The sequence below is a fragment of the Chelonia mydas genome, chromosome 14, assembly GCF_015237465.2.
Source record: "Chelonia mydas isolate rCheMyd1 chromosome 14, rCheMyd1.pri.v2, whole genome shotgun sequence".
In the NCBI taxonomy this organism is placed as follows: domain Eukaryota; kingdom Metazoa; phylum Chordata; order Testudines; family Cheloniidae; genus Chelonia; species Chelonia mydas.
In genome coordinates this window covers 41,497,039-41,618,934 of record NC_051254.2, presented here as the reverse complement: position 1 = coordinate 41,618,934, position 121,896 = coordinate 41,497,039, and the positions used below count along the sequence as shown (strand labels likewise).

General features: G+C 49.0%; 5 protein-coding genes and 1 long non-coding RNA gene across 8 annotated transcripts in view; 4 read left to right on the top strand and 2 right to left on the bottom strand.

Annotated features, from left to right (window-relative positions):
• Window positions 1-6,524: 6,524 nt before the first annotated feature.
• Window positions 6,525-14,732, bottom strand: LOC122463010 (killer cell lectin-like receptor subfamily B member 1B allele A). Its single transcript, XM_043529030.1, has 6 exons — window positions 13,143-14,732; window positions 11,210-11,296; window positions 10,346-10,513; window positions 9,122-9,276; window positions 7,827-7,939; window positions 6,525-6,694 (listed from the first exon to the last, which is right to left on the bottom strand). The coding sequence occupies exons 1-6, from the start codon at window positions 13,285-13,287 to the stop codon at window positions 6,571-6,573; spliced, it is 792 nt and encodes a 263-aa protein (XP_043384965.1). The 5' UTR covers window positions 13,288-14,732; the 3' UTR covers window positions 6,525-6,570.
• An 882-nt stretch (window positions 14,733-15,614) lies between these two features.
• On the bottom strand, window positions 15,615-28,044 carry LOC102937470 (killer cell lectin-like receptor subfamily B member 1B allele A). Its single transcript, XM_037913424.2, has 6 exons — window positions 27,637-28,044; window positions 20,273-20,359; window positions 19,348-19,515; window positions 18,110-18,264; window positions 16,784-16,896; window positions 15,615-15,994 (listed from the first exon to the last, which is right to left on the bottom strand). The coding sequence occupies exons 1-6, from the start codon at window positions 27,722-27,724 to the stop codon at window positions 15,871-15,873; spliced, it is 735 nt and encodes a 244-aa protein (XP_037769352.2). The 5' UTR covers window positions 27,725-28,044; the 3' UTR covers window positions 15,615-15,870.
• Window positions 26,031-51,491, top strand: LOC122463011. The gene is made up of 4 exons (XR_006285941.1): window positions 26,031-26,041; window positions 39,449-39,458; window positions 48,527-48,529; window positions 51,296-51,491. It is a non-coding gene; the product is annotated as an uncharacterized LOC122463011 (long non-coding RNA).
• An 8,519-nt stretch (window positions 51,492-60,010) lies between these two features.
• Window positions 60,011-70,645, top strand: LOC114020985. Of its 3 annotated transcripts, none has more exons than XM_037914600.2 (5): window positions 60,011-60,155; window positions 64,924-65,093; window positions 66,218-66,520; window positions 67,680-67,721; window positions 68,544-70,645. In XM_037914600.2, the coding sequence occupies exons 2-5, from the start codon at window positions 64,970-64,972 to the stop codon at window positions 68,603-68,605; spliced, it is 531 nt and encodes a 176-aa protein (XP_037770528.1). In that variant the 5' UTR covers window positions 60,011-60,155; window positions 64,924-64,969; the 3' UTR covers window positions 68,606-70,645. The 3 variants fall into 3 exon arrangements, with proteins under 3 accessions (XP_037770528.1, XP_043384931.1, XP_037770529.1); XM_043528996.1 differs by lacking the exon at window positions 60,011-60,155 and adding an exon at window positions 63,327-63,487 and having other exon boundaries at window positions 68,544-69,925; XM_037914601.2 differs by lacking the exon at window positions 60,011-60,155 and adding an exon at window positions 63,950-64,149.
• Window positions 70,646-85,107: 14,462 nt separating this feature from the next.
• Window positions 85,108-104,427, top strand: LOC102940862 (E3 ubiquitin-protein ligase TRIM7). The gene is made up of 8 exons (XM_037913455.2): window positions 85,108-85,355; window positions 85,466-85,891; window positions 87,527-87,622; window positions 89,383-89,613; window positions 91,253-91,275; window positions 94,966-95,081; window positions 96,539-96,571; window positions 99,152-104,427. Exons 2-8 carry the CDS (start codon window positions 85,712-85,714, stop codon window positions 99,745-99,747), a joined length of 1,275 nt encoding a protein of 424 aa, XP_037769383.1. The 5' UTR covers window positions 85,108-85,355; window positions 85,466-85,711; the 3' UTR covers window positions 99,748-104,427.
• Window positions 104,428-111,011: 6,584 nt separating this feature from the next.
• The window catches only part of LOC119567488 (zinc finger protein RFP-like), a 17,209-nt gene continuing 6,324 nt past the window's right edge, over window positions 111,012-121,896 (top strand). The window contains exons 1-5 of the mRNA XM_037913453.2: window positions 111,012-111,524; window positions 114,146-114,241; window positions 115,534-115,764; window positions 117,377-117,399; window positions 119,716-119,831. Coding sequence (XP_037769381.1) covers window positions 111,108-111,524; window positions 114,146-114,241; window positions 115,534-115,764; window positions 117,377-117,399; window positions 119,716-119,831 — 883 coding nt within the window. The 5' untranslated portion in view covers window positions 111,012-111,107. The remainder of the gene's footprint in view (window positions 111,525-114,145; window positions 114,242-115,533; window positions 115,765-117,376; window positions 117,400-119,715; window positions 119,832-121,896) is intronic.

Genomic DNA, 121,896 nt, shown 5'->3' with positions numbered 1-121,896 from the left:
CCTCCGATGCCGGTCATCGGAAAGCTTGATCCAGGCCGCCTCGCTCCATCTACACGCTGACTCTGCCAACCGGCGCGGCATTCTGCGTTCCTTTCCCAATCATCCAGCGAGATTCCAAAGGACACTAAGTCAGCTTTGCAAGCATCCCGGAATCTGCCTCTTTCTAAACCCTTTGCGAGCGTCAAAGTACTGCAAACTCTTCAGGATCCTGTAATCCGGCATTCGTGTGACACGACCAAGCTGCCTGAGTCCTTTCTTACTAATTAACGTTCCCATAAATGACATAAATGGCGTAGGGGACCCTGTCATTCTGCTTCTCTTCTCTAGATGACCCCTGGACTGTCCCATGATGGACGCGCAGTGTGATCCAGGGACCCCTTAGTGCCACCTGCCAAAAGGGCCAGAGAGGGAGCCGAGGGGTGTGCGCATTCGAGCTCACCAAAGAGCATCATGTGAGGTCTCACATTCAAGCGTGTGTCACACTGGTCACCAGCGTCATTGTGAAACACGTATGGCTGGTGTGCAAGGAGTTCTGTGTAAACACTGACCGTTATGGTCCCCATGTCTGTGTCTAGGTAGGTGGCCACTGGCAAAGGCGTGAACCAGGTTTTCTGTCAGACAAAGGCCGTTTCTCTCTCTCCCTGGCTGTTTGTAGGTAAATTAGGTGTTGGGTAGTTCACATTTGGGCTCCTCTTCCGGGTCTGAACCACATGCTAAGGAAGGATGGGGGAAACCACACAGAGAGAAAAGTAACAGGATGGAACAGGGCGAGTTCCTTTGTTTCTGCCTCTATTTATAACTGGAAATTAAACCCCGTTGCTCTGTCAGGAACATAAATGATCCTGCTACTGCAGTCGCTGAGTGCATAGAAACTGACCGCAGCTTCTGGGCGAATGCTCTGAGTTATGACATTTGGTCTGTAATAACATGTGTGTACCGTATCTGTCTCATGTGTGTCTGAATTCTGTTTATATTTATATGTAATATATTGACCGACTTGTGGTGGTGTTTTTTTTTTTCAGTAGCATGGGGGAAACTCTCTCTCTTGTGGGATATGCGGATCTAAGGTTTTCCTTCATCTTCCTCATCCTCACCCAATAAATGTGCTGTTTTGTCAAATGCTACTTGGTTGTTTGTGAATCCTCACCTGACTCCTAGAGATTTGCCTGTCCTGCAACAGTCCTTGCATTAAGAGGTGTGTGTTTATTTCCGCTGGGTGTCCGAGTGGAGGTGTGACAGCTGCTGTCTTGGTTGACACCCCAGGAGTTGAGCCTGTCAACCTCTGGAACTCCTTCCCAGAGGGTGTTGTGAAGGCCAAAACTATGACGGGGCTCAAAAGGGAGCTAGATAGATTCATGGAAGATTGGTCCATCGATGGCTATTAGCCAGGATGGGCAGAAATAGTGTCCCTAGCCTGTTTGCCAGAAGCTGGGATTGGGTGACAGGGTATGGATCACTTGATAATAACCTGTGTTCATTCCCTTTGAGGCACCTGGCATTGGCCACTGTCAGAGGACAGGATACTGGGCTTGAAGGACCTTTGTTCTGACCCAATATGGCCGTTCGTATGTTCTTACGAGCCAAGGAATGTCCAGAACAAGACGCATAAACGGCCATGGGCTTGAGCTGAAGAGCCAGGCTTTGTAGCGAAGGGTGTAACAGACGTAGATCCTCTGTGGAGCAGGCGCAGACAGCGACCTGTGACACGTACTGACCAGTGTGTTACAGAGTCACTAATTTCAGAGTAGCAGCCGTGTTAGTCTGTATTCGCAAAAAGAAAAGGAGGACTTGTGGCACCTTAGAGGCTAACCAATTTATTTGAGCATAAGCTTTCGTGAGCTACAGCTCGCTTCATCGGATGCATTCCACTAATGGATCCGAGCAGAAATTTTTCGACAGGCCGTTTTTCCTGGCGATTCATCAAAAATCAAGACATTCTGCAGGGCTGCGTCTATTTTGACAAAAGTTTGGACGGAAACTTACCTGGTCTCCTGCCCACTTGCCTGCCTTCCTGGCTCCTCAGCAGCCCCCGTGGTGACTTGCGCAGGAGCCTGAGTTGTTAGACTCCCAGGTCCTCAGCATTGTGTCAGGTGGGGAGCTGCGTCTCCCAGTGCTTCCCACCTGTTTGGACGCTTGCCCCCAGTGGGATGCCAGGGAGCTGGGGAGGTGGGACTGGATGGTTTTTTTTGCAAAATTCTTCCAAAATTGATTTTTTTTTAAAACAATCCCTCCCGTGGAAAGTATCACACAGCTGACCATTAATTCCTGTTTGGAACACACACACACACACACACCTTTTCTCTCTCTCTCTCAGAAATGTGGAATTTTCTATGGGAAGGAATTTCCAGTTTCCCTCCCAACTCCAGTCTCTTGGGACGACTTCTGATGGGATTTTGGCACCAAACTACCTTAAACTTCTTGGAAAATTCCAGCCTATTTAGTGAGATGTTCTGGGGGGGCAGCAGGGGGGATTTGAAGAGCTTTGTGGGCCCAGTTCCCACTGATGTTTCTCTCCCAATTTCCATAGAAAACCCCTCCTGAACATTGCTAGAAGAGGGGTGCCTGTTCCTAACACACCAGCCCCCCTGCAATAACTTGAAAATGCATCACAAATAATATGCCTTAAGTGCAGTGGTACAATTTAATATAGGCCCTGCCTGCAATAAATCAGGCAAATTACAAGTCCACACCCAAATCCAGACCTTCCTCCCCTTCCAGTAACACACACACACACACACACACTTAACTTACATATTTTGCAACATTTGTAAATTACATATTTTGCAGCATTCCTTGAAGCTCGTGTGACGCAGGCTGTATCAGACCAAAGACCCGTGATCCTGAGTTTGGTGCAGAGGTCTGCCTACTGTTTCAGGGTCTTAGATTTACTCCAGGGATCACTTACACCAAGGTTACATGACTCAAACCTACATTCCGCAGTGCCCGGAGCCTGATTCTCAGCTACACTCACCTTTATGCTACCATGGCCGGTGTGGAGCTGGCATAAGGGCCCTGCACGTACCCTGCTTCCAGCCCCTTGGTGTAGGGGCTGGACTGAGGATGTGGTCGGGGTGCACTGTGCTACGCCTATTCTGTGCTACCTAAGGCCAATAGAGAACAGACTGTAGATTAGAGCAGCCTTGAAGCTGCTCCGATTTACACCAGGGGGCAGGCAGAGCTCTGCACAGCCCCAGAATAGGGGAAGCAAAAAGGGGGGTTAAAACTACTTAAATCCCAGCCTGAGCTGAGGAACGTAGTCACTGGGGATCAGGCCCTGTATCTCCAAAGGGGAGGTGTCGACACATCCAAATCTGTTTACGTGCCATGGTACAATACTGACTACGTGCTGGGGTGCAGACAGCAGAGGGAGCCAGAGTTCACTCGCAGTTCCTCTTCGCGCTGGGCTTCTGTGATAAAAATACACTTCACGGTCACCAGCTCCCAGCTGCGGTAAATCGGCCATAGCTCGTTAAGAGTCCTTAGAGCCAAATCTCCAGCTGGTAGAAGTCAAAGGAGCTGGGCCAGTTAATGCTGGCTGGGGCTATGGCAGTGGTCCCCAAACGTTTTTGGTCGTGCCCCACCCGGCCCCCCCTCCTTACCTGGTTCCCTGCCACCGCCGGGATTGGGGCTGCAGCTGGGGCCATGGCCGGCGCCGGAGTTGCAGCTGGGACTGCAGCCAGGAGCGGAGCTGGGGCCGGGAGCCAGGGGCAAGGCTGGGGGTGGGGCAGAGCTGGGGGCAGAGTGGGGCTGGGTAGTGCTCACTCCCTGCCCCACGTGGAGGCTGGCCTGGGCCCCCCCGAAACGTTCCTCTGCGCCCCCCTTAGAGGGGCCCACCCCACAGTTTGGGAAGCACTGAGCTATGGTAATTGTAACTATATCTATAATGAGCATTTAAGAGGCGCCTTTCACACATGCAGGGGAATAGTGCTAAGTGTTTTTTGTCACCTGATGAAAGCGATATCTGCTCTTTTGTGGTCAGCTGCGCTCCGGAGGCATCGAAGATCAACTCACAACTTTGAATCACACTTTAAGATGAGCGAGGGTTTTTTTAACCCACTACCTCAGGTGGTCAGAGCTGTCTCTTTGCAAAGATGTTGAAAAACTGTAGCTGTTTCAGAGAACTACAAGAAGGATTTAAGCTCTGGCAACGTGCCGGGCAGTGGATGACATTAAAGAGGTCCGTCTACTTCACTTATCACACACAGCGTTCAGGGGAGACTTGTTCACAGCCTACACGGGAAGAGGATTGCTAATCGAGATCTCGAGTCGAACACACTGAGGCAGAAGAAGATCCCGTGGCTGGAAGCTGAAGCAAGAGAAATTCAGACGGCAAATAAGCCGCCCCTTTGTTAACCGTGAGCGGAACTAGCCATCGGAGCAACTTACCGAGGGACGTGGTGGATTCGCCATCGCGTGAGCTCTTTGACTCACGATCGGGTTGGTCTAAGAGCTGTCGCTCAGCCACAAGGATTGGGCTCCGTGCCGGAATCACCGGACGCGATTCTCCGGCCCGTGTTACGCCGGAGATCAGACGAAATCATCGGAATGGCCCTTTCTGGCCTTAAAAATCTACGGCTTTTTTTCCTTCCGTTTCTGGACTTTATATTTAGTTTGGTTACTTTCCCCATTTAACTGTACTTGGTATAACGGCCGAAATCTGCCCCATAGTCCAGTGCCCCTGTGTGTGCATCTGTTCCTGTTGCCGAGAAGAGGACAACCATTTTTTAAAAACCACAACAATTGGCGGGGGATTTAGGCCCAGGCACCGGCTTCCTCATTTCCCTGGGGGTGCTCGACCCCCGCTCCGCCCCAAGGCCCCGCCCCACCCTGTGTCTTCCCGCCCCCGCTCCGCCTCTTCCCGCACCGTTCCACCCCTCCCCCTCCCCGCCTCCTGCATGCCGCTGAGCAGCTGATCCGCGGCGGGCTGGAGTTGCTGGGGGGGAGGGGGGAGGAGCTGATCCGTGGGGCCACCAGTGGGTGCTGAGCACCCTCTGTTTTTTCCCCATGGGGATGCTCCAGCCCCGGAGCACCCCCGGAGTCGGCGCCTACGGACTGAGGCTACTTTCAACTCTCTGGGCCAAATCCTCAGATGGCGTAAGCTGTCATAGCTCCAGCAACATCAGTGGACCGATGACAGTTTACACAAGTTAAGAATCTGTCCCTGTTTTGTTTTTTTTTAAAAAGTAACTACATTTCAGTTTGAGGTGGTCTCTTTAAACAAAGCGGATTCTGGATCCAGAGAGCCGGCAATCCCTATTGTCCATTTTTCTGTATTTTTCTAAAACACGTTTTAAACAGAGGAGGAAATGCCATGCAAAAAGACTGGCATTGAGCTAACAGTGAGAGAACTCAACCAGCTAAAAGCCAGGCAGGTGACAAAGAAATACAGGCTTAAAGGACAGAGTGCTACCCCCTGGAGGCCCTGACGTGTCCCACACATGGGTCTGATCACACTCAGCGTATGCAGGGAGTAAGAGGAATGCCCTTGTGGATAAGACCTGGAACTGTAGCCCAAGCGTTCTCCCTCCAGTTCTTGGCTCTGGCCTGGTTTACACTTCCAATGTAAGTTGGCCTAGCGAGGCCTCTCAGAGGTGCGATAAAGCCAAACCCCTGAGCACGGGAGCAAAGGCAGCCTAACCCCCAGTGTAGACACAACTGGGTCAATGGAAGAGTGCGTCTGTCAACCTGCACAGGGAGGTGGAGTTCCTGCACCAAGGAAAAACCCCTCCCGTCGCTGTCGGCTGTGTCTACACTACAGGGTTACACCAGCACAGTTATGGCAATCTCACTATGTTACTATAGTCCCTGTAGTGTAGACACACCCTCTGTTTTACACTTCTGTTGTAACCCTGTAATCACTTAATCGCTGGGCCTCAATTCCCCCATTTATTAAATGTAGATAGTAATGTTTGCTCTGTCCAGTTAGGCTTTGATTTTCAGAGGAGCCTAAGAGTTGAATTTTATTGGGATTTGAGCACCTGACACCCTCAGGGGCCTTGGAATCTCAGAGTCTGATTGTAAATTCTCTGGGGCAGGGACTGTCTCACACTGTGTCTGTGCAGCGCCCGGCACAACGGGGCCCTGATCTCAGCTGGGGCAGGGACTGACTCTCGCTGGGTGTCTGGGCAGCGCCCGGCACAACGGGGCCCTGATCTCAGCTGGGGCAGGGACTGTCTCTCCCTGTGTGTCTGTGCAGCGTTACCGTAATGCACATAATGATGTCCCAGGAATCAATTAATTTTTATACACTGAAAACAATTTTAGAAGCTAAGTGATTTTATAATTTGTAAATCTAGAACCCTTCCAAAGGGCCAGATCCCCCGCTGGCATAAATCGGGGAGAGCTCCCTGGAGTCAATGTGGCCAGACCCCCAGCTGGTTGAAATCAGCCATAACTCCATGTGAATCAGTGGGCCCAGATCCCCGGCTGCTGTGAATCAGTCTTGCTCCACTGACTTCAATGGAGAGGCCCAGATTTCCCCTACCTGAGAATTTGTTCGTGGTAATAAAGACAAACACACTTGGTGTTTTGCATTCCGCCTATTCAAACAGAGGTCACCAATCCAGCCGGTTAAATTAGCACAGCTTCCTTTTGGCAAATCCATTTATAGTCAGTGGTGCAGATTTCAGACTGGATCCGATTCTTCTGTACTGCAGCGCAGCTGTTCTCTTCAGCAGGACCCGATACCGGGAACCTAAGGAGTGAAGGAGACAGTCACTATCGGTGTGTTTAGAGGTGGAGAAGAGCCGCTGTTCTCCTCCCTTCCAGGAGGCTGGCGTTCCAGCCATGATCTTTGGTCTTTCCGTAGATAGGCTAATACGTAAAGCAAGTTGGTACGTTCTGGAGAGCTGTACGTGGTACAGAAACTTGCAGCGAAGTGTTTAATGCGGGTGCTCCTTCCGAGAGGCCAACCTTTAGAACCCTGCAAATGTTCCCCTTTTGAAACTTACTTGAAAAGTTGAGTCCATTTCAAATTTCAATTAAAAATGGGGAAGGTTTTGATGAAATTTGTGAGATTTTTTTTCTAGAATTGGTTTTTTTCACCAATTATTTGAGGTAGTTGGAACTTTTTCAGTTTTGAACCTGATCAGCTTTGGACTTCTGAAATCTCAAATGTGATTAAAAACAAGAAAAGACTTATAAAAATGTTTCCCCTGTTGTGTAACCAGTTCCAAAGGTGCCGACTGCGTGGGTGCTCCTGGGCTGGGGCACCCAGAGGGCAAAAATAGTGGGTGCTTAGCACCCACCAGCTACCTGCCAATCAGCTGTTTAGTGGCAGGCGGGAGATGCTGAGGGGAGGGGGCGGAGCCAGGGCGGGAAGAGGCGGAGTGAGGGTGAGGCCATGGGGGAAGGGGCAGAGTGGAGGCAGGGCCTCGGGGTGGAGCAAGGGTGGAACACCCACCCAGAAAGAAAAAAAATCGGCACCTGTGACCAGTTATGCCAAGGATTGATGAGTCCAGGGTTGCCAACCCTCCAGGATTGCCTGGGAGTATCCAGGAATTAAAGATTAATCTTTAATTAAAGATTAATGATGATGTCATGTGATGAAACCTCCAGGAAATTCATCCAACCAAAGTTGGCGACCCTAGATGACCGCATGCAAACAGAGACCCTGATTCATTTATGTGTTTGCTTAGGTTTCCTCCCCTGGGTACTGCCATTCACTCCAAAGTGAAACCCATGTGTGTTTGCAAGATTGAGGCCTTTACACTGTAAAATTAATGGATGAAATCCTTCACCAGCAGATTTGCCATTGACTTTAATGGGGATTTCACCCTATATGCTTATTGCAGGCTGATGTCAAATACTAATCAGGAATCACTCACAGTGTTTGATTTAACGGGGAATCATCCACCCAGGTCCACTTCCTCCCTGGGGATGTGATGTTGAGTCCAATCCACACCGGATTTTGATTTCCTGGAATATTCTGTATGAACTCCTGTGAAATGGACAAGGTGTCAGAGGGAACAGAACAAGATAGAATTCCCTGGTTCCTTTGCTCACAATGCAAATGAGACCTGATCTCTTGTTGAGGTTTTGATCATCAATTTCGGTGACAAATCAGGACTAGCTGAAACTCCAATTGAAAGTACTGTAAACATAACAAATAATTTACACTACTAATTAATTACTGAGTCAGTCCTGTTCCCCTCCACCAAGATTTTGATGAATTTTGTTTAAATTTTTCAATGAACTTCAATAAACATTCTCAATGTTTTTGAATGAAATTTTTTTTACTATTTTTTTGTGCTGGCTTTTTTTAACACAGCTCTAATGAATAATTAGTAACATTTCAGCTCTGGGCAAACTCTTTGCTGTTATCCAGCTACTGCACCTCTTTCCATATAGAGCATGATTCTGTACTGAGCGAACAAACCCTGTGCAACATTGCTATACAGCTGTTACCCAGCTACCCCACCCCAGAAGTAGCCGCATCTCAGTGATAGCTGAACAATCCCTGTCTCCAGTTTGTACTTCATCATTTTAAGACCGTAAAATGCTTTGGGATCTACTATTCATGTATTGATTTCAGTATATTTAGGCTTGGAAAGATTAGATTTTTATTGGTAAATGTCGACTTCACTGTAGACACACAAACTGATGAAAAAATATTTTCCATTGATGATGATACAAATTTACAGAGAGGCAAAGTAAGAAAAATACTGCTCGAGAAGTTAGCATTTGATTTAAGGATTCTTACTTCGCATATTTTGATGGTTACAAAACTTTACCTTTTTGAATCTCAACGTCTACTGTCATTAAATAATTATGGCCGGACCTCCCAGCCCAGTGTCTGCCCCCGCCCCATGATTTCCCACAACCGTGGAAACGTAAAGCAATAAAAATGGATAAAAAATACTTATAACCCTTAAGTTTGCATAACTGAAAATTTAAATTGATAAAAAAAATTAAAAATGATTAAAAATAAATGGAGACTATCTGTCAACATTCTGAAAAAGATGAACATCTCGTTTCACTGTAAAATTTTCCAGTGAAAAATAGAAAAATTATGAATGAAAATGTTGCTTTCAAAAGTTTGTGGATAGAAAAATAAAAAGGGATTTTGACCTGCTCTCATTAACAAGGACACAAATACAGTGAAGTTTAGCACATTCTTTACCAGCTCCTCCCGGTCCTGGATCACTAGCAGGTGAGATCCCCTCCGTGAGCAGTCATCACGGCCCCTGCTCCAGTATTGATTCTCTTCAGACAGCCGGTAGCACTTGTCCCTGTGCGGCACCCAGTGCCTGGGGCAGAGTTTGCACCCGGAGCCCTCTGGACGGGGGAATGGAACAGTATCAATAACGGGTCTGATCATTCGAACAGCTCTGACCAGCTTCCCCCGCAGAGACGCACGGCGCCTTCCCACTCAGCATGTTAGTGAGACAACGTGCAGCGCATTGGCAGAGCTCTGGGGACACCATGGGGTGCTCTGGGGACACCATGGGGTGACCCCAATACCTCCGTGTGATGCAAGGGGGCGCTGTGCTGCAGGTTAGTGGAGCGGGGGGCTCAGGAGGGGGCAGTCTCCCTTCACAGCCATTCCTGGCTCCAATGCCCCAGTGCGGCACTGGGGGCACTGTGTTGGGCTATCAGAGGCTCAATAGGGGGCGCTCTCACCTTGCAGCCACGGCTGACCCTAATGCACCAGTGCAGGGCTAGGGGGCGCTGTGCTGCAGGGCTCAATAGGGAGTACGCTAATGTCAGTCAATGCTGGCCCTGATCTCAGCTGGGGCAGGGACCATCTCTCCCTGTGGGTCTGTGCAGCGCCCGGCACCACGGGGCCCTGATCTCAGCTGTGGCAGGGACCGTCTCTTGCTGTGGGTCTGTGCAGTGCCCGGCACCACGGGGCCCTGATCTCAGCTGGGGCAGGGACCGTCTCTCGCTGGGTGTCTGGGCAGCGCCCGGCACCACGGGGCCCTGATCTCAGCTGGGGCAGGGACCGTCTCTCGCTGTGGGTCTGGGCAGCACCCGGCACGATGGGGCCCTGATCTCAGCTGGGGCAGGGACCGTCTCTCGCTGGGTGTCTGGGCAGCGCCCGGCACCACGGGGCCCTGGTCTCAGTTAGTGCCTCTGGGTGCTACACGTGTAATACACGTATCAGCTAAAGAACTGTAAAATCTGATTACACTGTTATGGCTCCAGCTGCCAGGGCTCTGCCCACCCTGACTGGCCACGAGCTGTCGCAGCTGAGGCTGTAGGTCCCTGGCGATATTACAGAGGCTCCGGAAAGGAGGGATGGGACAGAGAGGGGGTGGGACCGAAGGTGTCTCGGCTCTGTGTAAACAGAGTGTGTAGCAGTGAGGGCGAGTGACGGGCTGGATGCAGGATGCGCGGGGGTTACCTGCTGAGCTGGTTTCCACCCCACACAACTTTCGCTTCAGGCAGGATTGGAAATCCTCCAATCTACGGTGGTACGGTGTTGTGTTTCGATTGATCTCACATGAATCACGCTTCTCCGAGGTCTGCGGCACGGCTGCCGTCTGGCGATTCTGGGATGGGCGCTGGGAAACTTCAAAATAAATAGAAGCCAAAAATTGGAGAAGACGAGGCCAGATTCCAGCTGGTGTCGATCAGCCGTAACTCCACCCACAGGCCCTGATTTTTGGATTTCCCACAGGGTGCTCCGCCCCGCTCTGTCCTGAGACCCCGCCCTCACTCCGCCTCTCCCCCCGAGGACACGCCCTCAATCCGCCTTGCCTCCAAAGGCCCCACCCTCACTACGCCTCTTCATGCCCCCACTCCACCCCCTTCCCCAAGATCCCCCTTCCCCATCCTCTCTCCCTTCCTCTACCCGCTGTCCCCTGCCCCATCCCCCTCTCCCTTCCCCTGCCCTCCGAACAGCTGATCGGCAGCCAGCCCTGGGGCCAGGCCGAACCACGGTGGCTGGTGGGTGCTGAGCCCCCCCATTTTTTTTTCTGTGGGTGCCTGAGGCCCAGAGCACCCCGGCGTCAGCGCCTATGGCTCCATCAGAGTCCATGGGCCAGATCCCCAGGTGGTGTCAATGACACTATGGCAATTTATAGCAACTGAGAATCTGGCACGGTTGTCCCAGAATCACAAATGTCAAGGCTAGAAGCGACCTCCTGTATCTCCCAGGCCAGAGGCCGCCGCTCAGCGATTCTCGCCTTGAGCCCCAACAACGTGTGCTGAGTTCCCGCTGCGTTGCTGGGCCGCAGCACAAAACCCACAGCCGGGGGCTACTCACCCAGGACAGCCAGGACTATCACAGCTCCCAGCAGGACGATGTTCCCGGCGCAGCTGACCCGATGCCAAAGCGGACACTGCGGACAAGCTGCAAGAAGCAAGGGGGGAAATGCAGAGCCGGTTTGCATGCACCAGGGGAGATAACTGTCTGTGGTGCACCCACACCCATTGACATCTGAAGGCGACGTCTCTGCCTTTTAACACCTGGCCTGGCCTGTTTGCAGTTCTCGCCTGTCAGTGGAAACAAGCCCCCTTGTTTGACTGGGGCTAGCTGAGCAAATTGCTTGCAAAAGTCTCTGAGACGGAGGTGGAGAAGACACTGCTCTTCTCAGCTCAGCAGATCAGGAAACCCACTGCTGGAAATGTGCGTGCGGGGAAGGTGAACGTGTTATAATGCATCTGATGAAGTGGGTTGTAGCCCACGAAAGTTTATACCAAAGGAATAATACTAGAAAGAACTGGAGTCGGTAACAGAATTCTGTCCTCCTAAGGAACTCACCCGGCTCCGTTTCTGTAGCAGCTGAGCGCCGCATTGTAACCCGGGAAATATTTACCCTCCCTGCCCTGCTCTGAGACAGGGCAGCACTATTATCCCCACCTTGCATAGATACCAAGGCCAGATGGGACCTTTGTGATCATCTAGTCTGACCTCTAGATAGCACAGGCCCGAGACCTGCCCCACAATAATGCCTTCAGCGGAGCTGTCAGAAAAACATCCCAGCTTGATTTAAAAACGGTCAATGATGGAGAATCCCCCCGTGACCCTTGGTAAATTGTTCCATGGGTTAATTACTCTCCCTGTTACAAATGCACACCTTATTTCCCACCCGAATTTGTCTAGCTTCAAGTTCCAGCCCTTGGGTTGTATTAGAGCTTTGCTAGACTGAAGAGCCGGTCATTAAATATTTGTACTGACAGCCTGGGATCAAGTCACCCTGTCACCTTCTCTTTGTTACGCTAACTAGATGGAGTTCCTGGAGTCTCTCACTGTAACACAGGTTTTCTAACCCTTTAATCGTTCTCGTGGCTCTTCCCTGACCCCTCTCTAGTCCATTAACCTCCTTCTTGAACGGCGCGCACCAGCCCTGGCCGCAGGAGCCCAGCAGCGCTTGTACCGGGGACAAATACAGAGGTAATAGAACGCTGCCCTGTCTCTCCACGCCTGCTTACAGGTGGGAAACAGAGGCACGGAGTGATGGAGGGCCAGCTTTCCTAAGGTATTTAGGTACCTAAAAAACCAGGCCGGGTGTAATTTTTTTAAAGCCTTTAAGTCCTGCTGAAGCCAGCTTGCTCAGGCACCTAATTACCTGTGGAAGTCTGTCCCTACGTGCCTAGCTCAAGACGACACAGGGAGTGTGCAAAAAAGGACTTAAACACAGGTCTTCCAAGTGTCCTTCCCCCCTGGGCCTCCCTGCTCCTTCCTCTTGGTCTCAGTACGTGTCGATCGCATTCCAGTCGGGCAATGTGATGGCACAGGAGGGCAGAGCTGTACCATATACTGTGACCAACTGTGTATTGCTCTCACTACGCCCAGATCTCAGTGACCCTGTTCCAAATCCGGAGTCACTCCACTGCGATGAATTGTGTCAGGGCTGCATTCAAATCTCAGTTACCTTCTTCCAAATCCAGAGTGACTCCACTGCAATGAATGGGGCCAGGGCTGGACTTTGACCTCAGTGACCAGAGGTAAATCCAGAGCAACCCCACTGAAGGCAGTGGAGTTAGGACCAAATTCTGATCTCCGTGACCCTGGTGTAAATCCGGACTTAATGTATTGAAGTCAGTGAAGCTATGCCCGCTTGCACCAGATGGGGATCTGACCCCTCGTGCATTGCTAGACCTGCTATTTATCAACATTACAGTTGCAAAAATGGAATCCCAGCCTCCCAAAATCCACACCCCTGAAAAAACGCCACAAAGTGAAAGGCACTCACTGTGATGCTGAGCCGGGGCCGACGTGTGGCTGGGCAGAGAGCCTGCCTTGAAGTTTACATTCTCATAGACTTCTCCATCAGCCATGGCCAGCAAAGGCAACAGCTGCATGGGAAGGCACCGTCCTAGCTGTGTGCGAGCTAACATGAACACGCCTCCACCAGGAAATATTGTGTCAGTTGAAACCTGCCACCTTCTGACCACTGCGTGAGCTTTGGCGAAGGGCGGAATAATTTGCACCTTCTGCCCCTGCTGCTCTTTTCAAAAGTGCCCGGAGAGTTCGCTGCTCCACCCGACTCCGATTCAGTGCAGATCCGAACTCAGTGAGGCAGCAAATGCCAATCCGGAGCCATACAGAGCCAGTGCAAGCGGGCTTGTGTCGAGATCCTGCCCCTCTGCTTTTGTCTGTGCTCGGAGAATCAATGGTCTTTGAGGGGGCTGCCCACAGCAGCCAGCTGTCAAAAGCCTGTGTAGCAATTTTAGATCAAGAGGCGGAAATGAGCTCGAAAAGAGGGTGGGTGGACAGGTTTCCATCACAATGTTTTCACTACCATGAATTTTTATTTTTGGGTAGAAAGTAGCCGCTTTCCTCGAAACGTCTGGAATGTTCGTCCCCCCAACGAAAAATCCCCCACCCGAAACGAAATGGTTGCAATTGGGGGCGGGGTGGGGGAAGATTTTGTGTGGGGAGGATGCACAAGAAGAGGAAAGTTTCCACTGCAAATGTTGATTAAAATGGTGAAAAAAAAATCACTTCCCATCAACTTTTTCTGTGTGTGTGGGGGGGGGGTGGGGGGAACAGCATTTCCCAGTGTTTGAAATCAAACTTCCCTGGCCTGGTTTACCTGCATGATCCAAGGGGCGGGAAGTTGGTGTTTTTATGATTTATGATTTGCCTTGGGGCAGTTGTTTCATTGTCTGTGCAGCTAGACAGACTCGCCCTCCCTTAGCACCCTAAAAATAGCAGCGTGGATGTTGTCTCAGGCTAGCAACTCACGTCCAAGCCGGCCGGCCTTCCCCCGGGTCTGAGCTCAGGGCACTAGCCCAAGTCACTAGCACCGTACCCGCCACCCTGCCAGTTTTTCAGTGCTAGGTCTGGCGAAGCTAGCATGAACCTTTTCACAAGTAGCCCTGGTACGTGGGAGCAGAGCGTGGCGATGACCTGCTCTGGCTGCATGTGCCCTCCAGCTGGCCTTTAAACCCTGCTCATTGACTGGCTAAAAAAGTCACCCACCTGTTACTGAAGTTTTTCTTTCTACTGCAGAAGACCTTTCCAGCCCACCCACTGCTCTGAGTGTGATGCTCCACCCCGGTGACCTACGGTGCGGTTTAGAACCGAGCATGAAAACAGCTGGAGAACGGGGCTGTGTAGAATGATTAATAATTTCACAGATTTGAAGCTCATTAGATCATCTTGTCTAACGTCCGTACCGCAGGCCAGAGAATATCCGTAGTGCTATGTCAAGTCCATAGCGGCTATTTGGGATGCCTTAATCTGATGATACTTGGCAATGCTTTCCTCCATAGTGAATAGATATAGTGCACAATGACAGGCCCCAACAGACCTGTTAAAAGTGAAAGTGTAAAACATTTTGGGGTTGAAAGCAAAAGCCTTTTCAAAACCAGACATTTCTACCCCAAAATGTACTTTGGATGGGTTTTAAAAAACCCCGTACTGGGTCAGACCAAAGGTCCATCTAGCCCAGTGTCCTGTCTTCCGACAGTGGCCAATGCCAGGTGCTTCAGAGGGAATGCACGGAACCAGCAATCATCCAGCGATCCATCCCCAGTCCTTGTGAGCATGCTCAGTACAAACCAAGCAGCAAATCTGGGGATGGGGGCAAGTGACCCCGCATGCTCCCCCTCTGCCCCCCCATGCATCACCTCTGGTCATATCTTTTATTCGATCTGCTGGAGAGAGAGACGAGCCTTTGAGGTCCACAGAGCTCTTCTGCAGGTCTGGGAAAGGTCCTCAGAGTGTCACAGCTCAAAACAAGGTGGAAGAGATGGGAGTAAGCATAAGGAATTAACAAGAAACCACTCCAAATAACACAGGCCAGGGAACCTCACTATGTTACTCCTGTATTGAGCACAGTGACTTGTGCTTGACTAAAGCCTTTTCCCAAAAGGCATCAAGACATCAAGAGATGGAGCATCCACCGCTCCCCTTGGGACTTCCTTCCAAGTTCAAATTTTGAAAACTGAAGAGAATCCATTTTTTTTTCTGAAAATGGAAAACATTTTTATGGAAAAAAATTCTGTTCCTGAGCAGGGACTGTCTCTGGCTGTGTGTCTGTGCAACGCCCGGCACAACGGGGCCCTGATCTCAGCTGGGGCAGGGACTGTCTCTCCCTGTGTGTCTTCAGTGCCCAGCACAACGGGGCCCTCATCTCAGCTGGGGACTCTAGGCGTTACCATAAAGTATACAATAATGTCCCAGGAATCTTTGAATACTCTGAAGACAATATTAGAAGCACTGTGAAAAAATTATAGATTTATTTTTTTAAAAAATAATCAAAGAGCCAGATTCCCAGCTGGTGTGAACTGGCCGCAAGTCCATTAGAGTTAATGGGCCCAGACCCCCTATGGGTGTAAATCAGCCTTGCGCCATTCACTTTCTTGGCATTACCCAGATTTACACTGCCTGAGGCTTTGGTAGCTGAAATAAAGATGAGAACGCAGGATGTTCTGCATTCCTTATATGCAAACAGAGGTTGCCAATCCACCCGTTTAAATGGGCACAGCTTCCTTTTGGCAAATCCATTTATAGGGGGTGTTGCAGTTTTCGGACTTGATCTGATTCTTCTTTACTGCAGCACAACTGTTGTCTTCAGCAGGACGTGATACCGTGAATCTGTGAAAGGAGTGAAGGAGACAGTCACAATCAGTGGGTTTAGAGGTGAGGAAGAGGGTCTATCGCAGCTATTCTCCTTCCGTGCAGGATGCCGGGGTTCCAGCCGTCATCTCTAGTCTTTCCCCAAATAGGCTACTACATGAAACGAGTTGATATGTTCAAATCCAGACCTGGTGGAGAGATGTACTTGGCACAGAAACTTGCAGGAAAGTGATGAATCAGAGCGCTAGCGCAGAGAGGCCAATCTTTAGAACAGATGCAAATGTTCAGCTTTGAAACTTACATGAAAAGTTGAGTCAATTTCAAATTTCAGTGAAAAAACAGGAAAGTTTTGATGAATTTTGAGTGGCTTTTTGACCTAGTTTTTTGACCAACTATGGAGGCAGTTGGCACTTTCTCAGTTTTGAAACTGATCAGCTTTTGAATTTTGAAATCTCAGATGTTGACAAAAAACAAGAAAAGATTGAAAAGATCGTGTTTCTCCCCATTTTGTAACCAGTTCTGCCCAGGAGCAATGGGGCCATGCAAACAGAGACCCTGATCCTGCAAACATGTATGCATTTGCTTAGCTTTCCTCCCATGCATACTGCCATTGACTTCAATGAGAGAGTTTAAGGTAAGCCCATGTGTGTTTGCAGGATCGAGGCCCTTACACTGTAAAATTTCTGGGTCTAATCCCTGCCCCATGGAGGCCAACAGCAGGTTTGCCCTTAACTTTAATGGGGCCCAGGGTCTCACCCTATGTATTTATTGCAGACTGATGTAAAAAACTTATCAGGAAACGCTCACCGTGTTTGATTGAACAGGGAACCATCCACCCAGGTCCAATTCCTCCCTGGGGATGTGATGCTGAGTCCAATCCACACATGATTTTGATCTCGTGTAATATTCTGGATGAACTCCTGTGAAATGGATGAGGTGTCAGAGAGAACAGAACATGGTAGAATTCTCTGACTCCTTTGCTCACGACGCAAATGAGACCTGATCCCTAGTTTGGGTTTTAATCATTAGTACTGGTGACAAGTCAGAACCATGAAATCCAAGTGAAAGTAAACACAACAAACAATTTATACCATTAATTAATAACTGAGTCAGTCCTGTTCCCCTCCACCAAGATGTTGATGAATTTTGTTCATCATTTTCAGTGAACATCAGGAAACATTCTCAATGTTTTTGAATGAAAATTTTGACAATTTTTTGTGCTGGCTTTTTTTTTTTAACACAGCTCTAATAAGTGATGAAAAGCATTTCAGCCCTGGGCAAACATGTCAGCTGTTATCCACCGACTGCCCCTCTTTCCATATCGGATTCTGTACCGAGTGAACAAACCCTGTGCAGCATTGCCATACAGCTGTTACCTAGCTGCCCCACCCCAGAATTAGCCGCATCCCAGCGATAGCTGAGTGATTCCTGTCTCCAGTTTGCACCTAATCCTTTTAACACTGTAAAATGTTTTGGGATCTACTATTAATGTATTTATTTATATAATTATTATTATTTATTTGTATATATATAATGTATTTATTTATATAAAAATTTAATCGCCCAAGCCTAAATATATAGGCTTGGGACAATTCGATTTTTATCAGCAAAAGTTGACTTCACCGTACACACACAAACTGATGACAAATATTTCCACTGACAATAATCAAAACTTACAGAGAGGCAAGGTAAGGAAAATGTTGCTTGAGAACTTAGCGTTTGATTTAAGGATTCTTACTTTGGCTATGTAGACGGTTACAAAGCTTAACCTCTTTGAATCTCAACAGCTACTCTCATTAACTAATTATGGTCCGACCTCCCTGCCCAGTGTCTGACCCCGCCCCATGATCTCCCACAACCGTGGAAATTTACAGCAATAAAAATGGATAAAAAATACTTCAAATCCATAATTCTGCACTACTGAAAATTTAAATTGTTAAAAAATGATTAAAAATAAATGGAGAATATCTGTTGAAATTCTGAAAAAAACGAACATTTCATTTCACTTTAAATTTTTCCTGTGAATGAAAATTTTACTTTCAAAAGTTTGTTGCTGGAAAAATAAAAGAGGGCTTCGTGCCCTGCTCTCATTCAGAAGGACACAAATACGGTGAAGTTTAGCACATTCTTTACCAGCTCCTCCCGGTCCTGGATCACTAGCAGGTGAGATTCCCTCCGTGAGCAGTCAGCATGGCCCCCGCTCCAGTATTGATTGTCTTTAGACACCCAGTAGCACTTGTCCCTGTGCGGCACCCAGTGCCTGGGGCAGAGTTTGCACCCGGAGCCGTCTGGAGGGCGAAATGGAACAGTTATTAAAATAATGGATCTGCTCGTCCACCGGCAGAGACACACGGAGCCTTCTCACGCCATGTTTTAGTGAGACAAAGCGCAGCGCATTGGCAGAGCTCTGGGGAGCGTGGCCAGACCATAACATCATGGGGTGCTCAGAGTAAGTGCTGGCTCCAATACCCCAGTGTGATGCAAGGGGGCGCTGTGTTACAGGTTAGCGGAGCAGGAGGATCAGCAGGGGGCGCTCTCCCCTCACAGTCAGTGCTGGCCCCAATGCCCCAGTGTGGCGCTGTGTGGGGGTGCGTGGGGGAGCTGCGTTCGGTTATCAGGGGCAGAGGCTCGATACAGGGTGCTCTCACCTTGCAGTAGGGTGACCAGATGTCCCGATTTGATAGGGACAGTCCCGATATATGGGGCTTTTTCTTATATAGATACCTATTACTCCCACCCCCGTCCTGATTTTTCACACTCGCTATCTGGTCAGCCTACCTTGCAGCCACGGCTGACCCCAATGCTCCAGTGCAGGGCTAGGGGGCGCTGTGCTGCAGGGCTCAATAGGGAGTACGCTAATGTCAGTCAATGCTGGCCCTGATCTCAGCTGGGGCAGGGACTGTCTCTCCATGTGGGTCTGTGCAGCGCCCTGCACCACGGGGCCCTGATCTCAGCTGGGACAGGGACTGTCTCTCCGTGTGGGTCTGGGCAGTGCCTGGCACCACGGGGCCCTGATCTCAGCTGGGGCAGGGACTGTCTCTCCCTGGGTGTCTGGGCAGCGCCCGGCACCACGGGGCCCTGATCTCAGTTAGTGCCTCTGGGTGCTACACGTGTAATACACGGATCAGCTAAAGAACTGTAAAATCTTATTACACTGTTATGGCTCCAGCTGCCAGGGCTCTGCCCACCCTGACTGGCCACGAGCTGTCGCAGCTGAGGGTGTAGGTCCCTGGCGATATTACAGAGGCTCCGGAAAGGAGGGATGGGACAGAGAGGGGGTGGGACCAAAGGTGTCTCGGCTCTGTGTAAACATCAGGGTGTGTAGCAGTGAGGGCGAGTGACGGGCTGGATGCAGGATGCGCGGGGGTTACCTGCTGAGCTGTTTTCCACCCCACACAGCTTTCGCTTCAGGCAAGATCGGAAATCCTCCAATGCACAGTTGCACACTGTTGCGTTTTGATTGATCTCACAGGAATCGCTCTTCTGAGCCGTCTGCGGGACGGCTGCCGTCTGGCGAGTCTGGGATGGGCGCTGGGAAACTTCAAGATAAAAAGAAGTGAAACATTGGAAAAGACAAGGCCAGATTCCAGCTGGTGTAGGTCAGCCGTAACTCCACCCACAGGCACTGATTTTGGTTTTCCCAGAGGGTGCTCCATTCCCGCTCCATCCTGAGGCCCCGCCCTTGCTCCGCCTCTCCCCCGAAGCCCCACCCTCGCTCCGCCTCTCCCCCCAAAACCCTGCCCTTGCTACGCCTCTTCATGCCCCCACTTCACCCCCTTCCTCGAGATCCCCCTTCCCCATCCCCTCTCCCCACTGTCTCCTGCCCCATCCCCTTCTCTTCCCCCTGTCTCCGCCCCCTCCCCCTGCCCTCCGAACAGCTGATCAGCAGCCAGCCCTGGGGCCAGGCCGAACCACGGTGGCTGGTGGGTGCTGAGCCCCCCCTATTTTTTTTCCATGGGTGCCTGAGGCCCGGAGCACCCCTGGCGTCAACGCCTATGGCTCCATCGGAGTCCATGGGCCAGATCCCAGCTGGTGTGAATCGGCCGCAGCCCCATTGGAGTCAATGGGACAGATCTCCAGGTGGTGTAAATCAATGACACTATGGCAATTTATAGCAACTGAGAATCTGGCACAGTTGTCCCAGAATCACAAATGTCAAGGCTAGAAGAGACCTCCTGTATCACCCAGGCCAGAGGCCGCCGCTCAGCGATTCTCGCCTTGAGCCCCACAACGTGTGCTGAGTTCCCGCTGCGTTACTGGGCCGCAGCACAAAACCCACAGCCGGGGGCTACTCACCCAGGACAGCCAGGATTATCACAGCTCCCAGCAGGACGATGTTCCCGGCGCAGCCGACCCGATGCCAAAGCGGACACTGCGGACAAGCTGCAAGAAGCAAGGGGGGAAATGCAGAGCCGGTTTGCATGCACCAGGGGAGATAACTGTCTGTGGTGCACCCACACCCATTGACATCTGAAGGCGTCGTCTCTGCCTTTTAACACGCTGGCCTGGCCTGTTTGGAGGTCTCGCCTGTCAGTGGAAACAAGCCCCCTTGTTTGACTGGGGCTAGCTGAGCAAATTGCTTGCAAAAGTCTCTGAGACGGAGGTGGAGAAGACATTGCTCTTCTCAGCTCAGCAGATCAGGAAACCCACTGCCGGAAATGTGTGTGTGAGGGGGGAGGTGAGCGTGTGTTAATGATCATACAGAGATACAATGAACTGGTGTAAACCATCAGCTCTGAGTAGATATCTAAACTGAGGTGGGACAGGATGATTCCGATCATCTCGTCTCATCTCCTGCAACACCCAGGGCTGGGAATTTCACCTGGGATTTCCTGCCTCGAGCCTGGCAATGCGTGGTCGGACGAAAGTGTGCCACAGAATACATCAATCAGTGACACACGTATGCAGGAGGCATCATCCTCTAAGGGATTCCTTTGTGCTGCCATCCTGGTTTAGAGAGAGGGAGGAGCTGTCGGACCCAGAGCAGAGAGACCAACGCTCTCCTTGGTTGTGAAGCCCACAAAAAAACTTGACAATGGCTAGGCTGAGGGTGCAGCCACCACAGCTCATTATGGGCTCGTTGTTCTCCCCTATCCGTCTGTCTGTCACCTTCTGTCGTCTCTTGTCTTAGGCCTAGATTGGAAATGCCATAGGGCAGGGCACTGCCTTTTTATCCCGGGTTTGTACAGCCCCGAGCACAACAGCGTCCTGGTAAACGACTGGGGCTTCTGGAGGCCACGCTAATACAAATAATAATTAAGTGACTTGACTGAGGTCACACACGGAGTCAGTGGCAGAGCCAAGAACCAAAACCAGGTTTCCCACGTGCTAGTCTGGTACCTTAGCAACAAGGACATCCAGCCAAAAGAGGCACTTGCACTGATACACTGGAGCGGGACTGCCTCTGGATGGTGACTCAGCGAAAGCTCTGCTCCCTCGGTGGTTCAGAGCCATAGCTGATCGGTTTAGGAACTAAAAATTCATTGCTGTTTTTTATCCCCTCCAGGAGTCAGCCCGACTCTAGAAGGAACTGGAGTCGGTAACAGAATTCTGTCCTCCTCAGGAACTCACCCGGCTCCGTTTCTGTAGCAGCTGAGCGCCGCATCGTAACCCGGGAAATATTTACCCTCCCTGCGCTGCTCTGAGAGAGGGCAGCACGATTATCCCCACCTTGCGTGGATACCAAGGCCAGAAGGGACCTTTGTGATCATCTAGTCTGACCTCTAGATAGCACAGGCCCGAGACCTGCCCAACAATAATGCCTTCAGCGGAGCTGTCAGAAAAACGTCCCAGCTTGATTTAAAAACGGTCAATGATGGAGAATCCCCCGTGACCCTCGGTAAATTGTTCCATGGGTTAATTACTCTCCCTGTTATAAATGCACGCCTTATTTCCCACCTGAATTTGTCTAGCTTCAAGTTCCAGCCCTTGGGTTGTATTAGAGCTTTGCGAGACTGAAGAGCCCGTCATTAAATATTTGTACTGACAGCCTGGGATCAAGTCACCCCGTCACCTTCTCTTTGTTACGCTAACTAGATGGAGTTCCTGGAGTCTCTCACTGTAACACGGGTTTTCTAACCCTTTAATCGTTCTCATGGCTCTTCCCTGACCCCTCTCTAGTTCATTAACCTCCTTCTTGAACGGCGCACACCAGCCCTGGCCGCAGGAGCCCAGCAGCGCTTGTACCGGGGACAAATACAGAGGTAATAGAACGCTGCCCTGTCTCTCCACGCCTGCTTACAGGTGGGAAACAGAGGCACGGAGTGATGGAGGGCCAGCTTTCCTAAGGTATTTAGGCACCTAAGAAACCAGGCCGGGTGTGATTTTTTTAAAGCCTTTAAGTCCTGCTGAAGCCAGCTTGCTCAGGCACCTAAGTACCTGTGGAAGTCGACCCTACGTGCCTAGCGCAAGACGACGCAGGGCGTGTGCAATAAAGGACTTAAACGCAGGTCTTCCAAGTGTCCTTCCCCCTGGGCCTCCCTGCTCCTTCCTCTTGGTCTCAGTACGTGTCGACCGCACTCCAGTCGGGCAATGTGACGGCAGAGGAGGGCAGAGCCGTACCATATACTGTGACCCACTGTGTATTGATCTCGCTTCGCCCACAGCCGGCATGAAATCGTTGTCTGTGCAAAGTAAAGCTGCAGTTACTCCGCACCGGTGTCAGAGGCGGATTTACAGTAAAACACAGGGTGCCCTGGCACGGGGCCCCTCCCAACGACAGAGGGCCCCAGGGCTGGGCAGCTGCGGGGGCAGAAGCTTGGTCCTGGCGGCTCCTTTTGCAGGATCCGCCCCCACCAGCAGCCAAGCTCCCCCCTCCCCTGCCTCTTCCCCATCTCCTCCCCCAAATGCGCTGTGGCCCCGCCCCTTCCCCTCCCTCCCAGCGCTTCCCCTGCCGCCAAACAGCTGTTTGCCAGTGCTCAGGTCACTCTGGGGGGAGGGGGAGGAGCGGGGCCGCAGTGCGCTTGGGGGTGGAGGGGGAGAAGAGACAGGGGTGGGGCCTTGGGGAAGGGGGTGGAATCGGGGCAGGGCGGAGCAAAGGCGGGGCCCCCGCGCTCCCCCTACACATATCCCCCCATCCCTGTGCCGTGAGCTGCTCAGGGCTGGGAGCTTGGGTGGGGCAGTGGGCGGGGAGCACCTCCCCAATCCCAGCCCACACCCCCAGCCCTGAATCCTGCATCCCCCTCAGCCCCTGCCCTCCCTGATGACTGCACCCTCCCACATCCCCCCCACCCCTCGCACCAAATGGGAGCTCCTGCACCCCGCCCCCACATTCCCACCTGCACCCCTCGCACCGAACAGGATCTGCCCCAGGTAAGCGCTCCACACCCCAACCCCCTGCCCCAGCCCTGAGCCCCCTCCTGCATCCTAACTACTGGCCAGACCCCGCACCCCAACCCCCAGCCCGCTCCTGTACCCTAACTCCCTCCCAGAGCCTGCACCCCCAGCCCTGAGCCCCCTCCCGCACCCTAACTCCTGGCCAGACTCTGCACCCCAACCCCCAGCCTGCTCCTGTACCCTAACTCCCTCCCAGAGCCTGCACCCCCAGCCCTGAGCCCCCTCCCGCATCCTAACTCCTGGCCAGACCCTGCACCCCAACCCCCAGCCTGCTTCTGTACCCTAACTCCCTCCCAGAGCCTGCACCCTCAGCCCTGAGCCCCCTCCCACACCCTAACTCCTGGCCAGACCCTGCACCCCAACCCCCAGCCTGCTTCTGTACCCTAACTCCCTCCCAGAGCCTGCACCCCCAGCCCTGAGCCCCCTCCCACACCCTAACTCCTGGCCAGACCCTGCACCCCAACCCCCAGCCTGTTCCTGTACCCTAACTCCCTCCCAGAGCCTGCACCCCCAGCCCTGAGCCCCCTCCTTCACCCTAACTCCTGGCCAGACTCTGCACCCCAACCCCCAGCCTGCTTCTGTACCCTAACTCCCTCCCAGACCCTGCACCCCCAGCCCTGAGCCCCCTCCCACACCCTAACTCCTGGCCAGACCCTGCACCCCAACCCCCAGCCTGCTCCTGTACCCTAACTCCCTCCCAGAGCCTGCACCCCCAGCCCTGAGCCCCCTCCCACACCCTAACTCCTGGCCAGACCCCGCACCCCAACCCCCAGCCCGCTCCTGTACCCTAACTCCCTCCCAGAGCCTGCACCCCCAGCCCTGAGCCCCCTCCCACACCCTAACTCCTGGCCAGACCCTGCACCCCAACCCCCAGCCCGCTCCTGTACCCTAACTTCCTCCCAGAGCCTGCACCCCCAGCCCTGAGCCCCCTCCCACACCCTAACTCCTGGCCAGACCCTGCACCCCAACCCCCAGCCTGCTTCTGTACCCTAACTCCCTCCCAGAGCCTGCACCCCCAGCCCTGAGCCCCCTCCCACACCCTAACTCCTGGCCAGACCCTGCACCCCAACCCCCAGCCTGCTTCTGTACCCTAACTCACTCCCAGAGCCTGCACCCCCAGCCCTGAGCCCCCTCCCACACCCTAACTCCTGGCCAGACCCCGCACCCCAACCCCCAGCCCGCTCCTGTACCCTAACTCCCTCCCAGAGCCTGCACCCCCAGCCCTGAGCCCCCTCCTTCACCCTAACTCCTGGTCAGACCCTGCACCCCAACCCCCAGCCTGCTTCTGTACCCTAACTCCCTCCCAGACCCTGCACCCCCAGCCCTGAGCCCCCTCCTTCACCCTAACTCCTGGCCAGACCCTGCACCCCAACCCCCAGCCTGTTCCTGTACCCTAACTCCCTCCCAGACCCTGCACCCCCAGCCCTGAGCCCCCTCCCACACCCTAACTCCTGGCCAGACCCCGCACCCCAACCCCCAGCCCGCTCCTGTACCCTAACTCCCTCCCAGACCCTGCACCCCCAGCCCTGAGCCCCCTCCTTCACCCTAACTCCTGGACAGACCCCGCACCCCAGTGGTTTTTTACATTTTTTTTTTATACAGTGCTCTTATCCAAAGCACTTTACACTAGTTGGCTAACGGTACAAACAGTATTTGGGAAGATCACTACGTGGGCCGTCGAGACCCTCGGCGATTTTCAAGTGGTCTGTGGAAAAATAAGTTAGGCTACAAGAACAATCAAAGTCCCTCACTTTATTCTCATTTACTTCCTATTACTTATAGGAGGAGGATGAAGAAGAAAAGAATGAAAAAGAGGGTCCGGGGGGTGGGGAGATCCGAGCGAATGTTCTTTTTCTTGGCTGCGTCCCAAGGAGGGGCCCCAAGAATGAAGCTGAGCACAGGGCCCCACTAACGCTAAATCCGCCACTGATTGGGGTCACATTTTCCTCAGCGCTCAGGGCCAGATTTGCAAGGCCTCAGGACCCACAATCAGGGCTCGGTGCCCAAGCGGACAGCTTTCCAGATGTCCCGAGTCCATCCGCAATGCCGGCTGTGACTGTCTATGGGCGGGTTTCCAGAGATTAGCACCCAATACGCTGGGCTCCCCTGAAACCTAGCCACTGAGCTGGGTGCCCACACGAAAGCTGAGATCCCCTGCAAATTTGGTCCCACGTGCGGTGCTGAGCATTGTGGGAAAATAAATAAATAAATCAAGGCATAAAGGCCAGATGCTCAGCTGCTATAAATCAGCAAAGCCCTGTAGACCCAGTGATGACAGGATTTACACCAGTGCCAATCTATCTCTTAGACTGTGACTGGTTTGCAAGAGTTCAGAGACACTGTCTCGTTTACCAGCCCAGAAACAAGTCAAAGCATTACGCTGACCTTCTCCTACCGGCTAGAGCAGTAGTTCCCAAACGTTAACAACCCGCAACCCCTTTTACTTAAATGTCCAGTCTCACGAACCCCCTCCTAAAAATGAAAATTTCCCGGGATTTTCTCCTTTACCTGAGTATAAATGATAAAAGCAGCGATGTTGGAAATATACAATTTGTTTTTATGACATGCTTACTACTTATTATAAATTCTTATTGATCATTACAGTATTTTTATTCCATTATGAAAATGGCAACACTCTTCCAAGATCGCACTTTCGTAGCTTGTATCACTTTGATTAAGCCTGTTAGAAGACAAGGCTCCTATGTTTCATCAAGGAGTATCAGACGTGTTGTGAGTTCAGTCCTTGAGGGGGCCACTTAGGGATCTGAGGTAAAAATTGGGGATTGGTCCTGCGTTGAGCAGGGGGTTGGACTAGATGACCTTCTGAGGTCCCTTCCAACCCTGATATTCGATGAGTCTATGTTAATGTGAAACAGCGTGAAGGGATTTAAGAAGCCAACTCAAAGAGTTCCTCCTATACAAGCATTCAGATCTTGAGCAGTCCAGGCAAACGACGCACGTTACAACAAAGCTTGCACTTGTTCTTCATCATAATTTTAAAAACAATATTAGCTGCCTATTTAATTTTAAAAACAGCAAAAAATATCCCCCTCCCTTTCCATTTCTTCTAAGGAGTCTTGAAGTTTAAATCACCTCAGTGTGATAGATATGCTTGCTTTCATCTGCTTAGCTCTTGGAAGTCCAGGGGCTCCGGGCTGCTGGCCCGGCGCTGCCCGGGGTTCCTAGGGACAGCTCTGTTTGCCATTAGGGAATCTTTTCCCGAGAGCCCCCTGTAACATTTCGCAAACCCCCAGGGATTCACGAACCCCAGTTTGGGAACCACTGGGCCAGAGGAACCTAAACCCAGACCCCCAGCTGGTGCAAATCAGCTGAAACACCACCGTAGTCTACAGAGCTGATTTGCACCTGTTGATTATCTGGCCCTGCATAGTGATGCTCAGACAAAAATCAATGTGAAGGTGGAGTGTATATTTTATCCTTAATTTAATGGTAAACGCATTGCAGGGGTGTTATAATCATCCTACCACCAAGCGCTGCCCCAAAATTGAGAGTTAAGGCTACCGTGAAAAGGAATCTTGGTCTGGAAATGCACAATTGAGGCAGCCACACAACTTACATCTGCCCTGTAGTGATACCATGAAATAAATATGCAATTAGGATGAACACACGTTAGCGTTTTGGATGCTGGGTTTGATGAAGCTGATTTGAAAAAGACATTAGATTGTCTTCAGGTTATTTTCTTTCATAGAGTCAGTGCTGGTTTCAGATCTCAGTGACCCTGTTCCAAATCCGGAGTGACTCCACTGCAATGAATTGTGTCAGGGCTGGATTCTGATCTCAGTGACCCTGTTCCAAATCTGGAGTGACTCCACTGCAATGAATTGAGTCAGGGCTGGATTCAGATCTCAGTGACCCTGTTCCAAATCCGGAGTGACTCCACTGCAATGAATTGAGTCAGGGCTGGATTCAGATCTCAGTGACCCTGTTCCAAATCTGGAGTGACTCCACTGCAATGAATTGAGTCAGGGCTGAATTCTACCCTCAGTTACCTTGTTCCAAATCCAGAGTGATTCCACTGCAATGAATCGGGTCAGGGCTAGATTTTGACCTCAGTGACCAGAGCTAAATCCAGAGCAACCCCTCTGAAGTCAGTGGAGTTAGGACTAAATTCTGATCTCCGTGACCCTGGTGTAAATCCGGACTTAATGCATTGAAGTCAGTGAAGCTATGCCCGCTTGCACCAGATGGGGATCTCACCCCTCGTGCATTGCTAATATTTATCAACATTACAGTCACAAAAATGGAATCCCAGCCTCCCAAAATCCACACCCCTGAAAAAACGCCACAAAGTAAAAGGCACTCACTGTGATGCTGAGCCGGGGCCGACGTGTGGCTGGGCAGAGAGCCTGCCGGGTGGTTTAGATAAGTGTAGATTATTCCCTCGTCAGCCATTGCCAGCAAAGGTCACAGGCAGGGAGCTGGGTGTGAAGGCACCGTCCTTGTGTCTGAGCTAAGATGACTGACACCTCTTCTATCAGGAAATATTGTCTCTGTTGAAATCTGCCCACTTCTGACCACTGCCTGGGCATTCGCCAATGGCTGAATAATTTGTACCTTCTGCCCCAGCTGCTCTTTGAGGGTTGGACGCTTGACTCTACTCAGATTCGATGGCGACTCTAACTCAGTGAGGCAGCAAATCCCAGCCTGGAGCACCAGGCAGAGCCAGTGCAGACAGTCGTGTGTCTAGCTCATGCCCCTCTGCTTTCCTCTGTGCTCGGAAAATCAATGGTCTTTGAGGGGGCTGTCCACAGCAGCCAGCTGTCAAAAGCCTGTGTTGCTTTCTTAGCTCAAGAGGCGGAAATGAGCTCGAAAAGAGGGTGGGTGGACAGTTTTCTACCAAAATGTTTTCTTGGGGGTTTCACTCAAATGACATTTTTTTTGCAGAAAGCAGCCACGTTCCTGGAAAAGTTTGGAATGTTTGTCCCCCAACTAAACCGCCCCCCCCCTCCGCCTCTGAAAAGGAAAGGCTTTGGTCAAAAGATTTTGTGGGGAGGTTGCACAAGAAGTGGAAAGTTTCCACTGAAAATGTGGATGAAACCGTAGGGGGGAAAATCATTTCCATCAAAATTTTCCAAGGAAAAACAAACAGCATTTCCCAGCCGTTGAAATCAAACTTTTCTGGCTCGGTTCAACTGCACGGTCAAAGAGGTTGGAAATTGGTGATTGTAATATTCATTATTTGCATAAGGACTTTGGGGCAGTTTTTTCATTATATGTGTGGCTAGGCTTGCGCTTCCTTCACTGCAGCAAGCACCTTAAAAATAGCAGCGTGGATGTTGTCTCAGGCTAGCCGTTCAAGTCCAGGCCTGTCGTCTGCCTTCCCCCCGGGTCTGAGCTGAGGGGACTAGCCCAAGTCCCAGCCACCCTGCCATATTTTGCATGCTAGCTCCCGTGAAACGAGCGTGAGTCTTTGCACAAGCGGCCCTAAGTGGGAGCAGAGACTGGCAATGACCTACTCTCCTGCACGTGCCCCCAGCTCTCCTTCAAATCTCCCGGCTCATTGACTAGAAGCTGGAGAAAAAGGTCACCCCTCCCTCCCCCATCAGTGAAGTTTTTCTTTCTACTGCAGAAGACCTTTCCAGCCCACCCACTGCTCTGAGTGTGATGCTCCACCCCGGTGACCTACAGTGAGGTTTAGAACCTAGCATGAAAACAGCTGGCGAATGTGGCTGTGAAAAGTGATTAATAGTTTCATGGATTTAAAGGTCATTAGAGCGTCTTGTCTAACATCTGTAACGCAGGCCAGAGAATCGCCATAGTGCAGATGTCGAGTCCACAGCCGCTATTTGAGTCAGAGCAGGGGTTCTCAAACTGGGGGTCGGGCCTCCTCAGGGGGGTCACGAGCTGTCAGCCTCCCCCCCAAACCCAGCATTTATAATAGTGTGAATTATAAAAAGAAGTGTTTTAATTTATAAAGCAGGTCGCACTCAGAGGCTTGCTGTGTGAAAGGGGTCCCCAGTATAAAACTTCGAGCACCAAGGTGCTAGAGTGTATCTTTTAAAACGTTTAATGATACTTGACAATAAAATATCAGAGTTGGAAGGGACCTCAGGAGGTCATCTAGTCCAACCCCCTGCTCAAAGCAGGGCCAATCCCCAAATTTTGCCCCAGATCCCTAAATGGCCCCCTCAAGGATTGAACTCACAACCCCCTGGGTTGAGGAGGCCAATGCTTTCAAACCACAGAGCTATCCTTACTTCGCACCGTGCTGAATAGATGTATCGCACAAGGACAGGACTTGTCAAAAGTGAAAGTGTTAAACATTTTGGGGTTGAAAAAAAAGGCCTTTTCGAAACCAGATCTTCTCACCCATACGTGTATTTTGAGGGTTTTTTTGGAAAAGAAAATATTTAGTTACTAATCATTTTTTCTTCCCCCCCTCGTTTTTCCCCCCTCCCCTTTTTTTCCAGTGGCAAAAGGAAAAAGATCAGGGGTGGGGGGTAGAAAGAAGAAAAAATCCACACAATCCCCCCCCCCCCCCCGAAAAATGAAAAAAAAATTGAAAATGAAAAAGTTCTAAAAAATTTCTGGTGAAAACTTCCACGCACACGAAAATTTGAATACATTGAAAAACCTTCCAAATGAAGAAGGGTCCATCGATTCGAAGGCCAAATGGCACCACTGTGATCCTCGAGTCCAGGGGCTGTCAATTATTTTAGGTCAACAACCCAATTTCTTGGTCAAGGTCTAGTCAAGGTCCAGACCCCAGAGAAAATAATTTAAAAACGCCCCAATAATGATAATAAATAAGTAAAAAAAAAAAAAAAAAGATTTCGGGGGTCCGTTCAAAAGCATCTGGCGGTCTGGATTTGGCCCGCGGTCCGCTTATTGACTACCCCTGACCTCCAACCTATGTAACACAAGCCATAGACCTCCCTGGAATTAATTCCTCTTTGAACTACAGCTGGGCTTTCAGAAAAAGGACCAGCCTTGATTCAAGAACTTGGAAGCTTTCGTCCATTTTTCACCTAGCTGTACGCCCTTAGCATGCAATCCGATCCTTGCCCCCACTGCATTGTGGGTCATTTTTGCTCAGGATTGTGGGAGAAATCCCTCCGACCTGGGGAATTGTGGGAAGAGGGAATAATCCCCACGGCTGCATGGAATTTATTCCAGGATTTATTATTATGTTACCGTAGCACCAACAGGGTCCCATTGCTGCTCTACATACAAATGCTAAGTGACCTGCTGTGAGTGGTTCTCAACCTGCGGCCCGGGGGCTGCTTATGGCCCAATCAGCGCCCAGCTGTGGCCCATGTGACATCCTCAGGGCCATACACGTAGTATATATAGTGTGTGGATGGGATTGCGGCCCACATAACACATAGAGAGCTGCATATGCAGCCCACAATGGTAAACAGGTTGAGAACCACTGCTTCTGTCCTGAAGAGCTTGCAACTAAATAGACAAGACAGCGGGTGGGAGAGGAAACAGAGGTGAACTGACTTGCCGTGGACTGGAGGTCTCGTCTGCACTGAAAACGTATGGCAGCATCGGTGTGTGTCTCAGGGGGGAAATCCATGCCCCTGAGAGATGCAGCTGTACAGACCGAACCCCTAGAGTAGACAGCACGAGGTTGACAGAAGAATTCTTCCACCGCCCTACGTACCACCTCCCGGGAGAACCCCTCCCATTGCCGTAGTGAGCGTCCACACTGCCAGGCTGCAGCGTTTTCCTGGGCAGTGGGCCTGTCCCATTGTTATGTGTGCGGACAAAACGGGGGCTGCTGGAACTCGCCTCAGGGGCATCAAGGTTTGCAAACTGAGCTGCAGCAGGTCACACGTCTGCTAGCAACCTCACGGTCACGCTGGCCCACAGGAAACCGTCTTCGGGCAAGGACGCCGCTGCTAGCTAGGCAGCTTGAGCAGCCCTTCGCACCCACAGGTTATCGCCTCCGGCTCGTCGGTCCAGCCCTGCACCGCCCCTGCTGCGTCCTACTTCTGCAGCTGCTGGGACTCATGAAGAGCTCCTGCTGCTGGTGGGCGGGGGCAGGGCTGCAGAGCGGTTTGCTGCAGACATGTCAGAGCGGGATGGGCCCCCGAGCCTGACGTCCTGTGTAAGGTGATCTCCCGAGACGACCCGTACCTGCCCACAGTGGGGGGAGCAGAGCGAGGGCGGCGGCTTCAGCAGATGCTCCTGAGCATGCTCCGCCCGCGGGAGCGTGCGCAGAGCTAGCCAAGCAGCAAATCTGGAGGGGGGGGAGGGCACGTGACCCCACGTGGCCCCATACACACACACATACCTCAGTTGCCAACTTTCCCGCCATAAATAAGCACCCCGACTTTCACAATCAGCCAAAAATCAAGCTAATCGCATCTCAAAACAAGGCCGAAACAAGCCAATCCCTAAGAACCCCAACACTCTGTGTGACTAGATTGCCCCCCGGCGTGCAGTCTGGGACTGTGGTGGGCCCGCTGTGCACCCCTGGCTCTCTCCCCCACTTGCCCCTGCTTTTCCCCCCTTGCCCCTGCTTGCCAGGAGCCAATCAAAAAAAAAGCAACGAGCTACGACAAGCAACAAGCTAAACAAGCAACAAGCTTCAAGTCAAAAACTAGTCAACAAGTGGATATAAAGCGGATATGTGCGGATTTGCAGGGCTCTAGTCAGAGGTCTGGGGACACTGAGAGCATGGAGTTGCATCCCTGACCATCTTGGCTAACAGCCATTGATGGACCTGTCGTCCGTGAACTTATCTAATTCTTTTATTCACACCCCTACCTGACGTAGCTACGTCGGCTCTGACTTTTAAGAGCTAGTCGACAGTTCTCAGAGCTAATCTACAGCTGGAGCCCGTCCGGGTAGAGCTTTACTACATTGATAGGACAGGTGCTTCCTCCTTTCTGAGCAGCAGGAGCTAGGGGTTGCTCAGGGGTGTGAGAAAACACACCCTATGGCACCACAACTATGCCAGCCAGACTCCCAGTGCAGACACAACCAGGTCGACAGAAGAATGCTTCCATCAACCTAGCGACTGTCATTCGGGAAGCAGGACGTTCCTACACCGAGCGGGAGAACCTCCTCCATTGGCATAGGCTCCGTCTACACTCTGGGGTTGTGCCAGCACAGCTATGCCAACTAGCTACACTGGTATAGTCCCTGGTATAGTGTACATACAGCTCAGTTTCCATATCTGTAAAATGGGTGCAACCCTTCCCTCCCTCACTGGAGTGCTGCGGTGATAAACTCCGTCAGCGGTTTTGAGGTGCTGACCTACCGCAGGGATGGGAGACCAGAAGCGGTTAGATTAGGCCTTGATTCACACAGTGACTCAGCCTGAGAAATGAGACTGGAATTGGTCCTGGCTCCTACCCCAAAGCCTAGCCCATGAAATCACATTACCTTGGCCTGGTCTACATGAAGAAGTTAGGTGGACATAGAAGTTCGTTAGGACATAGAAGTTAGTTGGGACATAGCTACGTAGCTATCAACATAGCCCTCGGTGTAAACACAGCTTGGTCGATGGAAGAAGTCTTCCGACCCCTTCCATTGGTGCGTCTACACTACAGTGTTATGCCAGCCCAGCTACGCTGATGTAGCTATGCCAGTATAGTCTCCGTAGTGTAGCTATATCCTTAGCAGCTGCTCTCTGATGCTATCCACCCTTCTGTGCTTTTCGGGGGGATAACAAACTGGAGGAGGAGAACTCCTTTGCAAACTCTAAGGCAGCTCTTCAGCGTCTACTGCCCTATTGGAACAACAAGGAGCGCAAGTGATAAGGGACATGGAAAGACTTCAACATCAAAAGTATTTGAGGGGAGATGGAGGGGACACAATAAATGTACACAGGATTGATGGAATAGATTGGGCACTGCTATTCTACCTGTCTCATGACACAAGAACAAAGCCATATTCTGTGAAAACTGAAAAGGGGCCACATTCAAAATCAATTCAAGGAAATACGTCCACACACAGTTAGACTGCGGAACTCATTGCCACCAGATATAACAAGCCCCAACAGGATTTAGGGACAGGGAATCATGATGCCAGCTCTGGAAAAAGAGAGTGCTATGTAATAGATAGAGCAGGAGTGGCTGGAATCTCAACCTCTGGGCTCTGTCCCCAACTCTGGGAATTCAGTGGGATCTAGTGTGTGGTGTTATTCTTAAATCTGTTAAATGGCTCTCTCCGTGAACAAAAGAGGCGTCGAACTGGGAATAGTGTCCAGGTGTTGGACTTCATGAGTTCCAGTCATTGCACAGAATAAAAGGGTTAAATAGATCATAGCTGCTTATGTTTACACACGAGTATGGTTGTGTATTTATTACAACGCTGGCCACGCTCCCTCCATTGGTGCATAGTCAGACCCTGCCCCCTAGGGGTGACAAGCGGATAACACAGTGAATGGATCCTGCAATAATTCTCTCCAGCGGAGGTAAAGCTGAACTGTCCGGCTCTCAGTTTTCTGCTATACAACGTGATTAGTGAATTTTCTTGTCACTTTAGCATGCGGCTGCGGGTGGGGAGGAGGGCAGGGGATGGAGACAGGGAACGACATTCACAGGGGTTATGACATGACACTGCTAGAAATAGCAGGCCTTTTTTGAAAATTTTTGGTCTACCATTTCTTTCCAGTGAAGAATGGCTTTCAACCCAAACAAACCTGTTCCCAGCGAATTTTTGCTTTGGTTAAAATTTGCTGGGTTTTTGTTGAAACGACAGAAAACAAAAGCCAAACAGTTTCCCACAGAAATTGGTGTTTTTCCCCCTTGAAAAAATGGAAATCAGACATTTTTTAGGAAAAAAATTCCATTTTCAATACAAAAAACATTCAGGTTTTGAAAACTAAAGCGAATCAATTTTTTTTCCTGAAAACAGAAAATATTTTTACATAAAAAATTCTGTTCCTAAGCAGGGACTGTCTCTCGCTGTGTGTCTGTGCAGTGCCCGGCACAACGGGGCCCTGATCTCAGCTGGGACAGGGACTGATCTCAGTTGGTCCTGATCTCAGTTGGCTTCACATTAAAGCACGTGCTTAAATCCTATTGATTCAACATTAAGCATATACTTACACACTTTACTGAGTAACTGGACTCAAGAGCTTGAGATTGTGGTAGAACTGGGACTAGAACCCAGGACTTGCATTGTTCTCTTTATCCACTGAGGATGGGACAAGAAGTAATGGATTCAAATTGCTGCAAGGGAGGTTTAGACTGGACATTAGGAGAAACTTCCTAACTGTCCGGGGAGTTAAGCACTGGAACAAATTACCTAGGGAGGTTGTGGAACCTCCATCATTGGAGAGTGTTAAGAACAGGTTAGACACACACCTGTCAGGGATGGTCTAACTCAGTGTTTCCCAATGACCGGTCCATCGTGGACCAGCATTGGTCCCTGAGATGGACGTGACACAGCTGCAAACCGGTCCCTGGCATCAAAAAGGTTCAGAAACACTGGTCTAGGCAACACTTAGACCTGCCTCAGTGAAGAGGGCTGGACTTGATGACCTAGTGAGATCCCTTCCAGACATGCATTTTTATGATTTCTAGGATTTCCTGTTCTATTTCCTAACCCCTGCAATATGAAACTAAAACTACCAAGAGTGCATAGCTTCCTCCTCTGTTATTGGTAATGACAGCTTGGACGTTATAAGGCTTCCCACAGATAGATTAGTCAACTGACACTTGACTAAAAATAGTGTGGCCTTGAAACACCCTTTTTTGCCCACCACAAACTACCCTGGGGCTGCCTTGTTTACTTCTCTCTTCTTCGTCAGAATTTCTGATTGTCTCACGGTTCTTTTAAACGGCCAGCCAGGCGCTACACTGACAAGTGATCAAGAAAATTCTCTCAGTCAAATGAGCATCTGTCTATTTACAGCTACTTCCGGTCAATCTAAACCCAATCCTAATCTGTTTAAACCTATTTCACCTCAGTTTAATCCTACTAAGGACAAGTCTAAGCCTAAAGTGTCCATTTATATCCAGCTCATCTAAATCTAAAGAAATGTGCAGATTACACAGTAATTGGGAAGTGGTAAATAACCAAAAGGATATGTCACTGGCTCAGGGCGATCTAGAGTGCTTGGCAAACTGGGTGCAAACAAACAAAACGTGTTTTAATACGGCTTAATGTCTACATCTAGGAACCAAGAACGCAGGCCAGGCTTACAGGATGGGGGACTCTATTCTGGGAAGCAGGGACTCTGAGAAAGATTTGGCATTCGCCATGGATAATCAGGTGAACATGAACTCCCATTAATACATTTTAATCTAATGTTAATCCATTTAAACACAATGTATTTCAATTTAATCTCTCAAATGGCATTATATTCTATTTTAAATGACAGGTTTCAGAGTAGCAGCCGTGTTAGTCTGCATTCGCAAAAAGAAAAGGAGTACTTGTGGCACCTTAGAGATTAATCAATTTATTTGAATCTAATTCTAATCATATCCATTAAAATCTAATCTATATCTATCTACTACTAATCTATAATCAATTTACATCTAAATCTAATCAATCAAAACCCAATATAATTAATTCTGATTATTTATCGCTATATCAAAATCTAATCTAAGCATTTATTCTACGTTCACCACCCTGCTGCCGGATTCAGACCCTAGCTCGGAATAGGATTTACACGTTAATTTTGTTCCTTGCTCCATCTGCCTGTGTCATAGCAGAGCTGCAGGATACGTGTGATAAAACATTAAAGCATCTAAGTGTCCTTCTCTTTATGGTGAAAGCTGCCAGAACTGGATGACAGGAGCTTTATCATCCTGTTCAAGGGGCTATTTCATGATCCTGTCACTATCCCTGCATCTGAGGAACATAAAGTAAATACAGCATAGGCAGAATAAGCAAGACAACAGGAAATGTAGGCTTTCACCCCGTGGCCCTTGAAGTCCCTGAAAGGCTCCTGTTGCATGCTCCGGGATATGGGACAACCCTTTGGTACATATGCGTAAGAAACAGATTAGCTCTGAAACTTACCTGGCAGGCTCAGAATGCTCACAGCCCACTTCAGGGCAATGTTTTCTGAGAACGAACCCCCTGCCGTGATTTTATACCAGCGAAGAGTCCGGGAAGAAGCTGTAGAATTTAAACCACTGGTGACACCTCGTCGGTGGTTGTTGAGTGGCGAGCTGAAATCAGTGAAAAAAATCCACTAACCTTGGGTATGTCGACACAGCAAAAGCAGTGTATGGGTTACCCAAACTACGCTAGCTTGAGTCCATCAAGGGTGGCTGTCATGGGGGATACCAGACCCTCTGAGGCCCCCTGCTGAAGACCTTGAGGCCCTGCCACACCGCGGCCCAGAAAAGGGCAGTGGAGAGAGTCCTCCAAGCTGCCTAGAGCGGCTGTGTGGGACACAGCCAATCAGGGCCCAGCAGGCTAGTATAATAGGAGCTGCAGGGCCAGGGTGAGTTCAGTTCCTTGCTGGAGCTGGAGGCGGGTGGCTGGCGGCTGGCGTGTGGCTGGCTGCGGGAGCGGCAGGTCCTCGGACAGGGCAGTGCTGCCAGAGCAAGGAGGAGCTGTGGGCTTGTGGCTGGGACTTCATCATGGCAGGGGCGGTGATGTTGTGGGGCTGCAGGGAAATGGCCCAGGGAATTAGAGCAGTGGTGCAGCTTAGCTATAGGGATACAGCGGATGGCTGCTACCTACAGGGTCCCTGGGCTGGGACCCGGAGTAGTGAGCAGACCTGGATCCCGCCCCGACATGAGCCCCAGGGGGAAGTGGCCTGACTTTGCGGCATCCCGGAACGGGAACTGACCCCTTTAGTGGCCCAGCAGGAGAGCTGAGGCCTGAAACGAGGTGAAGACATTAACTCTAAAGGGAAGTCCTGGAGTATGGCCCGATACCAGGGCTGGGACCACTGATAGACCACGGGACTAATTAAGGGCCTAAGCCCAAGAAGGGCTACAGGGAAAGAAAGTGCAGGCCCACACACACTCCACCAGGGGGCGCTCCATTAGAGTGCACCCCATTATAGTGGGTAACAGTCACAATTAAGATAGCCCAGCGCAGCCTTCAGTGCTGTCTAGAGAGCCTGAGCTAGGCCCTGGGTGTGTACTCAGCTTCTGGCTCATGCTGAAACCGGAGCTGCTGCTGTTTTCACTGCTAGTGTTAAGCCCAAGCTGGCTGGATCCAGCTAACTGCAACTAGGTGTGCTGGGGGAGGGGGGGTGGGGGGAGGGGTGCTGGTGCACCACCTGGCTTGAAGAGGTTTCCATCGGTTTCGTTCAATGGCTCTCAGCACCCCCATTGTACAAACTGTTCCTGCGGCCCTGGGATGATGTGTTTCTGCTCCTGCTTGCTGGACAGATTTTCATCTGGTGCTACACCGCAGACCACTGGACGAATTCGGTCCAGCAAAATTGGAGAGAGCAAAGACAGCTGGCCCAGAACAGAAATGAAAATCCACTGGGGACCCATGGAACGGATTATTAAATGCTGGGCTTGCAAGGATATGCCCATTTGTAGACCGCGGCTTCTGGTCCCAGAGAACCAGCTTGGTGTGACGGGACCACATCGTCTTGGAAACCTGGGATGACAACCAGGGGCTGCTGAACTTCAGAATGAGAAAGCAGACCTTCATCGAGTTGAGCAAGGAGCTCGCACCAGCCCTCCAGTGCCAGACCACTTGTTTTTGCTGATGCATATCGATTCAGAAGCAGGTGGCTATCACCCTTTGAAAGCTGGCAACACCTGACAGATACCGGTCAGCTGCAAACCAGTTTGGAATTGCGAAGTGGCCTGTTGGCAGTGATTAAACAGGTGTGCCAGGATTTTAGTACTGTGAGCTATCCACGGGGGGCTGAAAGTCTTTGACATTATAGCAGGATTTCAGTAGACAGTTTTCTGAACTGTGCGAGGGCCATTGACGGAACACACATCCCTGTACTTTGCCCACTGAAAAGGGCCAGTCAATTCATGAACCGAAAAGGTTACTATTCACGGTTCTTCAAGGCTTAGTGGACCACAGGGGTCAGTTCATGAACACCATCCTTGGACACATGGGAAAGGTCCATGATGCTAGGGTGCTCAGGAGGTTAGGATTGTACCACATGGGGGAAAAGGGATGTTATTCCCCAGAAATGATGCGATTATGCATAGAGTTTCTGTGCCAACATTTATTTTGGGAGACCCTCTCATACCTGCTCCTATCGTGGCTCACAAAGCCATACCCTGACATCACCGACCAAAGACAAAGGGAATTCAACTACAGATTGAGTAGCTGCCGAACAGGAGTGGAGTGCCCTTTTGGGCATCTGAAAGCCCGTTGGCGATGCCTCCGGACCCATCTGATTGCCAGTGTGACCAATCCGGATCATCCCAGCATGCTGTGCTTAGCAAAATGCAGATGAAGCTAAACGGAAATATTTCCACAGTGAGTAGGTACAGGACAGAACTTCTTTCCAAAGCCAGACCCCACCTGTATGCACACTGCTTCTGGTTCCTGATGGTCCAGAGAAATTCATGATGCTGTGAGCTTGAACATCATGGAAGAGTGAGGAGTTGAGCTAGCAGGTGACTTGGGACTGTGGCAAGGCACAGTATTGTGATGCTGTGGTGGTGCTGAAAAAGCTCAATAGACCCTTACAGCACACTTGTGTAACAACATACTTTGGTGGGTTTCAATCCCCTGCAGCTGCTGGTAGTGTACTAAATGAAAGCAGACAGCTGTGGGAGGTCTTCACGGTTAACACCTTTGGATGTGGCTTTGTGCTAAGAAAACTGTTGACGTACTTTAACACCGTAACGTTTTTGTTGCACGTTCACTGTTCTGTTTTGAGGTGGTTTATGGGAGCATTTATGTATTATTAAAGTAATTCAGAAACAGTCCTGTAAGGGTTGGTGAGTGACTTCACACACTCCTTCCTCACGGTTATGTCTGACCAAGACCTTGTCTACGCTGCAGGTTACACTGGAATACCTTACGTTGTAATAATCCACACCCTGGAGGGACATAAGTTATACTGACACAAGTGCCGGTGTGGACAGTGCTATGTCGGTGGAAGAGCTTCTCCCACCAAAATAGCTACCCCTCTCGCAGAGGCAGGAGTTATTAAATCAGTGGGAGAGCTCTCACCCCTCGGCTTAGAGAGTTTCTGCCACAAGCACTTCAGTGGTACTGCTCTAAGTGCCGCAATGTAGATGTAGCCACAATTGCCTACAGCTCTTACGAAGTTCTACGCATGATTATCTGAGGGTGTGACTCCTCCCACACCTGTGTGTGGTAACTATTTGGTGGGGGAGAGAGGGGAGTCATAAAAAGCTCGGTCTCAGATATCTTCATTGTTTCTTTACTTTTGCTTTCTTTGTCTGTGTCATCCGTGCATTGTGGGGACAGCCCTGGAGGACTAGCGATATCCATGACCTGGTACATTCCCCTTCCCCCTGTCCTTGGTGCATGATGGAACACATATGGGGCCAGGCCTCAATAGAGGCCTGAACATACCCACACCCCTTATATGTGCTAGCATTCACGCACTTCACTCTCCTTCAGGAGCATGTTTCAGGAGCTCAGATGTGGCTGATCAAGGTTTAGGGCACAACAATGCATAAGTAACTGTGTACAAAGTTTCAGAGTAACAGCCGTGTTAGTCTGTAACTGTGTACAAAGTGTATATGCACCCTTATTGTATCATTGTATAGTACTGCCTATCCCTCTTCTATCAGTAGGGGTCATCATTTGTCTACATGTTGTTCCTACTCTAGACAGGTTTCAGAGTAGCAGCCGTGTTAGTCTGTGTTCGCAGAAAGAAAAGGAGGGCTTGTGGCACCTTAGAGACTAACAAATTTATTTGAGCATGAGCTTTCGTGAGCTACAGCTCACTTCATCGGATGCTCTAGATAGTATCTCTTTTTGTGTCAAGCTAGCTATCCCATTTAAGCAGGGAGTAAACCTTGCCGCTACCAACAGGTTGCCTCCAAAATAATTTGTATCACAAAAACAATGAAACCCCATGTCTGGTCGCATGCTGAGACTATACAAGATTATGTTAACATTGTCACCAGCTGACTTCCGCCATAACATTATTGTAATCTTGACACAATCCGAAGCATTTGGCCAACTAATGAGAACCTATAGTAAACATCTCTTAGAGTTAGGTAGCATTACAGTATAACACTTAATATTTTTTCAAATGATTATTTATTTAGTATAGACAAATAGATAAATCACAATAATGAAGACTTGACAATTTTTTGTTGTGTCTCATTTTCCACTTTATGCATCCGATGAAGTGGGCTGTAGCTCACAAAAGCTTATGCTCAAATAAATTGGTTAGTCTCTAAGGTGCCTCAAGTCCTCCTGTTCTTTTTGCAAATACAGACTAACACGGCTGCTACTCTGAAACCTGTCATTATGCAAGGCACTGCATTTAGCCATATGGAGTGGAAATCTATCAACTGCATGAAAAAACTTGTACAGATACAGACAGACATCATCTTCCTTTCCAAATGCAAACAGATGGACATCGTACCAAAAGGACTGAAGGTAAAAAATCCATTACAATCTACATACCACACAGACTATGCTGACAGCTTGTGCCACACGCTCTCAAAGAAACTGCGAAACCACCTGATCAACATCCTCTACAGCAAACAGGGAAAGATAAAGAATGAGCTCTCAGAACTGGATACTCTCATAAAAAAACAACCTTCCACACAAACTTCATCGTGGCTGGACTTTACTAAAACTAGACAAGCCATTTACAACACACACTTTGCTTCTCTACAAAAGAAAAAGGACACTAAACTTTCTAAACTACTACATGCCACAAGGGGCCACAGCAATGGTTCCCTCAACCCACCAAGCAATATTGTTAATCTATCCAACTATACTCTTAGCCCAGCAGAAGAAGCTGTCCTATCTTGGGGCCTCTCCTTTTGCCCCTCCACGCCCACGAACATGATACAGTTCTGTGGTGACCTAGAATCTTATTTTCGACGTCTCCGACTCAAGGAATATTTCCAGCACTCCTCTGAACAACATACTAATCCACAGAGACCTCCCTACCAACACTATCAAAAGAGGGATTCTAGGTGGACTCCTCCTGAAGGCCGAGAGAGCAGACTGGACTTCTACATAGAGTGCTTCCGCCAACGTGAATGGGCTGAAATTGTGGAAAAGCAACATCACTTGCCCCACAACCTCAGCCGTGCAGAACACAATGCCATCCACAGCCTCAGGAACAGCTCAGACATCATAATCAAAAAGGCTGACAAAGGAGGTGCTGTTGTCATCATGAATAGTTTAGAAAATGAACAAGAGGCTGCTGGGCAGCTCTCCAACACCACTTTCTACAAGCCATTACCCTCTGATCCCACTGAGGGTTACCAAAAGAAACTACAGAATTTGCTCAAGAAACTCCCTGAAAAAGCACAAGATCAAATCTGTACAGACACACCCCTGGAACCCTGACCTGGGATATTCTATCTACTACCCAAGATCCATAACCCTGGAAATCCTGGGCGCCCCATCATCTCAGGCATTGGCAGCCAGACAATCCTGCTGTCAGGGTGCCATGTAGACTCCCTCCTCAGGCCCTACGCTACCAGCACTTCCAGCTATCTTCGAGACACCACTGACTTCCTGAGGAAACTACAATCCATCGGTGATCTTCCTGAAAACACCATCCTGGCCACTATGGATGTAGAAGCCCTCTACACCTACATTCCACACAAAGATGGACTACAAGCCGTCAGGAACACTATCCCCGATAATGTCACGGCAAACCTGGTGGCTGAACTTTGTGACTTTGTCCTCACCCATAACTATTTCACAATTGGGGACAATGTATACCTTCAAATCAGCGGCACTGCTAAGGGTACCCGCATGGCCCCACAGTATGCCAACATTTGTATGGCTGACTTAGAGCAACGCTTCCTCAGCTCTCATCCCCTAATGCCCCTACTCTACTTGCGCTATATTGATGACATCTTCATCATCTGGACACATGGAAAAGAAGCCCTTGAGGAATTCCACCATGATTTCAACAATTTCCATCCCACCATCAACCTCAGCCTGGACCAGTCCACACAAGAGATCCACTTCCTGGACACTACGGTGCTAAGAAGAAATGGTCACATAAACACCACCCTATACTGGAAACCTACTGACCGGCTATTCCTACCTACATGCCTCCAGCTTTCACCCAGACCACACCACACGATCCATTGTCTACAGCCAAGTTCTACGATACAACCGCATTTGCTCCAACCCCTCAGACAGAGACAAACACCTACAAGATCTCTATCAAGCATTCTTACAACTACAATACCCACCTGCGGAAGTGAAGAAACAGATTGACAGAGCCAGAAGAGTACCCAGAAATCACCTACTACAGAACAGGCCCAACAAAGAAAATAACAGAACGCCACTAGCCGTCACCTTCAGCCCCAACTAAAACCTCTCCAACGCATCATCAAGGATCTACAACCTATCCTGAAGGACGACCCATCACTCTCACAAATCTTGGGAGACAGGCCAGTCCTTGCCTACAGACAGCCCCCCAACCTGAAGCAAATACTCACCAGCAACTACATACCACGCAACAGAACCACTAACCCAGGAACCTATCCTTGCAACAAAGCCCGTTGCCAACTGTGCCCACATATCTATTCAGGGGACACCATCACAGGGCCTAATAACATCAGCCACACTATCAGAGGCTCGTTCACCTGCACATCGACCAATGTGATATATGCCATCATGTGCCAGCAATGCCCCTCTGCCATGTACATTGGTCAAACTGGACAGTCTCTAAGTAAAAGAATAAATGGACACAAATCAGATGTCAAGAATTATAACATTCATAAACCAGTCGGAGAACACTTCAATCTCTCTGGTCACGCGATTACAGACATGAAAGTTGCGATATTACAACAGAAAAACTTCAAAACCAGACTCCAGCGAGAGATTGCTGAATTGGAATTCATTTGCAAATTGGATACAATTAACTTAGGTTACCTTGCATAATGACTTAACCACTCCCAGTCTCTATTCAAGCCTATTTCCCCTTGTTTTTTCTTACCCCCCCCGCCACTGTTCCTCAGACGTTCTTGTTAAACCCTGGATTTGTGCTGGAAATGGCCCACCTTGATTATCATACACATTGTAAGGAGAGTGATCACTTTAGATAAGCTATTACCAGCAGGAGAGTGGGGTGGGGGGAGAGAAAACCTTTTGAAGTGGTCTGTGTGTATAAAACATCCTCACTGCATTTTCCACTTTATGCATCCGATGAAGTGAGCTGTAGCTCATGAAAGCTTATGCTCAAATAAATTGGTTAGTCTGTAAGGTGCCACAAGTACTCCTTTTCTTCTTGGAAGCTAAGATTCTGATATTATCACAGGACTCCAGGAGCTGGGGATCTAGGCCTTGTTTACACACACAAGCTGCACCTGTTTAAACAGAAGCAGTGTCAGCTCAGCTCCTGCAAACCCCTGTATGTAAAATCAGTTTGCTGATATTTATGGTTATAGATTTTTACCGTAAATGTCAGTGAACCTTGATTCCACCACACACACACAAACCAATGACAAAATATTTCTGCTGATCATCAAAATTTACAGACAGGCAAAGTAAGCAAAATGCAGCTTGCCAACTTAATTGAGTTTGATTGAAGGATATTGACTTTGTATGTTTTGACTTATAATGTTGACAGTTTGTGCTTTAACAGTTATAAAGCTTTCGCTTTTTGAATCTCAACATTTACTGCCATTAATTAATTATTCTCGACCCCCTTCATATTTTCCGGCAACTGTAAAAATTTAAATCAATACAAATAAAAGCTTAAAGCCCGTAACTTTGCACAACTGTGAAAATTCAAATAGATAAAAGTAGAAGAAAATGCTTAAAATAAACATCAATATTATCCATCACAATTATTTAAAAAAAGAAAATTGAATTCTGCCAAGCCCACTTAATCTTAATCTTAATCTTGCTTAATCTTGCAATTTTAAATTTACTGAGATGAGCCAAACTGCTACAAATTGGAACAGGTTGGAAAATGGTTATTTTTTTCCTCCCCACTGAAAATGTTGACAAAATTAAATTTCCATTTCAACCCTTTCAAAAAAAAATTGACTTTTTTTTCAAGACAAAACACATTTCTCAGAACTGACCCTTCCCTGCAAAAGTTTTAGTTTTGACAACTCGGTATAGTTCAATGACAAAACAATTTGTCAACAACAACAAAAAATCCCACCTAGCACTAACCATGCATGCCAGACACTTCCCTCTACTTACTGAGAAGTAAAACCCCAAATAGCGTGACCCAGGAATCAGCACATTCAGTGCGTGCATGGCAGGGGCAGCAGGAAGTAACTGTGTTTCCGTATTTTTGTTATTAAACAAAACCACAACCCTCTGACTCTGAATCAAAAGCTGAGAAAAGGAAGCACTTTTTCAGCTTCCCCAGCCACCTGGAAGGGACAGAGACATGTTGGGCTACATCAGTGAGATCTGGGTGTAAAATGATTTAAGACTGTCGCACCAGTTTCACTAAACTGACTTAAAAATGATTTGCCTTAGACTGGTGCTTTTTGTGTTTAGACGAGTGGAGCTACAGAGACACAGGAACAGCAAACCTCTGCTCAAGGCTCAGTTCACACCCTCCCCACTTGCCTGAATGACGCACGCTAGCAAACCTCAACCCGCCACCTCTTCGTCTCCTCTTTTACTGTATGTGCACGCAGTCATGTCTCAGAGGTCACACTTCCTCTCCCCAGGATCCCAAGCACATACAGATGGGGAGATATATTTTTTAAAATGGCCACCTCTAGCCAGAGGTGATAGGTGCTCGTAGTGTCCGTGATAGGACAATTATTAATAATGTTAAGGCTAGACTGGACCATCAGATCATCTGACTTCCTGTATATCTATCACAGGCCAGAAGATTTCACCTACTTATCCCTGTTTTGAGCCCAATGTTGGTTAAAGCATCTCTTCCAGAAAGGCATTCGATTTTGAGTTGAAGACCTCAAGAGACAGAGGCAAAGAGTCCTGTGGCATCTTATAGAGTAACAGACGTATTGGAGCATAAGCTTTCGTGGATGAATACCCACTTCGGACTCTTTGCCGCTTTTACAGATCCAGACTAACACGGCTACCCCTCTGATACTCAAGAGACAGAGAATCCACCACTCCCCTTGGGAGTTTGTTCCAATGATTAATGATCCTCACTGTTAGACATCTCGGCCATATTTCCAGTTTGAATTTGTTTGGCTTCAGCTACCATTGGTTCTTGTTCTACCTTTTTCTGCTAGATTACCGAGCTCTTTAGTAGCTAGTATTTTCTCCACATGAAGGTACTTACACCCAGTAACCAAGTCACCTCAGTTCTGACCTTCTTTTTTCATAATCTAAATAGATTAAGCTCTGTAAATCTCTCTCACTATGAAGCATTTTTTCCCAACCCTTGTGTAACACCGACAGACCTCAGTTGTCGTCGGGCAGGATTGAACTTGGGAACTGAGCTTAGTGCCTGAGCCTCTACCACAAGAGCTAAAAGCCAACTGCCTCGTATTTAAGGCTGTACAGCAGATTTATTTAATCTCTCCCTCTCTAAGTGGTCTCGGTGCCACTAGATGGGACAGAACACCCCACCCAGGTGTGTGGGTTATACTTGGATCATTGTTATGGCACTTCTCTGCACCCCCTCCCGTTTTCAAACGTCCTTTTGAAAATGTGGACACCAGAACCGGGCACACTGTTGCAGTATAGGTCTCCCCAGTGCCGTACGCAGAGATGAAATCGTCTTCCAGCTCCTGCTCACTTCGCCCTTCTTTATACATCCAAGGAGCAGCCGTTTGGCCACAGCATCGCACTGGGACTTCACATTCAGCTGTTTGTCCATTATAACCCCTAAATTCTTTTCTGGGTCATTGCTTTCCAGGAGACAGTCCTCCATTCCATAGGTCTGACCTGCATTCTTTGGTCCTACATGTCCAACTTTGAGTTTGGCTGCCTTAACCTACATTTTGTTTGAATGGGCCTCGCTCGCCACACTAACGAGATTGCTCCTGAACAGTAATTACTGTTCCACGAGTCTTTGTGTCTTCCACAAATGGCTGCAGCAAAGGATTTTAGGTTTCTTTCCAGATCGTTGATGAAGATGTGGAATTGCGTCAGGCCTAACTAGGAACACTTCCATGGGCGGCGGGTGAAGCTTCCCATGGAGGAGGCTAGCTCCCTGTCCCACCTCTTTTGCCCGTGGCCCCACCCTCGCTCCACCCCAGGCCCCACCCCCACTCTGTCCCAGGTCCTTCCCCCTTCCCCACTTGGCTCCCTCCCCACTCAGCCCCCACCCCCCACTCTCCACGTCCCTCCTCTCCTCCACGGAGGAGGGGGTGAGGAGGGATGCAGTGAGTGGCAGATCTCACTGGGGAGGAGGGTGGAGGAGAGGCACAAGGAGGGACTCAGCCAGGCAGTGGTGGGTGGTGGGGGCATTGGGGAAGGGGCACATGAGGGAGGGGACGAGGCAGAGCATGGACAGAGCCACCATGGCCCAGGCATCCAGCAGCAGGACAGCCGTGGCTCCACCAAGGAAGGCTTAGCCTCCCCTGGCCTTTTATACCTGCCACCCATGAACACCTCCATTCAATGATATTCCCCTTTGACAACTGCTTTTTGAAAGCCATCAGTTAACCCGGAAGCACGTATTTTATTAATGTTGCGTCATGCTAGATTTGTATTGACACGGGGCCAGAGTCAAGCTTCCACACCCGTGGATGCAGGTCCGCTGGGCCAGCTTGTTTATCGTGGCTAGAGATTACTCTCCCCAGAGTGAAGGCTAGTTCACTAGGAGGTTCTTTGTTCTGTGTTCTGTGTTCTTTACAGGATAAAGCCTGTTCCTGGTGGTTTATCTGAGTGGGTCTGGTCTGAGGTGGACGCACACTGACACACAACGCAGAGCACACAAGGGAGCCTCGGGCCCGGTTCCCTAAAGTTGTGTAAAAAGTCACAAGGCAGGCCAGGCTTCCCTTCTCTTGAACACCGTCATACTGGGTCAGTGAACGTGGGTGGGGGGCTACACATGCATGCTGAAAGATGCCAGGCACATGCATGGATGTTACCAGATGCAAAAGCCATGAATGGATGCTGTGAAATGCTAGGACCATGCATGGATGTAATGAGTTGTGAAGACCATGCTTGGAGGATGTGACATGCAAGGCCCGTGATAAGGATATGGCCTCACTAAGCATGACCATGGCATCTTCCCTTCATTACACTTAGAATTAATTTGCCCTTCCATGGCTTGCATCGTTCATGTGTGACCACTGCACCCTTGCCTGGAGGCAAACAGTGGGAGCATCTTCAACCCAACTCTTGTGGGTTGGCCAAATTTCCATCTGGTGCCTCAATTTAAAGTGCCCATCTTTGATAACTAGGCCCATGTGGAAAGAGTGGGAGATTCAGAAAGACGAACACGGACAGAGAGACAGAGAAAGAGACAGAGAAGGCTGCATTCGCTTCTGCAGTGCGGACCACATCCAGGTGGACTTCAATTTCTAACAGGAATAAGGAGCAGGTAAATCTTGCCGTGAATCTTGCTTCACATAAATGGCGCCTATCTCCTATGGTGACAGGTGAGTTAGAAATGGAGATAAAAGATACAATAAAACACAAACACTAGAATCAGAGCGATGGAGTCAGGACACCTGGGTTCTATTTTCGACTCCCCCACTGAGTCAGGCAAGCCATCGAAACTCAGTGTTCCTCATTTAACTCATCTGGGGCTCACGCTAGCCCGCCTTGCAAAACAAGCCTTGGTTCTCGGCTGGAAAGAGCAGAGCAGAACAATGGTTTGGTTTCTGTCTCTCAGATCTGTGACTGCAGACTTGGAGACCACAGCCTCCGTGCTAATTTGCCCGCTGTGGTCTCTGAGGTTTCCGAAGTCTATATGAAGTTTTTAAGAGAGGTTCACTCTCACAGCCCTGAACACAGTCCCTGTAATACAGCAGCTCTCCGAAGCACAAGCCATTCCTCGGTGCCCTCCCCCTGCCTTTCTCAAACAGGGAGTGTCCAACATGGTGGCTCGCAATTTCGTACAAGCAGGATTTTCTTTCCCAGCTTACGGGGGGGTCAGATTTTGAGTCCAACCTCCTGGGCAGCAGGTGTCAAAGGCCAGGGCAGGCTAAGCCTCCCCTGACTCAGGCCACGGCCCTGCCCATGTTCCGCCCCGAGGCCCTGCCCTCTCTTCCTCCCCTTCTACTCTGAAGCTAACAGGGGCTCACTCAGCTCCAGCTGGTGGCCCGGGGTGGCACTGGGGCTGGCCCAGTGCTGGGGCTTGGGCTGGCACTGAGGGGTCAGCCAGCACCGCTGGGGCAGGCCAGCTGTGGCAGGCTGGGGGATGGGAACTGGGGCTCTGGCGGGCAGAGCGGGCAGGGCCTCAGGCTGAAGGGGTGGGGCCAGCAAGCTAGCCTCCCCAAAGCCGGGGGTTCACCCATGGCCAATGTCCAACCTCCACCTCAACACTCCGCGCAATAAATAACCCATCTCCTGATTCTCTCATTGACAACTAGAAGTTGCTCTGAGGTCTCTGAATCAATTGAGTAAGCGCTTTTTGAGGTGGTGAATTTTAGAGACAGGAAACAGATGAGTTAGAGCAAATGGCTCATTTTCATCACAGCCAGGAGGTTAGCAGTGGGGATATCTGCTATCTAAGGGACTTATCTGTCCCACAGCTCTGTAACATCTGAGCAGCTCACGTCTTTAATGTATTGCCTCTCACAATGCCCCTGGGAAGCAGGAAAGTGCAGTGATCCCCACTGTACAGGTGGGGAACTGAGTGAGGCTAAGAAACATGCCCAGAGTCATACAGGGGATCTATGTCCGAGCACAGACTTGACCCTCGGTCATTCAAGTCCCAGGCTCGTGCCTCAGAGTATGTCTACGCTGCACACTAAGCCCGGTCTCTGAATCAGGTTTGAGCCCAAGCCCCCATTTCTTGTCCACACACAAATCAATCTGACTTGAGTCAGCAAGCATACAGGACCCGGGTCCTAAGACCCAACTCTGGGGGTGGATCAGGGCTGAGTCCCACAGCAACTCAGGTCTAAGCCCAGTCCTTCTGCAGTGTGGATGCAGCTCAAGTCACAGACCTGAGTTAGAAAGCCTGCCTGATGCAGAATGGATGAGTCAGTATGGTTGTGAGACCTGCTGCAGCGGCCCAGTATGTTGTTGGGGACACTGGGGTATGGCTACTAGGTAACTCGAGGGGATGGAAGACCACGAGTGTCAATGAAGCCCCCTCGCACTAGGCGCAGGTGTCCTTGCCCCACCCCCCCTTTCCTGGAGGCACTCGCAGCAGTTATGCGTACGAGACCCAAGTGTCCTTGGCCCCCCCGCCTGGAGGCACTCGCAGAAGTTATGCTGAGGATCTGCAACAATACGTTGCAGAGTCAGTCTGCCTGAAACTAAGCAAGGCTACACAGGGCAGATATGGAAGAACAATGCTGAATAAAGCAGCTTTATGTATGGTTTAAGAAATGATACAGAGAACAAGGGCACTAGCTGGGAACTGGATTGGCTGGCTATATGGATACTTAGGGCAGCTTGCTATTGGATAGGTATGCTGGGAAAAAGGATGTATAAAAGCCTGTGTAACTTTCTGCTCTGGGTGCAGGATTTGAGATCTTATTCTCCCTGTACCTCTTTGCAGCTGCAAATAAACTTTTCTGCTTCTCCACCCCGCTGTGATGATTGGGTGTAGCACATCGGGTAGCGAACCAACCCCAGCTGTTGTTTAGCCTCTCGGCACTGGGTGCCGGCGACAGCTTTTGGCGTCCCTGAGTGGGCGACGAGGCTGCTATTTAGCCTTGCCCGGACCCCTCCTGGAGGTCGAGGATTGCGGCGAGAACCGACGCCCAGCGCGCACCGGTGAGTTCATCGGGGGCCTCGGAGGAGACGCGATTTGATCGACCCCGGAGGGCACAATGGGGCAACTCACTCATATAGTGGAGAAGCAGCTGTGGACGACGGTGAGGAACCGGTCCCTTGGACATAGGGGAGGAGCAGCTGCGGACGATGGTGAGGAACCGGTCCCTTGGATAAGGTAGGAACCTTTTGAAATCCGGATTGTATGCTCTGTTGGAACCTGGGGACGCCCAGAGTTACCCTGTAGGTATGGGACAGGGACAGAGCTCGGGGGTTAGGGCACGGTGTACGCCCCTAGAATGCATTCTAGCAAAGTGGAAGGTATTTGGTGCGGATCCAATGACTAAGAGCCAATTAAAACGATTCTGTACAGTTGACTGGCCTCAATATCAACTAGAGGACCAGGAGTGGTGGCCACCAGGAGGGTCAATTGATTACAACACGATCCTTCAGTTACTCCTGTTCTGTCAGAGAACAAGGAAATGGAATGAACATATGTACGCGCATTTGTTTCTGACTTTATGTACTCGACCAGATATTTTACAGCACTGTAATCTGACTCCGACTGGTTCGGTAGCAGCTAATGTTAGTCCCCAAACCCCCACCCCCACTGTAATGGCAGAGCCGGTGTCCCCTTCGGCCCCTACACCCACACCTTGTAAGTCCCCAATGGTTGGCCTATACCCCTTAATCACCGAAACTAAAGTTGCCCGGTCTGGATCGGACAGGCGTCCGGCCACGACTATGCAGGTCTATACTCATGTGCCCTTTAATCCTGTGGATTTGGCTGCTTTCAAAGCACAGGCAGGAGAGTTTTCCACCAACCCAAGCAGGTTTATATCAGTCTTTGAGGGGTGCCTCAGCAGCCACAAGCCGTACTGGGATGATTGTAACATCCTCCTGCGAACCCTAGGTTGAAGGTTCTGACAACAGGTTGTGTCCAAGGCAAGGGAGGAGGCGCAGAAACGGTACGACCGGGATCGTATTAATGTCCCTGACCCAGATGCACAAGTCCCCCGAGCAGACCCTAGGTGGGATCCAAATGATCATGGGGATATGACCCACCTTACCTCCTATAAGGAGTTGCTTTTGCATGGACTCTGTCACTCGGCTGTCCAACATAATAATTGGGCCAAGCCATATGAAGTAATGCAGGATTTAAAAGAAAGCCCAGGGGTTTCTACAGCGTATTCGGGACACAATTTGACAGAACACTAATGCAGACCCCGATGATCAGGCAACTGAGTCAATTATTAAGGGAATTTTTACAAGCAGAGCAGCCCCTGATATTAAGAGAAAGTTACAAAAAAAGGAGGATTTAATGGGCATGACCATGGCACAAATCTTAGAGACTGCAAACCGAGCTTATAGTCTGAGAGAGACAGAGAAGGAGAGAAAGAAAGTGAGACTAATGGTAACAGCGGTACAGGCCGGCACTAAGGGAAGTGGCCGGGGAGGAAGGAGCCGTGGACGCGAACTTCCGGGCTCACAGGAGAGACGACTGGGTCGCAACCAGTGTGCCTTGTGTCGACAAGAGGGACACTGGAAAAATGAGTGCCCAAAGAGGAAAGAAAAGGGGGGTGCCTCTATGACGGCGATGGCGGAGCAGGAATAGGGGTGTCAGGGGAGACGGACCACCCTACCCCCGGAACCCCGAGTAAAGATGCGGGTGGGAAGCTCAGAAATAGATTTTTTAGTGGACTCTGGAGTGGCACGAACAGCAACTTTGCTGGACAGTGTTGGCCCAGGGATTTAAAAACTCCCCCACTCTCTTTGGCCAGGCTCTGGCCAGGGACCTAGAGGAGTGGGATAATGAGGAGGCCCTCCTTCTGCAGTATGTAGATGATTTGTTAATTGCCACTGTGGGCCAAACCCCCTGTCTTAAAGCCACCATGAGCCTCCTGAATTTTATTGGACTCCGGGGATATCGGGTAGCACGGAGTAAGGCTCAAATCGCCCTTCCAGAGGTACGGTACCTCGGGTTTCACATACGGCAAGGGGAGCATCAGCTTTCAAGAGAAAGAAAGGAAGCTATCTGTCAAGTTCCTACCCCAAGTAATTGTAGGCGGCTCAGGGCATTTCTGGGTATGGCAGGCTTTTGCAGGATATGGATCCCAGAGTTTGGACTGTGGACTAAACCCCTGTATGACTGTGTAAAAGGAGCAGATCATGACCCCTTCTATTGGACCCCAGAGGCTGACAGGGCATTTAAAATCCTAAAAAGAAAATTGATGGAAGCACCGGCTCTGGGTCTGCCGGATCTCTCTAAGCCATTTCAGTTGTATGTACATGAACGAAAGGGAGTGGCCCTAGGAGTGCTTACACAGTTGTTAGGAGCATGGAGACGTCCCGTGGCTTATTTTTCTAAGCAACTGGATCAGGTTGCAAAGGGTTGGCTGACATGTTTACGGGCGGTTGCAGCTACTGCCCTAGTGCTTGAGGAAGCCGAGAAGCTAACATTGGGAGGGGTTATGCAAATCTATACTCCCCATATGGTCCGAGCCGTATTGGATGCAAAGGGAGTGCTTTGGCTCACCCAGGCTCGGATTGCTCGGTACCAGGCTAAGCTGTTAGAGAACTCTGAAGTCACCTTACAGCCTTGCCCCTTCCTTAACCCTGCCATCCTCTTGCCAGAAACAGAGGAACAGAAACATGACTGTTTAGAGATCATAGAGGCCCAGTACTCCAGCCGTCCGGATTTAAAGGATGTACCCCTCCCAAATGCAGATTATGAGTGGTACACTGATGGTAGCAGTACTGTAATAGATGGGCAAAGGAGGGCGGGCTATGCTGTTGTGACGCTCCATGACACCGTGGAAGCTGAAGGTTTGCCCACAGGGACCTCTGCCCAGCTGGCCGAACTAACAGCCCTGACCCGTGCACTTGAACTGTCAAAAGGAAAGCGGGTCAACATTTTTACTGATTCAAAGTATGCTTTTGGGGTGCTGCATGCTCCTGCTGGCCTATGGAAGCAAAGGGGAATGCTGACAGCCCAAGGCTCCCCAGTCAAGTACGGGCCCCAAATCCTCCAGCTCCTAGAAGCCGTACAACTTCCCTCGGAAGTGGCGGTGGTACACTGTAAAGCCCATCAAAGGGAAGATCAAGATGTGGCCAGAGGTAACGCCCGGGCAGATAGAGAGGCTAAGCATGCTGCCACCCTGCCTTCCCCTCAGACTGAGAACGCCCATATGCTGCCCTTATCCCATCAGTAGGGGAGCTTCCAACCCCTCAGTACTCTGGGGAGGAGAGACAGCTAACTGACAAACTCGGTCTCCGGGAAAAGGAGGGATGGCTCCATTCCCCAGAAGGGAAAGTCCTCCTACCAAAGGGCCTGATCCAGCCGGTGCTGCAGAAACTACATCAAACCACTCATGCTGGCAGGGAAGCACTTATCCAGCTAATGGGAAAATACTTTATCACTTCCGGACTCCGACCCCTGGCTGCCCAGGTACAAGCGGACTGCTTAGTCTGCCAAAAGAATAATCCCCGACCGGGACATCCTGTGCCACCAGCTGCCCTAGAACCCACTCCGGGCCCCGGACAAGTGTGGCAAATAGACTTTACTGAGTTTCCCCGGACCCAAGGGTTCAAATATCTCCTTGTCATAGTGGATCGGTTCAGCGGATGGCCAGAAGCCTTCCCATGCCGTAACTGCACTGCCAGAACAGTGGCCCTCAAGTTTGTTAAGGAGATCGTTCCTCGCTTTGGACTCCCCCTGTGGATGGAATCTGACAACGGGACACACTTCACATCAAAAATCATTCAAAGCATCTCACATGCCTTACAGATCCCCTGGAAACTCCATACGCCCTGGAGACCGCAAGCCAGTGGTGTAGTGGAGCGTACCAATCAGACCCTTAAACGGCATCTCTCAAAAGTGTGCCAAGAAGCCTCACTGCGATGACCTGATGCTTCGCCCCTCGTCCTACTCCGTATCCGCGTTCTCCCAAAGGGTAGATTAGGGCTTAGTCCCTTTGAAATTATGTTTGTGTAACCCTTCTGCCCGTCAGAGTTGGCAGCAACAAGGGCCGGGTTCAATATCTAGGGGCTCCATTCCAATAACACAATGCAAACCGGCTTGAGCCCCCACCCAGTGACCTGGGACAAATATATACCACCCCCGCTGGGCGCCTCCAAGAGGCAATACTTCCCCTCTCGCAAGCACCTAGTCTGAGTGTAGCAAAAACCCTTTTAACAACAGAGAGAAACAATGTGGCATTGTGTTGGGGAAACACCACCAACAGGATTCATAACCCATGAGCAAAAAACCCACACCAAGCAAATTGGGGCATGCCCTTTCCCTTTGGTTCTTGAGTCCAGCAACCCCAAATCACCCAAAGTCCCAAAAGTCCAATGACCCAAAAGTCTCTGCCCCTGGTCAGGGCAGCCCCAGAGTTCGAAAGTTTATCTGCAGAGCTTTTACCTCCCAACCTGGGTGGAGATGGGGGCAGGGGTAAAAGGCACCTTACATGATCTGAAGCTGACCACCCCACCGCTCCATAGGCCTTCGCTCCGCTCCACCAGCCGCCCCACGAACTGCTTTGCTCAGCTCCGCTCTGCGGCCCACAAGCAGCTCTCGCCGTCCCACGAACTGCTCCGCCAGCTGGTCCACGAACTGCTCCGCGTCCCACCAGCAGCTCCCGCCGTCCTATGAACGGCTCCACCAGCCTGTCCACAAGGCACTCCAGCCATCCCGCAAACTGCTCCACGATATATCTTCAGGCTCCCCCACTACTTAACACAACGCTCCATGATTTCAGCTCTTAGTCAGTTCAGCTCTTTGGTGAATTCAGCTTGTAGTAGGGGAGCCTCAGTGCTGGTGCACCATTAGCCCAAAGTGAGCTCAGCAGCCTGTAACTAGATTTTTAATGAAATCAAAATTAGCTCTGATATTCTACAGTGGGGAGAGGAGGAAGTGCAATTAGCATGTAAGGCCCTCACCAAGGGGCCCATACCACCAAGTATTAATACTTGTCCCCAACCTCTCTCCATTCACACAGTTTTGGAACCCATGACCCTTGCCTAGCGAGTGCTACTTAGTTGATGGTGAGTCCCTCCATCATAACAAAAGGCCAAGTACAGTTCCAAGCACAGTTCCCATAATCAGGGTAATAACAATTAATTCTTCCTGCCCCAATAACAGAGACACTGGGGATCCCACAGCAGCCAAAGTGACCATTTGGGCAGCTATGGCCTCATTCTAGGTGGGGTGGGTGTGCCTATGCAAATGAGATCAGCCCCTGAAGTTCTTTTCCACAACTTGCCACACCTCACCACCAGATGTCAGGGTGGAGCTCATCCTGACACTGCTTACATCTGGAAGGGCATGGCCTATGAATGGCACCCCGGTTCTGTCAGGGGAATGGGAGTTGGGTAATGGTTTTTTGTCACAGTATATGTGTTCCCTGTCTGCTGTTCTCTTGTCTCTTCACAGGTACACCAAGGATTCCCAGCCTCTCCCCTTGGACTCTCCCATCCACTCCTTACAGCCCGGTGACTCCGTGCTTGTTCGTACCAGGAAAGACGAGCCTCTCAAGGAAAAGTAGAAAGGAGCCTATACCGTCCTGCTGATCTCCCATACAGTGGCAAAGATCGAGGGACACAAGAACTGGATCCATCACTCTCGTCTGAAGGCAGTACCCGCCCCCTCGTCAGCAGAACAGTGGACCATCCAACCTGCTGACTCTTCATCTAGTGACGATCTCGGGCTAAAGCTACTGTTTAAAAGACACAAATGGCGGGCACCTTAACGCTAAAATGGGCCCACCCAGGTACTGGAGACCCTGGGTTGGGAAGACTCTGGTGATAATTAATTGGGTAACGTTATTCTCTGTATTGGTATTTCCAAACTGTGCATATCGGGAGCATAACTCCTTTGTTTCGCTTGCACAACCTGTTGCTACTTTAACAAACCAGACTGATTGCTGGGTATGTGCTCCGACTCCACTGTCCCCCCAAATGGGAATGCCCCTTGACATGCTGCCCCTGACCCTAGCAGAATTAGCTGCCACCAAAGAGCAGGAAAGAACGGACTCGCCGTTCTGGAATAAGACCTCTTTACAGCAAGCCACCTATCAGGACCAGGCGTATTCAGTTGCAGTACTCACTGAGGGAGTGTTATGTTTTACCCGAAACCAATCTGATCACTATGGGCGTCCTGTGGGAAAAAGCTCCTGTGTTATTACACAGTGGGCTGATGGGTATTGGATAAAGACCAAGAGGGGAGGCCAACAGTGTGGGTGTAATGGTTCCTCCCCTTTTAGGGAAACTCTTACAAATAATCTTACCACAAAAGAAAGGTTTGGAAATATAACTTGCCGTCCAGTTAATATCTCCAATGTAGCAAGCCAATGGTGGGTTTGTAGTGGTCCCTATGGCGAGTGTAATTTGAACGGCACAAATTAGAAACGCCCCCACTTGTACCCAATCAGGAGGATGGTATGTCCCCTTAGGGGCATATGAACTGTTTGGAAAAGCAGCCAAAGCAGCCTTAAATATCCCAGGAATCCCCTTAAGAAACAGTCCTTACTGGGCCCTACAGGGTCACTATTTTGTATGTGGCCGAAAGGCTTACAAGGTGCTGCCAGCCAACTGGACAGGTAGCTGTTATATAGCTCATGGAGTTCCTCATCTTTCCATAACTGCCACACTGCCCAAAGGAAAGATTAGAAATGCCCGAGACAGCTCTGTTGAGTCACGAGAAAAGACCCTGCGGCGACTGACTACGGCCTTGGAGGGCAATATGAAGAATTCCCTCACAACCGAGAAGCTTGTAGGGTGCTCTGTACTGGGAATAGCGCCACTGTTTTCCGGGCCAGCCATGGCATGCATAGGCCGCCATACTGTAAGGTTGCAAATGGTACTTGAGAAAGTGGCCTTAGAGTTAGAGGACTCGGTTAGTGATTTAGGATCAGCAGTAAAAACATTAAATAAAGAGGTACAGCAGCTCAGGACGTTTTCCCTCCAAAACAGGCTGGCTTTGGACTATCTCTTGGCATCCCAAGGAGGGGTTTGTGCCCTCATCGGCCCCCGATGGTGTGTATATGTAAATGATAGCAGTTATGAGATCTATGAAAAGGTGGTACAGGCTGAGGCCCATGCCCGAGCCGGAGCACAGGTTGCCTATACTGCCCCCGAGAGCGATTGGTTGCAAACCTTGTTTTCAGGCTGGGGTTTGTCGTCTTGGCTCGGTGGTTTATTTAGCCTGCTGTTGAAACTTCTCTTTCCTGTATTGCTTGTATTACTGGTATTATGCTGTGCAGTATCATGTGTTAGGGCCCTTTTGCAAAAGTTAATAAGTCATTCTCTTCAGGGCTATCACAAAGTGCTTATGCAAAGTCCTATTGTAAAAAAATAAGTAGCCCAAGTGAGAAAACTCAGAGCCAAGGTTGTTGAGTGCTCTCAAAGGAGGGAGTTGTTGGGGACACCGGGGTATGGCTACTAGGTAACTCGAGGGGATGGAAGACCACGAGTGTCGATGAAGCCCCCTCGCACTAGGCGCAGGTGTCCTTGCCCCCCCCCCACTTGCCTGGAGGCACTCGCAGCAGTTATGCGTACGAGGCCCAAGTGTCCTTGGCCCCCCCAGCCTGGAGGCACTCGCAGCAGTTATGCTGAGGATTTGCAACAATATGTTGCAGAGTCAGACTGCCTGAAACTAAGCAAGGCCACACAGGGCAGATATGGAAGAACAATGCTGAATAAAGCAGCTTTATGTATGGTTTAAGAAATGATACAGAGAACAAGGGCACTAGCTGGGAACTGGATTGGCTGGCTATATGGATACTTAGGGCAGCTTGCTATTGGATAAGTATGCTGGGAAAAAGGATGTATAAAAACCTGTGTAACTTCCTGCTCTGGGTGCAGGATTTGAGATTCTAATCTCCCTGTACCTTTTTGCAGCTGCAAATAAACTTGTCTGCTTCTCCACCCCGTTGTGATTAAGGTAGCGAACCAACCCCTGCTGTTGTTTAGCCTCTCGGCACTGGGTGCCGGCAACAATGTCTACACTGCAATGTAAGACAGGAGCACGAACTCAGGCTCAAGCCTAACCCCCCTTCCGTCTACACACAAATAGCACCAACCTAGGACTCAGGTCCAAGGTCTCTGGGCCCCACAGGGACAGAAGGTCTGAGCCTGAGTCAAGCCAGGGCTCAAGGCCTATTCCTTTGCAGCATAGATACACACCCACTGGACTCACGCTCCAGGAGTCTGCCAAAAGTATCCCACAACCGCATGGGCTGACTTTCTTTGTCCTCTGGACAAAGTTTAGTGGACAGCCAAATTTTCCCACACAGCACCACGAACAAAGGACTAGCGCGACCAGATTTTGGGAAGGCGCTAGGAAGTCTGGGATATGGGTGGTTGAACTTGGGCCGACATAATGCAGTGGGCTGGAGCCCCAAGTTGGGACCCAGGGTTCAACAATTCCTAACCTGGGGTTTCAAATGAGTGTAGACGCTCAAGCCCTAGCTTAACAAACCCTGGGTCTGCTCACTTGCATTCTACTAGCCCTAGGCTTACATTGCAGTGTAAACAGACCCATAAGGACTGGACCATTTGCCTTCACCTTGAGGTAGCCCAAGATCCTGGTCCTAGGAGGAGGGTTTCATTTTTTAAATTATTGTCAATTATTAATTATTATTATTATTTTATTAACCCCCAAGGGCTCCAAGCAGGGCTTAGTACTCCAGAGAGAGGAAGAAAAGCCCAATGATTAGGAGACAGACTTGGGTTTAATTCTCTGCCCCAGGTGCCCTGCGTGACCACGGGCAAAACATTTTGATGTCATCGAATCTGCATTTTTCAATGAAAAAAGTTCCAAGTCAAAAACATTTCAGCTAGCTGTAGCCTGGGGCCTTTTAGAGCTTTCTCGGTCAAACTCAGCACCTTCAACTCCTCCCCGAACCTGGTCAACATCCAGTGCATCTCCCAGAGCACGGCTGTCACGCGCTCCCAATGCGTTCCTTCACTCCCTTCCCGAGCGGGTTGCTGTATTCTGCACCAGCTGCCTTTTGCAACTGGACTTCTGGTGGTTGAACTAATCTGGAGGTGACAAAGGCACGGATCACTGGAGCAAGGTCCAGGGCAGAGAGAAACGCTACCTCTGAGGTTCCAGGTAGCCACGGAGTCTGCAATATCTTTGGAAAGACTCTGGTGAAAATTTAGGCCACTTTGGATGAGCATCATAAAGATCTAACACTGGATTAGAGGATTAGATCTAACCTCTATTCGACACTGGTGAGGCCTCATCTGGAATGCTGTATCCAGTTTTGGGCCCCACACTGCAAGAAGGATGTGGAAAAATTGGAAAGAGTCCAGCAGAGGGCAACAAAAATGATTAGGGCACTGGAACACATGAGTTATGAGGAGAGGCTGAGGGAACTGGGGATGTTTAGTCTGCGGAAGAGAAGAATGAGGGGGGATTTGATAGCTGCTTTCAGCTACCTGAAAGGGGGTTCCAAAGAGGATGGCTCTAGACTGTTCTCAGTGGTAGCTGATGACAGAACAAGGAGTAATGGTCTCAAGTTGCAGTGGGGGAGGTTTAGGTTGGATATTAGGAAAAACTTTTTCACCAGGAGGGTGGTGAAACACTGGAATACGTTACCTAGGGAGGTGGTGGAATCTCCTTCCTTAGAAGTTTTTAAGGTCAGGCTTGACAAAGCCCTGGCTGGGATGATTTAATTGGGGATCGGTCCTGCTTTGAGCAGGGGGTTGGACTAGATGACCTCCTGAGGTCCCTTCCAACCCTGATATTCTATGATTCTAACCAGGTATCTCATGAAGAGAAGGGGAAAAAAAACAGTTTCATTTTCCTTCTGAGTCACTAATACGAGTAGTTCTCAAGCTCTGGTTGGCAGTAACATTCAGACCAGTCAAGGGTACAGAGGCTGGACAAGCCACTGGAGTATATGGGATCTCCAGCTGACAAAGGGGTCTGAAGGACGGAAGACACGGATACAAGCTGATCCACACGCAGCTGGAATTCAACTGGTGCAAGGTAACAAGCTGAATTCAGGTAAAAGGCTGGATTTGGTCAATCGCTTCTCTTTGCTTCCCTTCACTGTGTCTGTTTATAGCAGTAGATCTAGTTTTATTCAGATTATTTTTTCCCTTTTGCTATTAGATTTGCTGGGGGCACTGGTGGGACTAGGAGGAGAATCTTGGGACATAATGGTCCTTTCTGACCATGGTATCTATAAATAAACAAACTGATGGCTGTTTTGGGGTGATCTCTCCTTACCTCACACGGCATCACCGTCTGTCTGGATGGTGCTAAGTCATCATTGGTGGAAATCTCTTATCCAAAAGGTTTACCACAATCATTCATCTGAAGAGCAGTTTTTTGGTGCTGTTGAAATGCAGCAGATCCCATCAAGGGCCAGTAGTTTAAAAGCCTTCCCCTCTAAGCCTCAACCAAGAAGAAGTCTTCCCCAGTTCAATCAAACATATTAAACACTGTCCTATGCTCTCTACACACTCAAGAAATCCAAGATGATGGGAGTTTTGCTGCTGATATCAATGAGACCAGAATTTCACCCCGGGTTGTTGTTTTTTCAGGATCAAAGTAGGAAATATTTGCAAGTGCCCTTAGCAGCAGCTGGTCCGTCGGCCGCTGTTGCTCTCTTCATTCATCGTGGTTACATCCAGAGAGATTTTAGCAGAGAGGTTCAAAGCCATCTGGGGGAGGATTTGGATTACCAAAATCAATAGGAATTGGAGGTGCAAATCCCTAAGTCCCGTTGAAAATACCTTCCAATTTGCGATCGACCTCAAACAGCAAGTTCAAAGCAGTTTCAGCTCCTAACCCCAGCACCTATGTGTTCCTGCTCTTTTTGATCAATATTGTGACCTAATTATGATGACTCACTTTTTGCTTTCAGGTTATAACCTAACGCATCCCAGTGACTAATTCCTGTGTTGTGCTTTGCTGTCATTGACTGTGTATTTTATTTTGAGCTCGTGACTCTTACTTTCACAATCCGACGGCTTCTAATTGTTGATTTATTTGGGTGATTGTTCGGGGTGAGTGCCTGACAGCAGTCGTTATGAATGACCGTGGCCTAGTTAATTTCATGTTCACATCCTCAGGCTGTGGATTAAATGAAATTTTTCCTTAGCACAATAACAATAATAATAATCTCTCGCTCATATCTAGCCTTTTCATCAGTACATCTCAAAGCGCTTTACAAAGGAAATCAGTATCGTTACCCCCAGAGGGGAAACTGACGCAGAGAGTGTGAACTGTGACTTGCCCACAGTCACCCAGCAGGCCAATGGCAGAGCCAGGAATAGGAGCCAGGTCTCCTGAGTTGCTACCCATATATTATTTACTCCCACTTTCCTTTAAGGAAACTGGAAGAGGGACCTTCCCCCAGCTGGCTTCAGGCCTACCCGTTGCCTCAGTTTCCCTTGAGATGGGTCTATCAGGTCCCAGCACTTTTAGGCCATAAGCCTCTTGCTAAGGGCTTGTCTGCCCTTGGAAGTTTACCCACATAGTGTTCCAGAATAGCTATTTTGGTATAAACCCCCCATGTAGACACTCTTGCTCCAGAATAAAACCTGCTGCCCAGGGGATGCTATCGAATCAGCCAGTCCAGAATCACTATTCTAGAGTAGTTATTTCAGTACATTTTCAAGTGTAGACAAGGCCTACCTGACAAAAAGCCCATCCTTTCTGGAGTACAAATCCAAACGGTCAAACGCGCAATCAGAATACTCCATCTTAGCCCCTTCTTGACCCAGCCCTTTCTTTTTCCTCTTTCTCTTTTGTCAGCAGCCTCTGTCCTGGGTTTGGCTTGCAGCCCACCTGCTCACCCCCTCCAATCCACTTCTCCTTCTCCCCAGCACCGGGAAGCCTGCAAACGCCCACCTCCAAGGGAAACGCCCACCCACCTCTACGTCCTGGCCCTGGTATCTAGACAGCTGGGCCTTTTGCATTCTCTAAGATTTCCCCTTTGAACTCTGGGTGGGACTCGCTGACTCCTTGGACTCCACAGAGCAATAGGTGCTGTGTCCGGGATACTTTGCTCGGCACTCATTGTCCAGTGCCTAGTTTTGAACTCTCCCATTCCCTTTTCTCTTTGTCCCACACAGTCATCGCCTATGGCCTGTAGCCCCGCCCCATCAAAAGGGGCGGGCCTTGAGCTCTGGTGGGCTCCTCCCACTGTCTTGGGTTTCAAACAGGCCAGGAAAGAGCAGTGGGAATTCCTGGGGCACTCTCTGTGACGGTGGTCCCCGCAAACATCCAGACAGAGCTCCTCTGAGCAGCATCCATGGATGTGGCTTTGGAAAGCAGCGGGAATTGTCTAGGGTTCTCTGCTCGGCGTTCCCATCCGGTTCCCCCGTTTTGTTCTTAAACTCCATCCCAAGTAATTAATATATTTCTGAGCTGTTTGGTGCCTCCTTCATCTCCCTTCTGTACTGATGGAGTGCTTAGGCTGTTTTGGAGGGTCATAGGTCAGGAGGGAGGAGCTGACGGGAACGGTAGCTCCCAGCTTGGCAGATACATCAGATCTGTTTCTATTGTTGCATAACTCTAGAGATTCCCACTTGTTTTTTTTTTTTTCAAATGGTCTCCTACTAACATTTGCTAAGACGAGTGGGGTACAAAGTTTCTCCACCCTGATAGCAACAAGTGCTTCTCAGACTCTCTGTCCGGGAAGCTCAGCCCATAAAGGCACATCCCCCCCCACCGCACCAACCTCCTGCTCTGAGGATAGTGGTTTTGGGATCGATCCTCTCCAGTCTGAGCTCTTCTCCTGGTAGGCGCTGTTATTTAGTGGGATGCACAGAGTTACCTCCTCCCCAGTTCACATCACCGAGATGGGGTGAGGTTAACAAAGAGAAGGGTAAGGGGTGGCTTGATCCCAGGCTATAAGTACCTATATAGGGGGACAAATATTTGACAATCAGTCAGTCTAGCACAGAAAGGTCTAGCACGATCCAAGGGCTGAAAGTTGAAGCTAGACCAATTCAGATTGGAAGTACGGTGTACATTTTTAACAGCGAGGGTAATTAACCATCGCAACCATTTACCCAGGAGTCAGGGTGGATTCTCCACCACCGGCAATTTTACGATTAAGATTGGATCTTTTTTTCCTCTAGTTCAAACAGGAATTAATTGTAGGAAGTCCAATGATCTCAGGAGTCTCCTGAGACTTAGAAATCTCTGAATCTCTCAGCTTGGCTGATGTCAGCAGTGAGAAAGTACAGAGTCACACAAGAGTAGTTTCCTTTTCCATATTTGTTGATATTTGCAGCCGAGCAGCTGCTCCTTTCCAGCTTCCCTGTTCAAACAAGGAACGTTAACATCAAGGGAGCTAAACACAGGTAAGGGACCCCGTCACCGAACGACCCCTGATTCTCTGTCCCACGCTCCTTTTCTCTCCTCCATCCCCAGAGCTGCCGGGGGGTGGGGGGGGACATAAGACGAGGGTGGGACAAGGATCTTAGGGGAAAACCACGTGGGAGGTAGTGAAGTGTGGAGCTGGAAGTGGAAAGTCGTGGGAGGCTCGGGGTGGAAGAAAAATGCAGAGGACGGGCAGTGGCAGATTGCCAGTCCTGGGGCCATAGCGGGGTGGGTGCAGGGCAGAAAGGAGCGAGTGGGGCGGGGCCGCGGGGGAAGGGGAAGAATGTGGTGGGGCCATGAGTGGCCTGGGGGCAGGGCTGTGGGGAAGGGACAGCATGGGATGGAATGGGGGCAGGGCCACAGATGGAAGGGCTGGGGTGGGGCCACGGTTCTGGGGCCAGGCTCCACCCCCCGCCCTCCGGCAACTTGCTCCAGCCCCGGGCCCCAGGAAACCTTATTCCACCTCTGATCATGGGATGGCACAAGCAGCCAGGACGTGCAGCTCCCAAATCCAGTGGCTGGATCCTCAGCAGGTGTTACTGACGCCAATAAACATGCCTAGCGCTTTCCATCAGGAGATCTCAAAGCCTCATGAATAGCTGATCTTCCCTGGTTTTACTGGAAGTCTCCTGCGATGTCTCAGGTATGGACTGGGAGCTTTCTCTGCCTGTAACTGAACGGGGCAGGGCCACGACACCGCTGAAAGATTTCTTTTCCAACTTCCTTCTCAGACGCCTCACACCCCCAGGGAGGTGGTCCAACCCCGCCATGGCTTGGGAGTTTTAAAACAGGACTGTAACTGATGTAAATTAGAACTGGTCAGGAAGTGGCTTCCCCTTCCCCGCAACATGGAAAATGTTGACTTTGTTGAAAATCCAAAAAATGTGTATATGGGGGGGAATCTGGTTTTGGGCAACTGAAAATATTTTGCTTTTCTGAATTAAAAGTCAACATTTTTTAGGGCAAACAAACTGCAAAAAATCCATTCTGATGAAAATCCAATATTCCCTTGAAAGCCAGTTTTGATGGAAACATTTAAACCAACCCTAACACAGAACCCAGCGTGACCCCATGGCAGTCAGTGGGGGTCAGGGCTGGATTCTTAACTCAGTGAGCCCCCCCCCGGTAAACGCAGAGTGACCCCGGTGGAGTTAACTGAATCAGGGCTGGATGCCGATCTTATTTACCCTGGCACAAATCTAGAGTTACTCAATCTCCCATAAGTAGAAACGATACTTTATCATCTGCATTATGACACACATTTCGCCTGCAAACATCCCCAGTAACGTGGCTTGCTTTCTCTGACTTTCCATGTCTCCGGTAAGACGTCCAATTTCTGTGTTCAGTCTCTCTCTCCATCTAGCCTGTCGCACTCCTTCTAGCGTCTAACGGGATTTTTGTTGTTCTCCTGTCACAGGCTGGGCTTATCCAGTTCAAGGACTCCAGCCCTTTCATCCCCTGCTATGGCTCCCGTGCACAGGGACGCACAGCCGGGGCGCTTCCGGATGACAATCCCCTGGGGTTTGCTGCTCAGCGGGCTGATTTACAGTGCCATCTCTGGCAACCAATGTCCAGAGAAGGCGCCAAGTAAGGACGAAGCCCGGTACAACGCTGATCCCTTGAGTCCACAGCCTAGGCACTGATTTTTATGATCATAGACTATCAGGGTTGGAAGGGATCTTAGGAGGTCACCTAGTCCAACCCCCTGCTCAAAGCCGGGCCAATCCCCAATTTTTGCCCCAGATCCCTAAATGGCCCCCTCAGGGCTTGAACTCACAACCCTGGGTTTAGCAGGCCAATGCTCAAACCACTGAGCTATCCCTCCCCCCGGGGGTGTTCCACCCTGCTCTGCCCCAAGACCCGACTCCCACTTTGCCCCTTTCCCTGATGCCCCACCTTTGCTCTGCCTCTTCCTGGCCTGATCCACCCCCTCCACCAAGGGCCCACCCTCGCTCCACCCCTTCTGCTCCCTCCCCCTGAGGCCCTGCCCTCACTCTGCCTCATCCTGCCCCCACTCCCACCCCTCCCTCGAGACCCCCGCTCACTGCTTTCTGCCCTCCCCCAAGTGCCTCCCCCAGCCGCAGATCAGCCGAACAGCTGATCTGCAGCCCCACCAATCAACTGTGGCTGATGTTTTCTGTGGGTGCTTCAACCCCGGAGCACCCACGAAGTCAGCACCTAGAGTCCACAGAGCCCAGGAGTCCTGACTCCCAGCCCCCCCTGCTCTAACCCACTAGCCCCCACTCCCCTCCCAGAGCCAGGGAGAGAACCCAGGAGTCCTGACTCCCAGCACCCCCTGCTCTAACCCACTAGACCCCACTCCCCTCCCAGAGCCAGGGAGAGAACCCAGGAGTCCTGACTCCCAGCCCCACCGCTCTAACCCACTAGCCCCCGCTCCCCTCCCAGAGCCAGGGAGAGAACCCAGGAGTCCTGACTCCCAGCCCCCCCTGCTCTAACCCACTAGACCCCACTCCCCTCCCAGAGCCAGGGAGAGAACCCAGGAGTTCTGACTCCCAGCCCTCCCTGCTCTAACCCACTAGATCCCGCTCCCCTCCCAGAGCCAGGGAGAGAACCCAGGAGTCCTGACTCCCGGTTCAGTGCCCTAATTGTTATACCATGTTCTCGTCTATGTTCCTGCTGCCCCCAACTCCCTACAGGCTGTTTCTGCTTTACCCAAGCAATCCAAACTCTGTGTTTGCTTTTCTGTGTAGGCCCTGGAGATTGCCCACTTGTGTCCAGCCGTGTCTGCAAAGGGGGCTCAGTAAACATCCCACTTAACGCACCTGAAACCACCCTGGATCTCTGCAAGCAAAATGGGTCAACTTCGAAGTGGGATCTCATCTACAGCTTCGGTATCGGGGGCCCGACGTATTTCAAGAGCTACTTCAAGGAGCAAGTCTTGGTCTCCAATGGCACCGTCGTGGTGGAGAAAGCGAGCCAAGGGGCTGGTGGGAATTATGTATTTCAAGACCGCAATGGAAAGTGTCTGGCTCAGATAGCGCTGACAGTGGTGGGTAAGTTCTGCCTGTGGGACTCTGTGTCCCCGTTTAATCCTTGGGGTGGGTGCTGGGGGGTGTGTGAATTTTCCCTTTCAACTAGGGGATGAAAATCTTCCAGTGAGCCCGCAGCGGCATACCAAACTGTGTCCAGCCATTGTTTTTCTATGGGTCAGGACACCCTTGCTCAGAGACGGATTAAGGTTTCCTGGGGCCCTGGGCTGGAGCAAGTGGGGAGCTCCCAACACCGGAACCATGGCCCCGTCCCACCCCTTCCACCTGCCATCCCTCCCCCGCCCCGCCCCTTCTACCTGCGGCCCCGCCCACTGCCCCACCCCATCCTGCCCCTTCCTCTTGCCACCCCGCCCACCTCCCCACCCCTCCTACCTCTTCAGCCTGCCATCCCGCCCCCCTTCTACGCCTTCTAACGGTGGCCCCACCCATGGCCCCACCCCCTTCCACCTGTGACCCCGCCCACTGTCCCATCCCATTCTACCTGCGGCCACCCCATCCTTCCCCTCCCTTCCCCTGTGGCCCTGCCCACTGCCCCACCCCATCCCGCCCCTTCAATTCGTGGCTCCTCCCACTGCCCCACCCTATTCCCCATGACTCCATCTCTGCTCCACCCACAGCCCTGCCCCATCCTGCCCCTTCCCCGAGACCCCACCCCCCAGGTCACTCCTTTCCAGATCTCCGCCCCCCAACCCCACACTGTGGCCCCAAGACCTGAGGAGCTCTGTGCCCCCATCACAGCCCCAGTGGGCCTCAATGGCAGAGGGAGATTTTTCCGGGGCCCCAAATTGTCCCCTGGGCACAGGCCCTGTTAGCCCATGCGGCAATCGGCCACGGCCTTGCCGTATTCGCTCCACTTGTGTTGTGCGTTCTGTGCAACACGGAGGGCTTGTACGGCTCATGAAACCCTTTAATTCTTTCTGCCCATCTAACGCCCCCATCTGCCCCGCTCTCCCCTGCAGCGCTGTGCGGCGCTGACCAGCCCCCAAGCCATGCCTTGCGCTAGGCAGGGCAACCCTGTGCTCTTCCATAGCCCCCCCTCCTGTCCGAGACACGCCGGGAACCCAATGACCTGACTGGGGAGTCGTTCGGTCTTAGTCGGTGGGATCGCTCCTCATGATCGGACGCTCCCTGAGACACCTGTGCTCCTTCTCGTCTTTTCCAGACTCTTCCGGTAGCCGATCCCAAAGCAGCGCTTATCAAAAGGGTGAGTGCAAGCTAACGGAGCAGGCTCGGGAGGGAGGGAGGGGGTCGGGAGAGAGAAAGGCTGGCTTTGTAATGAAGACACTTGGGTCAAGCCCATCTCTCTTATAGGCACCTTCTCTGATCTGGGGTAAATCACTTAATCTCTCTAGGCTGCAGTTCCCTCCAGCTGTAAAGTGAGGAGAGGAATCCTTCCTTTATCTGTTCAGACTGGGGCAATTTACACCATGTCTGTGTGCAGCGCCTGGCACAACGGGGCCCTGATCTCAGCTGGGACAGGGACCGTCTCTCGCTGTGTGTCTGGGCAGTGCCTGGCACAACGGGGCCCTGATCTCAGCTGGGGCAGGGACTGTCTCTCGCTGTGTGTCTGTGCAGCGCCCGGCACAACGGGGCCCTGATCTCAGCTGGGGCAGGGACTATTCCACACAGTGTGAGAGATTTGCCGAAAGCCATAAATAAACCGAGGTCACCCCGTCTGGATTTTCCCCTGCATCTATATGTGGCATCCGCTCTAGGGGAAGATAACAGCTGGGCCTGAGTCTCTGGGAAGAAGTAACATCAGCCAGAGGAAGAATATTGTCTCCTGCCCCCATAGTCCCAAGGGATATGATGTCCTCCTTGCCAATGCCATGTTCACTCTGAAGCCTACTGATGACCATTTAAATGACACCCTGGGTAAATACTTTGTGACTTAGCCCAGGTGGCCTCAGCAAGCCCAGACAAAAGAGAGAACTTGAGGATAGCTAGACACCATTAAGGACTTTGCAGGTTTCGTTTCAGGAGCCAACCTTGCGTCGGTTCTCATCCCTTTTCTCTTTATATGCAGTTGCTGCGGCGGCCTGGTACTGGTGTATGTTTCCTCTCTTGAGTCTGCTCCAATGGCCGTAGATTTGCATCACTGCTCGTGAGCTAAGCTAAAGCACAGATTTGAGAAGCGTAACTAGAAGCAGCGTCACCCTACGAAGAGTTCTTTACCCACCCACGAACACCCAGAGCAGTAACCAATCAACTCAGCAGGAGACAGCTCCCTACAGCCCACGGGCCTCCTGAAAGCTGATAACCACAGACACACAGAGTCCCTTTCACGCTCAGCTCCCAACACACTTGTGTTGTTGTTGTTACTGCTTAGTACTTCCGGCAATACACCTCTATTCTCAGTAATTTTATTCTTTCAAGGTGTTGTTTTGGTGTTTTGACTGCTCTGTGCATTTCATCATTTTTATTTCTCTCTTACGCTTACATTTAATTCTTTGAGTAGTGAGTTCTAAAATGCCTAACCTGGCCTGGCTGGAGTAATTATCCATCTAGACATTTTTCAGATATATATAAATATTATATCTAGGTTTTTTGTGTCTACTGGTGGTGCACATCCGCCCATGCCTTGGTGCACATAACACAATGTATTCCGCACATGGATGGAAAAAATTCAAGGGAACATTGATGACTGAGAGTCCTTTTAAAAAAAAACAACCTTATTCTAAGAAAGCTCTGGCGGTCAGGGCTATATTGATCCACCAGCCGCTCAGAACGTCACAGCAACCCTGGGGGAAGGAGGCCTGTTACTGGAGAACCGACCCCTGGAGCCAGGAGAATCTCTCAGCGCCATGAGCAGTAGACAGGACTATGGTGCACTTTTTGTAGATTCCTATTCTGTTCATTAGACTAGAGGGTCTACACACAGGACACACACACGCACGCACACACACAGGAGTTCTGCTCCGTCTCTCACCCCTACACACACACACTGGTTCATTATAACATTTTGCATCAATCTCTCTCCTTTCGAACCCACATATCTGGGGCAAATTCCCAGCTCTTAGGGCTTCCTGTTCTAAAATAAATGCCATGGGGTCTCTGCGCACGGGAGGACCTTGGCATGTTACGCTTATAAGAAGCACACAGGATCTTTCTCAGGGGAAAAGGCAATACGCTGCGTTTATTGAAGATACAACAATTAGCATATGCATTCAATCACACCACACACACACACACACACTGTCCCACCGGTCAGTGTTATAGTTACCAGTCCAGAGTCCGGCTCGACCTAGTGGCCAGCTACGTTGATCACCGGTAGGGAGGAGCCAGGTTCCGTCGGTCGCGACACGGTGCTCCGGGGAAGTCTTGGCAGGACGAACCCAAAGTTTCATGGCCAGGCCCCCTGTTTATATAGTGCTTTTCCTTCATTAGGACCAATGAGTTTTGCACGGTCATGCTGTAATAAATTTTTGTTTGACAAGTGCTTGTTTTCTTAACTTGTCCTTCTCAGTCTTTACATCAAGTTCCTCAGGGAGTTATACCATGCTGGTTTTGATCACCACTATCTTGTCCCCATTAATAGGTGCCTGTCTCATCTTTAGAGTCGTCAATCTGCCCTCCTCTGATGCTTCAACAGGGGAGTGTTGAGGCCTCCTGGTGCCCTTGTGTCTGTCTCCAGCTCCTCCCTAGACCATCTGGTTCAGCGATGGCCTTCACACTTATCTCTTAACCTACATGTTCCTCATTCACACACGAAACACAATTAATTTACACAGAACATTTTGAACAGGAACATCAAATTGCAATGCAAGAAAAAAAGAAAAAAAAAAGAAACAATCCTGGCATTCCTTTACTTATTTTAAAATGCTAAACCTACAGCAGATTGGTGACCCTCAGAGGATCTGTTTCTGCCTTGAAATCAGTCCAGACACAGATTCTGGCTGATGGCCCATTAGGCCATTCCTTTCTGCTCTTCAAAAAGGGTGGCTGGCGGGATATGATCAAATCATACACCAATCCATTTAATACATACTATATTATTATGCTTTATCCTTCATTCTAAATTATATAAAATACAAACATAAAATCCTACTGCTACAAAATCACCTCCCAGCTCCTGCTCACTTCTCCCATCTTTACACATCCAAGGATCATCCTTTTGGCCACAGCATCACATTGGGACATCACATTCAGCTGTTCATCCATTATGACCCGTAAGTCCTTTTCTGGGTCACTGCTCTCCTGGAGACAGTCCTCCATTCCGTAGGTCTGACCTGCAATCTTTGGTCCTACATGTCTGATCTTGCATTTGGCAGTTCTGACGCACATTTTGTTTGAATGGGCCCAGCTCACCACGTTAACAAGAGTGCTCTGTTCGGCTGCCATTTAATTACCGTTCCACCAATCTTTGGGTCTTCCACAAATGGTCGCAGCAAGGATTTTAGGTTGCCTTCCAGATCGTTGATGAAAATGGTTGAATCCACATCAGGCCTACAAACACGTCCATTGAATGATGATTCCCCTTTGACAACTACTTTCTGAGATCGGTCAGTTCACCCATTAGTCATGTACTCTATCAGTGTTGCCTAGTGCTACATTTTTATTGACACCGGGCCATGAATGGAATTCATGAATGGACGCTGCAAGATGGAAGGACCATGCGTGGATGCAACAAGTTGCAAGAACCATGCTTGGATGCTGTGAAATGCAAGGACTGTGGTAAGGAGATGGCCTCACTAGGCATGACCATGGCATCTTTCCTTCATGAAACTTAGAATCAGTTTGTCCTTCCATGCTTGCATCATTCACATGTGACTGCTGCACACTTGCCTGTAGGCAAACAATGGGAGGATTTTCAACCCATCTCTTGTGTGTTGGCCAAATTTCCATTTGGTGCCTCAGCTTAAAGTGTCTATTTCTGAGAACTGGGCCCATAGGGAAAGAGTGGGAGATTCAGAGAGATTAACACAGTGTGGCAAAGCTCCTACCTTGTCCCTGTGGGTCCCGTGCTTCCAGGAGGTTTATGCTAGCCTCAGAGGCTCACTGCGACCCTCCATGTGGCCCTTCTCCCCTCCCATGGACACATGTTACCCCTGTACGCTTAGCCTGCATTAACTGGCCGCGCTTCACTAGTTTACCTGAAATTAGGGTGATAGCACTCCCTGAGTCTGAGTACCATGGTTTCGACCCCATCCAACTTTACCTGCCTTGTATATTTATGTGGGGTGACTGTGACCCCTACAAGATTGAGTAGGCTGCATGGGTCTGCTCTGTCCCCCAGGTTACACTGCATGGGCTCTAAGACATTGGGGCACTGGGCTGCTATATGCCCCAACTCCCCACACCCGTAACACCTATAATTGTTTCTAGTCACTCATGTAATAGGGGGTTTAGTCCCAGGGTCCCCCCCCACTCAGGCCTTTCCCTTCCTTCTGGGTTCCCGGCTGGTTTTCAGCCCCCCTCTTCTTCCACCTAGAACTCCCTGGGGGTTTGGCGGCCCTCCGGGGTCGGGGTCGAGTGCTTGCTTCGTGAGGGGCCTTCCTTGGGTAGTTGGGTCAATTCCCTGGCTGTCATCCATCTCTCCATCAATGTGATCATTTCGTCATAGGTGGATGGATCATTCTGGCATACCCATTTGCAGAGATCTGGCAGCAGTCCCCTCATGTAATGGTCCATCACCAAAGTCTCATAGAATCATAGAATATCAGAGTTGGAAGGGACCTCAGGAGGTCATCTAGTCCAACTCCCTGCTCAAAGCAGGACCAATCCCCAATTTTTGCCCCAGATCCCTAAATGGCCCCCTCAAGGATTGAACTCACAACCCTGGGTTCAGCAGGCCAGCGCTCAAACCACTGAGCTATCCCTCCCCCCCCATCTCCAAAATCTCCTCCGGGCTGCATGCCTCGGGCCGTAACCACTTCCGAGCGAGGTGTATGAGGTCGAATAGTTGGGACCTCGGAGGTTTGTTCTCCTGGGATTTCCACTCCTGGAACCTCTGGGCCCGTACAGCTGCCGTCACCCCTGATCGTGCTAGGATCTCTGCCCTCAGCAGGGAATAGTCAGCGGTATCCTGGGTGGGCAGATCAAAGTAGGCCTTCTGGGCCTCTCTGCACAAAAACGGGGCGAGAACGCTGGCCCACGCCTCACGCTGAGCAGAGCTCCGACCTTGTCCCTGTGAGTCCCGCGCTTCCAGGCAGTTTATGCTAGCTTCAGAGACTCACTGCAACCCTCCACATAGCCCTTCTCTCTCTAGGACCAGGGTTGCTGTCTACTGAGCCCTTTTCATCATAAGCCAGCAAGCAGGTTGGTGAGAGAACTTCCCACAGTTTGTTGTCCCTGCGGGCTTGTTCCAGAACAGTTTAGCCTCCTGTCCTGACAGGGGCCTGTCTTCCCCTCCCAGGAGGTGTTTCTGCAGTGGCAGGTTGGGGGAACCCAGGCCCACCCGCTACTCCGGGTTCCGGCCCAGGGACCCTTGTGGCAGCAGCTGTTGACAGCCGACCTTTCACCGCCAGAGCTGCTACATTTCCCTGGACCGCTTCCACAAAGCTCTCCCGCTTCTCTCTCTTAAAGCCTTCTTCACCCTTACCTTAGGGCTCCCTTTCCAGTGGCTTGAGGGTGTCTTCATTACCCAGCCCTTTAGCTGCACTTCCTCTCCTCTGGCTCCCTGACTCTCCCCCTGGCCTGACTGGAGTGAGCCCTTTTATAGTATCAGAGGGGCCTTAATTAGAGTCAGGTGTTCACATTAGCTTAACAGCTTCACTTGACTCTTTGCAGGTTAATTGGAGTCAGGTCTTCTTATTAGCCTAACCTGGATCAGCCCCTGCTCTGGTCAGTCAGGGAACAGAAAACTGCTTCTCCAGTGGCCAGTATATCTGCCTTCTACTACTCTGCTGTACGGGGCGGCGTCCACCGACTCCCTTGACGCCTTTGAGGAGCGTTGGGCGCTGTCCGGGGTCCTCTGCTCGGTGTCCCCGTCCGGTTCCCTTCTTTTGACCCTTTGACCGCACTCCCGTCCCTGTTCTTCATTAGTTGTCCCCCGTAATTACTTGGCCTCCAGGTCCTGTGGATCTCCCCCTTAGGCTGGGGGGAGATCCTTTAGCAGTGGGCGAGCTTAGCCCGCCCACTTCCTGGATCCCAATAGGACTACTCTGCTGTACGCCCTGGATCCCAAGAAGACTACTCTGCTGTACCCAACAGGCCTGGGTCTATCACAAAGGACAGGCAGGCAAAGAAAGAGACAGAGAAGGCTGCATTTGCTTCTGCAGTGTAGACCACATCAGGGTGGACTTCAGTTTGCTAACAGGACTAAGCAGCAGGCAGATCTTACCACGAATCTTAGGTCACATAAATAGCGCCTACATCCTACAGTGACAGGGCAGTTAGAGATGGAGATAAAAGATACAGTAAAACACAAACACAAGAATCAGAGTGATGGAGTCAGGACACCTGCATTCTATTGTCTGCTCCCCCTCTGACTCAGGCAAGTCATTGAAACTCTCTGTTCCTCATTTAATTCATCTGGGACTAATGTTAGCCGCCCCGTGTAAAGCAAGCTGAGGTTCTCAGATGGAAAGAGCAGAGCAGGAACAATGTTTTGATTTCTGTTTCTCAGCTCTGTGTGACTACAGACATAAAGACCATAGCCTCCGGGCTAATTTGCCTGCAGTGATCTCTGAGGTTTCCTAAGTCTCTATGAAGTTTTAAGAGACGTTCGCTCTCACAGCCCTGAACAGAGTCCCTGTAATACAGCAGCTCTCTGAAGCAAAAGCCATCCCCCTTTTCCCTCCCCTTGCCTTTCTCAAACAGGGAGTGTCCAAAATGCTGGTTCACAATTTCGTAAAGCAGGATTTTCTTTCCAACCTTAAGGGGAGTCTGATTTTGAGTCCAACCTCATGGGCGGCGGGTATCAAAGGCCAGGCCAGGCTAAGTCCATGTTCCACCCTGAGGCCCTGCCCAGCCTCCCTCCCCCTCTACCCACAAGCCGGCAGGGGCTCACTCAGCTCCAGCTGGTGGCCTGCAGGGGGTGAGCAGGCGTGGCTGGGACAGGCACGACAGGGTTCCTCCGGCCATGGGGGTCGGTCTTGGGGCTCCTCTGTCTGCAGGTGGGGCGGGGCCTTGGGTAGAAAGGGCAGGGCAGGTGGGCTAGCCTCCCCAAAGTGGGGAAGGGGGCTCACCCACCACCCATGTCCAACCTCCACTCCACGCAATAAATAACAACCCAGCTCCTGATTATCTCATCAACCATTAGAACTTGCTCTATTTTGAGTAAGCGCTTTTTGAGGTGGTGAATTTTAGAGACAGGAAACAGATGAGATAGAGCAAATGGCTCATTTTCATCACAGCCAGGAGGTTAGCAGTGGGGTTATCTGCTATCTAAGGGACTTATCTGTACCACAGCTCTGTAACATCTGAGCAGCTCACTGTCTTTAATGTATTGCCTCTCACAATGCCCCTGGGAAGCAGGAAAGTGCAGTGATCCCCATTGTACAGGTGGGGAACTGAGTGAGGCTAAGAAACATGCCCGCGTTCACACAGGGAATCTGTGTCAGAGCAAAGACTTGAACCTCGGTCATCCAAGTCCTAGGCTTGTGCCTCAGTGTACGTCTACACTGCACTCTAAGCTCAGGCTCTGAATCAGGTTTGAGCCCAAGCCCCCCTTCCATCCACACACAAATCAGTCTGACTCAGGTCAGTGAGAACTCAGGACCCGGGTCCTAAGATTCAGCTGGGGGCGGGGGGGATCAGAGCCAAATCCCACAGCGACGCAGGTCCAAACCCAGTCCTTTTGCAGTGTAGATGCAGCTCAAGTCAGAGACCTGAATTAGAAGGCCTGCAGGGTGCAGAGAGTTAGCGTGGCAGTGAGGCCTGGTGCAGGAGCCCAGTATGTCTACACTGCAATGTAAGCTCAGGGTTCGAACTCAGGCTCAAGCCTAACCCCCCTTCTGTCTACACACAAATAGCACCAACTTAGGGCTCATGTCCAAGGTCCTTGGGCCCCACAGAGATAGAAGGTCCAAGTCTGAGTCAAGCCAGGACCCAGGGTTCAAGCCCTATTGCTTTGCAGTGTAAACGCAGCCCAAGTGGACTCATGCTCTGGGAGTCTGCCAAAAGTGTCCCACAATCCCACAGGCCAATTTTCTTTGTCTTCTGGACAGTCAAGTTTGGTGAACAGTCAAGTTTTCCCACACGGCACCATGAACAAAGGGCTAGAGTGACCATGTTTTGGGAGGGTGGTTAGCAAGTCTGGGATACGGGTGGCTGGACTTGGGCCCGCATAATGCAGTGTAGATGCAGGAGCCCCAGGTTGGAACCCAGGGTAACACAATTCCTAACCTTACAAATGAGTGTAGACGCTCAAGCCCTAGGTTAACAAACCCAGGGTCTGCTAACTCGAGTTCTACTAGCCCGCAGCTTACATTGCAGTGTAGACACACCCTTAACGACTCGACCATTCTCCTTCACCTTGAGGTGGCCCGAGGTACTGGTTCTAGGTCTGGGTTTAATTTTTGTTATTACTGTTAATTATCATTATTATTAACCCCAAGAGCTCCGAGCAGGGACTAGTACGCCAGAGAGAGGAAAGATAGCCCAATGGCTAGGCTGCATCCTTGGGTTTAATTCTCTGCTTGCCTGACCTTGGACAAAACACGTTGATGCTGCCGAATCTTCATTTTTCACTGGAAAAAAGCTTTCAGTGAAATATATTTCAGCTAGCTGTAGCCTGGGGCCTTTCTAAGTCCGAGCTTTCTAGGTCAAACTCAGCACCTTCAACTCCTCCCCGAACCCGGTCAACTCCCAATGCATCTCCCAGAGCACGGCTGTCACGCTCTCCCGATGCATTCCTTCACTCCCTTCCCGAGCGGATTGGTGTATTCGACACCAGCTGCCGTTGCACCTGGGCTTTTGGTGGTCGAGCCAGTCTGGAGGCGACAAAGGCATAGGTCACTGGAGCAAGGTCCATGTCAGAGAGAAACTCCACCTCCTGCATTCCAGGTAGATGGGAAGAAGTCATGGTGTCTGCAATGTCTTTGTAAAAACCCTGGTGAAAACTTAGGCCCCTTTGGAGGAGCACCTTAAAAACCTAACCAGGTATCTCATGAAGAGAAGAAAAATAATCAGTTCCATTTTCCCTCTGAGTCATTGATGCGAGTGGTTCTCAAGCCGCGGTTTGCCGTAACACTCAGATCAGTCAGGGACACACAGGCTGGACAAGGAACTGGCATATATGGGATATCCGGCTTACAAAGGGGTCTGCAGGATGGGTACAAGTTGATCCACATGCAGTTGGAGTTCAACCAGTGCAAGGTAACATGCTTAATTCAACTCAAAGGCTGGTTTTCGTCATTGGCTTCACTTTGCCTCTCTTCGCTGTGTCTATTTCTAGTGATAGATCCAGTTTGTTTGGATTTTTTTTTCTCTTTTACTATTTGATTTGTCGGGGATGCTGAAGAGACTCTGAGGATATACAATTCTCCCACCAAACTGAAGGATGTTTTGGGGTGATCTCCCTGCCTCGCACGGCATCGTGGTGCTAAGTCATCGTTGGCGGAAATCTCTTATCCCCAAGGTTTACCAAAATCATTCTTCTGAAGAGCAATTTTTTGGTGCTGTTGAAATGCAGCAGATCGCATCAAATGGCCGGTAGTTTAAAAACCTTCCCCTATAAGACTCAACCAAGGGGATCTTCAACACGTCCCCAGTTCAATCAAACAAATTAAACACTGTCCTATGCTCTCTATACACTCAAGAAATCCGAGCCAACGGGAGTTTTGCCATTGACTTCAGTGGGACCAGGATTTCACCCACAATACTTTTCTATTTCATGATCAAAGTAGGAAATATTTGCAAGTTCTCTTAGCGGCAGCTGGTCCACTGGCTGCCATTGCTCTCTTCATTCATAGAATCATAGAATATCAGGGCTGGAAGGGACCTCAGGAGGTCATCTAGTCCAACCCCCTGCTCAAAGCAGGACCAATCCCCAATTAAATCCCCAAGGACCAATCAAGATGGGATGTCTTTTCGAAAAGATCTGCTTTAGTTCAAACAGGAATTAATTCTGGGAAGTCCAATGATCTCAGTGATCTCTTCTGACCTAGGAATCTATGAATCTCTGGCGGACATTGGCGGTGGGGAAGTACAGAGTCTCACAAGAGAAGTTTTCTCTTCCACATTTATTGATATTTGCAGCCAAGCAGCTGCTCCTTTTCAGCTTCCCAGTTCAAACACAGAACATTAAAATCAAGGGAGCTCTCTGGATCTGGACATACTACCAGCATCTGTCTCTCGCATCTGTTTGTGCAGCGCCATGCACAATGGGGCACTGATCTCAGCTGGGGCAGGGACTGTCTCTCGCTGGGTGTCTGTGCAGTGCCCGGCACAATGGGAACCTGATTTCAGCAGGGTGCTACTAAAATGTAAATAATAATTACATTTTGCCCAGCCCTCTGAAGCTGTACAGCCATCCACAGGCTAAGATAAAGGGAACCAGATACCAGGTTTGGGGGTATGAAGTGCTCACGGGCAGATATCAGGAAAGATTTTGCCCCCCCCCCCGAGACAAATTCCAAGAGACATGATCTCCTCCCTGCCAATGTGGTGTTAACTCTGAAGCCTAATGATGACAATTTAAACGCCTCTCATGGTAAACACTTTGTTGCCAGTCCCAGCACAGGAAATGGTCGTGGTGTGAAGATTTGCACAGTCTGTGAGTATAGTTTAATTTTTGACTGGAGTAGGAAGCACCTGGGAGGTGGGCAGAACCTCCTCCCCCTTCAAAATTGCACTAACCTTTTTTTATTCTTGACATTGATTGTGGCTTAGCCCAGGTGGCCCCAGAAAGCCCAGACAAAAGAGAGAACTTGTGGCTAGCTAGACACCATGAAGGACCTTGCAGGCTTAGTTTCAGGAGCCAACTTTGCATCAGTTCTCATCCCTTTTCTCTTTATATGCAGGGGCTGCGGTGGCCTGGTACTGGTATATGATTCCTCTCCTGAGTCTGCTCTGATGGTCGTAGATTTGCATCTCTGTTTGCAGGGCCGACCTTAGGATTTTTGGGGCCCTATGCAGTATTATTAAACTGGTGACCCTATGCCTGACGGCAGCTCAGCACTTCACAGCAGCCCTGGGCAAAGGAGGCCTGTTACTGGAGAACTGACCCCTGGAGCATCTCTCAGAGCCATTAGCAGTAGAGAGGACTATGATGCACTGTTTACAGATTCCTATTCTGTTCATCAGAGGGTGGTAGAATAACACACACTGATCCCCACGCACCTGCGCGCACACACACACAGACCAGGTCTGCTTCCCTCCAGCGGGGAACGGTAACACACACAGAGTAAATCTGGACATGCCCACACATAGCAGGTCTGATTCTCCCCAGCAGGGGACAGTAACACACACAGGAATCTGATCCCACCCAGGATGGACACACACACACACACACAGAGTAGATCTGCTCCCATTGGGAGTAGCGCCCCTCTCCCACCTCTGTGTACACGCACTGTACATCAATCTCTCTCTCTTTTCATCCCCAAATATCCGGGGCAAATTCCCAGCTCTTAGGGATTCCTATTCTGAACTAAATGCCACGGGGTCTCCAGGCAGAGGTGAAAGTAAGCCGGTACGCCCCGCTACGGTGTTCCGGCAAGAGCTGGTACCGGGGTGGATCGGCTTCCCCAGGGCTCTGGCAGGCTCCGGGGACGATTTAAAGGGCCCGGGGTGGTAGTGGCAGCTGGAGCCCCGTCCCCGGAGCCCTGCTGCCAGAGCCCTGGGGAAGCAGGGGCAGGGCTCCGGGGATGACTTAAAGGGCCCAGGGCTCTGGCCGCTGCTACCGCCCAGGGCCCTTTAAACCCCTGCCAGAGCCCCCGGCTGCTGCTGTTACCCCGGGGAGGGGGAAGGAGGAACTTGCAGGTACAGGGTGGGCCGGGGCTGGCTCTGACCTCCCCCAGCCCTGCCCCTTCCGCCCAAGGCCCTGCCTGGAGCCGGCCCCAGCCCAGCCCTGTACCGGTAAGTCCCGAGACTTACTTTCACCCCTGTCTCCAGGCCGGGCACGGCAGGCCCTTGGGGGAATGCACATAGCGTGGGGTCGGAGAGAAAAGCTCTCCGGCCTGTTTCCATGTCACGCGCCTGCTCTACCCAATGCAAGGCGAGAAGCAAGAAGTGTGATACACACAGACGTCAAATACGCCTCGCCTGTCTTAGGAACCATTAGTCACGACGGTCAGTAAAAGGGATAAGACCCATCACTCGAAGACTTTTAGCTGGCCTATCTTTTTAGAAGGGGCACTAGCTTCTAAAGAGAAGTCCTGCCCAAAGGAAGAGTTGCCCTGTGAAAATCACAGAATCTTCTATGATTCTAAAGATCCCAGCATTAAAATGGGCCCGCTAACACTGCCTAGACTCAATAAAAGGGGTTGTCACTTTTAAACTTCATACAAGTATGAGCTGCGCTATTTGCCAAAATTGGTAGATCTCGTTTTTTTTTAGCGTGGGGCTATACAATCTCACTGGGACCCTGGCAAATTCATGAATTTAACCCCCATTCACAGTTACAAACCCCCAGACAGAGCTACAGAAGCAGCTTGTGATTCATCTACCTCTGTTACTTTCCCCCAGCAGGGATGAGCACCAGAGACTGGATTGAGTCTGTTTGGGGGACCATTCCAGATCTGTACATCTGCAAATGTACCGCAGCCCTAATAATACCGGTGAAGGGAATTAAACCAAACACCAGAAAATTCACCTTCTCCACCACTCCATGCCGTCTTCTGCGTTGTAACAAACTGCCTTTCTCTCTATTACCACTGCGGGTCAGTATTTGCCTATATCTTGTTCCTACTGCAGAGATGTTAGCGAGGGTAAGCAGGATCTGAATGAGCCCTCCCCTGACATTGAGTGATGAACTGGGGGAAAAGACCTCAGGAGCGGACTGTATTTGCATAGACACACATATTCTGCCTAGGGGATCAGCAGACAGACCTGCTTTGCCCAAGTGATTGGTTTTAGCAGTGTAACCCCTTTGGGGTTTAGAGAGCATGGCCCCTTTAAATCTTTTTCCTAAGGGGAGAGGGGGGCAGTGAGAGACAGGAGGGACACTCCAGGGTGTGGGTCTCGAGCTGGAGAGAGAGGGGCAGCAGCCCGCAGGCCCTGGCAAAGTGAAGCAGCAGAGAACCTGTCTGAAGCCTGGGAAGGCAGTACCGGATTTACCATGGGGCCGGGCCCACGCTCTAAGGGGACCCCGGCCCAGACCACTCTTCTCCGCCCCCCGCTCTCTCCTGCGGGGGCAGGGGGCAGAAGCTTGGTCCTGCCGGCTCCTGCAGCAGGGCAGGCTCTGCCGGCAGCCAAGCTCCCCCCGCCCCGAGCGCATCACGTTCCCGCCCCTCCCCCTCCCAGCGCTTCCCCCCCCCCCGTCGCCAAACAGCTGTTCACCTGCGCGAGGGAGGGGGAGGAGACGGAGAAGAGGTGGGGGCGGGGCCTTTGGGAAGGGGGTGGAATCAGGACATATCCCCTCCAGTCCCCTGCCGTGAGCCACTCAGGGCAGGGGGCTGGGAGCACCCCCACGGCCCCAGCCCACCTCCCCAGCCATGACCCCTGCACTCCCCACACACATACCCCCACAGCCCATGCCCTGACTCCTGCACCCCCCCACATCCCCACCCCCACCCTGAGCACCAAACGGGAGCTGCCCTAGGTAAGAGCTCCACACCCCAACCTCCTGCCCCAGCCCTGAGCCCCCTCCCGCACCCTAGCTCCTGGCCAGACCCTGCACCCCAACCCCCAGCCTGCTCCTGCACCCTAACTCCCTCCCAGACCCTGCACCCCCAGCCCTGTGCTTCGCGCAGCCCCACCCTCAGCTCGGTGCAGAGAGAGACGAAGAGAGTGGGGTAGAACCAGGGCGAAGGTAGGTACCTGCTCTGTGTGGGCAGGAGGGTGGTGGGGGAATCCTGTTTACCCCCTCCCCAGCCCTGCTGCGCTTGCAGTTTAGCCCCGGCCCCTCCCTTGCTCTAGGGACCAACTCTCGCTCCCGCCCCGCTGTGCTTTTGCCCCTGGCCCCTGCCTTGCTTCAGTCAGCAGGGACTAATCCTCCCCACTGTACCCCACTGTGCTCATCTTGCCCCTGGTCCCTGCCTCGCTCCAGCTGGGGATCAATTCTTCCCCCCCCCACCCTCCCACACGCCCCGCTGTCAGGGTGGATAAAAATCAATGACTTTTTAAAAAAAATCTGATTTTTTTTTTATTTAAATCGGATTTTTGCGGAAAAAACCTATCTAAAAGATAGTTTTAATAAAGATACATTATATCTCATCATGGAATAGGGATTATAAATTCTAATTCTATAGTATGAGACAATATATTCATGTAATGTTTAAGAAAAGTTTTGTAAATGAGTTCTAATAGTTCATGGATTAGAGACCCAGTCTTATGGGGTTCCACACGCTTCTGTATAGATTATTTAGGTTAATCTTTCTATCTAGCCAATGGGATTCAGTGCTCAGTCTAGAAGATACCATCAGAGATGCTTAGTTTTGCAGTTCTCAAACTGTGGATTGTGTCTCCAGAGGTAACACGCTTGTTAACAGCAAAAATATTTTAAATAAATAAATTAATATAGAGAGGTGAGAAATAACGGACCTCAACTCTATTGTCCCTCTGCAAATCTGTGTACACAGAGTCAATCCCTTACCTCTCTCTAAAAGTGCAAAGTTTCAAAAAGTTCAATGAATAGAAGATTGTTGGGGGCGGAATAGATCTGGACAAGGAGAAGAAGTCTGGAGATAAATGTGAGAAGCAAGGGACATATGCTTTTTTGTTAAAATATTATGTTTGCTGTTGAAGAATAAAATCCAGAATATTTAATGTTGTTGTTTTAGTTAAATAAAACAATTTAAATGTCTGTCTGGTGATGTTCTCCTCCTAATACAGCATGGCAAGAAAATCCTCCAAATATTAATGATTAACCTGTTGAATTGGAGATCGTTCACCTGCCAATGACTTCATAAATATCTGCTTCAGTTATCTTTGGTAAATGAAATAACCAAACAATCATTCATTTTTTGATATAGCGGTACAACTCATCTGAAAAGTTTTCAAAATAAATCACTGTTTAAAAATGGATAGTGTGTACCTTCTAAAAATGAAACCTACATCTATATCGGAGTTGTGAAGAATATGTATTAAGGTTATAACCACCAACAAGAATGCACTTTTATGTAGAAAACCATGATTCAATCGAGTCTTCCTGACTAGTGATTTAAATCATGATTTAAATCAAATCCACCCTGCCCACTGTGCTCTTGCCCCGGCCCCTTCATTCCCCAGGGGGGCCCACAAATATGTTTGGAGGGGGGCCCACAAAAAGTTAATCCGGCCCTGTGGGAAGGACAGGGCGGCCGATCGGGGACACCCCAGGACAGGAGGCAGGAGGACCACTGTGCCAGGGAGGAATCGCCCGAGAAGGACAGGCCGGAGCTGGACCCAGTATCACTGCTGCCCAGAGCTGCATGGGGCTGTGAGTACTGGGGCTTGTGACTCTGCATTGGGAGTAAGGAGGGAGGTTGCTAGCTAATTAAGTGGGGAGCTGGTCGCTCTGTGTGGCTTTGCAGAGAGTGGCAGAAGAGGGCACCAGAGGGGTTTGTTGGGGAAAGTTTACTGGCACCAAAGACAACCAGGACCACCGAAGACTCATCACTGGACTGAAACTTTGCTCAGGACTCCTGAACTCTGTGTGCAGATACATTGCTCGGTGTCTGCCCTTTCAGCCTGAAGGAACAGTAATCCACACCATGTAGGGTCAAGCACAGAAGTTTGTTACGCACAGTGCTGGCAGAGTGTCACTTTGCTTATTAGGCTTAGAGACACTGCAGAACAATTGATTACAATAGATTATATAGGGTGCTCATTGGGCGGAGATAAGTGACAGGGATGGGTTTTCCAAGCCCCTGGAGAGGTTCTAGCACAATAATAAGATAAGCACAATAAGCCAATGGTCTAAAGATTACATAATGGCTCCGTCCATGGCCCAAATTAACATATTGCTGACACACAGGTAATTACCCCCAACCTGTGTCTATTAAAGTATGTAGGTTAAACCCTAATTTTGGGGTCCAGGGGAATGAGGTAGCAGCTCTCCCAGTTGAACCAACAGGTACATTCCTAGAGATTTAAAGCAAGAAAGCAGTAATTATTACTTAACGATAACAATTGTTTGTAAATTTACCCTTGCATTTCTGTGGGCTAGGATTAGCATACATCCATGAGGGGAAGGTGTCATAACTCATCTCAGTCATATTAGGCCTCTCCCCGTACTCTGTCTGGGATCTGAGAGGTATTGTACTACTATCTCCTCCCGGCATTAGGGAGTAACCGTGAGGCCTTTCTCAGCACTTCATGTGTCTATAACTCGCGATAAGGATGCCCAATTACATTCGGAGTTATGCTGACTCTGCCCACTGACTTGAAACACACACGGTTATCTGTTTACCCCAGCTTTCTCTTAGCCATGTATTGTTCTCTGTTAGCCAGCCCCCATGGCCCAGGCCAAGCTGTGGACTCCAGGCCTATATGAAAAGTTCTTAGCAGAAACTGCAGTTAAGATCTTACATCCACAGCAAATGGATTTTGGCCCATTAGGAAAGGGATAGATAACAAGACAGAAAATATCATATCATATTGCCCTATATAAATCCATGGTATGCCCACATCTTGACTATTGTGTGCAGATGTGGTCGCCCCATCTCAAAAAAGATATATTGGGATAGGAAAAGATTCAGAAAAGGGCAACAACAATTACTAGGGGTATGGAAGGGCTTCCCTATGAGGAGAGATTAATAAGACTAGGGGTTTTCAGCTTGGAAAAGAGACGACGAAGGGGGGATATGACAGAGGTCTGTGAAATCATGACGGGTGTGGAGAAAGCAAAGAAGAACGTGTTATTTACTCCTTCTCATCACACAAAAACTAGGGGCCACGCAATAAAATGAATAGGCAGCAGGTTTAAAACAAACAAAAGGAAGTATTTCTTCATCTTTGGAACTCTTTGCCAGGGGATATTGTGAAGGCCAAAAGTATAACAGGGTTAAAAAAAGACCTAGCTAATTTAATCAAGGATAGGTCCATCAATGGCTATTAGCCAGGCTGGGCGGGGATGGTGTCCCTAGCCTCTGTTTGCCAGAAGCTGGGAGCAGACAACAGGGGATGGATCACGCAGTGTTTGGCTGTTCTGTTCATTCCTCTGAAGCACCTGGCATTGGCCACTGTCGGATGACAGGATATTGGGCTGGATGGACCTTTGGTCTGACCCAGTATGGCAGTTATTATGATACCTCAAATCCTGGAATTAGGAATATCTTGCTGTATTATCTCCTGATTCTTCTATACTTACATATAAATTTAAAATATGGCTTTACTTGGTGTTTCCTATATAAAGAAAGATAAAAATATATTCAATTAGATACAGTGTCTTGTCAACTAATTTCTAAGTAATAATTTGCAAAAAAAACCTCAATCGTTTTCAGGTGCCTAAGTAGCTCCTGGAATCACAATTACAGTTGAGAAACAGAAAGCAGAAAAAAAATGGTCACTGCCACAGTTATTGGGCTGGGGGTGGGAGGCGTGACTCTAGGATCCTCCCCTTCTAAAGCTGCAATACCACTGGCAACCCACAATACTTTGAAAATTTCCCCAGAACCACCTGCTGCAGAGAGCTGTGCCATGGGCTAGGCTGTAGGCACCTCTGGTGTCCCACAACACAGTGACCCAGCGATGGCGGGAAGAAATGCTGTTCTGCAGGGTGGCCGTGCTGCACCATTGCAGGGATCAACAGTGTCTTCTGCAGTAGAGCCTCCCTTTGCCAACTGAGACGACAAGGTGTTTCCGGACTACAAGGGTAACATGAGACAATGAATACACAGGAAATGCCTGTTTGGTGTGCAAAGTTTAGAATCAGCCCCTTTCTGAGAATAGTAAAAGGAAACTAAATTTGTCTCTTCCCCGCAGAAACAACCCTGGCTGCTGCGAATCCAGCATAAATACTTCTAGGTGAAGTGACTTGTTCAGTTGCGTAAAGATTATTTTAAAGATCCAGAGTCTTCAGATTGAGGGCACAATTTCTGCCAAGCCTGCATCGCTCAGTGCTGGGAGGGATTGCGTGTAAACTTCCGCTGTCCTGAGTGCAGAAGAACCTTCCGCCAGAGAAGCTTCAAACCAAACAGACAGCTAAGGAATATTGTCGAAGCGTCCAGAATGCTTACACTGGAGTCAACGAAAGAGCCAGAAGTTGGGAGAGTGTGTGAGAAACACAACGAGGATTTAAAAATCTTCTGCCAAGAGGATCAAATAGCCATTTGTATGGTTTGCCATCTGTCCCGAGATCACAGAGAACACACTGCAGTTCCCATAGAGGAGGCGGCCGCGGATTACAAGGTAAGAAATCACGGGACGGTGTAAAAGTTGGAATGGCCAGGAACAGAATTTTAAATAAAGAATTTATTGCAAAAAAGAGTAGCTCCTGTTAGAGACCCTTAAGAACGATATTTTAGCAATGAGAACAGACTTATAACACACTGTTATTAACCTGTTCTGGCCCCAAACCATTTTTAACACCAATAAGGATTCAGAAAAGTCAGTTCCGAATTGGCCCAGGGCTGAAATTTATACATCTAGCACAGAACTATTACAGTGGAACTGCTGCTGACCTGGGACACATATTTTGCTAGAAATTAAAAATACATCTTTTATATAGTTGCCAATTTTGGTAGGAAGTATTCCTGGAGGTTTCATAACCTAATCTTTAATTAATCTTGGAAGGCTGGCAACTGTAATCTTGTGTGCATGTGTTGTGAACTTGTCATGAATCAGCGCAGCCACAGAAACCGCTGAATTTTCTTCCAAAAAAGGCGCATGAAGGGGGAGAGTAAAAGTCTCCGAGCTGAAACGTGGCATATGAACAAGTGTAGTTGATTCGATACTGTCACCTCTGAAAAAATACCAGTAACTTCTGGAAGATCCAATTTACAGAGATTTCAGGGCCCTGGGTTTACGGACCCACAAACCCTTCCAGGGCAAAGTGAAAGTCAAAGTCGTTGTGACTGATTCTGTTTGCCTGTTTTTCACATGTTATTTTGTATTTGTTGTGTATTTTTGGGAAGAGTCACTCTCTTATATGGAGGTGAGACCTTAGTGTCTGTTATTTTTCACTGGTAATTTTTAGATAGGCCTAAAGGTTTCTGCTCCACAACTTTTGACAGTGTTAAAAAGTGGTTCTGGGCTGGAATGGGTTAATAACAGTGTGCTAAAAATCAGTTCTCATTGGTAAGATATTGTCCTCAAGCTGTTTTTTGGTGTTTAAAATATGGTTCTAGGCCAAAACAGGGTAATCACGATTTGTTATGAGTCTGTTCTCTTAACTGTCTGTAACAGTACCTGCTGGTTTTTGCAACAATTTTATTGATTAAAATGCCATTCTGGGCCTTACTGGCTTGTTCCAGCTTTTACACCATCACCATCCCTATATTTCTGTCTCTGGGCATGCACACTGCTGTCTCTTTCTAAGTATCCAGATGCCTATTTCTGACTTAAGCCCCAGAGCGATTCACAATCTAGAGGAAGACAGGCGTTCGGCTGCCTAGCTGGAGTGTGGGGTCTGACCTGGCAGGTGGCCTCTGAGCACACCTACCGGGTCAGGCTCGCCCTTCTAACTTTTAGCCACGGGGTTAGGGTACTCACCCGATATGTAGGAAACACTGGTTCAAGTCCCTCCTCCACCTGATGAGAAGGGATTGGAACAGGGAACAGCCACCTCTCAGGTGAGTGCCCTAACCATGGACTATGGGATATTGTGATGTGAGGCTCCCTCCATCTCCTCTGTCAAAGCTATTCCACTGGGGATAAAAAGTCATTTGGACCAGAGACAGAGACCAGAAGCATGAGAATGACTGTGTAACCAGGTGGTTAGAACACTCACCCATTTTATTATGTATTTAATATTCTTGAAAAATATAAAAAATGTGGGAAAACCCTCCAAAAGCATGAAAACTAAACCACTTTTTCTTTTTTTAGGACCAAATTCAGAGCCGTTTGGAGATTTTGAAGAAAGAGAGAGAAAAGATTCTGTCATTTAAATTGAACGGGGAAAGTAAAAGCCAGGAACTGCTGGTAGGTACCGAGAAGCAAATGTGCACATGGACATTACCAACACACTGCTTAGTCTGAGTGTCATAAGAGAAATAGGGAGCAACAAGTTCCCTTTTGTGAAAGACCATTACTTATTTATTGTCATTGTAAAGAGAAACTTCTGGTTTATGGAAAATGGAGCATTAAGGAAAGAGCTTTAATAATCCAAATATTTTCACTGATAATGTGAGTGTAATTTGTCATTTGTTTGCTTAACAGTAGTTTCTCCTTTAGTCTTTCAGCGAGGTCTGGTCAAAATTTTTCAACCAAAAAAACTTCCTGTAGATACATGGGGTTTAGTAGAAAACAAATTTTTTCATGGGAAACAATCATTTGCAACAAATTTTTCATTTTTTGACAGGAAATTTCAAAATGAAGGAAACATTTTTGTGTCATTTCAAACTGAAATTTTAATTTTGGTTATAAAAAGTTGAAAATTTTTCAAAATTTCAATTTTTTTTTAATCCTTTTTCTTTTCTTTTTTACTCACTCCTTTTAGCCAATGAGTACGTGGAAAGGAATAAATTCCCGGCTTTTTTTACCTGTTTTTATTTTTGCCACTTTTTGGGAAATGGGAAAACTTTCGAAGGGGTACAGAGAAAAAGGAATAAAAAGAAGAAAAGGGCGGGAATGAACATTATTTTGTTGCATTTGGGGAAAAGGGAGGAAGAGGGAGAAACAAAAATGTGAAATTTTTCAAAAGTAATTTTAAGGTATTTTTCAAATAAATTAAAACTAGTTCCATTTTGAACATTGAGAAGTGGAAACAACTTTGAAATGTCAATTATTTTTGTAAATTCGCCCCACACCCCAATTTTTTAGCCAACTTTACTTTCCACTGAAATAACCACAACACGACAATCAGTGCGGCTGCCATAGGAATCCGCTGCCCCACAGGAGGCTGGTCACTTAAGGCCTAAAACAAAGCACAAGGAAGTCATTGGAAAGACTCCGGGTCAGTTCAGTGAGCTTTGGAACAGGCCCTTAATGGTACAGCTGCTAGACATTGCCACGAAGAAGATCTGGGTTCCAAATCTGGTCTGATTTCCTTGCTCCTAAGGTATCAGGGGCCAGAGACTGCTCCAGAAACAGCATGAATTGATGGACTTCTGTCCAGTTCACATGTACTCATTCCTAAGCAACCTAGAAACTCAGATTTGCATGTGCAAAAAGGGGTCTTCCCAGCAGCCCAATTTGTGCTCAAGGTCCCTGTGTGCCTTAAAATCCAAGATTTATGGTTTGCCAAATTTTATGTATCCAAAACTGTTTTCAAAATTCATGAGAGCAAATGATAGAGCTCAAATTTTAGTACTTTTTTTTTTAAAGGCCCTTTATGTCTATATGTGTTTTGTGGACAGCATGTGTTCCCCAGTTCAAGTCTAGTGCTTCTTAGTTTCTGTTCTACTGTTTCCTCTACTAAAATAATCCTTGCCAGTCCATTTCTGAATCCCACACCTACTGTGCTTCCTGTTATTAGAAGGATCTGCTTTTCTAGAAGCCGCTGATCACAGATTATCCGAATCATGCAAGAAAAATTACTCTTGAAAATGTATTGGAAAATCTTCTGTCTACTGAGCATAGGGTATATTCTCCATAAAATGTCAGAAATTAAATTCTGTGGGGTTGCAGTGACATGCTGCCATGTGCATAAAATGTCCCATGGCTTTATAAAATGTCCCATGACTCACTCCGTAGTCTTGTTCTTGACCTGTGCTTTTCCTGTTCGTATCTTGTCATTTCAGAAACAGCTAGAAACCGAGAAGCGGAAGATTGTGTCTGAATTTCAGCAACTGTGCCAGTTTCTGGAGGAACAAAAGCAACTCCTGCTGGCCCAGTTGGAAAAGCTGAATAAGGAAATTAAAAAGAGGAGGGCTGAGTATGTTGCCAAATTATCTGAGGAAATATCTTCTTTCAGTCACCTGATAAGTGAGATGGAGCAGAAGTGCCAGCAGACAGCAAGTGAATTCCTGCAGGTGAGACAGTGTTAGAAACACCCCAGAACCCTTCACAGGGCAAGAAAGTCTCCTAACTTTTGGAGTGTAGGAGTGAATGGTCAGAACATATAGACCATATATACATTTCTTTCCCTTAAGGGCTTGATAAAATGCCCATTAAAGTCAATGGAAATATACTTCTTGAGTACAAAGAGCATTGAATTGAGCCTTAAATGAAAATAAATTCTTCTTTTGAATTCGAGTGGGAGAAGACTCCTCCAAAAATGGCTAACTCCAAACTCTGTTCTCCCTGTCTCATAATGCAAGAACAAAGAGACAGTCAATAAAATTAGAAGGTGACAAATTCAAAATTGATCCAATGAACACATTTTCATACATCACATAATTAGACTGTGGAACTCATTGCCACCGAATCTCGTTGAGACCAAGCATTTAGCAAAACTCAAAAAGTGATCGGATATTTATATGGATAACAAGAATATGCAGAGTGATATTAAACCTCATGCTTCGTTGCTTCATCCAATTGCTAACTATTAGAGAGAAGGATGAGAATGTGGGAGGCAGATTATCTTACACCTTCCTCTGAAGCATCTGGCACTGTCCACCTTTGGAGACAGAATACAGATTAGATGGACCTAAAGTCTGATCCAGTCCTGCATTTCCTGTATTCCAAACGCTAACTCCAAAAGATTAAAGATGGAACCTGTCATTAATTATGGAAATAGCTAAGATTGAAGCAGAGTTTCCATTTTATGCCTGATTTGGCCACTCTTCCTACATATGCCACAAAAGGGAAAATATTGGCCTTAAAATTGATACATGAGGTCTGAGGCTGTGGTGATTTTTCTCTGCCAGAACTGAAGTTAGTGAGGGAAGCTGTTCATTACTTATGGTACCCTGAAAGCGTAAGTAGTCGTTAGAATTCCAAAAGCCTTCTAATGACTTTAATTTTCAAAAAATGCCTCTAACTAGGAAAAAAAGAAGAAAAAAAAGGTGAGAAATAAAACGAATCATACTGGACTTCTGAGGCTGATCTCTAGGGCCAAATTAGCTGCTGCAACCAATATCTGCTGGGGGTAGCATTCTTCACTCTTCAGGTTTCCTGCATTGATCCTGAGGTGTAGGATAGTAAATGGCCCTGTGTTACTCTGTACCCCACACCCATTGTTCTCACCTAGCCCCACCTTCCTGTGGAGGTCAAGAAGTCCACAGGACGGGCCTTCATAATGTTTGTGGAAGAGTGGGGAGAAAGTTTACAGCATAGGGGCAGCACAGCCTGGGGGCATCCCTCGCTCTGGACCCACTGGAGTCTCCAGGAGTGGATCTTCCCCAAACCTGTGTGTTAGGAAGATCCTTGTTCAACACATCGTAAGACTGAGCCCTCTGATTCCATGTGCCAGCTGGTTATCCAAATGTCACTCTATGAAGAGGTAGTGTGCCTCCATAGACAAACTTACTGGGGCCAGATCCTGCAGTCAGAGCACTTATCCAAACCAGCAAAGGCAACATGTTTGATATTTTTGTTTTTATAAATAAATAACAAATAATTTCACTTTGAACCACAAACTGTGAAGACAAAGTGAGTCCGCTCCAGAGCGGGAGGGATCCCCAGTATGTGATAAATGGGACTGAATTTCCTTTTATCTTTCTCCTCTAGGACATCAAAGGCACCTTGAGCAGGTAGGTGGCTCCTTCTCACTCTCCCTTTCACTTCCCAGTGCAGAGAAGTGATCTTGGACATGAGACCTGGCTCCCCATGGTCCAGCAGTGCAGAGCGTGGGGCAGGTTCCCAATCTCCCTCGGTTAAATCTAATCTTGTGGCTGTTGTCATTTTGACTAGACTCCAGAATAAAGCAGCCTGAGAAAAGAGTGATTTACCTGCAGGCAGGGTGTTGATTTGTAGTGTGGCTGGTGGAGTGGAGACCTTAGGAGACTGAGGATGGAGAATGGGTCTCTCATTTCTAGGTCATAGACTCCAAACTCCACCGAGGTTGGTCGGGTTGGAAAGTCAGTGAGTCACTATTCAATGAGCTGTTTATTAATTGTTTCTTATTATGCCGTGAGCTCTATCAGTGGGCTTGGCGTGGCAAGAAACACGATGGGAGACATTCCCTGCTCTAAGGAGTTTAGAACATGCTATTATCACTGGTACTATGGCAGGGCCTAGAGGCTCAAGGAAAAATCAGGTCCCAATGTACTGGGCACTGCACAGACACGTAGTAAGAGTCTAAATAGACACAAGAGACAAAGGGCGGAGGGAGGAAGGATTAAAATCAATTTAAGGGGACATTCAATAAGGACAAAGTGCTGCACTTTGGAAGGAAAAAATCAAATATACAACTACGAAATGGGGAATAACTGGGTAGGCAGCCATAGTGCGGAAAAAGATCTGGGGGTTCACATGGATCACACATTGAGGGAGTCGGCAGGGTGATGCTCTTGTGAAAAAGGCAAACGTCATTCTGAGATGTTGTCCCAGGTTGCCGTATTCACCGCAGGTGGTGTCTCCTCCTGGCTGTTCTGGGGATTAGCTCTCTTCCAGGGCCAACACCTCCCCTTGCAGTCTCTCCCCGCCCTGTCCCCTTGTCTCTCTCTCACTCTGCAGCCTTATCTCTCACTTCAAGAGCTGCAGCTTCCTCTTCATGACTCAGCCCTCCAGCCAGGTCACTAAATGGTTTCCCCTTCTGGAGTGTAGAGTCTCCCTGGTCCCATGCATGGTCCAGGCAATGCCACGCCATCAGCGGCTGGTAGGGGAACTCGAGCCTGCCCATTGCTGCAGGGTCCAGCCCAGGGACCCTACCACATGCAGGCAAGGTCTGCTCGCTCCCTGGGCTGCTTCCTACTCACCTCCCATAGGCTTGCTTCTCCACCTTTCTCTCTCATAAGGGTTTGATGAGATGACCCTGGCAGTCCCTTCTAACTCTGTGATTCTAAGCACTCCCTTCCTTCAGGGCCAGGCTCCTAGCATGCTATTCTTTTTCTGGGTTCCCTCTTTCCCTTTCGAACACACACAGGGTGGCTGCAGACTTCCACACTGCTGCCAATTCCTGGCTTTATACTAACCCAGCCCCCACCTGCTCAGCTGAATTTCATCCTCCGATCAGGGGTTGCTTCTCTGGCCTAAAACCCTCATGTGTGGCCTGTCTCACTGATCTCCTCTTTCTCAGCTTCATTCACCCTTTTTCGGGGGCTGATGTGGGGTGAACACCCCATCACAGATGTATTAACAGGAGTGTCATATGTAAGACACCGGAAGACGTTGTTGCCTTCTTGCCACCCTTCTTGCCATGGTGAGGCCTCAGCTGGATTACTGTGCCCAGTTCTGGGCATCGCACTTTCAGAAAGAGGTGGAAAAATTGGAGAGAGTTCAGAGGAGAGCAACAGAAATGATCAGAGGTTTAGAATGGATGAGCTGTGAGGAAAGGTAGAAATAAATGGGTGTGTTTAGTCTAGAGAAGAGAAGACTGAGGGAGGGCCTGATAACAGTCCTCAAATATGTATGCGGCTGTTCTAAAGAGAGTGGTGATCAGTTGTTCTTCAAGTCCAGTGAGGGTAGAACAAGAAGTAATCCGTTCAATTTGCAACAAGGGAGATTTACATTAGTTCTCCCAAAGTCCATTGTCAGTTAAGTGTTTCTTGATAGGGCACTTACTGAGAATAGTCCTTTCCCAAGAAGCTGACCAAATGCTTCATTGAGGCTACTTACAATCAAACAAGTACATAGCCAATATTCATAACTTTGAATACAAAAATGATACACACATACAGACAGCATAATCAGAACCAGCAAACTACAACCTTCCCATAGACACCCCACTTGGCCTCCTCTGTATAAGAACTGGTGCAACCATAGGACCCTGGTTGCAACAACGATCTATATGGTCACAATTTATGTCAATAATGTCACAACATCACCACAAGGATTGTCACTAATTATCTCCCTTAAATGGTGTACAGGATGTAAGTCAGGTGATCCTGCTTACCCACACTCACAATACAAGAATAAGGGGACGTTCAGTGCAGTTGAAAAGCAACTCGTGTAAAGCTGAGAAAAGGAAATACCTGTTTCAAACAATTCATTATTAACCCATGGAAGCTACAAGATATTCCTGAGTTTCATAGATGCATAAAGTTGAAGGCCAGAAAGGACCGTAAGATCATCACATTTGACCTCCTGTATATCACAGCAGAGGCTTCGACTTTCTCATTCCCCTGGGGATGTTCAACCCCTGCTCGGCCCCGGGCCTTGCCCCCAGTCCACCCCTTCCCCCAAGGCCCTGCCCCGCCTCGTCCTGAACTTGCCCCACCCCCTGACCCCCAGCGCCTCCTGGCCGCTGCTGAACAGCTGATCCCCAGTGGATGGGAGGCGCTGGGAGGCAGGGGGAAGAGCTGATCTGTGGGGCTGCCGGTGCGTGCTGAGCACCCACTATTTATTTATTCGTGGGTGCTCCAGCCCCGGAGCACCCACGGAGTCGGTGCCTCTGTATCACAGGTCCTTGAATTTCACCCAGTTATTCCTGTGTTCAGCCCAGTAACTTGTATTTGACTAAATCCCAACGTGTGTTGACTAAAGCACCGTCCACAAAGCCATTCAGTCTAGATTTGAAGACATCAACAGACAGTAACGCCAGAAGCTCCCTAGAAGTGGGGAGGGGGGGCCACCGGTGCCCAAACCATGGCCCCACCCCTGCTCTGCCTCTTCCCCTAAAGCCCTGCCCCCTGCTCGCTCCTCTCCACCCCCTGCCCCCATCACTTGCCTTTAAGGCAGGTAAAAAGGGAGAGAGCAGAGCTCTACCACTTGTAAAAGTGATGGGGCCGTGGCCCCCTGTTCTGGCACCCCTGTCAAGAGATGGAGAATCCACCACTTCCCTTGGCAGTTTCTTCCAAGGTTAATCCACCCACACTCTTAAAAAGGTTATTTCCCATTTGAATTTCTCTGGCTTCAGCTTCCAGCAATTGGTCCTTGTTATGCATTTGTTTGCTAAATTGAGGAGCCCTTTAGTACCAAGTCTGTTCTCCCCGTGACGGTATTTATGCCCCATACTCAAGTGCCAGGGTGCTCTCAGGGCAAGGCATTTTTACCAGCCCTCAAATCATTTTTGTGGGTCTTCTCTGCACCATCTCCACTTTTTCAACGTCCATTTTAAAATGGGGACACCAGACCTGGATGCAGTTTTCCAATATCGGTCTCACCAAAATGAAGGGGAAGCGTGTAGTGTCAAAGCTGGTAGTGGACCTATTCCTGGGGCCAGGGAGAATTTAATCCTCCAGGGTCGGCTGAGCTACAACCATTCACTAGAATGAAATACATTTTAGTAAAGCACAAATATGAACGGACTCCACAAGGAGTAACACTGGGTTGTTCTTCAGATGTGAGAGGGAGAAGTTTCAGAACCCAGTGGCCTTTTCTTCGGTACTGAAATGGAGAAGCTGGGAATCTTCTCAAAGAACTGCATCTCTGGAGACCATAATGACGAAATTCAAAGGTAATAAACAGTCACCTGGGGAATTTTCTCACATACATTACACGGATAATTGACAGAGCTGGGGAAATGTCTGAGGAAAAATAATTGCGGATGGAGATAGTCAACTAATCATTTGGAACCTATGAATTCCCTACTCAGCTCTCAATACAGTACAGACACACTGGGTTAGGGTCCTAAATTCGGACTCCCTGGGGGGTTTCCCTTTCCTAGCAGCTATGAACGTGAACCTTAGCTTGAGCTTTCTGCTGAATTAACTGTTTCTGAAGTATGTTTGTTTGGATTTTTTGTCTGCAAGTCCTCCTGTGTCATCATAGTCCCTCTCTTGCTTTAGAGCGGGGTGGGGAATAAATCAATTGCGGGCCACTCACCTGTGGGGGGACAGAGAGGTGGCGTGGAGGCTCTGGGCTTCCCCCCGTAACAGGCTGAGCCAGCGCTCGCGGTTCCAGCCCCGTGGGGAGTGCGGAGACAGTGGCGCTGGAAAAATTTTTACAGTGGGGGCGCTGAAAGCCAGTGGTCCCAAACTTTTTACCCTGCCAACCCCTGTCTGTGCCCCCTCTTCCCAGAACTGGTGCCAAGACTGGGCCATGGCTCCGGGGGTCAGGGGTCGGGACGTGGACAGAGGTAAGGGGCTGAAGCTGGGACCACAGCTGGGTGCGGGAGCAGAGCCCCGGGGGCGGGGACCAGCAGACGGGACCCCACGTGCGGCGCCGGGGGCAGAGCCCCGGGCGAGGGTCTGGCAGCAGCTGGGACCCCACATGCGGGGCGCGGGGCTGGGGGCAGAGCCCTGAGTGTGAGGCCGGCAGCTGACAACCCGCACAAAACCTAGTTCCCACAGCTCTGCACAGAGTCGGCACTCGCAGCTCCAGCCCCGTGGCGGGAGAGGAGAACGGCGCTGCGGGACGGATGAAATTTAGCAACAGGCTGGATCTGGACTACAGGCCGTAGGTTCCCCACCCCTGCTTTAGAGATTCTCCACCTTTTAGCCTCCTGACCTGGAGAGAATGAGACCACCAGGTCTGTCAGGAAGGATGAGCCCATTTTACTACGTACTCATGATACAGGGCAGATTTAAAGTTGATTGGATGCTAATTAGTGAAAAGGTTTCTGTGTATTGGTCCATCTGTGAATTATGTGTTGGTTTCAGAGGGCTTGTCTACACAGCAATTAAAACACCTATGGCTGGCCCTGGTCCTCTGACAGGTGTATAATTGCTGTGTAAAACATCTCTGGGTATGTCATGTAACCTTAGGTAATGTCCTTAGTTTTTAATGTTTGTGGTTATTTTTTAGTGATGTGTGTAATGGTTTGTATTGGTCTGAATTGCACTTAACCTCCTTAACTTAATAAAGTTTGTTTTCCTTTCATTTTGCTTTTTGTGTTAGAACATTAACAATGTGAATATATTCATAAACATGACAACATGACATTTCATCTTTTTCACCCTTTTCTTCCTCTAGACTCACTGTCGTCTAGCCAGCGGTTGGACAAAGGTAAATTTCTGGGACCAAAGGGGGAGTGAAAAGTTTCATGTGAATTATGGTGGCTCATTGGCAGCACCATAGTTCAGGTTTTGTTTCAATTTTGCATTTGACAGGAGCTGAACACCATATCACTGGTGGCTGCCCAGATCTTTCCTAAAAACAGAAGAAAAGTAGATTCTTTTCTCTGTTATAATTTAGAATTTTTAAATAGTAGTTGGGCTAACGAGATGGGCTGGGGTGCGGGAGAGGGGGCGAGCAGTGTATCTCCGTAGATCTAAGAGTTTAAAAATGAGCCTTTTGGAAAATCAGAGAGGAACATCTCACCTCATTCTCAGAACTCTTTATCCACATACATCACATCCCCTGGCCATATTATTAGTAAATGCACAAGTGGTATGATGAAGAATGGGAAAATTCAACATACAAAAATATACATTTCTGTTTTATCTCTCTACTTTATAAGTCAAAAGAAAAAATGTTAAAAATGTCAAAAGGGGTTAGGTAGACATCACATATTAGCAGACATGCCAACTCTCACGAACCGATTGTAAGAGATGAGATTTCTGAGTAAAATTAAGCCCCACTCATGATCTCACGATAGAGGTGTGGCTGAAAAAAAATCCCGACATTTGAGAGCTCTACAAAGGAGGCTTAATTTTACTTAGAAATCCTGTCAACTGCCCTGGGCACGGCTGGGGCTCCCGCTGTCAGACACCCCAGTGTGGCCCCTCCCCTGGAAAGTGGGAGAGGGGACCCCACTGTAGCCCCCCGGTTTAGGGAGGGTGAAGAACCCTAGGAGAAGCAGAGGTGAGGCTGGGAGGACTTTATTGTGGCGCGGGGGCTGCAGGGGGCCTGAAGTGAGCGGGGCCTTATGGGCTGGGGCAGGCTGTATTGATGGGGGGTTCTGAGAAGATAGGGTGAGTGCTGGGAGGGCAGTGGGGTAGGGGTGCTGAACTGATGGGACGGTGATGATGGGGGCTGCAGGACTGAATGGGGGGGGGCTGGATGGGGACAGAACGGATGGGGGTCTGGGGGACAGGATTAATTGCTGGGCAGGAGACGGACAGATGTGGCAGTGAGAGCTCCTGCAGCAGGAGCCAAAATCACCTTATCCAGTACATGTGGGAGAGTGGGCAACACTAATTGTCACATGCTCACACCCTGGGGACGGGCCAGGGGAGTTCAAAAATCAAGAGACTGACCTAAAAACCACAATATGATCCTTTTAAAAAATGTCATGATTTTTGGGCCAATCTCATGAGATTTGATCTCTTGAAGTTGGCAATATTGTATTAGCCATTGCATAGCCTTGGGGCCATCAGTGTGGAGTTTGGAAAGTCCCCCTGATAGACCAGCACAAGACGAGCAGCCATTCAGGAAGTGTCCGGTGTCCTCAACCACACCACAGCTACACAGAGTCATGGGGGGCCAGTGATATCTCTATAAAAGCAGTTTTTCTGTTGCTCAGCTCGCTGATCTTTAGGAGGGAGGGGGCTCTGCAAGGAAACGGGGCTGTGAAGAGTTGCATCATTGGACAGGGGGACTTCAGATTCCTTGTAATCTGCTGGGAGCCTCCTATCATGCCAGGGTCTCTAATCACATCTGTGGGGAGAGGTGGGTGCAGATGGGGAAAGATTCCATGGGCCTGATCGTCAGGCCCTTTTATGCTGCTCTGTCAGAGCAAAGGGGCCTTAATGTGCATGGAAACAGTCCCCAGAAAATACCTCCTATGCAAGGGAGCCACCCCCGTCCGTGTGAAGTTGGCACAGGGGCTCTACAGCAACTCTACAGCTTCCAGACGTTATTGTAGGAGTGGGTTGGGGGCCATGCTGGGGGCCAGGACCGTTCCAAGGAGGGTTGAGGGTCTGGGGCAGAAGTGAAGGATTTATTTCTTCTGGGACCGACCATGCCAGCCAATCACACTGGCCCGCGGGGCCCCCCAAAGCTCAGGGCCTGGACCGGCCACCCTAATTCGCCCTACCCAAAGGACGGCTCTGCTGGGGCATAGACCAAATGCACCACACTATGGCTGCTCTCTGATTTGCAGCCCTGAGGCCCCTGTAACTAGGGGCTAGGTAGAATAAAAGGAAGGACAAAGGTGGCTTAAAACGCCCTCCCTCTAACTCCCCCTTGTCTTTACCCCAAGCACTAGGATGGAATCACTGAGAATCAGACTCTGGGTTTGGGGGCCTGGCTCAGCTGAGCTGATCCCTTCACGCTGTCACTGAACTGGCTCTGTTGGCTGAGATCTCAGCGCTGCTCCAGGGGTGAAAGTAGCTTAGAGGATTTACCGGTACTCCGGAGACCTTGGGAGCGGGAGGGGCCTCAACCGGAAGAGATGGGGCCTTTACATCTCTGGGCTCCAGCCGCCACTACCGCCCCAGGCCCTTTAAATCATCCCCGGAGCCCTGCTGCCGGAGCCCTTGGGTCGTGGCGGCGGGGCTCCAGCTAAAGGGCCCAGGTCAGTAGCTGCGGCAGGAGCCCCGGGTCCTTTAAATTGCCACCCGAGCCCCGCCGCCACCTCCCCAGAGCTCAGACCCTGCCCCAGGGCTGAGCTCTGCCCCTCACGCTCCGATTCTCTCTCTGCAGCGAGCGTGACTCTGGATCCAGACACGGCCCATCCCCAACTCATCCTGTCAGCGGATCGGAGAAGCGTGAGATGGGGAGACGCAGAGCAGGATCTGCCCGACAACCCTGAGAGATTTGACACTGAGCCCTGCGTGCTGGGCTGTGAGGGATTCACCTCGGGCCGACATTACTGGGAGGTGGAGATGAAGATGGAAGGGAGGGGAGTCTGGGCTGTGGGGGTGGCCAGAGAGTCTGTGAGCAGGAAGGAATGGATCAACTTTAACCCTGAGGTGGGGATCTGGGCTCTGGAGGGCAGAGGAGATCAGTACTGGGCTCTCACAGCCCCGGAGCAGCTCATCCCCTTGTCCCCGAGCCAGGCACCCCGCAGGATCCGGGTTTATCTGGACTATGAAGGGGGGCGGGTGGTGTTTTTCGATACTGGTCGCAGGGACCCGATCGTCACTTTCCCGCCGGCCGCTTTCGCCGGGGAGACAATCCGCCCGTTCTTCCACCTTGGACACAGTGGAAGCCCTTTTCCCTTTTCTTTTCTGCTCCGTTCCCTTCACAAACACAAACACCGCCAGGGCCGACGCTGCCAGCTCGCCCTGTGTCCCTGAGCTTCCCTGTCGGTGCACACCAAACAGGCTCCTCTAGCCCCCACCCTCCTGATCTCTATGACCTGGAGGACTCAGCCAGCCAGCCTCCCTCCGCACAGACAGGGCTGGGGAGGAGGTGGGGGAGACACTCTACCCATAGCTCTATGGCTGTGGAGGTCTGTGAGAGTCTCTCTAGGCTGGGTCTCTATGCTCCTAGGAGGCCAACTCAGTGTGGAGTTGGGGGGTCGGGGGGGGGAGTCCCACCAAGGAAGGAGGGAGCCCCCTGTGGGAGGGACCCAGCCGAGGGCCAGGGAGAGACCCCCTCAACTGAGTGGAGGGGAGCAGGGGGAGCCCTGGTTGAAGAAGCTGGGGAAGGGGACACAGGGGTGTTTAAAATCATGTGAGCTGACTGTTATTTAGCCACAACCAGCTAATATATATTTAAACACAACTGTTAGCTTGTGTACGAGGTGCGAAGGCTGGAATTTTCAAGAGCACCTAACTTGGAACTTGTGCTGCTAAGTAACTTCAGGTGGGATTTTCAAAAGCACCTAAGTCATGGAAAGCACCATAACCTTGTTAAAAGTCCCCCCCGTAAGTGGACCGGAGACAGAAATTTGTCTGTTTAAAACTTTCTGGAAATCACGAGTTTGCTGTGTGAGGTGTATTTTGAGACAGAAACAAAAGGTTGGTTTCCATATGAATTTTATCAAAAGCAATTTAAAATGAACAGAGACCTGAAAGCCCAATCAGTTCCCTTGTGTCCACTGCCCAATATAGGATGTAAAGGCAAAAACAGACGAGAAATGTAGGATTGATGACAAATATAGGAATGATGCTGAATTCCATGAAGCATGACGTTTCCCACTAGATCCTCTCTTCCACCCCCCATTATATCGTCAAGTAAATAATGTAACTGTCAGGAGGGAAATGACTCTGGCAATACCAGGAATATGAAATAAAAATGAACGGATCAAAAACCCCTTGAGATGCACGGTCTTCAAACTAAAATGTCCAGCATCTTTCACATCCAAGTTGTTTTCATGAGGTGCAAACTGTGTATAAAAATTACCATATGTGTTCTTCATGTAACTCATTTTTCTTTTAGAAATCTCCCTGATTTTGCTGTCAGCAATTTATTGTATCTGAGTTTTCTCCCAAAGTGGTCTTCCAAATATGCATTTATCCACATTTTAGAATGGTGCGGGTTCATATTATTAAATTTGCTGACAGTAGAATTGTTACTGGTGTGACTGTTGCCTGGTATGATTCACCATTGAGAATGCCCAATTCGGGACAGGGCAGATACATCCCAAACACTGGTGGTTTATTCTGTATATAGATTCACCAAAACAGTAACAGAACGAGCTCTTATATCCCCACACTGGTTAACAGGAAGCCAAAGCACAGTCCCCTCTCAGCATTCCAGCTCGTGGCTTGTCCACCCAAACTGGTCTTTTGTGATAAATGATTACTAAATCCAGAAATCACATGTAAAGTTCTTCCAGTCCCAAAGCCCCTGTCCTCAGGTCAATAGAGACTTTAGATCTTATCCGAAAATCACGCTGCAGCCAATCCCCTTTGTAACTAAAAATGAAAGAGATACATCTGATGAAGTGGGTTTTAGCCCACAAAAGCTTATGCCCAAATAAATTTGTTTGTCTCTAAGGTGCCACAAGGACTCCTTGTGGTTTTCGCTGATACAGACTAACACGGCTACCACGCTGAAACCTAAAAACAAAAGGTTTATTAATAAAAAAGTAAATGGTGAAAAGAATCATCTACATTACAATTGATTTAGAGAGTCTGTAGATCAGGATCAGAGCAGAGATGGTCGTTCTGCTACCTTGCAATGAGTCTTTCTGGATCATCCAAAAGGTTAGATACCAAATGGCAGTTTAGATGTAAAAACCTCAAGAAGTCCTTGTGGCACCTTAGAGACTAACAAATTTATTTGGGCATAAGCTTTTGTGGACTAGAACCACTTCATCAGATGCATGGAGTGGAAAATACAGGAGCAGATATATACACACAGTACACGAAAAGATGGGAGTTTCCTTACCAAGTGGGGGGGTCAGTCTAACGTGACCATTCAATTAACAGTAGAATACCAAGGGAGGAAAAATCACTTTTGTAGTGGTAATGAGGGTGGCCCAATTCAAACAGTTGACAAGAAGGTGTGAGTAACAGTAGGGGGAAATTAGTATGGGTACCCCCCCACGCCCGAGCAGTCAGAGGCATTGCTCAACCCCTCCCTTTAGGGGTGGAAGGGGGATCCACAGGAACGCACGCCTTTATTTTGGGACTTTGTTGATTTTGGATAACCAATTGCGAGTAGTTTGCAGCAGAAGGAAAGCGAGGGTGCGTTAAAGGGACATTTGTCTGTCAGACTGTCACACTGCAAAGTGGGAAACTGAGCAAAGGACACTGCCCAACAGACTGTGAGGTGGGTGTTTACTTATGGTTTGCAAACTTTTGAATCATTGTTGTGGTGTCTTCCCAAATTAATGGTGAGCTCCCTCTTTTTAATGAAAGTTTTCTTTTGTTAAACACAAACTCAGTCCTTGCGAGTGGGGAAGTATTGATAGGGGTGGTGTTTAGTTTTCCCAGATTACTGGGTTAGGGTTCAGGCTGGTGTTGTTTTTTAATGTGAAGAGAAAGCCCTAGATATTGACTCCATCCTTGTCGCTACCGACACCACCTGGCAGAAGGGTTACGCTACAGCCGACTGAAAAACTTCAACAGAACCATGTTCCATCAGAGAAAGCACTTCTGCAGAAGCTGAAACACTGAACAAAATAGTGTCGAAGGACAGACATTTCATTATGGGGAACAACCAGGGAGAAGAATTTCCAACAGTGTCAAATCATTCCCTTTTGACATTTTTCTGAATGAAAAGTTTCAATGTTTCATATTTTGCAAAAGATTTTTCATTTTGATTTTCTTCATTGTGTATTATAGAATATAAAATTAAAAGGCAATATCGAAATTAAGTCAGTTCAGAATAAAACGCTGAAACCTTTCATTCTAAGAGTGTCAAAATGGGATGTTTTGACATTGAAAGATTTTCCCCTCGTTTTTCTCCTAAATAGAAGTATTGTGTGGAAATGAAACACTTCCAATTAATGCCAAACAATTTTTTAAAAAATTCTTTCACTGAGAATTTTGAAATGTACACGTTTTGCTCCTAAGTGGAATGAAGACAAACATCAAAACCTCGAAATCCTTCATGAAATGGTATTTCTGTCCTCCCCAGAGCTTTAGATGGGATCCCAGTAATGAGCAAGTGTTGCCGGGATGTGGAATTAGTCAGCTCTATGCTTGGCTGATACAGCAACTCATGGTATCAGGCGCCACCAGGCGGTCAAGGGACATCTACTTAGAACTCCTCACCGGACATCAGCAATACCAGGAGAGATGCTGGAGTGCCATTGAGAAGTGAAGTCAGGAAAGTAACTGAAATACTTCCCTGATGGATTATATTTACTGAGGGACAATCTACACTCATTGCTATATTTGGGCTGAATTGGGAGAGCAGAAGGGAGGCCTGGCTGTAGAGGCTAGGGGGAGGGGAGACCAAGGGGAGGCCTGATTGAAGAGGGTGGGGAAGGGAAGAGCAGGGGTGTTTAAAACCATGTTAGCTGGTCATTATTTAGCCACAACCAGCTCATATATATTTAAATACAAATGTTAGTGTGTGTACGAGGGGCGAAGGCTGGAATTTTCAAAAGAACAGAAGCGACTTAAGACTCATTGATTTTCAATGGAACTTGTGCTCCTAAATAACTAGGGTGGGATTTTCAAAAGAATCTACATCATAATGATTGTGTTCGTTAAATGTGTTAATATATTTTCCCCGTGTAGCTAAACTGCTTGTGTTCTCTCGTTCACCTTATTAAAGTCTCCCACTGGATGGGCCCGAGAGGGCAATTTGAGTGTTGAAACTTTCTAGAAAGTTCTGGTTTGCCATGTGAGGTGTTTTTTGAAACAGAACCAAAAGGTTGGTTTCCACGTGAATTCTGCGAAAAGAAATTCCAATGAAGTGAGCTGTAGCTCACGAAAGCTCATGCTCAAATAAATTGGTTAGTCTCTAAGGTGCCGCAAGTCCTCCTTTTCTTTTCGCGAATACAGACTAACAGGGCTGCTACTCTGAAACTTAAAATGAACAGAGACCTGAAATCCCGTTCCAATCTCTTGTGCCTGCTGCCCAATTTAAAACATAAAAGGCAAAAAGATGAGAAATATAGAATTGATGCAAAATATAGGGGCGATGCTGAAGTTCCATCCTGCTAGATCATCTCTTCCACCCCCTCTTATACCGCCAAGTAAATAATCTAACTGTAAGGGTGAGAATTATTCTAGCAATACCAGAAATATGAATGGATCCTATGGAAAACCTTGAGATGCACTGAATTAAAACCAAAATATCCATCCTCTGTCACATCAGAGTTGCTTTCATGAGGTGCAAACTGTGTATAAAAATGGCCATATTTGTTCTTCGTGTAACTCATTTTTCTTTGTCTTGTAGCAGTCTCCCTGATTTTGCTGTACACAATTTATTTTATCTGAATTCTCACCCAGTGTGGTCCTTCTAAAATGTGGATAAATGCATATTTTGAGGGTGTATGTTCATATTATTACATTTGCTGGCAGTAGAATTGTTGTTGCTATCAATAAAAAGGTCCAGATTTTCTCTGACAAGCTCCTTTGCAGATCAGTGAAATAATGGTGCAAACCTTAGAGTTGGTTGAATTATTCAGTATAAATAATATCCTGTCCCAATTTGGGGCCTGATCTTCAGTACTAAGTTTAAATTCACTATTTAACCATTCACTGCCGACCATTTCAGAATAAAAGCCCAATTAAGATGATTTATTGCACAATTCTGCTTCCCAAGTGTCAGAAGTCCCAAATATCCTCTGCCCAGACAACAAAACCTGCAGCTTTCCTTCAATATCCATATGACAATCAACACCCACAATGCAGTCACCAATCAATTAAAAAACCCTGCTTTGAAAGAACATTTAGCATCAAAATAAAATAACCCAAAGGAAGCTTCACCAAACAGGATTATTTACAATGATGTTTTCCAGTGAAAAAGCATTTTTAATATGCAGATTCTGCTGCTGAACTTTCAACTCGACCACAGCAGAAACCAGAGGCCCTTGCTGCAGCGGTTAGATCCAGTCTGCAGCAAAGCGTTGCAGATCTTGTTTATACCCACACAGGAATGCGCACACACACACACAGAGAAGTGAGAGGGGCAATTTATTGAAGCAAGACACATTTTTCCTTGAAGAACCCTTTCTACAGTGTTGGTTATGGTCCTTATTTCATTGAACCAAATCAACCTACCGCTTTCCCCTAATACATGTCACTGCCACTTATATACAGCAGCATCTTTCACTCTCGTGAGCGTTCAGACCAGATATAGAGCTTGACTTCATTATGCTGCTGCTTGCCCTCCTCTCCCTTTGTCTTTTTGCATGAGAAGATCTGGTGACGTTTACTCAGCGCTCTCTTGGCTTGCAGGGCAAGTCTGGGGAGAACGTCCTTAGTTTCCCACCATCACGCTGTACGCACTGCATAGCGCAAAGTTCCTGCCGGCTGTTGTCCAACCCTGCTGTCCCTCCATTGTACTGCTGACCTCTCTCTGCTCCTGCCTGTACCCCAATATGACAGACAGGACATGAATTTCTAATACAGCAACTATGGCTCTGTGAGAAGGGCACTTAAATGGCTTGCAGGAATGGTGTGACCTGTTCCTGATCCTGAAACTGACCTGCTGCGTGATGTCGGTCAAGTCATTCCATCTCTCTGTGCCTCTATCCCCATGTATAAAACGCAGTTTATGGTCCTTCATAACATCCCTCTATTGCAAAATATTGCAAAATCTGAGGGGAATTTATATCAGTAGTCAATAATTAAGCAAAGGGCCACATTTGATGGGATTTTCTATTACTATTTGAGAATTAGGATGGAAATGGGGCAAAGATCTGTGGCCAATTTTACATCAATATTCAATTATTTGAAAGAGAAAGAAAATGCCCTCAGAATCAGTTTTTTGAAAATTAGACCAAATCTGATGGGCTATTTTGTCAATAATTGATAATAGGAGAGACAAGGGATTTAATCTGAGGGGATAGTTGATCGTAGGAGGTTTAACCCCTTCCACACCATCTGTCCATAATGTGCAGTAATGCCTCAGGCTCAGTTTCCCTCCAAAACCAGAAGTGGTGGCAGTTTATTGCTGCTGGGGGAAAAAAGCCCCCAAAGGAGGGAATTTAATACATATTCGAGAGGTAGAGAGGAAAGCAGGCAACATTAGAAATGACTCGAGATCGATTTTTGAAAAAGAGAAAGCAGTGTAACTATCTGAGGGGATTTTCAGTCAGTGTTTGATCATTAGAGATAACAGTGGCAGTATCTGAGGTAGGGATTGTGTCAGGGCGAGAGGGCGATGTGTGTTATAGAATCATAGAATATCAGGGTTGGAAGGGATCTCAGGAGGTCATCTAGTCCAACCCCCAACTCAAAGCAGGGCCAATCCCCAACTAAATCATCCCAGCCAGGACTTTGTCAAGCCTGACCTTAAAAACCTCAAAGGAAGGAGATTCCACCACCTCCCTAGGTAACGCATTCCAGTGCTTCACCACCCTCCTAGTGAAAAAGTTTTTCCTAATATCCAACCTAAACCTCCCCCACTGCAACTTGAGACCATTACTCCTTGTTCTGTCATCTGCCACCACTGAGAACAGTCTAGAGCCATCCTCTTTGGAACCCCCTGTCAGATAGTTGAAAGCAGCTATCAAATCCCCCCCTCATTCTTCTCTTCTGCAGACTGAACAATCCCAGTTCCCTCAGCCTCTCCTCATAAGTCATGTGTTCCACTCCCCTAATCGTTTTCGTTGCCCTCCGCTGGACGCTTTCCAATTTTTCCACATCCTTCTTGTAGCATGGGGCCCAAAACTGGACACAGTACTCCAGATGAGGCCTCACCAATGTTGAATAGAGGGGAACAATCACATCCCTCGATCTGCTGGCAATGCCCCTACTTATACAGCCCAAAATGCCATTGGCCTTCTTGGCGACAAGGGCACACTGTTGACACATATCCAGCTTCTCATCCACTGTAACCCCTCGGTCATTTTCTGCAGAACTGCTGCCGAGCCATTCGGTCCCTAGTCTGTAGCGGTGCCTGGGATTCTTCCGTCCTAAGTGCAGGACTCTGCACTTGTCCTTGTTGAACCCCATCAGATTTCTTTTGGCCCAATCCTCTAATTTGTCTAGGTCCCTCTGTATCCTATCCCTACCCTCCAGCATATCCACCTCTCCTCCCAGTTTAGTGTCATCTGCAAACTTACTGAGGGTGCAATCCACGCCATCCTCCAGATCCTTAATGAAGATATTGAACAAAACCAGCCCCAGGACTGACCCTTGGGGCACTCCGCTTGATACCAGCTGCCAACTAGACATGGAGCCATTGATCACTACCCGTTGAGCCCAACCATCTAGCCAGCTTTCTATCCACCTTAGTCCATTCATCCAGCCCATACTTCTTTAACTTGCTGACAAGAATACTGTGGGAGACCGTGTCAAAAGCTTTGCTAAAGTCAAGGAATAACACGTTCGCTGCTTTCCCCTCATCTACAGAGCTGTCGGTTTTACTCTTTATTTCCTGGCTTTTATAGCTCTAAATTGGGAATTATTTGCTCTTCGCAACTGAACTGGTTTAAACTAAGCTTTTTGTTTGAATAATGCAATGGGTTGCCAGGAGTGGCCATTGATGTAATCACCCCCACCCAAAGCACTTTTAAAAAGCTTAAATGGGTTAATCCACTCCACCTTCCTCATACAGTTAAAGCTTTGACACCCCTTTCCCTTGGCTGCACAGGGTGTGGTGTGTGAAAGGGAAGGCCAGGTGGCCCTAGCCAAGAAGCATGGAGCAGAACTGGGTGGTACCTCTCAGGTTGTTTACATTTAGCAACTCACTTTAATCACTTGCCCCTCCCCCCATTTTATTGAGTTCTTAGAGGAGATGGGGTACCCTCCTCCATGGAGTAAGACACAATCAAATTCAAACCATGCATAAATTTAATACAATGGTCCCAAAAGATACTGCGTGGGATTGCAATGTATGTCACAACATGAATTCTAATGGCCAATCAGTACACAGGACTTCCTAACACGGTTTTATAATTTCCTTTAAATTATAGATTCACCCTGCTCCAAGAGTAGGGATGGGCTGAACTTTAGCCTTCAGATTTGCAGTGATAGAGTTAGATGAAATCCTAATGCTCATAAGCTCTTGCCAAGCAATATGATGGTTACCTGCCATATTAACTCTATCCTCAAAATGACACCTCCCAACACAAAGTACCAAGTTGAAGGACTTGTTTTAAAATTTGGAAGAGCAGCTCAGAGACCTCTCTCCTTAACCTAAAGGATAGAGCCTTGTTGCAGCCTGCATGACAAGGTCCTCAGAGCAGACAAAACAATTGCAAAGCACTACCTATGGGATCCTCCTTGAAAGAAAAGGACAAAGCCACTCACCAGTGGTGCTAGGAGTTACAATTCATCACAGTCAGCGTATCAAAGGCATGTGACAGATGTTAAAAGAGTCAGCATGATTGATTTGATCTTCACCCATAATCAGAACAAGGCCCTTTGCCAGTGTAGTCTGTGTACAAAATGCTGGCTAACAATCAGATTGGCAGCACTCAAGGAAATGACCCGAGTTGCCTTGTGTAAGCGTTCAGACTCACCCGGCAGCACCTCCTGCTGGCTGTCCTTGGGAATTAGCTCCATTTCCAGCCCCGAGCAGCTTCCGCAGGCCCGTGATCCGCCTTACCACTAGCCCCCAGTCCCTCCCAGGACCTGGTGCCCTTGCCTTGGGTGCTGCCCCCCTGGCAGTACCCCCACTCCCTGGGTCTCCCCACCCCAGGGAACCCTCACCCATTATCCCCACATTGCCTCAGTTGTGGCTACTGCCAGTCACCATCTAGCCCCCATACCCTGGGGCAGACTACAGTGTAAAAGCCAATCACCACAGGCAAGAAGGGGTTTGGAGTGGCTGCCTTTACCCACCCTCAGGCTGCCCCTCTGCAACCCCAATACCTATATGGGCCTGGAACCAGGCCCTGCAGTCTAGGGAGTTGCTGGCCTAGGGCTTTCCAGCTCCTGAGACCTTTCCCCAGTCCTGCCTCACTCTGGGTCCCCTGGGTGAGTTCATTTGTTCACCTAGCCTCTCTCTCCTACTAGAGAGACTCTGGCTGAGCTTCTGGCTCCCAGCCTTTATAAGGGCCAGCTGGGCCCTGATTGGGGGGTGGCCCAGCTGCGGCTACTTCCCCAATCAGCCCAGCTTCTAGCCCACAGCCCCAGCCCTCTCCTGGGCTGTTTTAAGCCTGCTACACCTTGACAAAAAATTCTTCATAGTTTCCCTTTAAAAGGAGAATATAGACAAAGCAACAACAGAGAAGATTTTTACTGTCAAAATAATTTCTTTAGTAAGGCCCTAATGGTCACTTCCTTGCCCTAAATCTCTTCAGATTAGAGGCCCAATGTCTCCCAGCTGGATCTGGTAGATACCTCTATTACCTTGGCTCATACACAAGCAGAGATGACAGTGTTTGTCCCCCAAAATAAAACCCACCACGCTGGAGTCTGATAATTTGGTCTGAATCTGCATGTTATTTTCTGAGAAATGGGTTTAAAAACCCCTCACAGTGAAAACTACTGATTGCATACACAGATCCACCTTGATTGCATACACAGATCCACCAGCCCTTTTGTCCCTTGGAATAGCTTTGCCGATCAGGACTTTGCAGAAGTTAGCTGGAGGCTAAGAAGCCCAGCTGTGCCTCATGCAAAGCCCTCAGCACAAGTGTAGTGGGGTGGCTGCCCCAGCCCTGGAGACCAGGGGTTAAAAGCAGTGAGGGCAGCTGAGTGAGTAGCTGACCAGAGGTGTGGCCAGCTCAATCAGGTCCACAGCTGGCCCGGATAAAAGGGCTGTGGGCATAGGTGCTGACTTTGTGGGTGCTGTAGGGCAGGGCAGGGCAGGGCAGGGCAGGGCAGGGCGGGGCGGGCGGGGGGGGGGGGGGGGCCAGCACTAGGAAAAGTTGGCACTTATGGTTGTGGGGCCAAGAGACAGAGGAGTCTCGCTATAGCCCTGGAGTGGGAAGGGCCTAGCTGCCTGGGAGTAAGGTACCTGAAGCGGAGCTGGGCTGGGGAAAAGGGCAAGAGGAGCTGGGGCGCTCCAGCCTGGCAACTCCCCAGGCTGAGGCCTTGGTTAAGGCCTTAAGAAGTACTGGGGCTGCAGAGGTGCAGCCCAGGGATGGATAAAGGCAGCTGGTCCAACCCCCTTGCCAGTGATGAGTGGCATTACAGACTACAGTCTGCCCCAGTGAAAGGGGGCTAGATGATGACTTGAAGTAGCCACTGAGGCAAGGTGAGTATAGAGGGTTGGGGGTTCCCTGGGGAGGGGAGACCCAGAGTGTGGGGGTACTGCTGGGGCAGGACCCTGAGGTAAAGGGGCACTGGGGTCCGGGAGGGACACGGGGGGCCTAAGGCAGGCGAGCCACTGGCCAGCAGAGGGTGCTCTGAGGCTGAAGAGCTAATTCCCAAGATGACCAGCAGGAGGCGCCGCGGCGGTGAGTCTTGCTTCGCTACAACAAGATATCGAAATGTTTTCATGCTGCAGTTGGTGAGAATCAGGCAGTGACTCCAGCCCCCATTATTCCAGCCACCTGTTTTCCCTCTTCCTCTGTCACAGACCATCTGTATATACCCTGCTAACCTGTGAGAACATGGCTAGGAAGACGGTATTTAGAAATTATTGTATCCATCACAGAAGGCAAATATCAAGCAGAAAAAAAGATGGCCACTGCCACAGTTATTGGGTTGACGGGGAGGGCCATGACTCTAGGATCCTCCCCTTCTAAAGGCTGGAATACCACTGGCAGCCCCACAATACTTCTGTACATTTTCCCAGAACCACCTGCTGCAGAGAGCTGTGCCATGAGCTAGGCTGTAGGTACCTCTGGAGTCCCACAACACAGTGACCAGCGATGGCGGGAAGAAGAAATGCTGTGGAGAGCTGGGTATGGATGTGACAGGTGCTGTTTTTCCAACAACTGTTCTGCAGGGTGGCCGTGCTGCACCATTGCAGGGACCAACAGCGTCCGGTGCTGTCACTCCACAGTCTTTCATGGTGGAGCCTCCCTTTCCCAGCTGAGACCACAAGGTGTTTCCGGACTCACAAGAGTAACATGAGACAAGTGTACACATAGAAAACACCTGTTTGGTGTGCAAAGTTCAGAATCAGCCCATTTCTGAGAACAGTAAAAGGAAACTAAATTAGTCTCTTCTCTGCAGAAGGAGCCATGGCTGCTGTGAATCCAGCACAACAGCTCCTAGCTGAACTGACTTGTTCAGTGTGTCTAGATTATTTTAAAGATCCAGTGTGTCTGGACTGTGGCCACCATTTCTGCCAGGCCTGCATCACTCAGTGCTGGGATGCATTGACTACAAACTTCCACTGTCCTGAGTGCAGAGAAACCTTCTCCCAGAGAAACTTCAAACCAAACAGACAGCTAAGGAATATTGTAGAAGCTTCCAGAACGTTTACACAGCTGTCAACAAAAGAACCAGAAGTTGGGAGAGTGTGTGAGAAACACAATGAGGATTTAAAAGTCTTCTGCCAAGAGGATCAAACACCCATTTGTATGGTTTGCCATCTGTCCCGAGATCACAGAGAACACGCTGTGGTTCCCATAGAGGAGGCTGCCGAGGTTTACAAGGTAAGAAATCACGGGACGGTGTAAAAGCTGGAATAGCCAGGAACTGCCTTTTAAATGAAAAATTTATTGCAAAAAAGAGCAGATACTGTTAGAGACCCTTAAGAACAATATTTTAGCAATGAGAACAGACTTATAACACACTGTTATTAACCACTTCTGGACCCAAACCATTTTTAACACCAATAAGGACTCAGAAAAGTCAGTTCCGAATTGGCTCAGGGCTGAAATTTATACATCTAGCACAGAACTATTGCAGTGGAACTGCTGCTGACCTGGGATACGCATTTTGCTTGAAATTAAAAATACATCTTTTATATAGTTGTCAATTTTGGTCAGAAGTATTCGTGGAGGTTTCATAACCTAATCTTTAATTAATCTTGGAAGGTTGGCACCCGTAATCTTGTGTGCATGTGTTGTGAACTTGTCATGAATCAGCGCAGCCACAGAAACTGCTGGATTTTCCTCCAAAAAAGGCACATGAAGGGGAAGAGTAAAAGTCTCCGAGCTGAAATGTGGCATATGAACAAGTGTAGTTGGCTTCAATATTGTCACCTCTTTAAAAATACCAGTAACTTCTGGAAGATCCAATTCACAGAGATTTCAGGGCCCTGGGTGTACGGACCCACAAACCCTTCCAGGGCACAGTGAAGGTCACACCACATAAGTCATTGTGACGAATTCTGCTTGTCTGTTTTTCATGTTATTTTTTATTTGTTCTGTATTTTTGAGAAGAGTCACTCTCTTATATGGAGGTGAGACCTTAGAGTCTGTTATTTTTCACTGGTAATTTTTAGATAGGCCTAAATGTTTCTGCTCCACAACTTTTGACAATGTTAAAAAGTGGTTCTGGGCTGGAATGAGTTAATAAGCGTCTGCTACTAATCGGTTCTCATTCCTAAAATATTGTCCTCAAGCTAATATGCTAGATGTCTACATTTAATCCTCTAGGTCACTTTGGAACTGTATGTTCCAGGTCCTATTTCGCATTTAAAAAATGGTTCTGGGATGGAATGGGTTGATAACAGTGTGCTAGTCGGCAGTTCTTATTGGTAAGATATTGTCATCAAGGTGTTATTTGGTGTTTAAAATTTGGTTCTGGGCCAAAACAGGTGTCAAGGTTCCTTCCCCACTCTGAACTCTAGGGTACAGATGTGGGGACCTGCATGAAAGACCCCCTAAGCTTATTCTTACCAGTTTAGGTTAAAAACTTCCCCAAAGGACAAACTTTGCCTTGTCCTTGAACAGTATGCTGCCACCACCAAGCGTTTTAAACAAAGAACAGGGAAAGAGACCACTTGGAGACATCCTTCCCCAAAATATCCCCCCAAGCCCGACACCCCCTTTCCTGGGGAAGACTTGATAAGAATCCTCACCAATTGGTACAGGTGAACACAGACCCAAACCCTTGGATCTTAAGAACAGTGAAAAATCAATCAGGTTCTTAAAAGAAGAATTTGAATTAAAGAAAAGGTAAAAGAATCACCTCTGTAAAATCAGAATGATAAATACCTTACAGGGTAATCAGATTCAAAACATAGAGAATCCCTCTAGGCAAAACCTTAAGTTACAAAAAAACACAAAAACAGGAATATATACATTCCCTCCAGCACAGCTTATTTTACCAGCCATTAAACAAAAGAAAATCTAACGCATACTCTAGCTAGATTACTTACTAACTTTACAGGAGTTGTACGGCTGCATTTCTGATCTGTTCCCGGCAAACGCATCACACAGACAACAGAACCCTTTGTTTCCCCCCGTCCAGATTTGAAAGTATCTTGTCCCTTCATTGGTCATTTTGGGTCAGGTGCCAGCGAGGTCACCTTAGCTCCTTAACCCTTTACAGATGAAAGGGTTTTGCCTCTGGCCAAGAGGGATTTTATAGCACTGTATACAGAAAGGTCATTACCCTTCCCTTTATATTTATGACAGCAGGGTAATCACAATTTGTTATGAGTCTGTTCTCTTAACTGTCTGTAACAGTACCTGCTGGTTTTTGCAACAATTTTATTGATTAAAATGCCATTCTGGGCTTTACTGGCTCATTCCAGCTTCTACATCATCACCATCCCTATATTTCTGTCCCTGGGCATGCACACTGCTGTCTCTTTCTAAATATCCAGATGCCTATTTCTCACTTAAGCCCCAGAGTGATTCACAATCTGGAGGAAGACAGGCGTTCGGCTGCCTAGCTGGAGTGTGGGGTCTGACCTGGCAGGTGGCCTCTGAGCACACCTACCGGATCAGGCTCGCCCTTCTAACTTTTAGCCACGGGGTTAGGGTACTCACCTGATATGTAGGAAACACTGGTTCAAGTCCCACCTCCACCTGATGAGAAGGGATTCGAACAGGGATCAGACACCTCTCAGGTGAGTGCCCTAACCATGGACTATGGGATATTGTGATGTGGGGCTCCCTCCATCTTCTCTGTCAAAGCTATTCCACTGGGGATATAAAGTCATTTGGACCACAGAGAGAGACCAGACGCATGAGAATGACTGTCTAGCCAGGTGGTTAGAGCACTCACCCATTTTATTATGTATTTAATATTCTTGAAAATATAAAAAATGTGGGAAAACCCTCCAAAAGCAGCAAAACTAAATCACTTTTTCTTTTTTTAGGACCAAATTCAGAGCCGTTTGGAGATTTTGAAGAAAGAGAGAGAAGAGATTCTATCATTTAAATTGAACGGGGAAAGTAAAAGCCAGGAACTGCTGGTAGGTAGCATCTTTTGATCAGGGTCCTAGTGGGGAGCCAGCTGCGGTCATTCAATTACAATGAACTGCAAAGAATGGGGCAGATAATCCCCATAAAGCTGGTGGACATTCCAATACTTAGATTTACCAAGCCAGCAAAAAACAGCTTCTTTATTACCTTACTGGTTACTCAGAAGACCGAACAACACAGTTCCCTTCAAGTCATCTAGCCTCAGGCCTCCATCCAGGTACCCATGTCAAATATGATGAAAATTTCTGTAAATCTTATTTCATCATATAAAAGAAAAGGTTCGACCAATCCCAAAGGATCAGACACATCACCTCCCAGCTTAACGAATGTTTCAGATCTTACCCAAATACATGCTACAGCTAATTCCTAAAATTTATTAAAAAACAAAAGAGAGAGAAAGTATGGTTAAAAGATCAATGAACATACAGACATGAGTTCAGTCCATTGAGGTTCAGATACACAGCAGAGATGGTGAGCTTTGTAGTTGCAAAGAGTTCCTTTAGAATTCAGTTCATAGGTCATAGTCCAATGTCCAAATCTCACACCAGGGCAAACTGGGACCTCAGTCTTGCGACTCAAACTTCCCCTGATGAAGTCTCAGCAGATCTGAGATGACAGAATCAGGACCCAAGGAGCCTTTATACAATTTCATGTCTTTTCTCAAGTTGGAATTCCTCAGGGAACAAAAGTAATTAGGATGACTTTGAAGGAGGTCTGTCACCGGTACTTAGCTATCCCAATTAACTTAAGGCCATTTGCTTGTTCCTCCACCATTCACAGTACATGTCAAAGAGAGATGAATACTGAGATATCTCGTGTTTACAATTCATTTACATGATAGGATGTTCTTTTGACCTCTGAATTATCAGAATACAGCAGAGGCAGGGACTGTTGACTACATTGTCCACCCTACTCATACATATATAAATACACAAAAGCGCAAACATTATCTCCCCACATGTCTTCTGTGGGTTATTTATTTTGCAGGATGTTTAAACCTTTCTAGCCATGCGCCACAATTCTAAACACCAGTTAGGACTCTTGAAAATCTATTGGAAAATCTTCAGTCTACTGAGCATAGAGTATGCCCTCGATAAAATGTCAGACGTTAAATTTGATGGGGTTGATAGAGTGTGGGGTCTGACCTGGCAGGTGGCCTCTGATATGCATATACAATGATATGCTTCCATGTTCATACATAAGTCTTTATAAACTATCCCATGATTTTCCCGTGTTCCTGGCTTTGACCTGTGCTTTCCCTGTTTCTATCTCTTCATTTCAGAAACAGCTACAAACTGAGAGGCAGAAGCTTGTGTCTGAAGTTCAGCAACTGCACCAGTTACTGAAGGAACAAGAGCAACTCCTCCTGGCCCGGCTGGAAGAGCTGAATAAGGAAATTGAAAAGAGGAGAGCTGAGTATGTTGCCAAACTATCTGAGGAAATATCTTCTTTCAGTCACCTGATCAGTGAGATGGAGCAGAAGTGCCAGCTGCCAGCGAGTGAATTCCTGCAGGTGAGACAGTGTTAGACACACCCCAGAACCTTTCACAGGGAAAGAAAGTCTCCTAACCCTTCACTTTTGGAGTATAAGAGTGAAATATACATTTTTTTTAAGAGCTTGATCAAATGCCAATTAAAGTCAATGGAAATATTCTTCTTGACTCCAGTGGTCATTGGATAGAGCCCTAAAAGAATAAAAAAAGCTCTTCTTTTGAATTTTAGTGGGAGAAGACTCCTCCAAAAATGTCAAACTCCAAACTCTGTTCTCCCTGTCTCATAATGCAAGAACAAAGGGACATTCAATAAAATTAGAAGGTGGCAAATTCAAAACTGATCCAAAGAAACATTTTCACACATCACGTAATTAGACCATGGAACTCATTCTCACAGGATGTCACTGGTACCAAGAATTTAGCACAACTCAAAAAGCGATTGGACATTTATATGGACAACAAGAATATCCAGAGTTATAAGAAATAACAAAAAAAATTAATTGATATTAAACTTCATTCTTCATTGCTTCAGCCAGTCTCTCGCTATTAGAGAGCAGCGTGAGACTGTGAGGAGCAGCTTTTCTTACACCTTCCTCTGAAGCATCTGATATTGTCCACTTTTAGAGACAGGATACGAACTAGATGGACCTCAGGTCTGATCCTGTTGATCATTTCCTGTGTTCCAAATGCTAACTTCAGAAGATCTAAGATGGAGCCAGGCTTTAATTATGGAAAAAGCTAAGATTCAACCTGTTCCATGTTAAGACTGATTTTGCCTCTCTTAATATGTATCACAAAAAAAGGAAAAAGATTGGCCTCAAAATTGATACATGAGGCCTGAGGCTGGTGTGACTTTTTCTGCCAGAACTGAAGTTTAGTTAGGCAAGGCGTTCATTACTTATGGTACCCTGAAAGTTTAAGTAGTCATTAGAATTCCAAAAGCCTTCTAATGATTTTAATGTTCAAAAAGTGCCTCTAACTAGCAAAAAAGGAAGGGAGAAATAAATCTTAGTCTACTGGACTTCTCTAGCTGATATCGAGGGTCAAATTCTCTGTTGTGTCCAATATCTGCTGTGGGCAGCGTTCTTCACTTCCCAGATCTCCTGCATTGAACCTGGCGTGTAGGGCAGTGATTGGCCTGCTGTTACTCTGTACCCAATCCTCATTGTTCTCACCCAGCCCCAACTTCCTGTGGAGGTCAAGAAGTCCACAGGATGGGCCTTGCGAATGTTTGTGGGGCAGTGGGAAGAAAGTTTACAGCATTGAAGCAGCACAGCCTGGGGGCATTTCTCCTTCTGGATCCACTGGAGTCTCCAGGAGTGGATCTTCCCCAAACACATCGTAAGACTGAGCCCTCTGATTCCATGTGCCAGCTGGTTATCCAGATGTCACTCTATGAAGAGGTAGTGTGCCTCCATAGACAAACTTCCTGGGGCCAGATCTTGCAGTCAGAGCACTTATCCAAACGAGCAAAGGCAACATGTTTGATATTTTTTGTTTTTACTAATAAAGAACAAATAATTTCACTTGGAAACTCAAAACTGTGAAGACAAAGTGAGTCCCCTCCAGAGCAGAAGGGATCCCCAGCATATGATCAATGGGACTGAATTTCCTTTTATCTTTCTCCTTTAGGACATCAAAGGCACCTTGACCAGGTAGGTGGCTCCTTCTCACTCTCCTTTTCACTTCCCAGTGCAGAGAAGTGATTTTGGACATGAGACATTGCTCCCCATGGTTCAGCAATGCAGAATGTGGGGGTGGTTCACAATCTCCCTCTGTTAAATCTAATCTTGGGGCTGTTTTCATGTTGACTAGACTCCAGAATAGAGCAGCCCGAGAAAAGAGTGATTTACCTACAGATAGGGTTATTTGTAGTGCGGCTGGTGGAATGGAGACCTCAGGAGATTGGGGATGGAGAATGAGTTTTTCATTTCTAGGTCATAGACTCCATCTCCACCTAGGTTGGTAGGGATGGAAAGTCAGGGCCATCTGATGGCTATACAATGAGCTGTTTATTAATTGTTTCTTATTATGCAGTGAGCTCTATCAGTGGGCTTGGCGTGGCAACAGATATGATAGAAGAGACATTCCCTGCCCTAAGGAATTTATAATGTGCTATTGTCAGAAGGGCCCTGCACTTACACAGACACCCACGGGCAGGGACACACCCAACTGTGTCACACGACTCAACTCCCAGCCATTGATGAACCAGCAATAGAAGGCGCTAGCCAGTTCCCCCCAGCTCCAGCCCTGCCCCCCAGAACTGCACCGACTCAGCCTGCTCAAGGCTCCGTTGGACAGTGCAAGTTCATTAAGTCGTTTGCCACTTGCTCAGGGTGGAGTGGACACACACTAGCCTTTGTAAGCTGAGAACCCCTGTGCTAGTGGACTGACCATTTTATGTATCCAAAGAACGAAATAAGAACGTAAATGATCTTTGAAATGGGTTAGTGGGTCTCGCTCCAGGTCCTGGTACGATGGGTATCGACATCCCCACAAGGATTGTCACTAATTATCTCCCTTAAATGGTGTACAGGATATGTCAGGGGATCCTGCTTCCCACACTCACAATACAAGAACAAGGGGACGTTCAGTGCAACTGAAAGGCAACTAGTGTAAAGCTGAGAAAGGGAAATACTTTTTTTTTTACACAATTCATAATTAACCCATGGAACTCATTGCCTCATGGTATTGCTGAGTTTTATAGATGCATAAAGTTGAAGGCCAGAAAGGACCGTAAGATCGTCACATTTGACCTCCTGTATATCACAGCACAGGCTTCGACTTTCTCATTCCCCTGGGGGTGTTCAACCCCTGCTCGGCCCCAGACCCTGCCCCCACTCCACCCCTTCCCCCCCAAGGCCCTGCCCCGCCTCTTCCTGCCATGCCCAGCCTCTTCCCACCCTTGCAACAGCCCCTTCCCCCCAGGGCCTCCTGCCTGCTCCTGAACAGCTGATCCCCGGTGGGCAGGAGGTCCTGGGAGGCAGGGGGAAGAGCTGATCGGCAGGGCCCGCTAACAGGCAGGAGGCATTGGTGGGAAGTGGGGGGAAGCTGATCTGTGGGGCTGCTGGTGGGGCTGAGCACCCACGATTTTTTTTCGTGGGTGCTCCAGCGCCGGAGCACGCACAGAGTGGGTGCCTATGTATCACAGGTGCTTAAGTTTCAGCCAGTTATTCCTGTATTCAGCCCAATAACTTGTATTTGACTAAATCCCAATGTACGTTGACTAAAGCACCGTCCAGAAAGCCATTCAGTCTAGATTTAAAGACATCAAGAGACAGTAACGCTTGAAGCTCCCTAGAAGTGGGGGTCCACCAGTGCCCAAACCATGGCCCCACCCCTGCTCTGCCTCTTCCCCTGAGACCCCACCCCCTGCTCGCTCCTCTCCACCCCCTCCCCCCATCACGTGCCTTTAAGGCAGGTTAAGAGTGAGAGAGCATCAAGAGATGGAGAATCCACCACTTCCCTTGGCAGTTTCTTCCAATGGTTAATTCACCCACACTCTTAAAAAGTCTGTCTTATTTGCCATTTGAATTTCTCTGGCTTCAGCTTCCAGCAATTGGTCCTTGTTGTGCCTTTGTTTGCTAAACTGAGGAGCCCTTTAGTACCAAGGATTTTCTCCCCTGACGGTATTTATGCCCCATACTCAAGTGCCAGGGTGCTCTCAGTGCAAGGCATTTTTACCAGCCTCAAATCATTTTTGTGGGTCTTCTCTGCACCATCTCCACTTTTTCAACGTCCATTTTAAAATGGGGACACCAGACCTGGATGCAGTTTTCCAATATCGGTCTCACCAAAATGAAGGGGAAGCTTGTCGTGTCAAAGCTGGTACTGGACCTATTCCTGGGGCCAGAGAGAATTTAATCCTCCAGGGTCTGCTGAGCTACAAGCATTCACTAGAATAAAATACATTTTAGTAAAACACAAATATGAACGGACTCCACAAGGAGTAACACTGGGTTGTTCTTCAGATGTGAGAGGGAGAAGTTTCAGAACCCAGTGGCCTTTTCTTTGGAACTGAAATGGAGAATCTGGGAATCTTCTCAACGAACTGCTTCTCTGGAGACCATAATGAAGAAATTCAAAGGTAATAAACAGTCACCTGGGGAATTTTCTCACATATATTACACTGATAATTGACAGAGCTGGGGACATGTCTGAGGAAAAATAATTGTGGACGGAGATAGTCAACTTATCATTCGGAACCTATGAATTCCCTCCTCAGCTCTCAATGCGGCACATACACACTGGGTTAGGGTCCTAAATTTGAACTCCCTGGGGATTTTCCTTTCCTTGCAGCTATGAACGTTAACCTGAGCTTGAGCTTTCTGCTGAATTAAATGTTTTTGAAGTATGTTTGTTTCAATCTTTTGTCTGCAAGTCCTCCTGTGTCATCAGAGTCCCTCTCTTGCTTTAGAGCAGGGGTGAGGAAACTTTTTTCTATCACAGGCCATTGACCCACAGAAAAAAATCAATCCTGGGCCACTCTCCCGCGGCGGGACAGAGAGGGGGCGTGGAGGCTCGAGACCACGCGCAAAACCTGGGGGGTGTTGCAGCACCCTCTCCACTCCTAGTTCCTGCAGCTCTTCACAGAGACTCGGGGCTTCCCCCCCACCCGCGGCAGGGCGAGTCGGCACTTGCGGCTCCATCCCTGCGGCGGGGGAGGGAATTGGTGCTGCGGGACGGATGAAATTTAGCAAGAGGCTGGATCTGGACCGCAGGCCGTAGGTTCCACACCCCTGCTTTAGAGATTCTCCACCTTTTATACCCCTGAGCTGGAGATAATGAGACCATCAGGTCTGTCAGGAAGGATGAGCCAAGTTTACTAAGTACTAATGGTACAGGGGCAGATTTAATGTTGATTGAATGCTAATCAGAGAGAAAGTTTCTGTGTATTGGTCTGTCTGTGAATTATGTGTTGGTTTCAGAGGGTTTGTCTACATAGCAATTAAACACCTGTGGCTGGGCCGTGGCTGCTGACTCAGGCTCACGAGGTTTGGGCTGGGGCTGGAGCCTGGGCTCTGCGACCCTCTCCTGTCACAGGGTCCCAGAGCCCAGGCTTCTGCCGAAGCCCGAGCATCTACACCACAATTAAACAGCCCCATTCCCTGAGCTCTGCGAGCCCAAGTTGGCTGTGTGACATTATTGACATGAACTGTGACCTTATAGATCATTGTTGCAACCAAGGTCCTAGAGTGGCACCAAATCTTTTACAAAGGAGGTCAAGTAAGGTGTCTATGAAAAGGTTATGATTTGCTGGTTATGATTCTGCTATCTGTACGCATGTATCATTTTTGTACTTAAAGTTATAGGTATTGGCTCTATACTGTCTGTATTTCAAACTTGTGCTATGCTTCTGGGTGACACCTCAGACAGTTTGGCATCAGCACTGCCTAGCCTGCTTGATGGCTCATTAAGGACCATCAGCTCTACAGGTGACCCATTGAGAGAAGGCAGATACACCTTATGACTCAGCAAGGCATTCAGGGAGATGCCTATGGAGAGAACCCTAAGGCTTCCAAGCCACGTGCTGGGTAGCGTGTGTTTGAAGCAAAGGAAGCACAGGCCGCATGGCAAGAGACTATAAAAGGCAGCTGCACCTTCTCCATTTTGTCCTGCTTCTTACCTCTGGAGGAACTTTTACAAACTGAAGCTCTGAACAAAGGACTGACTGAGCCATTTCAGCTGTGGATGTGCTCCAGAGACTTAACTTAAGCCAGCAGTTTATTCCATCACTGCTACAAGCCTGACCCAAGAACTTTGCCATTACTGTATGTAAATAATTCCATTTCACGCATTTTAACTCGCATCTATAGTTCTTTCTTTTTACGAATAAACCTTTACATTTTACATTGGCAACAGCACGATTTGTGGGTAAGATCTGACTTGTATATTGACCTGGGTCTGGGGCTTGGTCCTTTGGGATCGGGAGAACCTTTTTTTCCTTTTTCTGCGGTATTGGTTTTCATAACCATTCATCCCCATAAGGAGTGGCGCTGGTGGTGAGACTGGGAAACGGGAGTGTCTGAGGGAATTGCTTGTATGACTTCAGGTTAGCCAGTGGGGTGAGACCGAAGTCCTCTCTGTTTGGTTGGTTTGGTGTGCTGTCCTAGCCTTGGGCTGTGACTGCCCTTCTCTAAGCAATTTGTCCT

Coding starts and splice junctions, on each gene's coding strand:
- LOC102940862 (XM_037913455.2), top strand. CDS start 85,712: ATGCTTACACTGGAGTCAACGAAAGAGCCAGAAGTTGGGAGAGTGTGT. Junction 85,892..87,526: donor AGGCGGCCGCGGATTACAAG/GTAAGAAATCAC, acceptor TTCTTTTTTTAG/GACCAAATTCAGAGCCGTTT. Junction 95,082..96,538: donor CATAATGACGAAATTCAAAG/GTAATAAACAGT, acceptor TTCTTCCTCTAG/ACTCACTGTCGTCTAGCCAG.
- LOC102937470 (XM_037913424.2), bottom strand. CDS start 27,724: ATGGCTGACGAGGGAATAATCTACACTTATCTAAACCACCCGGCAGGC. Junction 20,360..27,636: donor GGCCCCGGCTCAGCATCACA/GTGAGTGCCTTT, acceptor TGCTTCTTGCAG/CTTGTCCGCAGTGTCCGCTT. Junction 16,897..18,109: donor TCCAGGACCGGGAGGAGCTG/GTAAAGAATGTG, acceptor TCCATTTCACAG/GAGTTCATCCAGAATATTAC.
- LOC114020985 (XM_037914600.2), top strand. CDS start 64,970: ATGGCTCCCGTGCACAGGGACGCACAGCCGGGGCGCTTCCGGATGACA. Junction 66,521..67,679: donor GATAGCGCTGACAGTGGTGG/GTAAGTTCTGCC, acceptor CGTCTTTTCCAG/ACTCTTCCGGTAGCCGATCC. Junction 67,722..68,543: donor AAGCAGCGCTTATCAAAAGG/GTGAGTGCAAGC, acceptor CTTTATATGCAG/TTGCTGCGGCGGCCTGGTAC.
- LOC122463010 (XM_043529030.1), bottom strand. CDS start 13,287: ATGTTAGCTCGCACACAGCTAGGACGGTGCCTTCCCATGCAGCTGTTG. Junction 11,297..13,142: donor GGCCCCGGCTCAGCATCACA/GTGAGTGCCTTT, acceptor TGCTTCTTGCAG/CTTGTCCGCAGTGTCCGCTT. Junction 6,695..7,826: donor TCCCCGTTAAATCAAACACT/GTGAGTGATTCC, acceptor TTCACTCCTTAG/GTTCCCGGTATCGGGTCCTG.